This window comes from Cornus florida, unplaced genomic scaffold, assembly GCF_030987335.1.
Source record: "Cornus florida cultivar Cherokee Brave unplaced genomic scaffold, ASM3098733v1 CherokeeBrave_3.0.0_Hap2_Chr01, whole genome shotgun sequence".
NCBI classification, from domain to species: Eukaryota; Viridiplantae; Streptophyta; class Magnoliopsida; order Cornales; family Cornaceae; genus Cornus; species Cornus florida.
In genome coordinates, this window is record NW_026775571.1 from 83806676 (window position 1) to 83950854 (window position 144179).

General features: G+C 34.3%; 9 protein-coding genes across 11 annotated transcripts; 4 read left to right on the forward strand and 5 right to left on the reverse strand.

The window, feature by feature from the left end:
• Positions 1-10579: 10579 nt before the first annotated feature.
• LOC132303629 (transcription factor MYB114-like) lies at positions 10580-14573 on the forward strand. Its single transcript, XM_059800963.1, has 3 exons — positions 10580-10814; positions 11157-11286; positions 14066-14573. Exons 1-3 carry the CDS (start codon positions 10697-10699, stop codon positions 14433-14435), a joined length of 618 nt encoding a protein of 205 aa, XP_059656946.1. The 5' UTR covers positions 10580-10696; the 3' UTR covers positions 14436-14573.
• A 3715-nt stretch (positions 14574-18288) lies between these two features.
• Positions 18289-20134, forward strand: LOC132303620 (UDP-glycosyltransferase 43-like). The gene has a single exon (XM_059800960.1). It carries the CDS (start codon positions 18455-18457, stop codon positions 19883-19885), a length of 1431 nt encoding a protein of 476 aa, XP_059656943.1. The 5' UTR covers positions 18289-18454; the 3' UTR covers positions 19886-20134.
• Positions 20135-29781: 9647 nt separating this feature from the next.
• Positions 29782-31563, forward strand: LOC132303638 (UDP-glycosyltransferase 43-like). The gene has a single exon (XM_059800974.1). The coding sequence runs from the start codon at positions 29888-29890 to the stop codon at positions 31319-31321; it is 1434 nt and encodes a 477-aa protein (XP_059656957.1). The 5' UTR covers positions 29782-29887; the 3' UTR covers positions 31322-31563.
• Positions 31564-38948: 7385 nt separating this feature from the next.
• LOC132276453 (uncharacterized) lies at positions 38949-41201 on the reverse strand. The gene is made up of 2 exons (XM_059777884.1): positions 40322-41201; positions 38949-39628 (listed from the first exon to the last, which is right to left on the reverse strand). Exons 1-2 carry the CDS (start codon positions 41199-41201, stop codon positions 38949-38951), a joined length of 1560 nt encoding a protein of 519 aa, XP_059633867.1.
• Positions 41202-42350: 1149 nt separating this feature from the next.
• LOC132304370 (protein UNUSUAL FLORAL ORGANS) lies at positions 42351-43652 on the forward strand. The gene has a single exon (XM_059802059.1). The coding sequence runs from the start codon at positions 42351-42353 to the stop codon at positions 43650-43652; it is 1302 nt and encodes a 433-aa protein (XP_059658042.1).
• Positions 43653-44675: 1023 nt separating this feature from the next.
• On the reverse strand, positions 44676-84054 carry LOC132303644 (GTP-binding protein ERG). Its single transcript, XM_059800986.1, has 8 exons — positions 83267-84054; positions 75864-75953; positions 72158-72303; positions 64406-64564; positions 64262-64332; positions 62704-62807; positions 62454-62593; positions 44676-45218 (listed from the first exon to the last, which is right to left on the reverse strand). Exons 1-8 carry the CDS (start codon positions 83795-83797, stop codon positions 45131-45133), a joined length of 1329 nt encoding a protein of 442 aa, XP_059656969.1. The 5' UTR covers positions 83798-84054; the 3' UTR covers positions 44676-45130.
• An 8399-nt stretch (positions 84055-92453) lies between these two features.
• On the reverse strand, positions 92454-103606 carry LOC132303652 (protein SUPPRESSOR OF FRI 4-like). 2 transcript variants are annotated; one of them, XM_059801006.1, is made up of 7 exons: positions 103185-103606; positions 101798-101898; positions 98786-98903; positions 97696-98120; positions 93893-94047; positions 93741-93794; positions 92454-93029 (listed from the first exon to the last, which is right to left on the reverse strand). In XM_059801006.1, the coding sequence occupies exons 1-7, from the start codon at positions 103376-103378 to the stop codon at positions 92958-92960; spliced, it is 1119 nt and encodes a 372-aa protein (XP_059656989.1). In that variant the 5' UTR covers positions 103379-103606; the 3' UTR covers positions 92454-92957. The 2 variants fall into 2 exon arrangements, with proteins under 2 accessions (XP_059656989.1, XP_059656980.1); XM_059800997.1 differs by having other exon boundaries at positions 92454-93794.
• Positions 103607-105557: 1951 nt separating this feature from the next.
• LOC132303664 (uncharacterized) lies at positions 105558-113256 on the reverse strand. Of its 2 annotated transcripts, XM_059801027.1 has the most exons (4): positions 113093-113256; positions 110312-110547; positions 107612-107721; positions 105558-106160 (listed from the first exon to the last, which is right to left on the reverse strand). In XM_059801027.1, exons 3-4 carry the CDS (start codon positions 107706-107708, stop codon positions 105937-105939), a joined length of 321 nt encoding a protein of 106 aa, XP_059657010.1. In that variant the 5' UTR covers positions 107709-107721; positions 110312-110547; positions 113093-113256; the 3' UTR covers positions 105558-105936. The 2 variants fall into 2 exon arrangements, with proteins under 2 accessions (XP_059657010.1, XP_059657001.1); XM_059801018.1 differs by lacking the exon at positions 110312-110547 and having other exon boundaries at positions 113093-113255.
• A 2463-nt stretch (positions 113257-115719) lies between these two features.
• LOC132303676 (zinc transporter 8-like) lies at positions 115720-119090 on the reverse strand. The gene is made up of 3 exons (XM_059801039.1): positions 118388-119090; positions 117085-117234; positions 115720-116494 (listed from the first exon to the last, which is right to left on the reverse strand). The coding sequence occupies exons 1-3, from the start codon at positions 118976-118978 to the stop codon at positions 116189-116191; spliced, it is 1047 nt and encodes a 348-aa protein (XP_059657022.1). The 5' UTR covers positions 118979-119090; the 3' UTR covers positions 115720-116188.
• Positions 119091-144179: the final 25089 nt, after the last annotated feature.

The window sequence follows — 144179 nt, forward strand, 5'->3', positions numbered from 1 at the left end:
TTTCTTCCTCAGTCATGGGGAAGCTATCGAAAGATGGAAGTGAGAGGTCCATAAGATCTACAGCTATGGCTCTGGAAGCAACTGCTTTAAGGTTTGCAGAGGTAAGTAAGTCCTCAACAGAAAGAGGCTCTTTCCAAACCTGCTCTTCAAGGAAGGAAAGCCTCTTCTTGGCAGCAGAGGAAGGGAATGTCACTGAAAAAATACCAAGAAACTCATAAATATACCGAAAGAATAAGACTCGACATGGGAAACAGCCAAAACAATCTTCATGAAGAGAGGGGGGACGTTCTATACCTAACTTCCAGAACTTGTGTGGGATTGGGAGTTTGCTCGATTGAAGTTCGGCCCATCTCTCTTTAACAATTATCATCATCTCTTTCCACTTCTTTTCAGAAGTAGGGAGGTCTGTACATATCCTCTGGTGCAAAGGAGAAGTGAAATAGAAACGACCAGGTTCAATTCCATGCTTAGAAATAGTGTAAGTGATCAGCAAGTCAGTCAGAGTCAGGTTAAGACTCTCCAGCCATCGGCGAATGAGGAGTGCCGAGATTATTCGAAGGAAGTTAGGGTTTACTTGTAGGGGTGTAATCCCTAATTTGTTAAAGACTAAATGATAAAAAGGATGAAGGTGGAATCTAAGAGTGTTGAGATGCCCAACAGAAAGGAGCAACTCGTCTTCTCCGACGCCTTCGCCGGCACAAAAATCGATGCCCTTGGGGTATTCTACAATTTTTACCCCCTTGGGAATCTTGAAATCTTCCATTACGGATTCAATAGAAAACTTGATACGACGAACAGATAAAATTGCGTTTCTTTCTTCCTTAGTAAAAATACTGTCCGACCCAGAGGTAGATGTCTCAGCTTGGATTGGGGAAACATCTGGCTGATTAACCGAGTCATTTGCAGACTTAAGGAAGTTCGAAACCCTAAGAGGAGAAACCCTAATGAGATTAGGGGAAGACGAGGGTGTGGACTCAGAATTTGCGATTTCTATACGTTCAGGAGTAGTCGAAGTACTCATAATGCAAGATTGGAAGAAGGGAAAGAAGAACTAACCTGGAGATATGAGAATGTGAAGAACGCAATGAATGGAACGAGCACACTGAGAACAAAAGCAAGTCTTGAAGAAGTCCTTGAGTCAGAATAACAATTGACACAAATGGAAACGCCTCATGCGAAAGTGGCAACTGCACAACTTCAATTCCCCTTTAATTAGGAGCCGTAACCCAATTAAAGAGGAATTGGGGGCAAAGTGTGGAGGGAAAAATCTCCCTCCAATGAGAATAATTCACGTCATCATAAATATAAACTTATCCTTGATGAGTTTATAAAGCTTACCTCGCTCAAACCCAAATTGAGTTTGAGGCTAGTCCAAGATCACTGTTCACAAGCCCAATACTATTGTTATTTGACCTTTATCCCTGTTGAAGCCCGAATCAAGAGATTATCAGCCCAACATGGTAACATCAAACATCCGGCCCGTTATTCAAGCCCAATTGGTTCAAGGTATATTCAGCCCAGTTTTTCAAGATTGGACAAATCCTATCGGTAAAAGGATTTATCATAAAAGGAGAATTCTTTGATAGAAAGTTCTATACAAGGCAAGTTCTACGTAGGAAATATTATACAATAGAAAAAACTCTATTTGTAAAGAAATTCATGTATGGGAAGAATTGGAGGACAAGCAACGCGAGTCCAACCTTAATTCTACCAATTTTTGTGTATAAATAAAGGCCCAGACCTCCAATAAAGGGATCCAAGCAATTCCACGCTTTTATATACATTGTTCTTATTTATCTTTACTATTTTTGAGTGTGTTATATTATTTTTCTCAATCGTTATTGGTTGAGCGAAATTTTGCACCTACAAAGGTAATGGTGTTTGGTGGTTGGCCTAACGGTTTTGGTAGTGGTGGTGGTTGGTGGTTTGTTGTGGTGGTGGCGGTGAACGGACATTGTGGTGGTGTATGTGGTGTAAATAATGGTAAATGAGGTTACATAGATGGGAGGTGTAAAGAGGTATACTTAGGGCAAAAGTATCATTTAAAAGTTATGATATTTTATAATTTAAATGAATAAAAAATTGAAGGAAAATTTTGACATTTTACATTTTTTAAGGGTTGTTTGGATCGAATTTCTAACATGGGGGTGTCATTTTACATTTTTTAAGGGTTGTTTGGATCGAATTTTTAAGGACAGTTTTGACATTTGACATTTTTACTATTTTTGATCTGGGTAACCAACTTTTGAATCTAAAACGTTATGCTTTGCAAAACCCAGTGGCGGGAATTTACCTGAAATTCGAAGGTTGTGAGTAAATTGAAAGAGGGTCCGAACTTATTGGAGCTTTGGCGTGGTTGAATTCAGTTTGTGTCATTGACTCGCAGTAGAACAATAGTATAGAAATTTAAACACCCACTCCACGAGAAATTATCGGCTGTAACCGTAATACCATGTCACACACCATTTGATTAGACAAAACGTTGAATTTCTCCGCAATACTTTTTATTTCACTTAATAAAAAGTGTGACCTTTATTATCATACAAAGTAGTGCGGAGAAATCACTTTTTTTATTATTATTTTTTAAATAAGTGAAAAAAATTTCGTCATTAGGAAATTTTTTTTGATAATAAATATCAAAATAATTTTAGATCACAACAGTAGATTTGGTATCAATTGCACTTAAAAAAGTTAATTATTTTTCTTTTGATGGCTTTCCAAAGCCTTTTTTGGTTGAGGTATCTTGTTCGGTTTCTTAGCTCTTATTTCTTTTGTTTTTGATAAAATAAATAAATAAAAATAAAGAGTAGATTCCCTTCTTTTTTTTTTTATTTTATTTTAAATCCTAGGTAAATAAAGAGTAGATTCAACAAGTTCGGCAATGAAAAAAATAAAACAACACGGATATATGTATTTCCCTCTTTTGTTAGTTCTATACCTCTCATTTTATTATTATTATTTTTTATATATATTTTCTGAAATAGATATCACAAAAAAGAAAACCAATTGGTTAGGAGAGGAAATGTTGAACTAGGTATATATAATTTAAAGACTATAAGTAAACTCTGGTAGATGTTTCAAATAAGAATTTTAGAATTTGATTGAATCTAAGATAGGAATAGTTAGTTTATGTTATGGATTAAGGATATCCAAATATGATATTAGATGTTTCAAGAAGGATGTGTATTTGTGATAATTCACAAACTCTATGTACATCAGCATTTTAGTTTCTCTTTTTGTAGGGGTTCTATGTTCATCAGAGTTGGAGATTTGGCTGTTCGTCAAAGTCTTAGTCTTCTTCATCGTTGTGGTCTTCTGATTATTGTAATAGTCAACGTTCCATGCCAGGTGGATATCATTTGACATCATGTTGAGATTGCCTTCTTTGCGTATTGCAGAAGGCCTATGTAGCACGAACACGTACACAATAAAATACGCGAATAGATTAACACGTCAAATTTTTAAAAAGTAGGACACGCGTATTGCATGATTGTTAGGCGACTTAAGTGGTCACCTAAGGTCACAACCAATAGGAAGGCCTCAAATTTTTTTATTTTTTTATTATTATTATTTTTTAATATTATATCCTTTGTAAAAATTTTCATATTCTTCTTGCAACCTTCTTTTTTTTTTTTTTTTTTCCATTACGTTTAAGCTGTATAACTTTAAGATGAATTATATGAAAAGAAAGATTAATTGGATTGACTATATATTAGATATTAAAAAGCCACTTTTATATTTTTCGCCTAAATCCTTAAATTATATTGAGCCGCCCCTGCATATAAATATTAATTTTTTTTTTTAGACATTTATTGAGTTATAGTATTATAAAACTTTAATTCATTTATAATTTATATACTAAGAGTTACTATAAAATGAATTAAAAAATAAAATTATGTCATTATTGTAATAATTTTTATATTATATATATTATTATTTTGCTACTTTGTCATAATAATATTTATACTGAAATATTTAAAAAGTGTCAGACAAAGTATCCAGAAGTATCCGCCACTCATGTTGATTGAGAAAGAAGTGTCTTGAGACAAAGCATGCATCAAATGAAACAATTGAGAAAGAAGTGTCTTGAAACAGAGCATGCATCAAATCAAACAAATTTGGCTTGGCTTTGGGCGCACAAGACACAAGTTGAACCTGCAAAGCCACGGCCTTATGTGCCCTTGGGCCTCCTTTTAGGGCCACCAGTCAGAAGAAAAATATGTTACAATTTGCAAATCTTTTATTATTATTATTATTTAATTTTGTCCAGCAATAAGTGTGTTTCTTCTAAAAAGTCAAATATATAAGAATTAAGGGTTAAATGCAAAAAATTCCCCTAAATTATTGACCTTTTGCAAGAAACTCTCCTAAACTACAAAAAAAACCCCTGAACTATGATTTTGTTGCAATTTACTCCATGACGTCAGCTTCTGATATCGAAAAATTTGAAAGACCAATTTACCCTTATAATACACTACGTCACACTACGTCGTTTTATACATTTTTTTTTCCTACCAAAAGATGCTGTTCACCAAACACAGCATAGAGAGAGAAGAGACCAGAGACAAAACCAAAGAAATCATGCCTCGGATGATAATGGCTTGTGCCACGGAGGACTTGGCTGTGATGAGAATGTTGAGAGAGAGATTCGCAGCCACAACCACCATCCCTCTAATCTCCCTTCTTCCTCTCTCCGTTCTCTTTCCTCTCCACCCAACGTCGCTGCCACCCCCACTGTCGCAACCACCTCTACCATTTTATCTCCTCTTTCTCCTCTCCGCCTCATCTACTCTACCCACTGTAGCCATCGCCATCTGGCTCGTGTCGAGGAATTGTTCATCGCCGCTGCGGATGACGAAGGAGGCGGCAAGTTTCTGGTGCCGAGTTGGGGTAGAATTGGATAGGGAAAGTGATTCATGGTCAAGTGGGTTGGGGTAAAATTGGAGAAGAAGATGAGCGAGTTGAGTGAGTCAGAGCGATTGGGCCGGATTGGGTGGGAGCTAGTTAATTGAGTCGGGGAGGGCGAGTTGATTGAGTCAATTGGGCAGCCGTAGAGGGTGTCAAGTGGTGGTATAATTCTCAACTCCAATCACAAGCAAACCAAATCGCAAAATTTCGGAAATCAGTCGCCACTGTAGAGGGCGTCGAGTGGTGGCATAATGCTCAACCCCAATCACAAGTAAACCAAATCGCAAAATTCTCAACCCCTCACCAAACCCAATCACAAGAATTGATTTGCAAAATCCAATGAAAACGTACCTAATCGCAAAAACCCCATGAACATTTTTTCACAATCACCAAGCAAATCCATCACAAATATATGTAATTTTTTTTTAGGTGTGTTTGGTGGCCGGATTTAATGGCTGAATACTGGCGGAACAAGCACCGGTGGTGATTGGTGGCCGGAATTTTGGGTGGTGTTTTGTGTTCGTTCCTTTCCTCTTCGTAACGACGGCGAATTCGCCCAAATCAGTCTCCGCTCCTTCTCGGTGCTTGACAGCAGTAGAGAGTTGATGTTAAAGCAGAGGGCGTGAAGAAGGTCACGGTGCGGCTCGAAGTTCAGTCCGGCGGCGATGGTGGTTTGTGGTGTTTAGTCCGGCAGTGATGGTGGTTTATGGTGTATGTCGCAGCATAACGCAAATGGGTGCGACAAGTTGGAATTTTCTCACAGTTGGGAGCTAACTTGAATTCCATTCTAAGGTATGGATTCTTCTTCGAAAACGGATTCTTCTCAACCGTTCAGCTTCACCTCAGACTCGGATCAACACAGCGTTGGTGATGATGGTGGTTATACGACAATATAGTGAGAAAATGTTGAAAGGGCATTTTTGTCCAAAAAATTTATTTTGTCCATCGCGTGAGAATCACGCGCCCATGTTTGGACGGCCGGTGGCCGGATGGAGTGATCAGCAACAAATTTGTATAGTTCAGGGGTTTTTTTTGCAATTTTGATAGTTCAGGAGAATTAATTGCAAATTTGTCAACAGTTCAGGGGGGTTTTTTGCATTTAACCCAAGAATTAATAATAATTCCAGAGAGCAATTTCAGTATGTGTTCACATTATGGGCAAAAAAGGACTTGAATCTTTTGTTCAAAGAGAATTAAAAATGTTCCCCATTAAGAAATGAGCAAAAGAAGTGCCATGGACATGTGCACATGACAAAGGTTATTGTCTTGTTCCTCTTTTGGCCTTTTGATGGGCTTTTTCTATTTTTTTTTTACTTTTTTTTGTTTTATGAGAACACTTTGTTAATTTTACAGTGTCATTAATGATTGACTAACAAGTAAATGTTATTTATAAATATTGAATAGATCAAGAAATTTTTTTATAATATAGAAAATATTTTTGCAAAAGTGTAATACTTCAAGAAAGATTATTTCATTTCACCCATTTTTTAAAGAGCTTAGCACTAAACCAATCAATTCGATTTTAGTCATGCTTCGATTTGGCGTCGAGCATCCATTTGGGAGGGTTTGTGTTTTTTTTGGGTCATGCAATTTGGTCACGTCCACATCAATGTTGAGAATTTTGTGGAAATTCATTCATACACAATAAAATAAATATAGAATTTCTAATTCATAAATTGATATGTTAAAAAATACATAGTTTATAATATGAAAGCAAAGATAAGAATACAATCCTTTCAATATTTTCAATAATTCAACGGAAAGAAAGCATAAACATTGATAATGATACAGTTAATTTCAAATTGAACATAATAAACAATATGATAATACTAATATGTATAATAGTAAAACATATTTAATAAAAGTATAAAAAAAAAATACTAGCCTTTGAGAGGCGTGTTATGTATTGCCCTAAAGTCATTACTATTTTTTTTTTTATTTTTTATTTTATATATATATTTTTTTTGGCGTGTGGGTGTTAATAATAGTACCGACTCCAAATACAACCTAGGCTCTCGTGAGTAACATCACTTACAGGGAGACGGAATAACTATATTAACGTCTTCGCTCATAAGCTCATCAAATATAGTACTAAAAACAGATAGAGAAGAGAATAAAGGAACTCAATAATGGGCTACAATGCTGTACGAATTCATAATTAAAAAGGTCGAATGGTACATATAACTTTTTGACATTTCACAAATTGTACACTACTATTAGGTAATAGGCAATAGCCCATTTGTCATGAAACACTCTTATGCTATTTCTTCAACGTTAACATTTAGTGCACGTTTAAAGGAATCACACTTTTGTTATTTCTTCGTCGTTAACATTCCATCATGCAACATTTAGAACACTTGTCAACATTAGTGTACTTTTGTTAGTTCTTCTCATCATTAACTTTATCATTAACTTTCAGGTCACATTACCTTTCAAAAAACAAACAAAAAAAACTTTCAGGTCACATTTAAAGTACTTTTCAACGTTAGTGTTGCACCACTGACCACCATGATCAGATTGAAAATGGCTATTTTTCTATTTTCTCTTTTAGAGAGCTGTATTGTAATATTCGAATCTAAAAAAGTTTAAGTTGGTGGTGAAATAAAAATTGTGTCTGACTCTGATATCACTTATAACAGATTGAGTATTTGTTATCAAATTTTAACTTAAATTGTTGAATAGTACTATATACCTTCGCTCATATATATCTATGTCATTTTCCTTCTGAATCCAAGACATGACTGACCCGCTTTAACAAATTGGTTCCACTGAACGGACTATTTACTTGAGGGGTTTTAAACTCACTTGGAAGGCCAAAATCATCTTAAACACAATTGATGTGAAATATAAGACATATGCACTCAAAATGATTTTGGATCTCATGAAAAAATACTTGTAAGACAAATATACAGCATTATTTAATAACTTAATTATTGAATTAGATAACAAACATCTTATGTAATGAAATGTCGCATGTGAAATTACTAAAATATCCTCGATATAATACCCATCCATGAAAACTGACATTAATAGAAACATTAAATGACGGAACTACCCTAACCATTTTACCGACTTTCCGACCTAACGAGACACCCACTCGATTTCTCTCTTAATTGGTTCGCCACCAATCTTGACCCATCACCATTTATAGTCACATAACTTTTTAGTCCTTTTGTGGGTCCCTATCAAATCTAAAAACTTGAACGAGGGAAACCGAATCCCCAAATTTCCGATCACCAAATGTTACAAAATTTAGAAATATTACCATCTGAAATTCGACGGTGATAATGATTGTCAGGAAGCGAACAGATAAACGAGTCAATTTTGATTTGAACTCTTTTATATATCATGTCAAACGTATACTCAAAGGGTTTAGGAAACGGTGACAAAGATATAAGGAGATTTGCACGAATTTATCAAAATTACATGATAAAAAATTACCTAATAATATTTCACCCATCACAAGGGTTTAAATTGTGATCAATCAAGATCTTATTTTCTCTATTATACTGTGTTCAACAACTTCTTTAGAGTAGTAATCAAGTGATTTTGAATATTTAATTTGGAAAAAGGTATTATTATTCTAACCATATAGTCAGATCGAACTATTTGTAACTTTGATGTATTAAAATGGATCTTATTAGGAACTCACTGGAAATACATTTGAAGGTAGAAGATAGTTAGATTTTTTTTATTAATTTTAACTATTCACTTTGAAAATTATTTTTTTAGGCGTACGAATGATGGATGCGTATACCACATTAGTTGGAACTTTGCAAATTTGTTAGCTAAAAGTTATGGGTTCCCTTACTTTTGGCTTCCGAGATTGATGCTTCTGGTACAGAAGAGATATACTACTTTTTTATACTTCGGACTTGCACCGAAATGCATGCTCTCAACATATGGCACAGCACTGATATAAAAATTAAAAAAAAAAAGATGCTAATTTTTTTACAATAGAAAAAAGGGAAAAAATAAAAATAAAAATTCAACCCGACAAGAGTTTTCAAAGTGAGGTTTTGGATTCGAGTCTCAGTAGAGACAGGGTGTGTGAGTGTATTACTTTACCTTCACAAAAAAAAAAAAAAAAAAAAAAATGTACCAACAAGATTTTAACTGTGCATAAGTGGTGGTAATAATGTTTATAGTGCAATTCTTACCACACAAAAATTAAAATAAAAAATATATATATATATATTTGTACAATTTTGAGTAGTTGTGTTTGGGTTGATTTGGGTTATAGATGGGGGACGAATCGATTATGAGAGGTGAGGAAGATTACAAGTGCATGTTTTCAAAAGTACAGACACAGAAGTGATGGTGGTGTAGGGATATACCCAATGATTTTATGCCAAAATGTAAATGCACCTTTGGTCAGTACTTTTAAGGGCATTTTGTCATGCACCATAAGGTCAAAACCGTCATTTCAGATATAGAATTTCTATGGAATCCTTCTACCAAACACAAGGGACGGACTCCGAAAATTATGCCAGAAGAAGTAATAATAATTTTTTTTGTAATTTTAGTAGGAATAATAGTGAGAGATTTTATATATACAAGCATCAAAATGAACAAAACGGGTATAATACTAAATAAAAAATAAGTGGTGGCAATTGCCCCCAACTTGTTCGCCAGCCGTGGGATATATAAAAACGTGAAATATAAACTGGTATATTTTTAAGTGGGACCAAGACATTTGTTCTAGACTTGGGATATTTAAGGGTATCCATTATCCAACATGGTCTCACTTCATTTTATGATCACACAATTTATTAAGCACTGTTCGGCCAAAGATTTTGGTGAAAATCTCACTTCATTGTTGGGCTTGGCTGTGCTTCTGTTCATACTTCAATGGGTTATTGTAATCTTGACTAAATTTTAATTCTGCAACATGGAGATTAATGTTAATCTAACTCCACCGCCACCACAACATTATATATATATCATGATTCTCAATATCGATCATGATCATAGTATTGAACTCGAACAAAGTCAGTAAATTAATCGAGTATGTTTTATTAAAAAGTTATAAAATCAAATACAATTAAATAAGTGAGGAAGAGAATATATGTAAAGAAGTGAACAACTTATTTTTCTTTCACCTTCCTTAAATAAAAATAATAATAAAAAATAAATAAATAAATAAATAAAACTTATTTTTCTTTCATCCAAATAAAAAAGTGCGTCCCATAAATTGTGGTTGGCGACAAGGCTAGCTAATTGACCATACATCGCCCATTCAGTACCAGGCTTTAGCAGGTGTAGGTAACTTTATTCACGTGACGCCAGAAATATGTGTGTATCTGTGTGTGAGAGAGAGACAGAGAGTAATACTTGATTTTTTTTTTTTTTTTTAATGTGAGAGAGAGAGAGAGAGAGAGAGAGAGTAATACTTGATAGTTGCAATACGTTAGTATTATCAGTACACAATAATAGGGTTGATCATCCTGGTGTTGTGAAACATGTGGAGCAATATTATTATGACCCAACACGAGGGAAAAAACAGAGAGAGAGAGAGACTGACGGATAGAGAGTTGGAAAGTTCGTTCCCGCTAAATTTTTAATATTTCATTATGATAAATAAATGATGAATAAGTGTCACTGTTGTGCGGATAGTAATAGTTTGAGTTATTCAATTGGTGTTGGTGTTGAATATCAGATCTAGGCCAAAAGCAACTCCAACATTTTCCTATTATATATAACTCAAGCTTTAATATAAAACACATACACACACGCACACACAAACACACACAGAGTGTGTGTGAATTGTGTGTATCTATCGGATGCAATGAGTCGTCCCAATAGTATGAGAAAGGGGTCTTGGACTGAAGAAGAAAACCAGCTGCTCAGAAAATATGTTGAGACATATGGAGAAGGCAATTGGAAGCATATCCCCAAAAAAGCTGGCAAGTACTCATCATTTCTCTTTTGCATGCCTATCATAAATGTATATTTTCTTCTTATGGGCGCATATATATATATATATATATAGAAGATCGAAGGGTAGACGATACATGCCTATCATAAATGTATATTTTCTTCTTATGGGCGCATATATATATATATATATATATATATAGAAGATCGAAGGGTAGACGATAAGGTTAATTGCTTCAATGTAATCTAGAAGTTATCAGTTTAGAATCGAAAATAGTCTCCGTGTAGGTAAGATACATCTAATTCTATTCAGACTCTGTATTGACTAGAGTCTAGTGAATTAACTATTTCTTTGTTTTTGACTATGGCAGGGCTGAATCGTTGCCCTAAGAGCTGTAGACTAAGATGGTTAAACTATCTTCGTCCAAACATCAAGAGAGGTGACTTTGGAGTTGACGAGGATGACCTCATAATCAGGCTACATAAACTCTTGGGCAACAGGCAAGTACAATATAGCTTCCCTAACTTCTTCTCTTTTTTTTGGGTAATTAAAAAGGAAAAAGCTAGTTACATTTTATTATTTGGTTAAAAATGTGAAGTATTTTTCTTGCTTTTGGAAACAAATGAATATCTCTAGGAAACGAAAAGCAATTCTAAAATTTTACTACCACAATAATACTTTGTTTCACATCTTGATTTCATATGAAAAAGTAGTGTTTTTTTCTACCTTCTTTTGATATAGAAATATGTTTCAAATAATAATAATAAATTAATGTTTGGAAGATTGTTAAAAAAAAAAGAAGGTATTTACATTATATGTATATATATATATATAATAAAATCTCATGACAGTTGTTCATAGCAAAAACAACTAAAGCGACTTTTTACTTTTGGATCTGAGTTTTTATTTATTTTAAAAAATACAAAATAAAAATACTTGCCAAACAGAATATCGTTCAGAGAGTGATATTATTTTACACTCCAAAATAGTTGGAATTGCTCAGAGCAAAATTTTTAAGTATTGGCTGGTTTCATAAAGAGCACCACCTACGTTCCATTTTAAATGTTGCTTTCGAAAATTGTGACTAACAAATTCAAAAATGACATCTAAAATTGGACAGAGTGAGTATTTTTTATTAGATCAATTTTTTATTGGACACCATGACATGACATTATATATATATATATATATATATATATATATTGTATTGTATGTACCATTAAAACAATATTTTGTATATTTCAGTGCCAAAACGTGTTATATTGTATAGTGTTGCAATATTTTATAATCACAAGCAGTACTCTAGAATACATAAGTATCCGTATTTGTTAACCATTGAGTAGTGTACTTCATTTCATACTGATAACAATATTAAAATGATTTTATTTTTCTTGGAAGATCGAACAAATTATATATATGAAGTAGAAAAGTACATTGGGCTAATGTTTATGCCTCAAGCGATCTTCCGACACATATACATAAAGCTAAACAAGTACATAAATATATACAAAATACTAAAGTCTATAAGTTCAAAAATAATTTAAAATAAAATTGACACTTTTATTTGACTTGTACGTATAACAATTAATGCCAACTTGCTCTCCATTGTCCCACGTACCCTCTCTGCCTCGTGCCTTCACTTTTGGAACAAGCCCAAAACGTACACAATTTGTCCCCTTCATCTGCAACCCGTTAGTGGTTGAGCCTGTGGTCTTGAATGTCTATATATATATATATATGTTGAACCTGTGGTCTTGAATGTCTATATATATATATATATATATATATATTTATATATATTGAACAGCTTATCATCTTTGAAAACCACTATTTAGTAGTTGTGAAAACTTAAAATCGTTTGAACCAATAAATTGTAGACATAAAAATATATCAAGGTATATACTCTCTCTTACCATAGAATACTCAAAAGGAGAAGTCGGACAAGTTTCTCCCTTCTTGATGTAGAGATTTATTAATAGGTTAAGTATAAGAATAGTGATACTTATATCCAATTAATTAAATAATTTTTAATTAATTATTTATATCAAACACAATCTAGTGGAATATTTTATTTTTTTTATTTATTACATAATTGATCAATTAAAAAAGTAAATATAATAATTTATTGTAAATATTGGATGCAAGAATAATTTTTCTAAATATAAATAATATGTTTGTATTTTTAGAGACCAATAATTTGAAGACAGATATACCATGGTATTCATACAGTATTCGTACGAGATTTGTTTTTGAGGATAAAAAACTAGCCACGACAGGCATGGATCCTACATACCATCGTTGAATAAATACAAAAAAAAAGTATTCTTTAAATTTAAATTATTGTCAAGTTATGGTCACGTGACGAGAGATCGATAAATTCAAACCTAACATTTACTGGAATATTTAACCAAGTAATTTCTCTCATACCCTGACATAATGCAATAAAATTTTATGATAAGTTTGTGATTAATTTAAATAATATAATTCATAGTGTCACTACACATTAGCTAATTCATTGAACCTAGACCCAATCTATCATTCATTTGACATTATTATTGAAATATACTTGTAACAAAAAAAAAAAAAAAATGATATTCAAATATTGTACTGTATATCCTTAACATACATTTCAAATAAGTATTAGTATGATTTTTTTTTATTTTTTTAAGCTTCAAAGTCAAAGATGTAATTTTAGTGATATCTCATTGCTTTAGATTTAAAGTGTATGATGGAAGGTTCAAAATTTAATCGAAATGTAAATGGGTGTGAGTTATATTTGTCATGACAAAAAGAAAAGAAATAGTAATAATAATAATTAATTAATTAAACCCTTTGAAAAAATGAATTGGCATCTTATTCTTTCCCATTCTGGGAAAAAATGGTTCTATGAAACGGGAAAATTACTATAATGATTTCATGTAGAAATATGCTCTCTTTTTTTTACTATTTTTTATCAGTTTAATTGAAAAGCAATTTAACTTTTTTCACTCAATCAAGAAAACTTCAATTGATTTAAAAATTGATATTACAAACACAAATTAATATAAAGCAAAACATTTACTGTGTGTTTGACTGGAATTGGTGGACTTGAAAAAAAAATTTAGTTTAATTTTTTGAGTTATTTTATTTCAAATAAACGTATTAAAAACTTCAATTCTATATAACCAAATGAGTAATACATTATAAATATTTGATAAACACCCAAGTGAAATTTCTATATATATTATGATTCTAACAAATTATATATATATGATTATCTCACTGATTTTCTTTTTGCAGATGGTCTCTAATTGCAGGTAGAATTCCTGGTCGAACAGCCAATGACATTAAAAACTACTGGAACTCTTACTTGAGCAAGAAGATGGCATCAGAGAGCAATAACACAACAAGCTTGGTGAAACAATCCCCGGTGAATTCGGACCGGTCCGGGGCTGAGTTTGAGTCATCCTCAGAGAGAAAAATGGAAGAATGTGGGGAAGATGAAGAAGACATAACATCATTTTGGAGGAGTCTCTTGTTGGAGGGAGAATATATTGAAACAAAATTGGCAATTGAAAACAATGAGAGGAAGATTGAAGATGATCATGTCTTCTTTCAAGAATTGGGAGATTCATTTCAAAATATGGAGATTATGTTTGGGAGTGAGTGAAATATTAACTATGTTTTTTAATTCCTATTGTATCTATATTGTAGAATTGGATCGAGAAATAATTAGATGGTCGTAAAACATAGATCACTTTGTGCCTATGCAAACTATAAATAAAGATTTTAGTGAAGTTGAGTGATCTATACTTTTAAAATCCAAAATTTGACCGGATATGGAATCGAAATGGTCTTCTGCCCCCACTTGAATGCATCCAACAACATAAGACCACTAGGATCTCTGTTCAATTAACTTTTTGAGTTGTAAAAATATTTTTCAATGGAATTTCCTACGTAATTTCTCTTCGAAAATTTGAAATTTTAAGCAAAAATTTCCACATTTAGCAAAATATTATATGTTATGCGTTAATTAGGAATGCAGACGAACCGAGTCAAGCTGAGCTTTAGGTTGTTCGGGCTTGGACTCGTTTGTTTATAGCTCAGCTTAGGCTCAGTTTGGGCTTCGGCTCGGGCTCGTGACGAGTTCAAAGAACCCAACTTGGGCTCATCATGGTATTAAAGAGCTCGGGCTCGTTTAAGAAATTAAATTGAACTCGTGTTCAAATTCTGTTTAAGCTCGTTTAGTAAATCATTACATTTTGATTTTATATTTCTAAAAATTAAATAATTCCAACCAAAAAATATATATATGTAAACGAGCCATTAAGGAGCCTATTGTTTACGAAAATACATATACAAGTTTTATATAAGCATATGTTCACGAACATAAACGAGACTACACGAGTCGAGTCTAACACTGATTGGGCTCGGCTCATTTAGTAATTAATGAGTTTATAAATTAAGCTCGAGTTCGGCTTGTTTGTTTGACGAACAAGCCCGAACCCTCAGCGAGCTAAGTCCAAGCTGCTCATGAGTCGAGCTCATTTGCAGCCGTAGCGTTAATCTGCCTTTTGACTCAACAAATAATGGTAGATGATCTCCAAAACGCACACATACAGTGAGAGACAATGTAGTTTCTATTGAGGGACATTAATTTCCTTTGCTTTATTTTACAGTGGTAAGATCCTAAACTTCATTTATTCTATTAGGGCTCTTTGATAATTACAGTTAGCTTTGTGTTTTTGTTTTGATTCAAACTACAAGTAATGTTTTTGCATGTTTTGGAGTACGTTCAATACTATTCAAAAAACATGTTCGATAGTGTATGTTTGTTACAAGATATTTGGAAGCAAACCATTAAAACATGTTTGGTAAAAAAAGTGTTGCACGTTTGGAAATTAAAATAGCTAGTTATAAAAAGGGCATTTTAGAAATTTTATTGTATGGTTCATTGTTACAATGGAGAAGCAACCAAATGCACCAAATTAGTTTGAATTTCAGTATGATTCAAATCGCAGCAAATGTTATAAGAAAACATGTTTCATACTTTTGTCGATACGTTACTACTTGATTAAAGTGGTCGCTAAACAAATCCTTAATAATGGGTTTGGATGTATCAAATTTGCGTTTTGAATTTAAAATCTAACAAAATTTAGTTCAAAAGAAATATCAAATTAGTTAAATTTTCTCAATTTTAAATTTAAGATGCAGCATTTCTAGATTTATGCAACTGAATTATTTAATATGTACTATGATGACTTTTGCAAAAATTTCTATAGAGAAAAACAATATAAGACCTGCCTTAATTAATATGAAGGAGGTACGTAGGGTCACTTGAGACCATTAATCACATGCTCACTCAAAGTTGAAGTTCTCAATCAGTTGACTCGTTTAGTTATTGAGGGACCATAAAAACATGGTAAAAGATTAGCCATGGGGTATATAAAGTGGTCACCCAGGTCAAGATGAATATAATAAAGAAACAATTTAAATATATATTTATATTTCAACCTTTCGAAATCGTGGTGTAACATATTTAAATAAATATTGATGTAAATTGATCAAACTAATAAAGATATATAACGATATGAGATCAGAGATTATGAATCAATCAACAAATTATGTATCAGCTAACTAATTCATAAAAATATGTAATGATATGAGATCAAAAATTACTAATAAATATGTAATGATATGAGATCAAAAATTACTAATAAATATGTAATGATACGAACTTACTAATACTTTAGGTATTAACAGATACAACCAAACCATGCCCTCCAACACCAACATTTAGGTATTAACAGATACAACCAAACCATGCCCTCCAACACCAGCATTTATTGGTGATTCACGAGGTGAGACAAAGATTGAGGCTCGTATATAGCCAAAACTCCACCAAATTTTATTTCTTTCTTTTTCTTGATGGACAATATCACATGATTTAAACTAATGCACGTCACTCATAAAAAGCCCGAATTTATGGGGGGGACAAATCAAGATCTACTAGCTTCTTGTAGATGGGGTCATTCTAGCAATATCGTATTGGAATTTGGGCCACTTTTTTTTTATTTTTTTATCTAATGTTTATAAATTGTATATCTTATTAATTTATTTTAGAAATTTTAATTGTGCAAAAAATGAAATTATAAAATGTTACAAATTTTAACTATATCTATTATAAGATCATAATTAATAATTCTGATTAGCCTCTCTAGACATGACAACAAATATATGTAATATTACAACAATTATGCAAAATCTGAAATTATTTATATGAGAAATTTTGATCACAACTATGGGAAAATCATAAATAATTCTAATAACAAAATCATTAATTAAAAGTCAGCTAACATAAACCAAACCTTAATAAATTATATAAATTAATATTCGTCCTGAGACATAAAAAAATATATATATAAGCCACCAACATGTCAGGTCAAACAAGTAGGTTAAACTAGCCCAAACAACCATTATTCATACTTTTTAATTCACCAAAGATTATAATATTCCTATAAATATCTACAAGAAATTCATATAGTAATTATGAGTTACCTAACACCGATTAATTTCCACAATATGGTGAGATTGAGCCCTGAGGTATATATTGCAGTATATTCTAACAACTTTAATTTGCTTCAAGAAGAGAAATCCACTTGATCATAAAAAAAAATTGATAATAATTTTATTTTTCATTTTTTATGGTGATAATTTTTAATTTTCTTTATGAAGTTTAAACAAATTAACTGAATTAAATCTGACCATAATAATTTGAATATAATCCTGAGATTAATCGAGATTCCAACCCAATATTTCCAAATCAAACACAATCTGAGTTTAAATGAGTGTTTGGTTTAGTTTCCTTGAAACAGTTTTCGAAAACTCATAAGACACCAATGCAAGCATGGTTTGCCACTAAAAAAAAATAGTATTTAAAAACTCAAAAATACAAAATTATTCTCAAATAAATGTAAAAGACAGTTAACTGAAAACATATACGGAGTATCTTTTTTTTTAATTGAGTTTTCAGAAAATAGTTTCAACCTAAGTCATATAAAGCGGGAGCAAGAGCGAATTTGAGAGCGAGAGTGCAAAAGCGGTAAAATTAAGTCACAAATAATGAGAATTTAAGCAAAAGTGTGCGCCAAGCGTGAGAGCGACACCTGTTGAAAAAAATTGTGTGGCTTAACTTCCGACTATGCCTGTGGTGATCTAATGATTGGGCCAACTGGGCATGTGGTTTCCTGTTTTTGTAAATTGTGCAGAGTTCTTCTGGGCCTTATGGGTCTGTATTTTATTCAACCTAGGATGAAGCCCAATGTAACTGCAACTGCAACATAAAAAATTCGGAAGGTTTACAATTTTTTTATTTTTCGTTCTCTGCAACTGCAACATATGTCCAAAAAGACACACACACATACATATATATTATGCCATTTTTTACATTATCTTTTGAATATATAATGGAAGCCATGTCTTGGGTCAATTTATTGTCTATATTTTAAGTTAAAATTACAACATTAAAGTCAAGAAGAGCCACTCACACTATTCTATCACAAACACAACAAACATCCAAAAATTAACATATATTTATATATCCATAATACTGTAATATATACATACATATATACATATTTCTCAGATTAATTAGAGCACAAACACACCTAAGAACACCAAAATTATCCAATGAAGAAAGCTCAAATCATAATAATCCCAACACCTGGAATTGGAAACCTTGTCCCAGCAGTTGAGTTCGCTCAACACCTAACCAACACAGACCAACGATTCATAGCCACTATTTTCATTATCAGCTTTCCTCAAAGACCACTCGTCGGCGCGTATGTTGACTCACGCGCCACCACCGCCACCGGAAGCGTCCGTTTCGTCCACCTACCACCCCTGGACCCACCCTCACCCGATCAGTACAAAGCCCCCCTGGGCTTCATTTCACTCATGATAGAGAAACACAGACCACACGTAAAGCATGCGATCAACAACCTCGTATCAACCGAGTCCGAGTCTGACTCGGTCCCACTCGCCGGGTTATTCGTCGACATGTTCTGTACTTCGATGATTGATGTTGCCGGTGAATTGGGTGTCCCCTGCTATCTTTATTTCCCGTCTCCGGCAACTTTTCTCGGCTTCATGCTCCACCTACCAACTTTACAAACCCGAGTCACCACCGATTTTGATGACTCGGATACTGAGTTCACCATCCCGGGTTTTGCCAACTCAGTCCCCTCACGAGTCTTCCCTCCAGCAATGTTGAAGATAAAAGAGGATGGCTACTATTGGTTTTTACACCATGGAGGCAGATACAGGGAAACAAAGGGTATTATTGTAAATACGTTTCGAGAACTCGAACCGTACGCTCTTGACACGTTTTTGGATGGTGATGTACCACCCGTTTATCCAATCGGACCGGTTATCGACCACCATGGACCGGGAAGATGGCACTCGGACCTGGCCCACCACGACGACATCATGAAATGGCTTGATCCCCACCCTCCATCATCGGTTGTTTTCTTATGCTTTGGAAGCATGGGCAGTCTAAGTGGGGCCCAAGTGAGAGAAATCGCAACTGGTTTGGAGCGAACCGGGTACCGGTTCGTGTGGGCGATTCGCCAACTACCCAAAGGCACACTGGACCTCCCAACTGATTACATGGATCTCAAGGAAATAATGCCTGATGGGTTCTTGGAACGGACGGCTGGGATAGGATTGGTGTGTGGATGGGTTCCACAAGTGTCCATCCTGGCCCACAAAGCCATTGGTGGATTCGTGTCACACTGTGGTTGGAACTCGATTTTGGAGAGTTTGTGGTATGGTGTGCCGATTGCAACTTGGCCGGTGTACGCGGAGCAGCAGATGAATGCCTTTGAGATGATGAAGGAGTTGGGATTAGCGGTGGAGATCAGTTTGGATTACAGGGCGGGGAGTGATTTGGTGTTGGCGGAGGAGGTGGAGAGAGGTGTGAGGCGCTTGATGGACGGTGATGGTGAGGTCAGGATCAAGTGGAAAGAGATGAGTGAGAAGAGCAGAAAGGCTGTGATGGAAAATGGATCATCTTTTACAGCGCGGAGGAACTTGATTGGGGAATTAATGGCTGCGATTTGAGGAAGAGTCCAAATTGGGCCCACTTTGCCTTCATTTATTTATCTATTTTGGGATAAATAACACTGTCTTCCAAATTTGCAATGAAGTAGGAAGAGTACTACTTTTTCTTTTTCTTTTTATTTTTATTTTTTTCGTCTAGCTTACCATCTCTTAGGTCTATATTCTCAAGCTTGTGCGCGTCCCAATCCTTGTAAGAAAGTATTGATCAATATTATTACCAATTGTTTTTGGAAAATAACATATTATTAACATTTTTAGGAAAAAATTTTGGTGACAGAAAATTGAACCACTGACAATATTGTGTGGATCCCACTCTAAGTTACACAATTTTTTTTAACCGGTGTCGCTCTCACGTTTCGAACCCACTCCTGTTCTCACGTTCCACGCACACTCTTACTTAAATTCTCATTATATAGAAACTTAATTCTACCCTTTTCACAATCTCACTCTCTATTTCGCTTTCACTCTCACTTTTTATGACTTAAGACCTATCACTGTTTTACTTTTGGTGGTTCAACTTTCAACCCACAAAGTTACAAAAAATGCAGCATTGCAACTAAAATAGTTGGAGGAATAGTTGTGCATAAGTCTCTTAGGGATGGACCTATACAATGTATACATAGTTGAGTGGATTGCCGCACTTATTTATTTGTTATATACCTACCTCTATGGTCTATTTTAAAATTACCCCAATTAAAATTATAAAAAAAACTCCACCATTCTCCCGGTAACATTATTTTATCTTGATTTTGTTGAAGGCCAACTCACATGATTTTTTAGGTCTGTCTCCAACGAGTTCTTAGCTTAATTTGTTGTATTTGTAAATGTAAAGCAAGACACTTTGTTATTATTGGTCTTCAATTATTTAAACTTTAAAGTTAGTTTTAACAATTCTTAATACGGAAAATATTTTTTAAAGAAATTAAAGTTGTTATTTTTTTTTATACATAAATAGATATTTGGTTTGTAATTCTGAAAACAATTTTCAGAAATTCTAAAAATAGGGAACAATTTTCAAAGAACTATAAAAGATTATTCTCTAAAAATAAAAATTTTTATAACTAAGTTTTCAGAAAATAGTTCTCAGAAAACTAAACCAAACAGATTTTTTTTGTACAATTTTAAACTTTCAGTTTTGTTTCCATAATTATAAACTAAGTAAGCCGTAACATCTCTAAAAAATATGATTTGAGTTCTAAGGCCCAAAATTTGAAAGGATAGGGTCCGGATAAAGCCCCCAAATCCAATTTGATTTTTAGGCCCCATCAAAACTGGTTCAGCCTATAACTGAAACGTGTAAAATTATCTTAATAGTTTGACAATGAATGTATTTAAAATATTTGCTAATAGATCAAATTGTTTGTCCAAAGGAATGATACACTTAACGATAACTTTTACCCCACTATATAACCGACTTGACGTGTCAATTAAGTTAAGAAAATATTTTTATTCTTTTAAAAAGTTGACAAGAGTCTTTATTGGATTCTATCTATTTATTGAGATAATTATAAAAACTTATTTTTGTAACAGTACTCTTGACCGTGAGTGTTGGGTGCACAGTTTAGTGGCTTGGGACCTATCAATTTAGTGATAACAAATTAACTTGCTCCGTCTTATTAGTTGTTTAATCACTAACAGAGTGAGTTGATAAAAAGTCACACTGTGCACAACGGAACGATAATAGGTAATTTCACCCGTTCTATTTATATTTCAAGAATACTTATATACCCCCTTATAATACTAATATTGCTAAAATGTGGTTTCTTAAACCTAATCTATTGTTTCACGGATTTTGACCGTTATTTTTACAATTAAGACTAGACTTCTACTGAAAATTTCCAATTCCAACCTAATTAGAGTTGACCTTAAAATAATAACAATACTCGTCTCCTCCTGACATGCAATGATGAAATGTCCTCCTTACGAATGGAAATTGTGCAAAGATTATCATTTACAACAACCCTCTAAGAGTAAAACAATAGGATACTTCTCTCCACTTGTATCAGGAGATACCCTCTACTCACAGTTAGTTTGAAACTTTGGATTGCAAGACCATTGGAAGTATAAGTACGTCAAAAAAAAAAAAACAAAACAAAACAAAACAAAAAACAAAGGCCAAAAAAGAAAAAGAAAAAGAAAAAATCTTGGATGAACATTTAGCCGGAGGAAAATCAAAGCAGATACCAATCCAACTATATATATTTTTGATTTCGTAGTTTGTACACACTTCCAATGAATCTCGAATCCTAACCTCTCTTTAAAAAATAAAGATTTGGTACCGCTGGACTACTGACCCGTTAATTCAATCCAACTAGAATAATTCAACTAACATCTTAAAAAGTTTTGAATTCAATAAATTCGTGGTAAAATGATAAGAGTTGGACTAATTTGATTTCCTTTCTTTTTTCTTTTTTTTTTTCTTTATTATTATTATTATTATTATTTTATATATATGAATGGAGAATGATGTCATCATAAAAACGTGATTTTTCACTATATTACAAATTATCTCTATCTTATTACTTAACCACAACATCTAACAAACAGGTCATCCATCAAACTGGGCATATATACTAAGTAAACTGGATTCCCTCTTGGTGACAGGAAACCGTGTCCACCGGTGCATCGTAACGGCACCGCACCAGCATAGAGCCCAACACAGGGGCCACTTTTTTTTTTTTATCTAATGTTTCTAAATTGTACATCTTATTAATTTATTTTAGAAATTTTAATTGTGCAAAAAATGAAATTATAAAATGTTACAAATTGTAACCATAATATTATAAGATAACATAATTAATAATTCTCATTAGCCTCTGGACATTTTGTTACCGAGAGACATATTGGCAGCCGCGGATCATCAGTCGACAACAAATATACGTAATATTACACCAATTATGCAAAATAGGAAATTATTTATATGAGAAATTTTAATCACAACTATGGGAAAATCATAAATAATTCTAATAACAATAAATCTCAAATAACACCAATGGCGCAAATACTAAAATTATAAAATATTATAAATTTGAACCATAGCTTTAACAAAATCATTAATTAAAAGTGAGCTAACATAAAACAAACCTTAATAAATTATATAAATTAATATTCGTTCTGAGACATAAAAATTATATAAAAGCCACCAACATGTAAAATTAGCCCAAACAACCATTGTTCATACTTTTTAATTCACCAAAGATTATGTTATTCCTATAATCTACAAGAAATTCATATAGTAATTATGAACTACCAATTAATTACCAGAATATGGTGAGAATGAGCCATCAGGTATATATTGCTGTATATTCTAACAACTTTAATTTGCTTCAACAAGAGAAATCCACTTGATCCTAAAGAATTGATAATAATTTTATTTTTCATTTTTTATGGTGATAACTTTTAATTTTCTTTATGAAGTTTAAACAAATAAACTGAATTAAATCTGACCATAATAATCCGAATGTAATCTTGACATTAATCGAAATTCCAACCCAATATATTCAAATCGAACACAATTTGAGTTTAAATGAGTGTTTGGTTTAGTTTCCTTGAAACAGTTTTTCAAAACTCATAGGACGACAATTTGCATGGTTTGCCACTAAAAAAAATAAAAATTTAAAAACTCAAAAATAAAAAATTATTCTCAAATAAATGTAAAAGACAGTTAATTGAAAACATATATTTTTTTAATTGAGTTTTCCCGACTATGCCATGGTGATCTCTTGGGCCAACCGGGCCTGTGGTTTCCTATTTTTGTAAATTGTGCAGAGTTCTTCTGGGCCTTATGGGTCTGTATTTTATTCAGCTTATGATGAAGCCCAATATAACTGCAACTGCAACATAAAAAATTGGGAAGGTTACAATTTTTTATTTTTCGTTCTCTGCATGTGCAACGTTTGTCCAAAAGATATATATATATATACACACACACTAGGAAAAGGCACGTGGGTTGCACGAATCTTTTGTAACTTATAGAATTTCTGTTTTCATATATATTTTTTTAATTATTGATTTGAAGCTTGTAACAATAAACCTATTGTAACTCTTCTTATATTAATTAATAAATATATTTTTTTATTAATAAATAAATATTGAAATAATTTGAAATTGATAAAATAGAAAATTTGTGATAGAGTTTTACAAAAATAAATTTATTTTGTGTAAAAATATTCATAATAAATAGATAAATAGAGGTTATATTGATAGAGTTTTATAGAAAATAAAATAGCTAATTTGTGGTACAGTTTTCTATAAATTATTTTATTTTGTTTAAATATATTCTTGTCTAATTAGATTTTATTTTATTAAAAAACTCAAAATAAATAGATAATGTGATAGAGTTTTATAGAAAATAAAATAGCTAATTTGCCGTAGATTTTTTAGAAATTTTTTATTTTCTTTAAATATATTCTTGTCCAATTATATATTCATTTATTAAAAAAAAAAACTCATAATAAATAGATAAATAGGTGTTTGAGTTTTATAGAAAATCTTTTAAAACCTATTTTTATATGAATTAATAAATATTTTTATATATTAATAATTCTTGTCTAATTAGATTACCTTTTATTAAAAAAAAAAAAAAAAAAAAAAACTCATAATAAAAGGTAATTTGTGGTAGGGTTTTAGAAAAATTATTTTATTTTTTATATCAATTAAAAAAATATTTTTATATTAATGATCTTTCTCTAATTAGATTTCCTTTTATTAAAAAAACTCATAATAAATAAATAAATAGGTAATTTGTGTTAGAGTTTAATAGAAACTCTTTTAAAAACTCTTTTTCTATCAATTAATAAATATTTTTTATATTAATAATTCTTGTATAATTAAATTTTTTTTATTAAAAAAAACTCATAATAAATAGATAAATAGGTAATTTGTGTTAGAATTTTATAGAAACTCTTTAAATATATCTTTATCTAATGTGATTGAGTTTTATTGAAAATAAAATAAGTAATTTGTGATAGAGTTTTCTAGAAATTATTTTATTTTTTTTAAATATATCATTGTCTAATTAGATTTCATTTTATTAAGAAACTCATAATAAAAGCTAATTTGTGATAGAGTTTAAAAATTTTATTTTATATTATATATCAATTAGTAAATATTTTTAATATTAATAATTATTGGCTAATTAAATTATCTTTTATTAAAAATTCTTAATAATAAATAGATAAATAGGTTAATTTGAATTTTATTAGGTAGATTTTATAGTTGTTTTTTTTTTATTTTTTTTATTTAAAAAAAAACTCTTTTCATATGAATTAATAAATATTTTTTTATATAAATAAATAAATACTGGTATTTTATATAAAAACTCTTTTTGTATTAATTAATAAATAATTTCTTATCTTATATAAATAAATAAATACTGAAACTGAAACTCTTTGGGAGCTTCTATATTTTCTCTAGAAATTTGGATCTGTAGAATTCTCAATTTTTGTACCCTTTCCTCCATGCCTCTGTTTATGGGCTTATTTTATAGGATGACTACATGTGTCATCTCCTAATAATGACTGGGCCGGGCCGGTTATGTTGTGAGAATTATTCATAAAAAGTAACTATTCTTTTTATATCAATTAATAAATATTTTATTGTGATTGATTTTTTTAGGTAATTGTCAGAATTTTATAAAAACTATATTATTGTGATTGATTTTATTAGGTAATTTTTAGAGTTTTATAGAAACTAATTTTATATCAATCAATAAATATTTTTTATATAAATAAATAACTACTGAAATACTAAAACTCATAATAAAAGCTAATTTGTTATATGTGATAGAGTTTCAAAGAAAATAAAATAGTTAATTTGTGGTAGAATTTAGGTAATTTATGTTAGAGTTTTATAGAAACTCTTTAAATATATCCTTATCCAATGTAATAGAGTTTTATTGAAAATAAAATAGATAAGTTATGGTAGAATTTTATATCAATTATTTATTTTCTTTATATATATATATATATATATATATATATATATATATCCTTGTCTAATTAGGTTTTCTTTTATTAAAAAACTCATAATAAAAGGTAATTTGTGGTAGAGTTTTCGAAATTTTTTAAAATTTTTTATATCAATTATTAAATATATTTTTAATTAATAATTTTATTTGTGTTATATTTTTTTTACCAAAAAATTCATAATAAATAGATAAATATGTAATTTGTGTTATAATTTTATATAAACTCTTTTAAAAAATTATTTTGTTTTTTTTAAATATATCATTATCTAATTAGATTTTCTTTTAATAATAAATAGATAAATACAAGTTATATGTGATAATGTTTTAAAGAAAATAAAATAGATAATTTGTGTTAGAGTTTGATAGAAATTCTTTTATTTTTTGTAAAAATATTCATAATAAATACATAAATATAGGTTATATGTTATAATGTTTTATAGAAAATAAAATAACTAATTTGTGGTAGAGTTTTATAGAAATTATAATAAATAGATAATATGAAAGAATTTTATAGAAAATAAAACAGTTAATTTGTGGTAGAGTTTTAGAAAAATTATTTTATTTTATATATCAATTAATAAATATTTTATATATCAATAATTCTTATCTAATTAGATTTTCTTTTATTAAAAAATTCTTAATAATAAATAGATAAATGGGTTAATTTGAATTTTAATAGGTACATTTTAGAGTTTTATAGAGTTTTTTTTTTGTTTTTTTTTTTTTTTTTTTTTTTTTTTTATATAAACTATTTTCATATGAATTAATAAATATTTCTTTTATATAAATAAATAAATACTGAAACTCTTTCTACATTTAATAATAGTATAGATAAAAAATCTTTTTAGATCAATTAATAAATTTATATATATATAAATAAATAAATACTGAAACTCATTTGCTGAGCTTCTGTATTTTGTTCTGCAATTCTGGATTTCTAGAATTATCAATTTCTGTACCCATTTCTCTTTCCTCAATACCTCTATTTATAGGCTTATTGGATTAATAGGATGATGGCATGTGTCCTCTCCTAATAATGACTAGGTCAGGCCAGTTATATTGTAAGAATTATTCATAAAAAATAACTATTCTTTTTATATCAATTTTAAAAAAAATTATTGTGATTGCATGATTTTATTAGGTAATTTTTAGAGTTTTATAGAAATTATTTTTACAAAAATATTTTTATATCAATTAATAAATATTTTATTGTGATTAATTTTATTAGGTAATTTTGAAAGTTTTATAGAAACTATTTTTATATCAATTAATAAATATTTTTATATATAAATAAATAAATATTGAAACTTATAATAAAAGCTAATTTGTTATATGCGATAGAGTTTCAAAGAAAATAAAATAGTTAATTTGTAGTAGAGTTTAGGTAATTTATGTTACAGTTTTATAAAAACTCTTTAAATATATTATTGTCTAATATAATAGAGTTTTATTAAAAATGAAATATGTAATTTGTGCTAGAATTTTATATCAATTATTTTTATTTTCTCTATATATATATATATATATTTGCCCACACACACACACACACACATATATATATATTCTTGTCTAAGTAGATTTTTTTTAATTAAAAAACTCATAATTAAAGGTAATTTGTGGTAGAGTTTTAGAAAAAATATTTTATTTTTTTTATCAGTTATTAAATATTTTTTTAATTAATAATTCTGGTTTAATTATATTTTCTTTTATTAAAAAACTCATAATAAATAGATAAATAGGTAATTTGTGCTAGAGTTTTATATAAACTCTTTTAAAAAATTATTTTATTTTCTTTAAATATATATCATTGTCTAATTAGATTTTCTTATATTAAAAAACTCAAAATAAATAGATAAATACAGGTTTTATGTGATAGAGTTTTAAAGAAAATAAAATAGATAATTTGTGTTAGAGTTTAATAGAAATTCCGTTTTTTCTGTAAAAATATTAATAAAAATTTCATAAATATAGGTTATATGTGATAGAGTTATATATATATATATATATATATATATATATATATATATATATATATATATATAATTAGCTAATTTGTGGTAGAGTTTTATATAAATTATTTTATTTTGTTTAAATATATTCTTGTCTAGTTAGATTTTATTTTTAAAAAAAACTCATAATAAATATATAATATGAAAGAGTTTTATGGAAAATAAAACAGTTAATTTGTGGTTGCAAATTTGTTGTAAAGTTTTAGAAAATATATTTTATTTTATATATCAATTAATAAATTTTTTTTATATCAATAATTCTTGTTTAATTAGATTTTTTTTAATTAAAATATTCTTAATAATAAATAGATAAATAGGTTAATTTGAATTTTATTAAGTTAATTTTAGAGTTAGCTAATTTGTGATAGATTTTATAGAAGATTTTAAATTTCTTTAAATATTTTCTTGTTTATTTATATTTTCTTTTATTAGAAAAACTCAAAATAAATAAATAAATAGATAATACATGTTAGAGTTTTATAAAAAATATTTTAAAAACTCTTTTTATAAGAATTAATAAATATTTTTATATATTAATAATTCTTGTCTAATTAGATTACCCTTTACAAAAAACAAAAAAAAAAAAAAAACCTCATAATTAAAGGTAATTTGTGGTAGAGTATTAATTTTTTTAAAATTTTTTTATTTCAATTAAAAATATTTGTTATATTAATAATTCTTTGTCTAATTTGATTTTTTTATATAAAAAAAATTTATAATAATAAAAAAATAAATATGTAATTTGTGTTAGAATTTTATAGAAACACTTTAAAAATCACTTTTTATATCCATTAATAAATAATTTTTTATATTAATAATACTTGTTTAATTAGATTTTTTTTTATTAAATAACTCATAATAAATAAGTAATTTGTGTTAGAGTTTTATAAAAATTTTTTAAATATATCTTTATCTAGTGTGATAGAGTTTTATTGAAAATTAAATAGTTAATTTGTGATAGAGTTTTATAGAAATTATTTTATTTTCTTTAAATATATTCTTGTCTAATTATATTTAATTTTATTAAGAAACTCATTATAAAAGCTAATTTGTAGTAGAGTTTTAAAAAAATTATTTTATTTTATATATCAAATAATAAATATTTTTTATATTAAAATTTTTTGTCTAATTAGATTTTCTTTTATTTAAAAAATCATAATAATAAATAGATAAATAGGTTAATTTAAATTTTATTGGGCAGATTTTAGTGTTTTATTGGGTTATTTATTTATTTTATTTTTTATAAAAACTGTTTTCGTATCTGTTAATAAATATTTTTTTATATAAATACTTAAATACTGAAACTATTTGCATATTTAATAATAGTATAGATTTCTCTTTTTATATTAATTAATAAATATTTTTTAAATAAATAAATAAATACTAAAACTTTTTAACAGAATTTTTGTATTTTACTATGGAATTCTGTATTTCTAAAATTATCAATTTCTGTACCCTTTCCTCTTTTCTCCATACTTTTATTTATAGGCTTATTGGATTAATGAGATGATGACACATGTTCTCTCCAGATAATGACATAATCATAACGGGCCGGTTATATTGTGATAATTATTTATAAAAAATAACTATTCTTTTTATATCAATTAATAAATATTTTATTGTGATTGATTTTATTAGGTAATTTTTGGAGTTTTATAAAAATTATTTTTATATTAATTAATAAATATTTTTTTATATAAATAAATAAATATTAAAATATTTTATACATTTAATAATAGTATAAATATAAATATATATATCTAATAAATTATTATCTTTTAAACAGATAATGGACACCATGTTGTGGGTCAATTTATTGTATATATTTTAAAGTTGAAATTCTTCTGTCCCACTAACAATTAAAGTCAAAAAGAACAGCTCACGCTATTCTATGACAAACACAACAAGTCTACAAAAATCCAAAAATGAACATACTCATATATCTATAATACTGTAATATATACATACATATATACATATTTCTAGATTAATTAGAGCACAACACAAAGAAACCAAAATTATCCAATGAAGAAAGCTCAAATCATAATCATCCCAACACCAGGAATTGGAAACCTTGTCCCAGCAGTTGAGTTCGCTCAACACCTAACCAACACAGACCAACGATTCATAGCAACTATTTTCATTATCAGCTTTCCTCAAAGACCACTCGTCGGCGCGTATGTTGACTCACGCGCCACCACCGCCACCGGAAGCGTCCGTTTCGTCCACCTACCACCCCTGGACCCACCCTCACCCGATCAGTACAAAGCCCCCCTGGGCTTCATTTCACTCATGATAGAGAAACACAAACCACACGTAAAGCATGCGATCAACAACCTCGTATCAACCGAGTCCGAGTCTGACTCGGTCCCACTCGCCGGGTTATTCGTCGACATGTTCTGTACTTCGATGATTGATGTTGCCGGTGAATTGGGTGTCCCCTGCTATCTTTACTTCGCGTCTCCGGCGGCTTTTCTCGGCTTCATGCTCCACCTACCAACGTTACAAACCCGAGTCACCACCGATTTTGATGACTCGGATACTGAGTTCACCATCCCGGGTTTCGCCAACTCAGTCCCCTCACGAGTCTTCCCTCCAACAATGTTGAAGATAAAAGAGGATGGGAACTATTGGTTTTTACACCATGGAGGCAGGTACAAGGAAACAAAGGGTATTATTGTAAATACGTTTCGAGAACTCGAACCGTACGCTCTTAACTCGTTTTTGGATAGTGATGTACCATCGGTTTATCCAATCGGACCGGTTATCGACCACCATGGATCGGGAAGATGGCACTCGGACCGTGCCCACCACGACGACATCATGAAATGGCTTGATCCCCACCCTCCATCGTCGGTTGTTTTCTTATGCTTTGGAAGCATGGGCAGTCTAAGTGGGGCCCAAGTGAGAGAAATCGCAACCGGTTTGGAGCGAACCGGGTACCGGTTCGTGTTGGCGATTCGCCAACCACCCAAAGGCACACTGGACCTCCCAACTGATTACATGGATCTCAAGGAAATAATGCCTGATGGGTTCTTGGAACGGACGGCTGGGATAGGATTGGTGTGTGGATGGGTCCCACAAGTGTCCATCCTGGCCCACAAAGCCATTGGTGGATTCGTGTCACACTGTGGTTGGAACTCGATTTTGGAGAGCTTGTGGTATGGTGTGCCGATTGCAACTTGGCCGGTGTACGCGGAGCAGCAGATGAATGCCTTTGAGATGGTGAAGGAGTTGGGATTAGCGGTGGAGATCAGTTTGGATTACAGGGCAGGGAGTAGTGATTTGGTGTTGGCGGAGGAGGTGGAGAGAGGTGTAAGGCGCTTGATGGACGATGATGGTGAGGTCAGGATCAAGTGGACAGAGATGAGTGAGAACAGCAGAAAGGCTGTGATGGAAAATGGATCATCTTTTACAGCCCTGGCGAACTTGATTGGGGAATTAATGGCTGCGATTTGAGGAAGAGTCCAAGTTGGGCCCACTTTGCCTTCATTTATTTATCTATCTTGGGATAAATAGCTGTGTCTTCCAAATTTGCAATTAAGTGGAAGAGTACTACTATATATATATATATATATATATTTAGCTTACTAGCTCCTAGGTCTCTATTCTCAAGCTCGTGCGCGTGCCAGTGCCAATCCTAGTAAGAAAGTATTGATAAATATTATTATGAAGAGAAATGATAAGTTTTTCGATTTCAATTAACGATTCTTTCTATGAATATAACGTGGTTGGATCACGTTGGACTTATTTTATTTATTTATTTATTATATACTTACCTCTATAGTCTATTTTAAAATTACCCCAATTTAAATTATTAAAAACTCCACCATTATCCCGATAACATTATTTTATCTTGATTTTGTTGAAGGCTGATTTTTTAGGTTCGTCTCCAGCGAGTTCTTCGCTTAATTTGTTATATTTGTAAATGTAAAGCAAGATACATCGTTATTATTGATCTTCAATTATTTAAACTTTAAAGTTAGTTTTAACAATTCTTAATAATGAAAATATTTTTTAAAGAAATTAAAGTTGTTATTTTTTTATACATAAATAGATGTTTGGTTCGTAATTCTGAAAACACTTATCAGAAATTCTAAAAATAGAGAACAGTTTTCAGATAATTATAAAAGACTGTTCTCTAAAAATAGATATTTTTATAACTGAATTTTCAGAAAATAATTTTTAAAAAACTGAACCAAATAGAATTTTTTGTACAATTTTAAATTTTTAGTCTTGTTTCCATAATTACAAACTAAATAAGTCCTAACTTTTTAAAAAAATCTGACATTGTTGCCTTTTCCTTTCTGCAGGCCTCGCGTACCATAATCATTCCAGAATGATTTGAGTTCTAAGGCCCAATTTTTGAAAGGATAGGGTCCGGATAAAGCCCCCAAATCCAATTTGATTTTTAGGCGTCATCAAAACTGGCTCAGCCTATAACTGAAACGTGTATCTTAATAGTTTGACAATGAAAATATAATACCAAAAATCATGATATAAAACAAGTCCAAGTGTAGATGTATTTAAATAATTTGCTAATAGATCAAATTGGTTGACCAAAGGAAAATGATACACTTGACGATAATTTTTACCCGATTAAATAATTTGCCTTTTTTGTAGCAGTACTCTTGACCGAATAAGTGAATGTTGTGTGCAAAGTTTGGTGGCTTGGGACCTATCAATTTAGAGATAACAGATTATCTTGCTTTGTCTTATTAGTCGTTTAATCGCTAACGAAGTGAGTGGATAAAAACTTGCACAGTGCACAATGGGAACGAAAACGATAATAGATAATACTTATATACCCCCTTATAGTACTAAAATTGCTAAAATGTTGTTTCTTAAACCTGATCTATTCTTTCGGATTTGGACAGTTATTTTTATCATTAAGACTAAACTTGTGCCGAAAATTTTCAATTCCAGCCTAATTAGAGTTGACCTTAAAAATAATAACAATGCTCGTCTCCTCCTGACATGCAATGATGAAATGTGCTCCTTACGAATGGAGATTGTGCAAAGATTATCATTTACAACAGCCCTCTGACAGTAAAACAATTGGATACTTCTCTCCACTTGTATCAGGAGATACCCTACTCACAATTAGTTTGAAACTTTGGATTGCAAGATCATTGGACGAAAAAAAAAAAAAAATTTCTTGGATGAACATTTAGCCGGAGGAAAATCAAAGCAGATACCAATCCAACTGTATATTTTTTTGATTTCGTGGTTGGTACACACTTTCACTGAATCTCGAATCCTGATCTCTCTTTGAAAAATAAGAATTTAGTACTGCTGGATCATTGACCCGTTAATCCAATCCAACTAATATAATTCAACTAACATCTTAAAAAGTTTTGAATTCAACAAATCCGTGGTAAAATGATAAGAGTTGGACTAGTTCGATTTCCTTTCTTTTCATTTTTTTTTTTCTTATTATTATTTTTTATATAAAAATGGAGAATGATGTCATCATAAAAACGTCATTTTTCACTCAAAGGTGAATTTGACCATCGAACTCTATATTACAAACTATCTCTTTCTCATTAATTAACCACAACATCTAACAAACGAGTCTTCCATCAAACTGGACATATATACCAAGTAAACCAGATTCCTCTTGTTGACAAGGAATCCCATCTCCATCGGTGCATCGTAACGGCACCGCACCAGCATAGAGCCCAACACAGGGGCCATGTTGGGTTCCGTGCCGATGTAACAAAATTGCATCGTTTTGATGTATTGACGCGGTAGAAGGGATTTGGGCGGTGTTTTCAATTAGAGTAATGATATTTGGACATCTTTCTCAAGTCGAACTGTTTAACCTAACTAATTGCTGACATCAAAAATCCTAAATTGAGTCCAACTAGAAACTTACTTTAATGGCATTCAAATGTTACAAAAAAATATTTTTCTTTCAATTAATTCAGTAAAATATACTCCTTCCGTCCCAATATAAGTGTCGTCATTAAGAACTTTATGTGTCATAATTTCCAATGACGACACTTAAATTAACATGGAGTGAGTATATAGACAACTCTAAACAAATGAATGAATGGTGTAATTAACCAAAACTGAAAAAAAAAAAAAAAAAAAAAAAAAAAAAAAAAAAAAAAGAGAGACACAGTAACAAAATAAAAGCAGTAAAATGCAGAAAGAGTAAACAGTAATTACAAAGTACAACCCAGAATCTCATGAGTACTGACTCACTGTCATGAAACTTGGTGAGGTTAATTTCCTGAAGGAATAAAAAACTTCCAGATCCGAACATCATCACTTTTTCCTTTTATGGAGGTTTCTTGTAGAGAGAACACAATTTCCTGATCTGGTCACCACTTGTTTTTTTCCATTTTTGAAGGGTGAGATGATCATACTAAAAGATTGACAAAAACAAGACAAGGGTGGATCAGTACTGGTGCATGGGAAGAGCTGACTTATATTTGCTTCCCTTGTCAAAAGTATGACAAAAGGCCAAGTGGTTTACATAAAGAGAATATGATGACTTGGAGAAAAGAGAAAGTAGAGAGAGTCTTCTCTTCAGACAATTAAGATCTCTTCTTATCATTAAAGTTCTCTCCTCATCTAATAGTTTTATGTTTTATTTGACTCTAACTGTGCATAAATTCAATACTCGGATGGGATTGGACATATGATCTGAAACTGTGTCTCGTACACACCTTATCAGGATTTGATGCCTCAAAACGATGACAGAAAATATAAATCAAAATTAAATAAATAATTAAACAATAGTATTAGTTTTCATAAACAGCCGGGACAATGAAAAGGGTGCTCTATTGTGATATATATGTATGTTGCGTAGAGGTACTATTGCGTAAATCTAACTCTTTTCAAACTTCGCAGTAGCAGAAGCATTGTGGACACTGCTCTAGTTTCATTTAATTGTAAGGCGAGCATGCCTTAATCACGTTTCATCCAATTGATGAAGAATGTTTAATCACAAATTTTCACCGCATTAATCCTGGCCATCATGGTTAAGTACTTTACAAATAAAGGTGTTCATTTGATCCATGAATCCGATTCGATTCAATATCAATTTTTAGCTTGCGAGTTCAGTGGTGGATTCAAAAATTAGGAATCCGTAGGGATTGATTAGAATTAAATTTTCTAGCTTACGAATCGAATTGATTTAGGTTATCTAAACTGATCTGTGGTCACCCCTCTTTACAACAAACTTAACCAAAAATAAAAACATCTAACAAGACATAAGCATATCCAACCAGGCATTCATTGGAGAGGTGACTACAACATAAACTTTGAATATATGCAATTACTCACAAATATATGTAATTACTCGTTGTTTGGCCTAAAGCGTGCCTTGGTTAGGGGTGCGCATGAGTTTCCTCACCTACAAGCATGCCAAGACCGTGATCGGTTCGATTTGTGCACCGAGTTCTATGAAATTCGGGCCGTCACAATTTAAGCAATTATATTCTCCATTAACAACATGTAAATTAATTTAAATTTCATATTGTTCAAACCCTTAGCATATTAATAATAATAATACATTCCAAGCCTTAATGAAACCAAACTATGCAAAGTCAAGCTAATATTCCTGGTATTACTACCAATAGGGCTATAGCCTTAACCTTATCTGACTTGGACGACTGTGGATAACAGAAATGAGACTCTCATAGATCCTTCTGGACCTCCACCATTTTGGCCCTAATCAAAGGGCTCTACCAGCCAAGTAGGATTTTTTTTTAAAAAATTTAATTTATTTTATGTAGAAGGAGAGAGAGAGACCTCATAATAATTCAAAAGAGAAACTTGAAGGCTTAACACTACAACATAAATGAAGCAAAACAGTAAATGCATCAAAGTAAATGTTAACCAAAGATTAAATATAAATGCTGAAATTGAAAGCAAGAAACTTAAAGAAAGAAAAAATAGGAAACAAAGGTAAGGTAATCAACCTTGAGCTATTTTGCAGGAGGTAAGCTACAACTAAGACAAATGTGGAATATTGAAGACCACAAGAAAGACAATATGAACTTAGTTGTGTTGTTAGTGTTGGATCTTTATTCAGACATAAATGAGTTCTATTTATAGTCAAAGTCATGGATCGTGGATTGGATTTCTCATAAACAACTGGGATAGTCCTCTGGAATACAAGTTGTCATATGCACGTACTGTTGGGATTTATATGCCCTGGCATAGCATATTCCTGTTTGGATTAAAGTGACATATGTTCCCGATGTTTCTGAAATATTTATGTTTTATACAATTGGTGAATTCAATGTATTATATTTCGATTCATTATAGCATTGATAGTGTCCATTTGATTACAAGAAATATTTATATATATGTATGTGATGGCAATCAATGCATGATATATAAATAGTAATCATAAATGGTTCATAGTCGGTAATTATGGATGGACTCATAATTAATTAAGATTTGAACTGGATCCGCGTTAGGTTGAGATATATTGCAAGAACCGTCGTATGCAATTGCTCCGTATCACCGTCATGACATTTGACTCTTAAGCATGAGAAAATTATAGGCTCTTTTATTAATTAATAATTACTTTGATTTGTTAGACGGATTCTTCGGGATCCTTAGACCGACACTTTGGGTAGTTATGTAATTAATAGTTAGAGGGTTATATTTTCGATATTTGCATCATTGCTACTTGTATTTATTTTGTATTGATTATGGTTGGTCACAAAGTAAATTCGAAGGTCTTCGTGTGTTTTTAGACAAAATGATTTATTATATATTTATTTATTTAAATTATTATTTTTGTCAAACAAATTTTTTATTGTGATCGAGGCAGAAATAATCAAAGGTACCAAAATAAATATGTTAATTAAGTAGTCGGATTGATGGCTTTATTTATCCGATAACTAATTATGCATAGAAGGGTCAAAGTGCAATATTGATTTAGAGGTTATTTATTATTTAATTGGAGTTCAATTAATTTCTTTTAGTGGAGTAGAAATTAATTTATGAATTAATTGAATTGGGTCCATGGACTAGGCCAATTATTAATTCATTATAGCCAATAAAATAATAGGCCCAATGAATTCTCACTCATAGCCCAACTTGATATTGGAATCATATTAGATTTGAGACATGTGAATTAGAGATTGAAAAGGATTAGTTGTTTCCTTTTATTTACCTTTATGTTGCCTATAAATATACATGGTCTATGTATATTTTTAAGGGTGATTTTTGGGAAGAAGGAAAAAGGAATTTATTTTCTCTCTCTAGAAAATTAGGGTTTATGTTCTCATCTAATGGAGGCTCCCACAAGCCTAGTTTTCCAAGGTCATTCATGGAGGCTTATGAGTGATTCCTAAAGGCAAAACAATTACCAAGAAGATGGAGATCCAAGGAGAAGGCATTTTGGTAAGGGATCTACAATAAGTGAAAACATTCACTTTAGAGGAAAGATTTAAAGATTTACTCAAACCTTTGATGTAAGTATTCAATCTAGTTTTATTGAATGAGACATCATATTTTATTTTTGCATAAAACTTGTCTCTATGTGATGAATCAAGATTTATGAATCAAAATCCCTCAAAAAGTTTTTAAATATTGCACGTTTCCCAACACGTACATATAGTAAAGCCGGGATCGAATGGCACAGATGGACTATCGCATTTAATTCAAAGTATGGAGCATCCTTTTGACTTGACGACCTGCCACCGGGTCTGTCACCTACTCTATTGCCCCTTATTCTAGGCACTTGAGTACCTCGTTGATTGGATCTGTCACTTCCCTCACTTTGGGATGCTCAAGTGTTTGGAAGGACAACGTCCATGGTTCTAGTGGCCTGACCATTCTTTGGCCGATGAACTTTATTCTCGTATTTTTAACTCTAGGTGATGGGCCACTGAGATAGGCTCGCTTGGGAGATTTAAAAGACGAGACTTCGCCACACTCAAACTCGACACTCTCTTCCTCTGCACTTGCTTGTGAGTCCCAATGTGAGACCGCGCAATTTAAATGCCCATTTTGAGTGCATGCACTAGCAAATTATGAATATTGCTCAAAATAAAACTCAAATTTGAGATCTAGTAAGGTAGTAATCCAAAACCTTGAAACATACCTGCCGGATTATGAGCATGAGTTTGTTGTTATTTTTATGAATGGCAAAACCATGAATCTTTTTTTTTTTTCGTTAAAGGTAAGCTTGTATATAAGGTTGAAAAAATTTACAGTGAGTCCCCAGATGGGGAAGATATAATAAAGACCAACAACAAAGAAGAAACAACCAATACAAATTTTGATCTGCTACAAGCAAAATACTCAAAAGCTAACCATCCAATTAAACTACAACCTTTTCAGCAGAAACAACAGTAGCAAGTAATGAATACCAAAGCCTCACGACAGCATTCCATTAAAACCTTCTCAGCAACAAAGGTCAAGGTAGGAGTAAGGCTTATCTACATGCTGTGGAACATCCCTGCTGAAAGAGAGTTTGTAGCTGAGAGGGAGAGTTGATCATCATCATGTCAGAGCTGGATTTTAACTTGAGTGTTGTTAGTCTGGCTCTCACACAGCTTTTAACTTGTGCAATGATGTTGTGGTAGGGTGTTGCTTGGTTACTAAAGGCTCTAGCATTTCTTTCCATCCAAATAAATTACACTGCAGCTACCCACAATAGCTTATGTACTAAGTAATCTGTTGATAACCAGTGTGTGGAGCACCATTGGATCATGTCATTCCAGCTGTTAGGCCTGTTGTAGAACCCAGCCACTTCTTGAACAAACTTCCATATGTTAGAGGAGTAATCACACTTGAAGAAAATGTGGTCAATTGACTCCCAATCTGTCTCATAGAGGTAGCACCTGTTTGTGTAGTGTTTATATAAGACAGGTTTGGCATTAAGTGTGTAGAGCCTTCCTCTTACAGCCAGCCAAAGAATGAGACTATGCTTACGGATGTGATGCTTAAACCATACCACTTTGTGCCAAGTAAAGATTGGTGATGCAGGGTTGAAGTATTTTAATATGTGAGCTATAGAGAAATCTCTGTTTGGACAAGGTAACCTTTCGACTGAATCTGGATTGGAGGAGGGTGAGGGTAGTTCATGTAATTGGGATATGAAACTTCTAGATTAGAAGAATTGGTGAAGCTGAATAGTGGTTGGATTGGCCCATTGGTTGTTGGAAATTAGTTTATCAACTAAGATGTTGTTATCTAGTTGAAGAATTTCCAAACCAATGAGACCCAATTGTTGTACAATAGGACCATTTGGTAACCAGTAGTCTAACCATAAGCTAGTATCCTTCCCTGTCCCCACCCTATGCCTTAGTAGACCTCTTGCCATTGTCCTCAGTCCTAATAGTTTCCTCCAAAACCCTGAACTCAGACATGAAGTTTTAAGGGCCCAAAAGCTCTTTGATTTTACAAGGTATTCCAGTGTCCATCTAGCAACCCTATTAGACAGCTCCAAATCTGGAAAACCAAGCTCACCATTACACTTGGGTCTGCACACAGCTTGCCAAGCCACCTTTGTTCCCTTATGCTTTAAATCAACCCCAGACCAAAAGAAGCTTCTAAGCAGTTGGTTGATTTGCTCAAGAACCTTTTTGGGAAGAATGAAAGCCTGAAACCAAAATGATTGAATGGAACAAAGAACTGATTTAACCAAAACAACCCTTCCTGCATACGATAAAAAACTTGACGTCCAGCTTCCAATTCTTGTTGTGATCTTTTCAATGAGTGTTTGGCAGTCCCTTGCTTTAATTAAGGATGAAGAAAGTGGCAGCCCAAGATACATGACAGGAAGTGAACCTGCTTCAAACTAAAAAAGTGATAAAATTGCTGCTTTCAGACCATTGTCAACCCTTGAGAAGAAAACCTTGGATTTCTCCCTATTCAGCTGCATTCCAAAAATATTACAGAAAAAAGATAGAGCTTCCATTAACACCCGAACTGAGTCCAAGTTAGCATGTGAGAACATCAAAATGTCATCTGCAAAAGAGAGGTGAGTGATTGACAGCCTTTTGCACCTCCAGTGAAACCTGAATCTTGGATTGTTTGCAATGTGTTTGTTAATACATAGTGACAAGACTTCCATTGCAATAACAAACAACATGGGGGAAAGAGGATCTCTTTCTTTGGTACCTCTCTTTCCTTTGAAGTAACCAAACATCTCCCCATTCAGTGAGATTAAAAAAGTTGGTGTAATTATACATTGTTTAATCCAATTGATAAAAAGAGCTGGGAAACCAAATAATTGAAGAGTGTCCAGGATAAACTGCCAGTGAATGGAATCAAAAGCCTTCCTTAAATCAATTTTTAGGGCACAATTTGGGGAATGGTTTGCTCTATGATAGCCATTTAGAAGCTCATGTGCTAGTATAATGTTGTCAGATATGTGTCAACCCTTAATGAAGGCAGTTTGGGTAGAACTAATAAGCAAGGGAAGTATAGGAGCTAGCTTGATGGAGATGAGTTTGGATATGGCCTTCTAGATTATGTTACAACAGGAAATAGGTTTGAAATCATTGGCTGATGTAGGGTTTGGTTTCTTGGGCACTAGAGCAATATATGAACTATTGATTTCAGTCAATATTTTCCCTGAAATGAAGAAATCCCTGATAGTTGCAGTGACATCCTGCCCCACAATTGGCCAGGAGTGCTTAAAGAAACAAGAATTGTATCTATCAAGACTCGGGCTCTTGTAGGGGTGGAATGAGATAATACAATCCTGTATCTCTTGGTCTGTGGGGATTGCTGTTAAGGAAGGTAGCAGGTTTAATGGTACAGTCTTTGTGATAACTTCTGAGAATGAATCCATACCTGGATAGCTGAAGTTGCATTGGCCAAGGATGCTTTGAAAATGGTTGAGCAACTCATTCTTAAGGTCCTGACCTTGGATTTGATTCCCATTTAGATCAGTAATTGAACGAACTTTCCTCCTGTTGGCTTTGGAGTTGAAGTTTTTCATGAAAAATGTGGTATTCTGGTCTCTTTCCTTAAGCCAATGTACCTGAGATTTTTGCTTGAAGAACATCTCCTCAGCCAGTAAAAGCTCAGTGAATTTCTGTGATAGCTCCTTCTCCCTGAGTCTGAGTACATCATTTGATGGGTTAGAATCAAGGTTTCTCTGGCAAAGGGACAGGTCCTCTCTAGCAGCCGCTACCCTTCTTGAGATTGCACTGAACTCCTTCTTATTCATCTGCTTAAGTGGTTGTTTTAAAGCTCTCAACTTCTGAACCAACCTAAACATTCTTGAACCATGCACCTCCATTTGCCAAGCTTGTGAAACAATTGTTGAGAAGTTAGGATTTAATGCCCAGAAATTGAAAAACCTGAAGGGGAGGTTCTTTTTAGGGGCTAGTGAACCAAAATTAACCACCATAGGAGAGTGGTCTGAGATTCCCTGTGGTAGGAAATGGCATTCCGCTTGTGTAAATTTAGCCATCCAAGGCTGGTTGATTAGAACTCTGTCTAACTTCCTAGAGATATTTGCACACCCAAAACTTCCATTAGACCGAGTATGGAATATACCATTGTACCTTAGGTCCTCAATGACAAATGATCCACTTTAATTACTAACTACTTCTCTCTCTATATATATGCACAAATATACAATTGAATGTATACATTTTCCACCATTTCAAATTTTTGCAAATAGTTTTTGTTTTTAATTTTCTTCCTCTCTTAATTTCTTGGCTTTTCTCCTTTTTTTCTTTAGGTAACATTGGAGAACTTCCTCAAACTAACTGCCAAGTCTTAACACAAGCATTTCTTTCTAGTTTACCTATAAAAAGAAAAGAAAGAAAAAGAGAAAAAAGCTCAAACTACTCGTACCAAAATAGGAATAGCTTGTTGGTTATACAAACTGCATATGTTTTACCTCTCCCATTGAATGTTTGAAAGTTGGGTTAGTGGACATTTGTTTTGTATGTAGTGTCAATATTAATGCAAAGACACTTTTGGTACCCCTCTCTCTATCTCTCTCTCTCTCTCTCTCGCTAGCACTTGTCCTTCCTTGGCCTTGACATGAAAACACTGAAATGATAGATGGATCCGTCACCACCACTGTAAAATTTCACTGCAGTCTCTCGAAACAAACGAAAGAACAAAGAAACCATAAACAACATAGAAAAGAGAGACAGTCCCATCCTATATAAACACTTGTCCTACCAAAAAGAAATGAGCAATCCAAAACGACCCAACAAAGAAGACAGGTAAAAGGAGCAACCAACCACCCCTTTGTTCCTTATAGAAACATGTCTTTTCTCTTTTTACATGTCTTCTAGCACCTTCTCTCCTTCAACTCAACTCCCACTGAAATTGAGAAACCCCCACAATGCATTTACAGTTAAAAATATCCCAAAACTACCTTAATTTTCCCAATAGAAATGGCTTCCAAAAACTTTCACCAACCAAATACCCTTACACCCTTTTGTTCTGTTTGTGAAAAGGCCAACCCTAGAATGAGCTTTTACTATTGTCAATTAGCACTATAATAGCAAGCTTTTGGAAAACAAACCAACCATTTGATATGGAAGCTTTTATCCCCTCAATATTCAACACATCCAATTCCTACACCTTCACTACTACTACTAATGGTAGCAATATTGGTGGTACCATTGCAAGTCCTTGGATGGACAGTAGGTTATGGAGTAGGCTCCCACAGAGGCTGCTCGACCGGGTCATCGCCTTTCTACCACCACCGGCCTTTTTTCGAGCTCGAGCAGTCTGTAAAAGATGGTACGGACTCATATTCTCCAACAGCTTCCTTCAAATGTATCTCCAAGTATCGCCTCGTCGCCATTGGTTCCTTTTCTTCAAGCAAAAAGGCCTTAAGAGCCATATCTGTAGAAGCAACACTGACCCCCAAAGCAACATCAACAGAGCCAACTGTGAAGGATACCTCTTTGATCCATACGACGTGGCTTGGTACCGGCTTTCGTTTGCCCTAGTTCCACCCGGATTCTCTCCGGCCTCATCGTCCGGTGGACTTGTTTGTTGGGTGTCCGACGATGCCGGTTCCAAGAGCCTCCTTCTCTGCAACCCTCTTGTTGGGTCACTAGCTCCATTGCCTCCCACACTAAGGCCTAGACTCTTCCCTTCTATCGGCTTATCCGTCAGTTCTTCTTCGATAGACGTAACCCTAGCCGGAGATGACTTGGTTTCGCCATATGCAGTCAAGAATCTTACAACAGAAAGCTTTCACATTGATGCAGGAGGGTTCTACTCCATTTGGGGCACAACTTCTTCTCTCCCTAGACTTTGCAGCCTCGAATCGGGTAGAATGGTTTTCGTCCAAGGGAAATTCTACTGCATGAACTATAGCCCATTTAGTGTATTGTCTTATGATGTTGCATCAAACACTTGGTGCAAGTTACAAGCCCCAATGCGAAGGTTTCTACGTTGGCCGAGCTTGGTGGAGATCCAAGGGAAGTTGATTCTTGTTGCAGCAGTTGAGAAGAGCAAGCTCAATGTGCCTAGAAGCTTGAGGCTTTGGAGCTTGCAGAGTTGTGGGACATGGGTGGAGATAGAGAGGATGCCACAGCAACTGTATGTTCAGTTTGCGGAGGTGGACGGTGGTCGTGGGTTCGACTGCGTTGGCCACGGGGACTTCGTCGTTGTGATAGTTCGAGGATCGTCTGACAAGGCGTTGCTGTTCGATTTCTGTAGAAAGACGTGGGTGTGGATTCCTCCATGTCCTTATGTTCATGGTAACTGTGGCAGCAGTGGTGAAGGTGGTGAATTGCATGGTTTTGCTTATGAGCCAAGGCTCGCCACACCGGTCACAGGACTTCTGGATCAGTTGACGCTTCCCTTTCTTGGTAGTAGCTAGCTAGTGCCATGCAAAAGTTTTTATTTTGTTGCAGAAGCAAGAAGATAGTAGTTGTAGTAGCTGTTATGTTAGTAGCTAGTTATTAGAATGTTGTTTTGGCAGGCAAGAAGTTACTTCAACTGTCATCAGTTATGTGCTGTTTGTTTAATGTCTTAAGTAGTTCATTATGGTGTGACTAAAGACCGGCAAAATCTCTAATGTGCATCTCTATTACAATGTCTCACAATTTTTCTAAATGGTGCGGTTCTCATACTCTTACTTCAAACCTTGCTCCCGCTCTCATGCTCTACTTCAAACCTGTGGCTTAAATTTTGCCGCTTTCGTACTTCTGCTCTCATGCTCCTACTTCAAACCTGTGGGCTAAATTTTACTGCTTTTACACTCCCACTCTCATGCTTCTACTTCAAACCCGTGGCTTAGATTTTGCCACTTTCGCTTTCCCTTTATATAACTTAGCTTAGATTTTACCGCTTTCACGCTCCCGCTCTCATGCTTCTACTTCAAACCCGTGGCTTAAATTTTGCCGCTTCGCTCTCCCTTTATATAACTTAGCGACTGATAAGTCTAGATTAATCAAATTCTGTATGAGATGGGTCATATAAAGGAACACGTACTGTTAATTATCTTAATATCTTGTGTTAAACAAGGTGATATTTCTGCATAAGATTGCATGGAATACAATAATAAATGTACACGCTGTGAATTAGGAGTGGTGAAGGAAATACCATTTATGAGTTGAGATATAATTTCTTGTATTAGCTAATGTATAGAATTGTTGTACATCAACACAGAAATATTCACTCACCCGTAGGATTCAGAACACGTCTTATATGTGCAAAACACGCGCGCGCAGACACAATTCCGGACATATCTGAATGTGCCACATTTAACACCCCGCACACACAATGCTAGTTACAAGGACAAATTTTTTGTGAATCCAATTCTCATAAACAAAAGGCACATGAAGAAAATACATAGGAACTTTAAGAAGTACTTCGACAAGATCTCAAAGAAACAACCCCAGAAATAGAATAATAAATTTTATTCAAAAAAAAAAAAAAAAAGGAATCACAAATCTTACAAAGCTTTAAGAGTTCAATTCCTTAACCGTTGGTAAGGAAAGGGAAAAAAAAGTACATCAATTAAGTTTTTGAATATTTGGTATGTAAATACAACATTAGCCAAACAAAAATGACTCTATTGAGACCAAGATCGTAGCGACTCTCATCTTAAATTTCAAGAGATTAGTAGATGACAAAAGAGAAATTATGGGATTTCTTCCTTCATACGAGGTTATTATATCATATTGCTAATAAATCATTGCGAAATGGATCTTTGGGATCCATATGTCCAAAGAGACATTGAGCAATGATAGCAAAATACAGTACTACAACCGAGCGGCCTCTCTATATACACAAAGCAGGTGGCGTAGTAGGAAAAGGTAATATCCCAGATATGCTATTCATCGGCCGATTGTATTATTTCACCAGTCTAACCTGGAGGATGAGATGAACTGTCCTCTTGAATATAGACCTTAGCTCTTCATTAGCCTCAATACCTATTCTCCTGTAATAATAACAAGCATGCATTATTGTAAAAGATTGCATTCAGTAAATTAAGAATTAGCTGCAATATATTTGGTACCAAAAATGAAACTATAAGATGATTAGCCAATTGCATCGATACAAGGTCGCCAAATTATATTTAGAATTAACCTTCAAAGGGGATGCATGGGAAACTGAAAGCAAACCAGACAAGATGGATGAGGAATAAATATTTTTCCACTGCTCAGGACATCAGGAAGTCCCGATTCATTCATTTATTGAGACAAAAATTGAAAATCACGCAAGAATCTCGAGTTTTTGCGATTAAGTTTAAATTAAATATGGATTGTCCAAAAAAATATTAGAACGCAAAAAATCCCCATTGCCCTTGAATTTTTCAAGAAATCCCAGACATAACTATCCTCCCAGGTCCAAAATTTAAGTGCCATGTGGTAAATGTGAACATAAAATTTTGGTGTCACCAAGTAATAGGGCATCAAAGGGATGGACAAGGAGTGTTTTTAAAGATAAAAATACAATAAATCAATAATGGAATCAATAATCTCCACGTATAAATAATTATAAATAGCCATTATATTTTTCAAGTTTCCAAATCATGTAATTGAGGGTGCAAGTTGAGACAAATCAACCTGAGTACTGGAACAACTGCACCTTAATGGATATGCTTGTTTACCCGACTAATTCAGTCCAATAATGGAAAAATAAAAAATAAAAAACCTCACTGGATTCTGGATTGGGCAGATGATTACTCAAAAGTCAAAAGTCAAGAACCAACCCCCAGCAGGTATATAAGTATAGTTGTATGCTATCCGTACTACCATAGAAATAGAAGCAATCTTACGACTTTTGGAGGGTCAGCATGCTTGAAGAGCCAGAGATGCTACTTGATCAAGGCACATCAGTCGATATGAAAAAGATGCATTACATATAAGGCCTAAAAATCTTTAAAACACAAAGCCCAGTCCAACTACCGAACCCATTATCAATCATCAACAGGGTCGTCTTCATCACGCTCTCTCTGCAAATTTCTGGTACTCGCCGGAGGAGGAGATGAATGAAATTTAGTGACGAAGAGGCTGGAGTGGGATTAGACAAGAAGGTCTTTCGTCATCTACAGTGTTGCGCTGATGCTTCAAATAAGTCCCTACCAGCTACTACTCGGATAATGGGAAGCAACTCTAGACTTTCACCTCGGGATTCTCACAGAAACAGCCATGTTTATAGATGGTCAAGAAAAGATAAACAGTAATGGACCTCCACTGACCCAGGTATGTCCTCTGTTATTCATCCCCAGAGGTCCCTTACAGCACCTTCTTCTTCTTCCTCTCTCTCTTGTGGGGCGGTGAGGGGCAATGTTGAGATGTCAATGGAGAAGAGCAGTGTTTTGTCTGTTGTGCCTTCGGCACCTGCAGACAAGTATGGGCTGGTTACAGATAGGAAGAATGCCAGCGGATTTGTCAATTCAGGGCAATCTGATCCACTTAATTGTGCAGTTCAGGACTTATCAGATGGGGTTTTGGTCCATCTAGGGAGAGACCTTCACTTTCAGCTGTCTAATGAGTCAGCAATGGCTCTGCTCAAAGAACTCCGCCTTTATGTAGCCTTGAAAGGCCTTAATTGCATGCCGTCTGGAGGGGTTGAGGAGAATAAATTGGTCAGTTTCCTGAGTAGTGGAATGGGAGATTACAATACAGATTCAGACTCATTTATAGAGTCATTTGATTTTGAAAGGGATTGTGATGAGGAGGTGGCTACTGATCTGGTTTCCATCCAACAAGTCTGCTCCAACGAGTTTGTCCCTTGGCTGGAGAATGATTTTTCTGAAGTGATAGAGGAGGAACCATTGGCAATTGAGAGACCTGGTTGTTCAGAAACAGATGTTGACTTGGGTAAGGACTGGATGATTGAAAACATAGGAGCTGCTAGTGAGTTTTTGGGTGTTTCTTCAGAGGGGAACAATGATCAGACACTATCCATTCTACAAGCAATAGTGGATGGAAGAGAGGTAGCTGTGACTGAAGAGGTAGTGAACACAAGGCCTATATCGTCCTGCAAAGGGGCACAGGAGATCAAGAATCTTATCTCTGAAGTCAATTATGAAGGGAAGAAAGGGATGGTGAGGGAGAGGGGAAGGACTAGGAGTCGGAGTTCGACGAAGGGAGGAGGGGAGATCATCTTATCTGGTTTTTAATGAAGCTACGAATTATTACTTGGAATGTTTGTGGTCTCAATGACCCGAATATAAGGAGGGTAGTAAAGGTAGCTTTAAGGAAGTGGGGGGCCCAAGTTGTTTGTTTGCAAGAAACAAAGTTAACTTCTATTTCTGATGGAGTGGTTAGAAGTTTGTGGGGAGGAAGGTTTGTGGAATGGGAGGTCTTGAATGCTATAGGTACTTCGGGCGGTATCTTAGTTATGTGAGATTGTAGATGGTTGTCTTGGATGTGGGTGGGGAGATTCTCAGTGTCTTGCAAGTTCAAATTGGAAGAGGACAATTTTAGATGGGTTTTCACTGGGGTCTATGGACCAGTTGTTGATATTGATCGGCCTTTTTTTGGAGGCTCTTAGCAGATTGATTAAGAAGGTGGTCGAATTGGGCTTTTTGAGAGGCTTTCGGGTGGGTAGGGATGCTGCTAGTCAGTTGGAGATCTCCCACTTGATGTTCGCTGATGATACTTTAGTGCTTTGTGATGCGAATGCATCCCAGTTGAGATATCTGCAATGCGTTTTGATTTGGTTCCAAGTGGTTTCTGGGCTTAAGATTAATGTCGGAAAGAGCATTCTTGTGCCAGTTGGGGAGGTCCCTGATATCGAGACGTTTGCTCAGATTCTTGGATGTCGCACTGGCTCTTTTCCCATTTCTTACTTGGGGCTGCCTCTGGGTGTTCCTTCGAGGTGTTTGGGAAGTTGGGATCCGGTTGTGGATAGATTTGAGAAGAGATTGGCAGGTTGGAAGAAGCAGTACCTCTCTAAGGGGGGCAGGGTCACTCTGATTAAGAGTACTCTTTCTTGCCTCCCCACGTATTTCATATCTCTCTTTCAAATTCCTTCTTCTGTGGCTGAGAGAATTGAAAGATTGCAGCGCAATTTTCTTTGGGGGGGAAGAGGCGAAGAGTTCAAGTTTCATTTGGTTCGTTGGGATCAAGTTTGTTGCCCGATTCGGAGTGGAGGTTTGGGTATTAGGAGATTGCAGCCTTTCAACAAGGCTCTCCTTGGGAAATGGCTTTGGAGGTTTGGGGTTGAGAGGAGTTGGCTTTGGAGGAGGGTTATTGCGCTCAAATTTGGAGAGAGTTTGGGAGGATGGTGTTCTCTTGAGGTGCGTGGTCCTAGAGGGGTGGGGGTGTGGTCTTTCATCCGGAAGGGGTGGGATGAGTTCAGCAAACATGTTCGTTTTCGGATTCGAGATGGGAGGAGGATCATATTTTGGGAGGATCTTTGGTGTGGAAAGCGTCCTCTTGCTCTTGCTTTCCCTCGGCTCTTCAGGATTGCTTCTCATAGACAGGCCATGGTGGTTGACTGTTATCATCTTGATAACGGGAGACTGTCTTGGGATGTTCAGTTTAGGAGGCATTTTCAGGATTGGGAGATTGAGGAGGTCACTCGCTTTTTGGATTTGTTGTACCGCCAGGTGATTACAGTTGGGGATTCGGATTGTTGGCTTTGGGATCATAACTCTAAAGGCCGTTTTGAGGTTCGGTCCTTTTTCAGGTGTCTTTCGCTTGGCTTTGGAGGCCCTTTCCCTTGGAAGTCTATTTGGCGGTCTAAGGCTCCTCTCAAGGTGGCCTTCTTTGCTTGGACCTTTGTCTTGGGTAAGATTCTTTCTCAAGATAATTTGAGAAGAAGGAATCAGGTGGTGATTAATCGATGTTACTTATGTTGGAGCGATGAGGAGACTGTGGATCATCTTCTATTACATTACAGCTTAGCTAGGGAGTGTTGGGATTTATTGATTGGTTTGTTTGGGATCCCTTGGGTCATGCCTCGCTCCTCTAGGGGGTTGATTGAGGCTTGGAGAGGTTTCTCAGTGGGGGCTCTCATTCAGGATGCTTGGAGGGTTGCTCCTCTTTGTATTTGGTGGTGTATTTGGCTCCAGAGAAATCAGCGCTATTTCGATGGAAAGGAGAAGCCTTCCTCTATGCTCAAGTTTTCTATTATTTCCACCCTTTTTTGTTAGGTTTCTGGGAAAGATTATAGATCTATTGAGGAGATTGTTGTTTTTTTGGCCTCTTTGAAGGCTTGAGTCGCTTTTTGGCCTTTCGTTTGTATTTGGGTTTCGCTCCCCTTCTGAGCGCTTTCTTTATTAAATTTTTTACTTATCAAAAAAAAAAAACAGAAATGTGGTCTCTTCCTTGGTGTTTGGGTGGGGACTTCAATTCTATTAGATTCCCATTAGAGAGGTCCACAGGAGGAAGGAGGTCTTCTGAAATGGATCAGTTTTCTGATTCCATTGACGAACATCTTCTCATTGATCTACCAATGGAAGGCATAGCCTATACATGGTCAAATGGCAGGGACCCAGTCACTTTTTCAAGGCTGGATCGTTTCTTGATTTCTGGGGACTGGGAAGAGAAATTCCTGGATGTCGTTCAAGCAGTCTTAGCACGGGTCACATCTGATCATGTTCCTCTGGTTTTGGATTGTGGAGGTTTGTGTTCTCAAAGGTCTCCGTTTCGATTTGAGAATGTGTGGCTAAGAGCGGAGGACTTCCAAGGGAAAGTTCAGTCTTGGTGGGAAGGAGTAGTTGTTACAGGCTCGTCTAGCTTCATGTTAACTACAAAGTTGAAGGCTCTCAAATTCAATCTTAAGAAGTGGAATATAGATGTTTTGGGGAATCTTGAATGGAGGAAGCATAGAGTCCTTGCTGGTTTTTATGAGATTGATCGCCTAGAAGATGCGGGTGTGGATGTGGAGTTTTCGCGTTCTAGAAGAGCTTCTTGTTAGGCAGCTCTTGCTGAGATTGCTAGTATGGAGGAGATATTATGGCGACAAAAATCCCAGGCTCTTTGGCTAAAAGAGGGAGATCGTAATACAAATTTTTTTCACAAACTCGCTAATGCTCATAGAAGAAGTAATCATATAGGACGTATTCGGGTGGAAGGCGTAGAGATGTGGAGGGAGGAAGATGTGTGAAATGGGATTGCTTCTTTTTATCAAAAGCTTTATACCGAGCCGCTAGCTTGGAGACCTAAACTTGATGGTCTTCATTTTGAGGCTATTTCTGAGATCGATAGGGAGGGGCTTGAGATTCCCTTTATTGAAGAAGAAGTTCTAAAGGCTTTATCAAATTGTAACGGGGACAAAGCTCCAGGGCCAGATGGGTTCACTATGCGGTTTTTTTTGGAAAGTTGGGCGGTTGTGAAATACGATGTTATGGGCACTTTTCAGGAGTTTTATTCTATTGGTGCCTTTGAGAAGTCGCTAAATGAAACTTTCATTGCCCTTATCCCTAAGAAGGGAGGTGCTTCTGACATTAAAGACTTTCTTCCTATCAGCTTAGTGGGTATTATTTACAAGCTTATGTTTAAGGTCCTTGCTCTTAGGATGAAGGGAGTGATGGATGGGATTATTTCGGATTCCCAGAATGCTTTTGTTGGAGGACAAAAAATTCTTGATTCAGTTCTTATTGCAACCGAATGTGTGGACTCTAGATTAAGAAGTGGTGTTCCCGGAGTCTTGTGCAAACTTGACATTGAGAAAGCGTATGATCATGTGAATTGGAATTTCCTGCTTTATTTGCTTCAGAGAATGGGGTTTGGAAGTAAATGGAGGAAATGGATAGAAACATGCCTTTCGTCTATCAAGCTCTCTGTTTTTGTGAACGGGTCTCCTGCTGGTTTCTTTGGGTGTTCTTGGGGTTTAAGACAAGGAGATCCCCTGTCATCTTTCCTTTTTCTTATTGTTATGGAGGGATTAAGCAGACTTATGCGAAGGGCAGAGGATCTGGATCTTATTAAGGGCTTTATGGTAGGAAGAGATCCTTTCCATCAGATGAAAGTCTCTCATTTACTTTTTGCGGATGACACCCTGGTTTTCTGTGATGTTGATGTGTCTCAGCTTAGACATTTGAGGTGCATCTTGGCCTGTTTTCAGGATGTCTCTGGTCTGAAGGTTAATGTGACTAAAAGTGTGCTTGTTCTGGTTGGAGATGTTCAGGATATCTCATCTTTAGCGGCAGTCCTTGGGTGTAGGGTGAATTCTTTTCCAATTCCGTATTTGGGTTTGCCTTTAGGGGTTTCCTCTAGAACGGTGGGGAGTTGGGACCTTATGATTGATAGATATACGAAGAGATTGGCAAGATGGAAAAAGCAATACTTGTCTAAAGGGGGGAAAGTTACGCTTATAAAGAGCACTTTATCGAGCCTTCCCACATATTTTTTATCTATGTTCCAAATTCCATGTTCTGTTGCTGCTAGGATTGAAAAAATTCAAAGGGATTTCCTTTGGGGTGGAAGAGGAGAAGAATTTAAGTATCACTTTGTCAATTGGGAACAAGTCTGCAATCCAATGAAGTATGGTGGTCTTGGTATTAGAAGGCTGGTCCCCTTTAACCAAGCTCTTTTGGGAAAATGGCTATGGAGGTATGGGAGGGAAAGATATCGCCCTTGGCAAAGCTTGTTTCATGTCGATATGGGGAAGAGAGCGGTGGTTGGTCTACTCGTCCAGTATCTCTCGTAGGAGGAGTTGGGGCTTGGAAATTCATTTGGAAGGGATGGGATGATTTTTCTACTTATATCAGATTCAAAGTTCGTGATGCCAGATGTATACACTTTTAGGAGGATCTTTGGTGTGGTGATCGGCCTTTATCTTGTTTATTTCCCAGATTGTACAGTATTGCAGTTGATAGACATGCCTACGTAGCCAACTGCTATCGGCTTGATAGTAGTGGGATTACGTGGGACGCGCACTTTCGATGCTCTTTTCAGGATTAGGAGGTGGACGAGGTATATGTTTTTCTGGATTTGCTGTATCGACAGGAGGCAGTTTGCAGAGGTTGTGATGACATGACATGGATTCCCTCTTCACATGGTCACTTTGAAGTTCGATCCTTATTCTTATGTCTTTCTGATTTTGATATCGTTGATTTTCCTTGGAAGACTATCTAGCGTTCTATGGCTCCAACTAGGGTGGCATTCTTTGTTTGGACCGCTGTATGGGGTAAGATCCTGACGATTGATAATCTAAGGAAAAGGGGAAACTGTCTTGTTAATTGTTGTTGCTTTTGCAAACAAGATGGTTAGTCAATTGCTCATATTCTCATGCTTTGTCCTATAGCGAGGGATTGTTGGAATCTTATATTTTGTCTGTTTGGTATGCGTTGGGTTATGCCTCGTCACCCTAACGATTTGATTCGTATTTGGAGAGGATGACGTGTGAGGAGTGCTGTTCGCGATTATTGGAGAGTTGTACCATATTGTGTCTGGTGGTGCATTTGGAAGGAGAGGAATAGTAGAATGTTCGAAGGGAAAGAATCGTCCACAGCGATTCTGAAATCGTCCACGGCGATTCTAAAACTTCACATCATGCGCTCTCTTTTTAGTTATATGAAGAGGAAGTTCTGTTCCTCTCCCGAAGATTTAATTATTTTTTTGGCCTCTTTGGGGCCTTAAATCCCAGTTCCACTTCTGTATAAGGGATGCGTTCCCCTCTTGAACGTCTTTTTTATTTCAATTATTACTTATCAATATATATATATATATATATATATATATATATATATATATATTACACTTCAAGACCAAAGAGTTACTCAAAAGAACTATTTCTGTTATGACAAACGCAACGAACCCAAGTTGAATCAAGAATCATGACAGAAAAATAAACATACCACACAAAGAACACAAAGATTTGTACGTGGTTCGGCAACAGCCTACGTCCACCGTCGGAATCCAGCGAAAGTTTTCACTATGTGTAAAATCGGAGATTACAAGATTTCAGCCCCTCACTCTGTTTTTGTACGAACTCCAGAGTCTCTCTCCCTCAATCTCTTAAATCTCAACCCACAACATATGTACCTATTTATAGAGTTACAAATATAATTCCTTGTTGGACAAGGATTACAATTCCTTAGAGACCAAGGAATTTAGAGGCTAAGACTTGCCAAATAACTTAATAGAATACAACTTTAAAATAGAATCCTAATTAAAATAGGAATTTGAGACAAAATTTCCAAAAATCTCCACCTTGGCTCAAATTCCATCCAGCTATTCCTTTCGCCGCTTCCACATGCCCCTAAGGGCCTCAGCAACTGCATGTACCAATCAAGTCCAAACTTTGTCTTAACTTGGGTGTAGGAATGCCCTTAGTCATCATATCTGCCAGATTCTCTGCTATCCCAATCTTCCTCACTGCAATAGCACCATGTGCAACCACATCTCTGATGAAGTGAAACCTGACATCAATGTGCTTGGTCCTCTCATGGAACATCTGATTTTTAATCAAATGTATGGCACTCTGGCTGTCGCAAAACACGGTCAAATCATCTTGCTGCAAGCCCAAATCACCAACCAAGCCTCTCAACCATATAACTTCCTTCACTGCTTCTGTAGCTGCCATGTACTCAGCCTTAGTAGTAGATAATGCACCTACGGGCTGCAAAGTCGCCTTCTAACTGATCACACTCCCACAAAGAGTGAAGACATACCCTGTCAAGGACCTCCTCTTATCAAGATCTCCAGCATAATCCGAATTAACATATCCAGCAACACTCCCACACGTGTCGCTGCCTCTGTCATAGACTAACACAACCTCGCAAGTATCATAATATCCACTTCACAGCTTGCCAATGGACCTTTCCAGGTCTATCCATGTATTTGCTCACTACACTAACTACATGTGAAATGTCTGGCCTAATACACACCATCGCATGCATAAGGCTACCAACTGCACTAACATAAGGAACACAAGACATGTGCTCCACCTCCTCCTCGGTCTGTGGTGACAATCGTGCTGAAAGCCTAAAATGGGGCAGGCAATGGAGTATTCACAGGTTTTGATGCCTGCATACCAAAGCGTTCCAACACCTTCTTAATGTATTTTTTCTGTGACAAATACAAATTTTCCGCTCCTCTATCCCTGTGAATTTCCATTCCTAATATCCTCTTTGCAGCAACAAGATCCTTCATCTCAAATTCAACACTAAGCTGAGCCTTCAACATGTTGATTTTAGACATGTTCTTGCAAGCTATCAACATGTCATCAACATACAGAAACAAGTACAAATACGAACCATCTGAGAGCTTCCAGTGAGACACACAACTATCAAACTTACTCCTACAGTAGCCATTGCCAACCATAAAGGTGTCAAATTGCTTGTACCACTGTTTAGGAGACTGCTTCAACCCATACAAAGACTTCTTCAGTAGGCAAACATGATCTTCCTTTCCCAGAATCTCAAACCCCTCAGGCTGATGCATATAAATCTGCTTTTCTAACTCACCATGCAAGAAAGCAGTCTTGACATCAAGCTGCTCAAGCTTTAAGTCATACAGAGCAACCATAGCAAGTAACACACGGATTGAGCTATGTTTCACCACAGGAGAAAACACTTCATTGAAGTCCACCCCTTCGCTATGAGTGAAGAGACTCAATCTCCATACTCATGGCGACAGACCACTGTGTTGACTTTCCACCTATTATGGCCTTATGATAAGTACACGGTTTATCAATATCCTCTGCCACACTAAGTGCATAAGAAACCGAATCAGCATGTGAAAACCCATACTTCTCAGGTGGCCTAATATCCCTCCTAGGCTTGTCTCTAGCCACCACAATATACTACTACAACTGTGCATCTCCCTCTGCCCGAAATTGCACCTGCTTATGAGTCAACCGAACAGGACTATCCTCTAACTGAACCTCAACATGCTCCACCTACTCACTGACACCCTGACCTTTCCCTGAATCAACTACCTCCTTCTGCGGAGTAAGCATCGCAGACTCATGAAAGGTCACATCCCTACTAACAAGTATCTTCTTTCTCGAAGCCTCAGGGCACCATAATTTGTATCCCTTGACCCCAGGCTGGTAACCAAGAAATATGCATTTCTTAGCCCTCGGTTTAAGCTTCCCTTCATTCACATGAGCATACGCTGACACCCAAATATTCTCAAATAACTGTAACTAGCATGAGAACCAGACCATACCTCCTCTGGAGTCCTACAATTGATAGCAGTCGATAGAGACCGGTTCACCAAGTAACTAGCTGTAGAAATAGTTTCAGCCCAAAACGCTTTGTCTAACGTTGCATTGGACAACATACACCGTGCCCTCTCCAATAGCGTTCTATTCATCCGTTCTGCAACTCCAATCCGTTGCAGAGTCTTCATTACTGTGTGGTATCTCACAATCCCGTGAGTCTTGCAGAACTCATTAAATTCTCCATCACAAAATTCCAAGCCATTGTCTGTCCTCAAGTGCTTGACCTGTTTTCCTGTCTGCTTCTCAATCAAGGTCTTCCACTGCTTGAATGTAACAAAAGTCTCATTCTTGTGCTTCAGAATATAAACCCAAACTTTCCGAGAAAAGTCATCAATCAGCGTCATCATATATCTACCACCACCATGTGAAGTAACCTGAGAGGAAATCAAAGATCAGAATGAATATAATCCACCGTACCTTTGGTCCTGTGAATTCCTGTACTGAACTTCACTCTGCACTGTTTCCTAAAGACACAATGCTCACAGAAATCCAATTTCCCAATTTTCTGACCACCAAGCAAACCCTACTTACTCAGAACATCCATCCCCCTCTCACTCATATGCCCAAGCCGCATATGCCACAATCTAGTAGTATTTGAATCCGGATCCAACGACGATAAAGCAACTAAACCCGTGATTGTGCTACCCTACAGAGCATATAAACCATGCTTCTTCAATCCCTTCATCACCACAAGAGCACTCTTGGAAACCCGAATGACTCCATCTCCAGCCTTATAAGTGCACCCGATGGAATCCAACGTACCCAAGGAAATCAAATTCTTTATCTACTGAACTTCACTCTGCACTATTTCCCGAAGACACAATGCTCACAGAAATCCAATTTCCCAATTTTTTGACCACCAAGCAAACCCTACTTAGAACATCCATCCCCCTCTCACTCATATGCCCAAGCCATGCCACAATCTAGTAGTATTTGAATCCGGATCCAAGGACGATAGAGCAACTGAACCCGTGATTGTGCTACCCTGCAGAGCATATAAACCATGCTTCTTCAATCCCTTCATCACCACAAAAGCACTCTTGGAAACCCGAATGACTCCATCTCCAGCCTTATAAGTGCACCCGATGGAATCCAACGTACCCAAGGAAATCAAATTCTTTATCAGTTCTGGTACATGCCTGACATTAGTCAGTGTTCTCACTATGCCATCATACATCTTGATTCGAACTGTACCGATACCTACAACCTTGCACGTCGCATCATTCCCCATCAGAACTTCCCTTCCATCAATAGATCGATAAGAGGTAAACCAGTCCCTATTTGGACAAGCATGAAACAAGCAACCCGAATCAAGAATCCACTCATCGCAAGATCTGCTGACTGAAATAGTGAGAACATTACCACCATCTGAATCATTACCCTATGCAACAGCCACACTTTCAATTTCAGAGGATTTTACCTTTTTCCTTCTTACACTCTGGACAACCCACCCTTTTTGAAGTGCCCTTCCTTGTGACATATGAAACATCTCAACACCTTTGTTTTGTTCTTAGACTTAGAACAACCTTTGCTACCAGACCCTCCTTTCTGATTCGTTCTCCCTCTAACAAATAACCCCTCTGCCAAACTTTTTGTATTGCCCTCAAACACCCTTTTCTGCAACTCCTTAGAATTTAGAGCTACCTTCACGTCTTCCATGGACAAAGCAGTTCTGCCATACATCATTGTATCAACAAGGTTCTCATACGAGGGTGGTAGAGAACACGACAAAATAATAACCTGATCTTCATCCTCTATCTTGACATCAGTATTATTCAACTTCATAATGATACTATTTACCTCGTCAAGATGATCTTTCAGAGACGAACCTTCGTGCATCTAAAGAGTGACCAATCGTTTTTTTGGATACAAGCGATTCGCAAGAGATTTCGTCATATACCGGGACTCCAACTTCTGCCACAGCCCATCTGCCGTAGTCTTTCCAGTAACCTCTCGCAGAACCTTGTTACTCCAGCACAACAAAATCTTACTATGTGCTTTCTCCATAACCTCATCTTTGTCCTTGATCTTTTCTGGCAGTGCATCCTTCCCCTTTAACGCCTTGGATAACCCTCGTTGAACCAACAAAGCCTGCATCCTAACCCGCCACAGGTTGAAATTGTTTCTGCCATTAAACTTCTCGATTTCTAGTAACTTGGACGACATCCCTGCTTCGAACCGAAAGCTTTGATACCAGTTTGTTATGACAAACGCAACGAACCCCAAGTTGAATCAAGAATCACGATAGAAAAGTAAACATACCACACAAAGAACACAAAGATTTGTACGTGGTTCGACAACAACCTACGTCCACGGTCGGGATCAGGCGAAAGTTTTCACTATGTGTAAAATCGGAGATTACAAGATTTCAGCCCCTTACTTTGTTTCTGTACAAATTCCAGAGTCTCTCCCCCTCAATCTCTTAAATCTCAACCCACAACATATGTACCTATTTATAGAGTTACAAACATAATTCCTTGTTGGACAAGGATTACAATTCCTTAGGCCAAGACTTGCCAAATAAGAAATTACCTACTAGAATACAACTCTAAAATAGAATCTTAATTAGAATAGGAATTTGAGACACAATTTCCAACAATTTCCATCACCTAGTATCAATTCTACAAAAATTTGGGGAGATGGATAGATGATGATGTAGTAAGTAGGATTGGAGCCGGGTGACAAAATGGAGGTAAGTTAGTGGTATCCTTTGTGACAAATGAATTCCAAATAAATTAAAAGAAAATTTTAATAGAACAGTTATTAAGGCAGGCAATATTGTATGGAGAGAAGCGTTGGGCTTTTAAAAAGACACATATACAACACATTTATGTAGCAGAAATGAGGACGCCACGTTGGATGATAAGAATCACTAAAAGATATGAGATAAATAATGAATGTGTGAGGGGAACATTAGGTATAGCGCCTATAAATGAAAAAATTAGGGAAAGTAAACTTAAGTGGTATGGTCACATTCAACGTAGACCCGATGATGCAACAAGTAAAATAGGTAGAGTTGTTTGCTTATGAGGTAAGAGACAGAGAAGCCAACCAAAGCTCATGTGAGATGAAGTAATTAAAAACAACTTTAAAAACTTAAATTTAACAGAAGACAAGGTGTATAATAAGAAAGAATGGGAAAAAAGAATTCATGTGGCCAATCCCATCCATATCCTCATTTTTCCTCACCAGTTCAATTAATAAGCTATATTCATTGATTTCTTAATGATTGGGGCCTCTATTTCACATTAAACTTGAACAAACATGAATAAACAAGCTTGAAGGAAGAAGATAATGACTTATTCATACTGTGTTGAAAGTTGCAACTGGAATCTTGAAAGGCTTATTCATACTGTGTTGAAAGTTGCAACTGGAATCTTGAAAGGGTTTTTGTTGATTAGGGGTTGCGGCGGGTTGCCTGAAAATATAGTGGAGTTGGGACATTGGTAGCACCACCATTTTAAAGAGAATATTTGGTACTTCTCTATCTAACAACTCCAAACTGCTACACCATCTCAATCTCCACCGTCACCCTCCCACCATCACAATATATTATACACACACACACACACACACACACACACATATCTAAAGAAATTTTATAAACACTCAATTCCTTAAGGCACAACCCTTGCAAAGCATCACAGTTGTCTAGCTCCATAATGTACATATGCATATAAAAAAAACCATGTTCAGGGATTCATGCATATATATCATTATAATACACTCAATTCCTTATTAAACCATTATGTTCTAGGATTCATATACATATATATCATTATATACAGGATTCATATTAATTACTAATATAAATTAGGGTTTAGTTGCGGTGCGGGTCATTGGAGGTGGTGGTGATGGAAGAATGTGGTGGCAGGAGAGGAAAAGAGGAGTGGCAACCTATGAGGTGGTAGTGGTGGCACTTGAGGTCATATTTGGAAGAGAAAATTAGATGGGTTTTTCTTCATCCCCAATAATTTCTCTCTGATATATATATATATATATATATATATATATATATATATATATGGCTATGTAACTTATGGTTCGCAGTCGCGGTATCGGTCGCGGTGTAATGGACTCGGACAAAATCAGTATAAACTAGTCGATACGGGTCGCATATCGGACTTGAAAAAGGATTACGTATCGGACGATACGGCGAACCATGATGTAATTGTGTTGCAATATATGCTATGTATTAATACAAGAACTATAGAGTTATATATCATTCATTAAACAGGATATCGAGTTAAATTTGTCATTTTATTGCACCTAAGGGCATTATTGGCAATCAATTTAACTGTAATTTTGGTCAAACCTCAGGGGAGGTTGACCACAATTTTGACTAAAGTTTAATCTAGTGGTGAAAAGCCCAAACCTTAATGGTCCGTTTGGTAGGAAGAGGGGTGGAGGGAAGATAGGAAGGAAACAAACTTCCTTCGTTTGGTAAAGAGAAGACAAGGAGGGAAGAGAAAAAAGGATGGATGAGTAATCCCTCCTCTTTTACAAAATTTCATCCCTCCAAATACAGACGGAAGAGAGTAAGGAAGTAGGGGTGTTATAAAAAATTAAATGACAATATTACCCGTCATCATTATTAGATAAATTAAGATTTTACCCCTCATCATTATTAGATAACCAAATTAGTGAGCTTGATTTTTATTTTCCTAGCAATAACCTTCTTTTTCTTTTTTTTTTGTCATGACTTAATATGATTATATGCTTGTAAATACAAATATTTAAAAACAAAGACAATAGGCAATCAAAGTTAGCATGCATGAACCAATGAGAGAGAAGTGAACTGTACATATAACATAATAAAGATTCATAGGAGTATTATAGATAGTGATGGGTAAAATGGTAAAATCAAATTAAAACTCTTTCTTTCCTTCTCTCCGAACAAAGAAAGGTGTTATCTCATTCCCATCTTTTCCATCCAACAAAACAAAAATATGATTATACTTGTAAATATAAATAATAATAATATAAAAGACAACAGACAATCAAAGTTAGCATGCATGAACCAATTAGAGTGAAATGAACTGTACATATAACATTAAAAAGATTCAAAGGAGTACTATACATACTGATGGGTAAAAAGGTAAACACAAATTAAAACTCTTTCTTTCATTCTCTCCCAACAAAATAAGGTGTTATCTCATTCCCTTCTCTTCCATCCAACAAAACAGGACACTTTCCTTACCTAGGGATGTCTCATCCATCCCTTAAGGTGTTACTCATTCCCTTCTCTTCCATCCAACAAAACAAAAAGACGAAAGGACACTAATTTTCTCTTCCATCCAACAAGCTTGAAATTTTAGAAGAAGGTTTTCTTTGGTTGGCTGGTTGGTAGGTCTTCAAGAGACCCATTTGGGTTGCCACACAAGGTAAGTCTCGTGACATGTCTCGGCAAACCAACTCATACTGCTAGATGTCTCACAATCAAAACAAATAGTCGGATGGCGAAATTTCAAATATTGTGCGTCATTTACCCCCATCAAAGTTTTTGTCTTCTCCATGTGACCACATGATTGGTGGCACACTTATGGTTACTCATGTATCAATCTTCCTTCTCTTGACCATTGAGGATCTTGAAGTAGGAAGATCTCCTATCCTAGTTCAGGCCAGGACGAGGATATAGAAGTGGATGGAGGGATTGCCCTACTAATTAAGTCGGACTGAAAGGGAGATATGGGTTGGAATAGGTGTATGACTTGAATACAATGACGAGTTGTCAAATACTTTGCTTAGGTATTAGCTCAGGAAGGAAGGGAAAAGCAAAAAGCAGATAAGACAGAATATGGTTGTTCAGCTTTGCATGACAACAAATGTCGAGTGTCAACACGCATAGGGTGTCTGACACAATATGTCACATAAAATCAAGACAAGATGACAAAGCAAACTTTTAAAGGTTAATCCATGTCCCATTTTTGAGTCGTTCAAGTGACTTGTGCAAAATTAGGATTTGAAGCTACCACATAAACGCTGATCCATGGAGAAGCCTTAGGGCCCTGAGCCGTTCAATTAACATTAGCTCTAGGGTTAGCTATTGTTGAAAAAAAGCAGAAGCAAAGGAGAAATTATGGGTTGATGATATATACATTGGCAACATGTTTTAAGATTTTTTTTTTTTCTCAATTCTTGTAGGCAGACAAGTCAAAGGTCATGTTTGAGATATCGTAGAAATCGCTGCATGTTTTTCATCCTATAGAAAGTTCATGTTTGAGATATCCTAGAAATTACCCCCACTAACTCTATAAACATGAAAGATTCTTGCATAAAAATATCTCATGATCCCCGACTTTTTTACAGTTTCCATAAAACTAGCCAACTTCATGCATACTTGCAGGGCCGCATACCCTAATTTTTTAATAAATAGGTGCTGAAATATGTCGTATGCTTACTTGCCGGTATAGTCTAAAATCCATGCCTTGTACAATGGAATAATAGGTCAAGAAGCTTCTTTCCAAACCAGAGAATGCCTAATTCCCCACTTCACCGAACTTAAATTGTTAATCTGAAATTGGAGATTGAAAATTTTCTATTTTTGACTATAATGAGCGCTTTAATTCAATCATCCTCTTGCTTAGAAAGAGGGTCCGATTCCTTTCTTCACAAGAGACCCAGATTGATTAAAACCTACAAGATTGATTTTCACCGTGGCTACTCCAGCCTCCTACTCTAGTTCTTCTTTCCATCAGGTTTGCTACTTTTTCACCTCCATTAAACTAGGGCTTTGTGAGTTTATGCACTTTGAAATTTTGAAAATCAAATCCATTTGTATTGTTGTTACTGTTTCAAGCTGGATTTATGATTATTACATTGTGAAATTAACCCAAGAATCGAATCAAATAACCAAACCATTATATAGGTTGGGTTGTTTGGTTATCTTGATTTTCATAATATTAAGAACCAACCAGAGTAAGATTGATTCTAGGTTGTACATTGAACCCAACCAAATCAAATCGAATTGCAGTCATTAAGTAATAAAAATAAAGGGAACAACATAAAAGATTTAATTCTTAACCTAGAAAGAAATCATTACCCTATTTTAGATCCCTTTTTCCCCACAAGAATCTTGCGCTGGCTCAATTTGTTTGTGATGAAATGCTGCTCGATCCTAAGAGAGCCATCTCTTTGCTCTTTCCAATCAAACAAGCGATGTTCAATATCATATGGGATTTCCTGAAATAAGCAAAATTAACTGACCAATATAAATTCTTTGACAAATGGTATGGAACAACATAACAAATAATGGTAATGAATAATTATTTGGGCTAAATAACTCCATGTACCTGATGTATGTGGTCTAGCAATCTTTCGCGGACAACTTCTAATGAAATATTCTTCATAACTTCTTCACTCATAGAGAGTGGATCTTCATCCCAGGGTCGTTTAACTGCCTGAGCATAAAAATACCATTGAAGAAGCAGCGTTAGGCACATGACTTAGTACAGAGAATAGATGCAGGTTGGCAGAAACACAGCTTCCAAAAGTTCCATTGCTTCAAATTTAATATGAAAATGGCAAGGTGAGAGGAAAAAGGTTACTTATATTTAGAATCAACAATGGAGGTAAACATGCTTCTATTGTTCTTTGACAAAATTGTGGTAATTATCACATTAAGGACCTAACTTTTCACTCTTTCTTCTTTTGGTTCAAAGATCAATACATACATTGAGGCTGTTAAAGGAAGCAGCCCTTTCCATTCAAAAAGAATTTGTAGAGAAAAGATTTTTTAAGATAGTGTACAAAAGGACATTCTATGGAAGCTCAATACTTCAGAAACAGGTTTCCTCCAAAACAATAAAACACAATATATGGTCATATACTACTGATTTGTTTTTATTCATAGATGAAATCATTACTAGGTTGCAAGCTTGAACTCTATGAAGATATCTTCAGCCATGAAATAACGAATTTCATGGGAACAGGAGGTCCTTTTCATGCTAAAGTAGTTTAAACAATGAGAAATTCTACAAATAAGAGAGAATCAATCATGATATGAAAATACAATATCTAATGTCTGACACTCCTGGATGTCTCTTTTTATGCAGCACTTCTGATTCAGTATGAATAACAACCCAGATGCATATTAATTATGTGCAGATCATAAAAGGAGGTTAACAACTTAACAAGGTATCACAGTACGAAGTTTGAATCTCACCGCCTCCTAATAATTGTAATAAATGCACATTTTTCTCATCGTGGAGAGTCTGGATAAACGTTAAGGGATGTGTTGATGATGCTGATGACATTCACATTACCTCTTGGTTTCCTTTAAAAAAAGAAAACTTACATTACCAAATATATATTTTTTTTTTCTTATCTTTTTTAAGAAGAAAAAAAACATATAAATTTCAATTTTCATCTACATGTTCAGCACTCATTGCCAATTCAAAAAGAAGATGAGTCTCTTCATAGTGATGGTTGTTGTCGTCATCATCATCCTTACCTTTTTTCCAAATGAATGGGATTGGCAGCGAAAAAAAAAAAAAGGCTAGCCCAATACATGATACTTCCACCATTGCAAGATCTGGGAGGGTCAGATATACTCGGTCTTACCTCTGCATGCAGAAAGAGTGTTCCCGTTTCAACCCATGACCTCCGGATCATAATGGAGCAACCTTGCCGTGATGGTAGGTTTAGTAAAACACATATAGAAGTGCTATTTGTATTAAATGAGGAATCGAGAATTTTTCAGCATCCAAAAAGAAAATGCATCATGAAATAACATATTTAGCAAGACACACACACAAACATAAATATATATAGTTGATTTCCAAAGGCTACAAAAAATAAACTTGGATTTAAAAGGGAGAAAGTATGACAATGGCACCAGCAAAGAGGTACATGCCTGCTCCATCAAATATTGAGTAAGATCTTTTACTCCAGAGCCCTTTAGTCCTGAGATCATAAAATACCTAAAAAGGAGAAATCAAGGAATCAGATGCTATCTCAAGCATCCATATTCAGTCATCAAAAAGAAAAACCTACCTTTGATATCCTGGAAGATCTTTGAATTCCTCAGCAACCTTCAATAAATCTTTCTTTTTTTTAATCAAGTCAATCTTATTCATACATAACACGCGCTTCTGCTTTGGGTGCACTTGTGAACCCATTCGTTCTATTAATCTTACCACTCTTGAATCAGGCCTGTATCAATAAGAGAATTGCGAGAATCAATCCATCAGTAATCCACTTGGTTATTGTAGAGACAATTGTGTAAGAGGTGGACGAGTTGGTCAACGCGGATTTGTGCAGTTGCAATATGCTACCTGGCTGGCGAATCTCCAAATGTGTTATAGTATACATACAATAGTATATACACTAAGTATTATAAAGGCACAAGATTTCATTTAATAGCACCATCAAAGAGTTAATTTAATGAAAGCAGATTTCCATAGGTGGTCAGAAATAAAGAAAAGGTCCTCTTACGTAAATGCAATTTTCTTTAAATAGATGAAAGTGCAATCCATATGGAGACTATTTCATGAAAACGAGACAAGTTAGAGCTTATACCAAGGATCAATTACAACTCAAAACAAAAAAAGAATAGTGCATTAGGGGACAACACCCCTAACCTTTTCCTGAAAGAAATGGATCAACTTTAATACAGTAGGACAGTTAAACCATGTGATGATGTGGCTGGATAGGAGGAGGAAGCAGCCCTGGCTTAAGTTTCTAGGCTAGGAAATGAAATTGATAGTCATGGAGAAACAGCAAAGACTCAAGAAGGTAAATGATGCAAGAAAAGTAATTGTTGGAAAAATAGGCCCAAAAGCTCTGATACTGCTGTTGCTATGCAGAAGTCTAAATACAAATTTTGGGTTCATTCAGCAAGTGAAATATATAAGGAAAAATAAAGCAAGCCAAGAAAAACACAAAGACTAAGCATTGTTCACCCACCAATATGAATATGTCCAAGGATAAGGAAGATAGCGGAACTGCACTAGCGAACAGCACTAAAAAAAGGAGATTACCAAGGATATGAATGTAGTGTTTGGGGGAGCTTTCGAGGGGCTTTAGAAGAACTTTTATGCTTTAAAGACTTTATAAGAAAATATGGGTGCTTGGTGAAACAAGACAAACAGACTACTAAGAGCAGCCCAATCATCTGAAGTCCATTTAGCCGAAGCCAGTGAAAGTTACTTCTGAAAACTGACTTCTTGCAGAATCAGAACAGTACTTAAGTAATAAATTTCAAATGACAAATCTCTTCCTAATCTTTTAGGTTGCTATCTCTAAAGAAAACCAGAGCAGGCAAACTTCTCCAGCCATAACAAGTGGCAGGGAACAGTTTGAGGTCCATTCCGAAATAAACCTATCTCCTCTGTCTCTTCTGTATGCCTTCATAATTTTAAATATCGAATTTAAATTTATGAAGTTTTGATCAATATGTCTTCTACAAACAAATTCAATGCAATAATATATATATATATATATATATATATATATATATATATATATATATATATTGTTGGAATTTGATTATCTATGGTAATTTCTTGTTTGGAAAGTCTTGACCTCTAAGAAATTGTAATCCTTGTCTAACAAGGAATTGGGTTTGGAACTCTATAAATAGATACATAGGCTTTGGGTTGAGACTTATGAGATTGAGAGAGATGTAGTCTCATGAGGGAGATGATAAGTAGAGATAGTATGCGGATTGGTAGAATAGGAAAAACACCGATGACACTGGTAGGGAGGAAATAGACTCGTGGTGTGGTGGTGTTGGTACTCTATTGTTGTACTATCTTTACGAATCACACTGGAATCTCTTCACATCCATGGACATAGGCCGGTTTTGGCAGGCACTGACAGGCTACCACACTGGGTGAGCTACGGGTGCATAATCCTACATCACCTGAGTAAAGGAAAGGTGAAGTGTTTATATGTGGTGGTGTTATCTCCAATTGATATGAGGCCTTTTAGGGTAAAAATCAAGAGCAAAATCATGCGGGCTCGAGCCCAAAGCGGACAATATCATACCATGTGGTGGAGTGGGTCGTTACAAATGGTATCAGAGCTTTCGGTTCAAAGTAGGGATGTCGTCCAAGATTCCGGAAATCGAGAAGTTTAACGGCACAAACGATTTCAACCTGTGGCGGGTTAGGATGAAAGCTTTGTCGGTTCAACAAGGGTTATCCAAGGCGTTGAAGGACAAAGATGAGGTTATGGAGAAAAGATCAAGGACAAAGATGAGGTTATGGAGAAAACACACAGTATGATTTTGTTATGCTTGAGAAACGAGGTTCTGCAAGAAGTTGCAGGAGAGACCACGGTGGATGGGCTGTGGCAAAAGTTAGAGTCCCGGTATATGACGAAATCTCTTGTGAATCGCTTGTATCTAAAGAAGCGGTTGTTCACTCTTCAGATGCACGAAGGTTCGTCTCTAAAAGACCATCTTGACAAGTAAATAGTATCATCATGGACTTGAATAATATTGATGTCATGATAGAGGATGAAGATCAGGCATGAGAACTTTGTCGATACAATGATGTATGGCAGAACTGCTTTATCCATGGAAGACATGAAGGCAGCTCTGAATTCTAAGGAGTTTGAGGGCAATACAGAAAGTTCGGCAGAGGGGTTATTTGTTCGAGGGAGAACGAATCAGAAGGGAGGGTCTGGCAACAAAGGTCATTCCAAGTCTAAGAACAAAACGAAGGTGTTGAGATGATTTATCTGTCACAAGGAAGGGCACTTCAAAAAGGATTGTCCGAAGCGTAAGAAGGGAAAGGTAAAATCCTCTGAAGTTGAAAGTGTGCCGACAGGGATGTCGGGCCTCATAGCGGGGTGGATTGTGACGACCTTGTGTTGGCGGGTGTGCCGTGGGCGGGTGCATGAGGCACTGACAGGAAACCACACTGGGTGAGTTACAGGTGCACAATCCTACATCGCCTGGATAAAGGAAAGGTGAAGTGCTTATATGTGGTGGTGTTATCTCCAATTGGTACGAGGCCTTTTGGGGTAAAACTCAAGAGTAAAATCGTGCGGGCTCAGGTCCAAAGCGGACAATATTATACCATGTGGTGGAGTGGGTCGTTACAAATTGGTATCAGAGCCAAAAGTGAAGGAGATCCAAAAAACAGAAGAAGTCTCAACATGTGCTGCAACGGGCAAAGTCTCAACATGTGCTACAACAGGCTTCAGTTGTAGGTGGAGTCAGTCGGCTTGATTACATAGCATGGAGCTCAAGTAGTCAAGGTGGAGCCTTGAAGGTTTGACTGATCGAGCAACGTATAATGTGGACAATCGGAGTTTTGTAGGAGGATCGTCGAGATTAAAGCTGCAAAAGAATTGCCCTCATCAATGCCGTGGAAGCGATGATTGGCTAGATGGAATTTGAGTCAAGGTGGAGATTGTTGGAATTTGTGTCTATGTTTCAAATTCCTATTCTAATTATGTTTCTATTTTATAATTGTATTTTGTTTGGTAATTTCTTGTTTGGCAAGTCTTGAACTCTAAGAAATTGTAATCCTTGTCTAACAAGGAATTGGGTTTGGAACTCTATAAATAAATACATAGGCTTTGGATTGAGACTTATGAGATTGAGAGAGATGTAGTCTCATGAGGGAGATGATGAGTAAAGGTAGTATACAGATTGGTAGAGTAGGAAAAACACCGATGACACTGGTAGCGAGGAAATAGACTCGTGGAGTGGTGGTGTTGGTACTCTATTAATGTAATATCTCTACGAATCATAGTGAAATCTCTTCTCATCCATGGACGTAGGCTGGTTTTGGCTGAACCATGTATATCTTGTGTTTGTGTGTGATTGCTTTGTTGGCTTTCATTGGATCTTAGTTATTCGCGCGCTTCCGCTGCCCCAACATATATAGTTATATACACACATATATAGGGCGGAGGAGGATGAGCAGAATAAGATGAAGTTTGACAAGGGGGCAGAGAAGACAGTGAATGGAGAGAGGAGATATTTATCCGAGGATGAGGTGGTGGAAGCTTTCACAGTTAAATAATGCTACCGGTCCAAAAGGAATGTTGATGGCCTTCTTTCAGCAATGTTAGGATGTTGCAACATCAGATGTTTTGTCAACCATCAGTTACTTTCATGAGCATTGTGAATTTGTGAAGAGCTTAAATATTTCTTTTATTATGTTAGTTACTAAGAAAAGAAGAGCAGAGAAACTGAATAATTTTAAGGGTAAAATGCAAAAAACCCTCCTAAACTATTAGCCTTTTGCAACAAACCCCCTGAACTATGGATTTGTTGCAATCACATGCCAGTCAACTCCGACAACCGGAAATGCTAAAAGACACTTTTACCCCTAATCAAAACGACGCAGTTTCAACAATTATCCACTTAAATACATGATGTGGAGATAAGAAACCTCAACAACCAATTAGCATGCGACAACTCACCAAATTTTTTTTTTTTAATTTTATAGCACCAATCTTACACGCTCTATTTCTCTTTCGTCAGACCCATCACCAATTCACCATTGTCAATAGCCAACACCACCTTACCTTATGGTTCTCCACCAACACTTTTCTCTCTCTAGTAATCCACCATACTGGTCTCAATCATCTAGGAATTTTTTTTTTTTGGTATACGTATGTAATGATGCACTTCGGCATTTGCGCCGAGGTAACTATGTGAAACAAGGTTGGATGTAGTCATGTGCCTAGGGAGATTATTTGGGTGTCAGTTTCCTTGGTTGTGCCGTAGAGTAATAGAAACGTGAATGGACAAAATAAGGTACCAGAAGATAATATATATATATATATACACACACACGAATAACAATAGATATGTCAGAAAAAAATAAAAAATAAAAGTGAGAATAAATTGAGAAGTATAGAGAAGAGACAAACCCTAGCTTCTTCTTCTCTTTCAATCTTCTTTCTGATACCGAGGACCAAGACGTGGGATTTTTTAAGGGGTTCAAGAAAAAAATATTCTCCATTCATCATGCTCTACAGTTTGATACCATTGGAGTAGCGATTCGTGGTTATTGATCTTCTAAAGTTTTAATTCTCTTTGATTGAGGTAGGGGTATACTAACCTTAATAACCCTTAATTATGTGATTTGTTCTTCCTTGTTTTTTCAAGTATACTTTTTTTAATTATTGTTCAATTATACTAAAGTATAGTTATTTTGCAATTTAATTTGTGTATTAATCGGGAAAATATTATTGTTAATTGCGATGGATCATGGACAGAAATTGTTGCACAATTTGGAGTTTTAAATTCTGATTTATTTGAGAATTAATGCATTCAATGTGTTGATAAAAATATTTTATTGAGTGGTTATATTTTGGCACACTTGGTAAAGGTGTGGAATTTGATTCAAGTGTTGTTGATTGGTAAACGGGGTTGTACCGAAAAAGCAAGATAGGGCTCAGTGCCCTTAGGTGAAAAACCTTAGACTTGGCCAAACGGTGCGTGAACCGAGTAGGTGATTTGTGGCTTGTGATGTCAAGTGCACAGAATTACGGACAATGCCCGGAATTTATTTGATTGAGACGTGATAAAATTGGGATGAATTGATTAAAAAGTTATTATTATTATTTTTTTTCTTTTACGTTCATGCTTTCATCAAAGTTGCTTGGTTGTGGCATCTAATATATTATTGGTTATTTTTTGCTGCTTTCCACCCCAAAAAAAAAAAAAACATTTTGCAGATGAAAGAGATGGTACGGGAAACATTTAGCTTACTCGGAAAAGACTACTTCTATGTTGCTTGCTTTGGAGGAACTCTATTTAATTGACTATTATTTGATTTAATTTTTGTTAGACACATTTTTGGTGTCACAATTTAAATTGAGAGGATATGGTAGTTTGGTTTTCTATTTGGAATCGTAGTGGATTAAATTTTATTATTTTGATTAGTATTTGTTAGATCAATTAATTTGTCCAATATCAGATTAATTGATGAATTTGAGATTATTACTTTATTTAGTTGGGTTGATGTTAGACTAGTTGGTGGATTCAGAAATTTTAATTAGTTGATATTTTGTTGTGTGAATTAATCAAAGTAGTCTGAAGGGGGCATTATTTTAGTTGGATTAAGGAGTTGTCCCAGGTATTGTGATTTTTAATGGCTATTGTCATGCTAAAAGCATCTCGGAGCTGTGCAATAAATGCCTATATAAGTAGAGAATTTCTTTTAAAAGATTTTAAAGCCTTGACATTTGGTGCACAGGCAGGTTATTGGAGGAACATATATATATATATGCATTTGTTCATAGAAATTCATAAATGAGGGTATGGTGCTCGGTAGTTGTGCCAGATATACTCAAAGGAAAGCATTTTATACTTACTTGAATGATGACCCAATAAGTGTAATAAGTAATGGCACCAATATGTTAAGTTCACTGAGGTCATATATTATCTTGTCTCTCTCCGGGTCGTGGATGGATTGGTTGAGGTTGCGGTGACTGTGGGTTTGTGGGTTGTGTGGTTCGGTATTAATTATTTGAGTTTCCAAGTGGTTCACGTTGTTTGAGTTTCCAAGTGGTTGACATTGAGTGGTGCTGGTGGAAGTGGGGGAGGTGATCTGTGTCAGTGACGCCGGAAGATCTCAATTTGGGTGTCTCAAAAAGGGGCATTATTGTCCTTCCATATTTATAAGGGCATTATATTCCTTCAATTTTAAGTGGTATGGCACGTTCTGTTTTAAGGGTAAAATCCAACCGGAGCTTTGCCGGATAGGGTGATCTGCAACAAAAATAGATAGTTCAGGGAGTTTTTTGCAATTTTTGTAGTTCAGGGGGTTTATTGCTAATTAATCAATAGTTCAGGTTTTTTTTTGCATTTTACCCTAATTTTAAATCAAGTAATCTGATCCAGGCAGCGTATAAGCTCACTGCAACGGCAATGAGGATCAAGAAGGTTATGGATGAGAACATTTCGAAGTCTCAAAATGCATTTTTGGAGGGTTGCAAAATTTTGGATGCATTCTTGGTGACAGATGACTGCTTAGATTTGAGAAAAAAAGTGGGAAGCCGGGAGTAGATGCAAATTGGATAATGGATATTGAGAAGGTTTATGATCACATACAATAGGCTCTCTCTCATATATTACCAAAGAAGATGGGGGGTTTGGGAAGAAGTGAAAAGAGTTTTGCATACCACGATAAGATTTTGAGTTCTCATCAATTGCTTGCCGATGAGTTTCTTTAGTAGCTCAAGGCAGCTCTGAAAGGGGATCCGTAATCGCCAATCACTTGATCATGGTGATGGAAAATATGAGAATGACAGGAGGCCAGTGTAGGGTGGATTACCAAGGACTTTCAGAAGGGGTTGTTAGGAAAAATCCTTTGACAGTGCATAGTATTTTATGTATACATCCTTTACAGCACCCCACTTTGGTGCATAATATTATTAACATTACTTAACAAAAAATTATAAAGACAGGACCCTCTTGAAAAAGGACATTAGTAAGTGAAGTATGAAACCAAATGTCAGTAAGGTAAGGCTACAAACTATGGACGTTTTTGAAGAGAAGAAACAGAAATGTTAATGGAATTGAAGTAAAAATAACAACAACAATAATAATATAAAAATAATAATTGTCAGCCTGAACATTGGCATGTGGAGTCTCAGTAAACAAAATCTTTCATAAAACAATAACTGGGATCTGATTCAAAAGATGATCAAAACATTTAGGAAAAAAGAAAGTGATGATCATAACATTGATTGTTAAAATTGTTCTCCAGGAGGAATATATTAAGGGAAAATGAAGACAATAAAATTCAATACAGATATTGAGAGGTCACTGACTTGTTAAGATGTCTGTGAACATCAAATATAACTATGAGCACATCATAGAGACCAACTGAATTCCATGCACTTTCAATACGAGCTTTCATATCACTGTAAGGGAATCCACTTTTCCTTAACATAAGTCCTGGGGTGTCAAACAAACACTGAACAAGAAATAGGTTAGACGTCTTCCAGAAAAATGTTACAAGACTGCTTACAACTATACTGTTTAAAAGAACATGAAATCATAGTACAATACCATGCATATGGATGTTAAAAGAATTCAGGTTTGCTTTGCAAGTTGTAAACATTAAATAAGCATTTCAAGACACACATCTATAAACACACTCATCTATCAATATATATATAAAGCAACTTTAACAAGTGCAACTGCGTGTCAAATTATTAAAAATAAGAGACAGTATAATCACAAAAAATCAGTCAATTCTAAACTATGATATATTTCATTAATTGAAAACAATTATAATAAGAAATGACGATAGAATTATTTTTTATTTTTTTTATAATTTTGGATAAGTTATGATGATAGAAATTTAATAAATGAAAAAGAGTTTTTTTGTTTGAGGATATATACTGTTGGAAATTGTGTCTCAAATTCCTATTCTAATTAGGATTCTATTTTAGAGTTGTATTCTATTAGGTAATTTCTTGTTTGGCAAGTCTTGGCCTCTAAAGAATTGTAATCCTTGTCCAACAAGGCATTGGGTTTGGAACTCTATAAATAGATACATAGGCTTTGGGTTGGAACTTATGAGATTGAGAGAGATGTAGTCTCACGAGAGAGTTGATGGGTAGAGGTAGTATATGGGTTGGCCGTTGGTGGAGTAGGAAAAACACAAGTAACACTGGTAGCGAGAAAATAGGCTCGTGGAGTGGTGGTGTTGGTACTCTATTGTTGTAATATCTCTACGAATCATAATGGAATCTCTTCTCATCCATGGATATGCGATTGTGCTTGAGAGATCTTCAGCACGGTCTCCATTGATTTTCATCTCCTTGTGGTTATAGACCAATGAGACATAACTATGACACATATCACACCTAAAGTATTGGACACCTCGAGAATTGGATAGAAATTTGCCAACACATGACTCACTAACCTAACAATATTAAGTTGAAGAAGCTGGTGGTTCAGCAAAAAGAATAACTGCAATCTATATCCCTTAACTCACATTTTGGATTTTGTGTTATGGGCGTGCTTATGGATCAAATCATTTTGTATTTTCCTCTTATCACTTCACTTGTATTTTACTATTTTGTATTTTCCTCTTATCACTTCACTTGTCCAAATGGTATACAGCAAGGGAATACGTACATGATCCTGATCCAGAAATCGAAAGATTTCCTTTTGCTCAGTCCTTTACAGCTGAAGAAATTAAAGGCAACATGCTCTCAAATTGATCCTTGAGAAACCCGGGCCCAGACAACCTCCTAGGGTTTCAGGATTAACCAAAAATCTTCTATATTGTTTTTTTTTTTTTTTATAAGTAAAAAATCTTCTATATTGTGAAACAGCCAAATAATTTTTTTGCAAAAAGGTTGCCGAATCTCGTAACAAGGCTCTTGGAAGAAAGATGCAAAATGGTCAGCTATAGGGAATAGGGATTAGTGATTTTCAGGGGTGACAACCTCAAAATAGGAGCTAGGGCTGTCTTGTCATTAGAAAACTCCTTAACAAGCTGAGTCTAGAGCACCCTTCTAGCTTTAGATTGGTCCATCAGGTAAGATTAATGACCACTCGATATAGATAATACACAGAGGAAGATCCCTCTAACTGCTGGGAGCTCTCTATAGACTAGACTGCATAAACTGTTCCATGTGCACACTGTAGGCTTATTAAGAGGCCTTTAAATAGGCCCAAGGCCATGGTAATGCTTGAGAGCTGGTGATATTTTGTGAAGTGATACAAGACCATATTTACTTTCTTTTGGGGGGAGATGATTTGGACCTATGCTATTCTCCATTACCTAATGAAGTTTTCCATATATCTAAAAAAATTTGAGATATATTCGTAATCCAAAGTCATGATTTAAATTCATAATTGATAAGTGCCGAAAGATGCACATCTCGGCCCTTATTCTTGCATATGTTAGTACCTTAATCCTATCTTTGTTTACCTTTTTAGTTATAATTTATTTTATTTCTGATTTCAAGTGTTTAGGGCTAAATGGGGCTTCTATATGCCGAATTAAGTCTTGGCGAAGAGTCGCGAGCAAAAGTGGGCTGAAGTGCAGAATTTACTGTTCAACCCAATTGATCGAGTACTGTTCGAGACTCGATCAATCGAGTACTGTTAGGGATTGTTCGAGGCTCGATCAATCGAACGTGGGGCTAAGACTCTTCAAACTTCATATCTGGAGTCCTCTTGAATGCCAATCCGTGGTGCACCCAAATGATGAACCTTGTGTATGAATTCTGACCACTTTGCAGCCCAAAAGTGAAGTATAAATAGGAAATCAAGCCATTTTGCAAAGGGGCTTAGATTGGTTTTGATCAAGGCTTGGGTCTCTCTCTACTTCCTCTCTCTAGGGTTTGCTCTCAAGGATTGGAGAAGAAGCTTTGGCAGTGCTAGGGGATGGAGTTTGAAGCTTCAAGGATCATCTTAGACCTCTCCATGGCTAGCTAGCTTCCCTCTTAGGCCTTGGATGAAGCCCTAGCTCAAGTATTCATATTAATTGTATTCAAATTGGGGGAATTCTATGTGTATATGAATTGTGAAATCTTGTGTATTCAATTTGGTTGTACCAAACATGATGGTGCTTAAATTCTTCAATTAATCTTCATCTAATCTCTATGTTGTCTTATGTTTAGATTGTAGTATTATCTTCATTATATACACTTCTTTCTTCAAAATATGAATGCAATTGGTGTGATTACAAGATCTCAGAGGTGAATTCCACGCCCTAAGTCTCTCTCCCTCTTATCTTCCTTTAACTTGATCATTAATATCCTCTTTAGTTGCATTTTTAGATAGTTTAATTTTAGCATTAGTTATTAACAAACCAATCACTATCCTTTTGATCTCATTTTCATTAATGTTTGTTATGACAAACGCAACGAACCCAAGTTAAATCAAAAATCATGACAGAAAAATAAACACGCCACACAAAGAACACAAAGATTTATACGTGGTTCGGCAATAGCCTATGTCCACAGCTGAGATCCGGCGAAAGTTTTCACTATGTGTCAAATCAGAGATTACATGTTTTCAGCCCCTCGCTTTGTTTCTGTACGAATTTCAGAGTCTCTCTCTTACTACACTTCAAACCCTAAGCGCCCTTATATATAGGGCTACAAGAGACTAATTAGGCCCACGACCCATGGTGTGGGCCCACATAAAGCTCATCCAATGGGTCGTCGGGTTATAAGCGGGTCGCATAATTCGGCCCACAATATCACAATGTTAAATTTGATTCAAGCCTGTTGTCCTCGTGTTCAATCCCACTCACTTTGCTATACTTAGTAGTAGTGGTATATATAAATTTAAGATTGTTTGCTTCAACTCTATACCACATTGTTAATCAATCTAATTGAAGTGACGCATCAATAATCCATGCACAACGTTAATGAACATATAGGCATTTGGTGATGCCATTCTTTTTAAAGTTGCACTTTTGGGAACAAACGCACCTCATAAGATAAGACCGTGATCTGAAAGTAAAACAAGATATCAGTTGATTCATCAAACAGAAATGAGACGTACAATTTGGGTGTTTCCTTTGGTCATTACTCCCAATAGTTCTTGTGTAGTTGTATTTGTCTTCCGTGAAACAGCAGCTATCTTTGTCCCAACCTATCACAAACAACAAATGTATAAACTCAGAATATATCTCCACATGCGGTCATTAGAAAATTTCTGGTCACTGAACATTTAAGAACAAATAAAATTTAAATAATACTATAATTGGTACTGCAAAAACATACATGTACATGCATGGATAAAGAAATCATATATAAAAGTGCAATAGAACAAAATTCCAGAAAAGAGTATTTGAAAGAAACAAAAAAGATTCTTTAGGGGTGCTTGCGGGACTATAAATCTGAATGTGTTATCACTTTTGTTAACAACAAGTATTCAGGACTAACTATATTTTAGAATAGATAAGATTACGTTCATACGCACCATAGCATTCATTTTAATAGCTACACCATGCATGAACTCCCTATCAGTATCAAATTCAAGACTGAAATCTCAGACACAAGAACACCAAAACTGGAATTGAACATACCAACGAGCTGATGTTCCACAAGTGAAATTAAAATGTTAATTCCTTAATTTTTTCTAATTTCTCCTTTTCCAGATTTACCAAATAAAAGATAGAAGAAAACCTTTCCATGGAATTCAACCTTTGAGCTGCAAGCATTTAAACACCAACTCCCACAAAGAACAATTTATTTTCCTTTTATTTTTCCAATATGATACATTGAGTAGTAAAGGTATCTCATGATATATATAACAAATTTATAAAAAAGTATACTATGGGGAAGAAAGAAGAAGGAAGGAAAGAAACAGTAGCAATGGCATTGTCAGAGATTATAGGGGACTTGGATTGCATCTTTCCTGTTGGCCATGAAGAGAGAGAGAAGAAGAAGAAGCAGAAGAAGAACGGAAGTAACTAGCAGCCCTAAGGCATGTATTCGCTGAACAAATAGAGACAGTGCAATATTATCATTATACTTTTCTGCAAAAGACCTTCCTCGAAAACAATCAAGGATCCAATTTCCTTTCTTTTCCTCCTGAATCAACAGTAAGAATTGAACCTAGACCTCACTCTCTCTAAAAGATTGTTAGTCTATCATCGATATACTCTATTACCCATTGAGAAATGCAGGACTATATCCCAAGACTCTCATGTGAGAGTTAGCGCAAGGTCCGTGATCCAGTCATAGAGGGCGGTAAATAGATCTTGTCCAATATTAAGTATTAAATAACAATAACTGGTTTGTAAATTATTACAATTTATTTTAAAAGCAACAATATGAATCAATTAAGTATAGAAGAAATAAATAAACATGCAACCACACAAGAATACACAATTTGTACGTAAACCATGATACCTAGTCCAGGCAAATCAAATCCACTATGAGAGAGATTTTAAAACTAGGTTAACAGTTCCCAAACCCTAGAACCCTTAATTACCTCTTATACAGACTGAATGACCAAACTCCCACTTGAGTCTCCAGCCAAAATCTGCATCACCAACAGACTCAGACAAGTTGCATGTCTGTTGTATAGAGACACTTCGGTGTTGAATTCTCCGTGTAACACAAAGGTTATGATATTCACCACTTTGAGTAATAATTTGCCATCTAATGCAAGATGTAGACGATGAAAAATAAAAAATGCCTGTGCTCTCTCAATAATGTGTAAAGAGATCTCGATATCATCATCGTCATCATCATCCTTGCCTTATTCCCATACAATGGGGTTGGCAACTTGAATTCTCTTCACCTCTTACCTTCTATGGAAACTATCCAAGGTTAAATTGGTCAAGCACTTGATCAAGCTATTGTGGACTTCAATATGATTTTTGGGAAAACTTCCGATCAATCAACACACCAATTGAGCCATTATGTTTTTTTGTGAAAAATACTTGTTGAATTATATTTATTCCAAAAATAACTTCATGCATAAGAAACAACTATTACATGAATCAAACCATGCGTGCATTGTGCCCTAAAATGAGAATGCATTATTATGAACTTTAATGGTGAATTAGTTCTTCAAGTGGTGATTTTACCTTTTTGCATTTTGATGTATCTTCAAATTCTGATTTGGTCCATAGACATAGGCACTGCCACTAACTAACTAGCTAAGATAACTTTTGAAAATCTAATCAAAAGTTAAAAATAAAAATACAGACTCCGACTTTATGATATCATTATATAGCATCATTTTACACAATGCAAAATTGCAACAAAAGCTCGAAATTCTATTAAGTCAACAAAATAAACAAACTCACAACATGCAACACATCAATGCTAACATAAAGTTGCTCACATATGGATTCTCTCATAAAGATAATAATAAATAAATAAATAAAATAAAAAAAAAAAAAACAACAACCACCCCCCACTAAAATCTGAATGTTGTGTGTAACAGCAGCTCTTTACCCTCCTCCCAAAACCTCCATAATCTGCATCAATACTTGCCAACAATATTTTAAAATCCAGACAATTCACTGAACAATACAAGGAATTGGTGACGTAAACCAAAATGGAATGATGCTATATAATGACCTCATAAATGTAGTCATTAACAATAATTACTCATGGGACATACAAAGTTCTAAACTTCTGAAGTACTGACCCACACAGAAAGGAATAATAACGTTAACCATACTAATAGTAATAACTATCAGTGAGCGACAAAGGGGAATAGTTGCTTGCCTAGAAGGTAAGCAACAAAGAGGGCAGCCAAAACTTACATGGGATGAAGTAATTAGAAAGGAATTTTAAAAACTAAATATTGTAGGAGACATGGTTTATAATAGGAAAGAATGGAAAAAGAGAATACATGTGGCCAACTTCATTCATATAGGACAAAGGCAAAGATGATGATGATAGTAATAACTAAAAACAACACAAGTCAATTAGCAAAGGCAATGTCACTAACGTCACGCAGGTCATCAAACCTCGAGAGTTTACTCTCGAGTCCTAAGAAAACCCTGACATCATATCAAATCATCAAACCTCAAGAGCATGACTCTAGAGTCCAAAGAAAACCCTAACGTGATACCAGGTCATCAAACCTCGAGAACATAATTCCCGAGTCCAAAGAAAACCTTGAAGTCATAGAAGACCATCAAACCTCAAAAAGACCACCTGGTCTAAAAGTGGCATTTGCATCACGACAGGTTGACAAGTGGTGCCTTGCGACCTTGAGTCTGAGTTGCTATGTATAAAACAAGATAAAGGTAAGGCCTTCTCGAATCCTTACAACTACTAGATGGGACACTTCATAGGATTTTGGATTAGCGGATGAGAAGTCTGAAAATGTCTAACACAAGTAATGGGCCAAGCCAAAGGGATGGTGAACACGTGCTGCAACATACACCCTTACTGCTCTGCTTAGAACCATAAATATTTCAACCACCGCCGTTTGTTGTTCAGCTGAATGCATTTAATGCCTACATTAGAGACTTGACACTCCACGCCACACTAAGACATGGTGAAAGGAAAGAATTTTAGGTGCTTAGAGGGATCATGACCTACAACTTCAGGTACCAAGTAAAGACTGTTACGACAAACGCAACGAACCAAGAACAAAACAAGGATCACGACAAAAAAGTAAACATGTCACACAAAAAGAACACAAAGATTTGAGTGGTTCAACACAAGTTGTGCCTACGTCCAGGGTGAAGATCCCGCGAAAGATTTCGCTATGCGAAAAACAAGAGATTACAAGTTTCAGCCCCCAAACCCTTTCTCTCGCTCTCACTCTCTTTCCTGTGACTTTCCATGTTCTCTCATTCTCCACTCCAAACCCTAAATGCCCTTATATACTGGGCTACAAGGGAGTTCTAAATAAGGTCCAAGGCCTACAAGTGAAAAAAAAAAAAAGGTTTGTTCAAAACCGAGTTGGTTCACGACCTGGGTCAAAACAAAATTCTGACCACGACACCACAAAGACCAATCGGATAGAGGACAACTGGTATTACACAGAAAGCCTAAAACTATAAATACATGCACCATGGTAAGCGTTAAAGGCAGAGTAAATTCAGAGAATAACTCCCCTTGAGAGCAAAGGTTTGTGACGGAGCCAAACATCCCTACCTTCACTATACATCCCATTGGCTAGTCTACTTCTCCTGTTTCATCCAGATCATCTCTCTGGGTCCTTATATTTTGTGTTTGATATCTCTATTTATTAAAGTTCATTTAGTGCTCCAGAAAGGGGAAGAAAAAAAAAAAAAACAACAACAACAACAACAATTTCAAGTTCCACTTGGTGACTTGGGGGGAGGTTTCCACTCCTTTACAGCTAGGAAGGTTAAGAATCAGGAGATTAGGTTTGTTCAACAAGGCTTTGCTGGGAAAATGGTTTTCAAGGTTTGGGATAGAGAGATCTAAATTATGGAGGAGGGTTATTTTGTGTAAGGTGGGGGAGGAGAGAGATGGTTGGACCTCTAAGGAGGTGCAGGCTCCAATTGGGACGGGTTTGGAATCTCATCCAGAAGGGATTGAATAAGTCTTTCAAGCATATTCAATTCAAAGTAAAGAGTGGGGTTTTTGAAGATACTTGGTGTGGAGATAGCTCACGTGTATGCAAGTATCCACGGCTCTTCAATATTACCTTGAACATGCAAGCTCTAGTTGTTGACTACTATCGGCTCAATTCTCATTTTTCAATTATTCAACCATTTCATTTTCCCAAGTTCAATGTTAGCCGGTGGGAGGTGACTTGGGATGTGCAGTTCAAGAGGAATTTCCATGATTGGTATTTGGAGGAGGCCGCGGAGTTCTTGGCCTTGCTATAGAGTTAGGAGGTGGAGGGGATATTGACGAGCTGATTTGGTCAAGTTCTCGAAGTGAGGTATTCAAGGTGCGCTCATTATATCATAGTCTTTTGGATGGCCGGGGGTGTTCCTTTCCTTGGAAGGCCGGTTGGAGATGGAAGCCTCCTTGAAAGTGGCTTTTCTCGCGTGGTCAGCAGTCTTTGTGTAGCTAGCTTCTTCTGGTATATTTTTTTGCATACTTGGGTGCGCTTGCCTCTTGATCACTTTTTTTTGGATAATTAAGCAAATTCAATAAAAAGCGTTCAACAAGGGAACACGTCCCATGAGTAACAAAAGAATCCTATGGACCTCTTGATCACTTTTAATGATATTTTACGTGTGTGTGTATATATATATATGTGTGTATGTATGTATGTGTACATTGACACAGAGAGACATTGCAAAATACTAGGAGTGGCAAACAGGCGGATTGGGTCGGGTTTGGGCAGGGTCAAATATGGGGTGTGGCCCATATTCAACCCGCTTGTAACAGGTTAAATATTGGTTGGGTCAAATGGGTCGGGTCAACCCGCCAACCCATTTTAGGGGGAAAAAAAAAATTATTATTTTGGATAATCTCATTATTATAGTTTTTTTTTTTAGTTAAATAAAAGCTTGTGAAAATATGTATGTATAATTGCAAATCCTCCAATTTATTTTTAAAAATTTTTAAATTTATATTATTTTATTTTATGACTAGACATGCATGAAAGTAAGAGATATATATATATATATATATATATATATATATATATATATATATATATTATTATATGAAATCATCTGTCAAGCTTTTATAGAATAAATAATTAAATGAATAAATCAGGTCTTCCTACTTTGAAATACAAATGTAAACATAGGTTTGTTTCGAGCTGTATTATTACATCCACGAGGAGTCCATGACATGGGAGATGCTTCAGTAGATTAACACTATCCTCTATTAGAATTTGGATTGAACATTCCACTGCTTGAAGCTGCATAATAGACTTACAGTTCCCCTCTGTTGTTTTTACAGTAGATAAACCAAAAATAGAAGATTGATGCAACTCTAACATGCCTTCCTATAGAATCCCTTAGGATTATTACACCTCTCCCTCTCTAGACCATCGATGATAAGAAGCACCGATATTCAATTTCAACATCCTATATATGTTTGCATATGTATATGCACATATAGAGAGAGAGAAGGGGATGGACCATTAGATATTGTCGCAAGAATTACCAAAAGAAGTAAAGGATATTGTTGGTAGGAAAGTAGAGCAGATATAATACATACGAATACATTGTATATGTGTTGTGGATGTAGCAGATCGCAATACCATAGTACTACAAAAAATTTTAGAGAGAGAAAGAGGATGATGTAGAGATAATCTTAGAGAGAATTTTAGAGAGAGAGTGGGAAAGAGAGAAGATTTGGGATTGTATGAGAGAATTTTAGAGAAGAAGAAGAGGTGAATTTGAATCAAATAAAGGATGTGAAACTAGATCTCTTATATAATGGTTGAAACATGGGTCAAAAAGGGTGACCCATATTCAACCCATTTAACCCTCTATAAAAATGGATTGAATATGGGTTATCCATTTTGACCCCTATTTTAACATGGTTCACCCGTATCCATTTAAACGGTTCTAATATAAGGTTTGTCTAGGGCATCATGAGAATTATGATGGTATAGTTGCAATGCAGCATCAGGAATCAAACTTGTTGGTTCAATGAGAGAGGGGTTCGGTGAGTCTCAGCAACTATGAGAAAGCATAATTTCTCCCTTATGAAAGTAAATTAGCGCCTAAACAAGGTGTTGCAAGGGAAAGAATAGTGATGGAATCATTTTTAATATTTTGCACAAACCAGAGCTATTGTTCCAAGACTCAACCCATGTCCTCAAGATTGTTAATTCAAGTTTTTATCATTACACCAAGCCTTGATTCCCTAAATAAATGCACTACCTAGTATATATCCTGCCTATACGGAGTAGTCAGAGGGAAAGACTTGACATTTGACATTATTTTGCACAAGTGAATTTCTCATACTCGAACCCATGTTTTCACACTAGTCAGTCTCAACCTTTTCACTCCACAATGTATCGCTTATACATTGTAATAAACTCCCTAATGGTCTATCTTTTGTACGAATTGTCCATCCATCATATGTGAACCATATATTTATTTTCCTTCTCCGTGTGCGTGCGCAAAATGGGAAGAAATATATATATATATATATATCTTCCCATTTAGAGCCCAAGAAACTGGCAAGTTTGAGTACCCATTTCCTACAGCCAGACTTAAATGTCATGAGTTTCACTGCCCCACCACTTCAATGAAATAGGCTGGTTTTCCATCTCGTTGTTACAGTTATGCAGATTACTCCATTGCAAAGATTTCTAAACATCAGAGTCAAAATTGAAACATTCCACATGCAATAGAACTATCTCCTAACAAGCACAACGCGAAAATGGATAGTGAAAATTGAAAATTAAACTTGACCAAAAATCAATCACCAAAATGCCAAAAACAAAAACAAAAGTTTCACACTTTCACTACTCATCATATTAAAAAAAATAATAATAAATAAATAAATAAATAAATAAAAAGTGAATTGGAAACAAACCACGGTATTGGTCAGAGCGGACTTTCCAGCATTCGGAGCTCCAATAATCCCAACTGTCAACGATTTCTGGTCTTCATCCTTGACTACCAAATCCTCCTCCTCGCCATCCTCGTCCAGCCGCTCTAATGCTGCTGCAAGCAGAACCTTCGCTAACTCCCCAGCTCGGCGTTTCTTCTCTTCTTCCTTTTCCTTCTCTCGGTGTTTCTTCCTTTCTTCCTTCTCCACAATCCTTGATTTCTGGAACTGGGTTTCTTCCCCAAATATTGCCCGATTGGTTTTTGCCCGAATCTTCTCGTCCCAAGTTGGTTCTCGCGAGGTTTCGGCCTCAGAATCCAAACCCACGTTAGGTAATGCGTATTGGCTGCTATCGAAGACGGAGTCACTGTGCTCGTCTTCGGAATTGGTACTGTTGGGGTTGTCTTCTTGAGGTTGGGCCGCGTAGAATCGACAGAAAAGCGCCGAACGGAGATGAGTTTCTTGGGGTTTCAAATTAAGAGCTCTGAGGGTTCTAAGAGCTCTGAAAGCCTTCATTTCAAAGCTCTTGAACTTCCAATCAACGATGAACTAAAAAAACAAACATATATATAGATGAATATATATGTATACACACACAAACTTACTACGGATTAACAAAAGCAATACATGGATGGGTGATGGCTTATCGCATTGAGTCGCAGAGAGAGGGAGGGAGATTGGAGTGATGCAGGGTTTTAGCGAAATTGGTGAAAATGGGATATGGTTGTCATTTTCAAAATTATGGATTTTGAGGGTTTTAATGGATACAGGCCATTTGGCTAGGGATGGCAACAGGGCGGGTTTGGAGCGAGTTTCCTAAATCCCGCCCCGCCCCTTTTAATTTTTGTCAAGTTCATGCCCGCCCCGAGACCCGCGACGGGTTGAATTTTCATATCTAACCCCGCCCCGTTAGGAAATACTGTGCCCCCGTGCCCGCCCCACTAACAAATTTTTTTCTCTTACTTTTTGGAACTTAAACTCCTGCTATTTAAATGTGCAAAGCCTAGGAATGACACAACATAAATAAAATTATGTATTCTAACAAAAATAAAAAAAATAACATGCACATAACATAATTCAAAGAACATAATAAACAAAAATAAAAATTTAATACAACCAAATCACAAGAAGTTCTAAGCTCCAACTTCCACCATAACCAAAACAAAAGCAAATTTAATACCAAGTTTACATCCCAAATTAGGATTGTAAGAGATGGGTTGGGTAAGCCGCTAAAATAACTTTTATATATATATATATATATATATATATATATATATATATATTAAATATAGTTATATGCGGGGCGGGGCGGGGCGGGGCGGGGCGGGGCCCCTAGGATATGTATATTGAACCCTTACCCGCCCCGTGACCCTCGACGGGTACAAAATTTGTATCCATGTCCGCCCCAACGGTATAATAAGTGTTCCCATATCCGTTATTAACGGGGCGGAACGGGGCGGGGCCCCGACGGGGCGGTAAAAATTGACATCCCTACATTTGGCCCATATAGGGTTCAAACCCAGATCATATACTGGCCGTGAAACAACCCACCCCACATTTCAAACCATCTCGTGACAAGATGGAAATAATAAGACCTCGCTAAATAGGAGAAAAAAGAAAATAAATGGTAATATTAGTTTTTATGAAATGAAATGATAGTAATAATTTTTATTTATATTTAAATAAATTATGAAGAAAAAAAAAAAAATCAAAGGATAGTGTTTTTGTTTGGAAAAAAAATAAATGAGAGAAAAGAAAGGATAACAATTAAACTATTATTATACCCTTTTTTAATATAGGACTTAAGTGTCATAACATATTTATTCTTTTAATTGTTGAAGGTAGTTTTAAAATTAGGAAAGTATTATTTTTTCATTATTTTTTCTCTCCAAATCTTCTTATTTTTTTTGAAATAGTATATAAAAGATTTGAAAGGATAGCTATCCCTCCGAATCTCTCCCAATCTAATCTTTTCTCTTCACTTAAGACAACCCAAACACACTTCATACTATCATTTCTTTTCTTATCCCTCCAAATCTTTCAATCCAGATGGAGCATAATAGTTTGACTAAATTTCACTATTTACTAATAGCATCTCCAACAACATTGTCAAATTTTGGCAATCCAAAATATCCAAGTCATCATTTTCTAAAAGCCACATCAGTTTTTTCAAAAGTCAGAGTTTTACACTCTTCAAATTTTAGCTATCTATTGTGTGTTCCAATTGTACATTTTCGCTCTCCAAAAATATTAATATATATATATATATATATATATATATATATATATTTTAACTTTTTCCTAACAGCTTTCTAACGACTGTATCATAAAAAAAATTTAAACAATACAATATTTATTATGGATTAGAAAAATTAAAACAATACAATATTCATTATGGATTAGAAAAATTAAAACAATACAATACGATATGAATTAAAAAAATAAAAATTAAACAATACAATGTCATTATTAAAATCAACTAGGAAAAAAAGAAGGATAAATTACAATGGCTTCCCCTGAGGTTTGGTTTAATTGCAAATAAATATAAGGTTTGCATTTTTTTTGCAATGTGCCCCCTAAAGGTTTGCCACAATTTTTGCAAATACCTCCCCTCAGTACCAAAAGGCAATACTTTTTGTCAGAAAATTGATTTGAAATAACCAAAATGCCCTTTAACTAAATAGAAAAGACTTTATTACTCTTATAGTGCCACACTGCCATTAAATTACAAAGAAAATTGTATCAATGGACCAAGCAACCCCTTATATATAAATAAGATTACTAAATGTAAATGGAATTAAGTGAATTATATTTGAGTAATAAATGTAACTAAAATACATTTAATTAAGTAATTATGATAACTATAATGTAATTAAAATAAATTTAAAGGAATATTAATTATATTTAATTAAAATCATATTTATTTATATAAATTTAATTAATTATTATTTGTTAGAATAACTAAATTAAATAAATTACAATTTTAATTTTACAATTAGGGTTAGGGTCACCACTACCACCACCACCACTATGAATCACTACCACCACCGTGAATCACCTAACAGTTACATCTTTCGACAACACCGACGCAGCCACCTGCACCACAATCACAATAACTAGTAATCATGTGCGTATACATTATAATATATCATTTTGTTGTTCATTAAGCCATGATTTCTCGTCTTGTGTTAGCATCAATTCTGGAACTGTTTACATGATTGACATCTCTTCAGCTCTTTGTTTATTTTGAAGCACTCTTTCTTTGTTTTGAGATCTATTTGTCTGGTCTTTTCTTTATCTGCTTTATGTACCTTTCATGCTATTTAGGCGGCAACAAGACTTTGAGATTGAGATTGATAAAGGATTGTTGCATCACCGGTTTTGCTAATGAATTCATTCTATAATTTGGTATAATATTTTTCCTTATTTCACATATGCTTTACCACTTTTCGATCTTGTGGTTGCTGACATTCTTCAACATTGGGCAAATTATTTTTGCCTATGTGTGTTGATCCTTTAACTGAACTTATTGTCATTGCTGCATTAGTTGATGGAGTAGATGGATTTGAGTAACCAATAAGCTCACGTGGGATTCCACTCCTCTTCTTCAATTGTTTCTTTTTGTTTTTCCCTCACTGAGCGGCACAATGTAAATGTAATTTATTGTTGTGCTTCAAAATGTTCCAACATTTGTATAACTTAAATTTGGTATTAATTTGACTAGCGAACAATTTTTTTGCTGTTATCATCTAAGCAAAAAAAAATCAATAATTATTAGAAGGCAAATCTTTAAAATATGTACAAGTTAAATTTAATACAGTAAAGAGCTTACCTTGTACTCATTATCATTCCCATTGGTAGGATTTCTTTCGATTTGGGCCATACATCCAGAAAAATTGGTAATTTTTTTTTGCATGAAGAACCAACAATTCAAGTAGGTGTTACTATTTCTTTTAGGTGTACCAGCACCACTAATATGTTGCTTAAAACTTCCATGAATTCGGATCCATAACAAAGGACCAACACAGGATATTATTTTGGGGGGGGGGGGGGGGGGTGGGGTATTTTAATAATATTAGGGGGGCAATGGTAATATTTAAAGGGTATACAGTTGAAGAAAACAAATTAATAGGGTATATTACTTAAAAAAAATATCTGGGGGGCAATTGCCCCCTGAGTCCCTCTGTAGGTCCATGCTTGTCCATAACACTGCCTTCTAGTGGTCTGAACGGATTACTACATCAGAGCTAATAGCCAACCACGCATAACATAAAACCCTCATCTTCGACCGTTGACCAATTGGGAGGTTGGCTAACCCTTTGCTTTCTAAAAGGTTGGGAGTTACTAGATTGTGGCACTTAAGTAGGAATGTTGAAAATTTGGGATGGTTGATGAGATGGAAATTGATATTCTTCTCTAAAGAATTGTAAGAAGGGATCACAATTATCATTTGATTAGGTGAACTAAGAGTTGTATTTGTAATAAAAACATAACTAAAAGACTAAGAAAATTACTCGGAGGTTTTAGTTGTAGGTTGAAAGAGTAGAGAATACAGATAGATTGGATGTGAGATGAATGATGGTAGGGGTTGATGTATTTATAGAGGATAAATGAAAGGTATTTTAAAAAAATAAAAATTAACTTTTTATAATAAAAAATAAGACATATTTTTTTGGCCTTAATATAGCCGTTAAGACACTGTTTCTGTTAGCTAAATAGTGCCTAAAATGACTATAATGTCACTAGAAATCTTGAAAAAGTTTTAAAAACAACAAATTTCAATTATTTTTTTTATTTTTATTTACCATTTTTTGCCCAAAAAACCCTTGAAGGCACTGTTTTTGTCAGTCAAACAGTGCCTCAACGGTTCTTTGGTTCAGTTGTGTTTAGGGAAAAAAAGGGCCAAAAAAAACCCCAAAAATTGGTTTATGGAATTTTTTCTAGCCACACACACCTTTAACCCAATGATGGGCTAAGGGCTACGGTGATTTGGGCTAAAAAAAAAAGTAGGGGGGCGGCACATGGCAGGTCCATGATTGCCAACTGGATCACTGTTTTTGGCGACCGCTCCGAAATTTGGCGAGTCTACTAGAGCATTGGGCTCATCGAAATTGGCCCAAAATCACCAAAAAATTAGAATGTTGGAGCTGCTTTAAATAGTGACTAATTTGATAGTGTAGAGTTCTATTGAATTCAGGGCATTAACCAGCGGCCTAATTAGTAGAGTGCCCAGTTTTTTGAGTGGTGTACCCGTTTTCGAGTTCCCTCCCCTTAGTTTGATAGAATAAAATAAATAAATAAATAAATAAATAAAAATTTGACATACTATCCGAAGTTAATCATTAAATTTGTTCATGAATGGTTTTCTTTCGAAAAACTAAAAGATCACGAAGGAAGCAGATTGTTTGCGGAGTAGTCATGTTCTATATTAGCAATCCGTTTGCAAGATTATAACAGCGAGTCTTAGATCTACAATAGATTTGGCGTTCATCAATGGTTTTTTTTTTATAAAAAAAGTAAAAGATCACTGCATAGGGGAGAGGATTGTTCAGAGAGTAATCATATTCTTAGATCAGTAACTTTTGTAAGATATTAACAGCGAGTCTGAAATCTACAATAGATAGATTTGGTGTTCAATAATTTACAATAAATAAATGAGTAATGATACTTACACCGATGAGTTAGATAGAAGTGTTAAGCCTATTACATTTGATTCGTCAATACATATAAAATATAAAAAAGTGGGACCTCCACTTTCTTATTGAATGTATTAATGACCAATCAAATTTAATAGCCTTAACAATTTTGCCTAAGTCATCGGTATAAGTATTATTACTCTAAATAGATTTGGTATTCAAGTTGGTAATCAAGAGAAAGCCTGAGACTATAAGCGACAAAGCGATCTGAATCAAAGTCAATGTAACTCTGCTTTAATACAGGTTCCGTTTGTTTCATCGTAAAATATTTTTCGAAAATCATTTTTCTCATTTTTTGATGTTTGGAAGACTACAAGATTAAGAAATCATTTTACATGTAAATCATTTTACCCCAAATGACTTGAAAATAATTTACCAAAAAATTTTCGCAAGTCGCTGCCTTCGATCATCTAACCATCCGAATTTTTATTGAATTCCTATGTCACAACTAATCTTTTTCAGTCCTCCTAATCTTAAAATCTAATTTTTAATCTTCTCTCTGTATATATACATAGAGTGAGAGGAAATAGAAAGAGAGGAAAGAAAAAGAGGGACACAAATTTGGATTGGTCTAAGAACATATTTGGGTCAAAAGCATGTTCTAAATAATATTAATAATATTAGGGGGGCAATGGTAATATTTAAAGGGTATACAGTTGAAGAAAACAAATTAATAGGGTATATTACTTAAAAAAAATATCTGGGGGGCAATTGTCCCCTGAGTCCCTCTGTAGGTCCATGCTTGTCCATAACACTGCCTTCTAGTGGTCTGAACGGATTACTACATCAGAGCTAATAGCCAACCACGCATAACATAAAACCCTCATCTTCGACCGTTGACCAATTGGGAGGTTGGCTAACCCTTTGCTTTCTAAAAGGTTGGGAGTTACTAGATTGTGGCACTTAAGTAGGAATGTTGAAAATTTGGGATGGTTGATGAGATGGAAATTGATATTCTTCTCTAAAGAATTGTAAGAAGGGATCACAATTATCATTTGATTAGGTGAACTAAGAGTTGTATTTGTAATAAAAACATAACTAAAAGACTAAGAAAATTACTCGGAGGTTTTAGTTGTAGGTTGAAAGGGTAGAGAATACAGATAGATTGGATGTGAGATGAATGATGGTAGGGGTTGATGTATTTATAGAGGATAAATGAAAGGTATTTTAAAAAAATAAAAATTAACTTTTTATAATAAAAAATAAGACATATTTTTTTGGCCTTAATATAGCCGTTAAGACACTGTTTCTGTTAGCTAAATAGTGCCTAAAATGACTATAATGTCACTAGAAATCTTGAAAAAGTTTTAAAAACAACAAATTTCAATTATTTTTTTTATTTTTATTTACCATTTTTTGCCCAAAAAACCCTTGAAGGCACTGTTTTTGTCAGTCAAACAGTGCCTCAACGGTTCTTTGGTTCAGTTGTGTTTAGGGAAAAAAAGGGCCAAAAAAAACCCCAAAAATTGGTTTATGGAATTTTTTCTAGCCACACACACCTTTAACCCAATGATGGGCTAAGGGCTACGGTGATTTGGGCTAAAAAAAAAAGTAGGGGGGCGGCACATGGCAGGTCCATGATTGCCAACTGGATCACTGTTTTTGGCGACCGCTCCGAAATTTGGCGAGTCTACTAGAGCATTGGGCTCATCGAAATTGGCCCAAAATCACCAAAAAATTAGAATGTTGGAGCTGCTTTAAATAGTGACTAATTTGATAGTGTAGAGTTCTATTGAATTCAGGGCATTAACCAGCGGCCTAATTAGTAGAGTGCCCAGTTTTTTGAGTGGTGTACCCGTTTTCGAGTTCCCTCCCCTTAGTTTGATAGAATAAAATAAATAAATAAATAAATAAATAAAAATTTGACATACTATCCGAAGTTAATCATTAAATTTGTTCATGAATGGTTTTCTTTCGAAAAACTAAAAGATCACGAAGGAAGCAGATTGTTTGCGGAGTAGTCATGTTCTATATTAGCAATCCGTTTGCAAGATTATAACAGCGAGTCTTAGATCTACAATAGATTTGGCGTTCATCAATGGTTTTTTTTTTATAAAAAAAGTAAAAGATCACTGCATAGGGGAGAGGATTGTTCAGAGAGTAATCATATTCTTAGATCAGTAACTTTTGTAAGATATTAACAGCGAGTCTGAAATCTACAATAGATAGATTTGGTGTTCAATAATTTACAATAAATAAATGAGTAATGATACTTACACCGATGAGTTAGATAGAAGTGTTAAGCCTATTACATTTGATTCGTCAATACATATAAAATATAAAAAAGTGGGACCTCCACTTTCTTATTGAATGTATTAATGACCAATCAAATTTAATAGCCTTAACAATTTTGCCTAAGTCATCGGTATAAGTATTATTACTCTAAATAGATTTGGTATTCAAGTTGGTAATCAAGAGAAAGCCTGAGACTATAAGCGACAAAGCGATCTGAATCAAAGTCAATGTAACTCTGCTTTAATACAGGTTCCGTTTGTTTCATCGTAAAATATTTTTCGAAAATCATTTTTCTCATTTTTTGATGTTTGGAAGACTACAAGATTAAGAAATCATTTTACATGTAAATCATTTTACCCCAAATGACTTGAAAATAATTTACCAAAAAATTTTCGCAAGTCGCTGCCTTCGATCATCTAACCATCCGAATTTTTATTGAATTCCTATGTCACAACTAATCTTTTTCAGTCCTCCTAATCTTAAAATCTAATTTTTAATCTTCTCTCTGTATATATACATAGAGTGAGAGGAAATAGAAAGAGAGGAAAGAAAAAGAGGGACACAAATTTGGATTGGTCTAAGAACATATTTGGGTCAAAAGCATGTTCTAAAGAGAGAGAGAGAGTGCAGAGAGAAAATAACGAGGATAGCGAGGGATGGTTTAGCGAGAGAGAAGTAACAAAGAAAAAGGGAAATGGTTTAGGGAGGAAAAAAAGCACTAAAGTAATAGATAATTAACTGTGAACAAAAACTGATTTAAAAAATATTTTATAGAAAGTCGCCAAACACCGGAGAAATAAAAAATGAAAAATGTTTTGTTTAGAAAAGTCCAAACAAACAGAGAGCCATAGTGAAGTGTTTTTCACCTTGACCTATGGTTTTGTGGTTCAAAAAACATCATCAATTCTCTACTTTAGTTGCATACTGATGCCATCCACAGTAATTGATTATCATTCAAATGATTCTTCAAAAGTAAGTTTAAAGCATATATCAGCACAATGAGTAAAGTAATTTACAAGAATAACAGAACTCATTCATTTGACGAGTCATGAATTTTGCCTTCAATTTGAGTAATTTTGAATCCAATTCATCCGACTTTTCACAAATCTCAAAACTTGTCCCAATCCGATGATCCAATTATCTGACTTTTCACAAATCATAAAACTTGTCCCAATCCGATGAGTTCTTGTCATGATAAGATTATTCAAATAAAATCCTCATTAAGACCTCACATGATATCATCTCATATCTTTTTCTTCTTTTTTCTTCAAATAGCACTTTTAACAGTGCTGTCATTTTAGTTCACAAAGGCCTACCCACAAACTCATTAGACATGAACGATGAAATGCCCAAAAGGAAGAAAGAAAGAAATAAAGGAGGAGGTATTACAAGAATTAAAAAAAATAAAATAAATAAAAAAAAATCAAATCACATGAATGCCGAGTCTCTAAAATTTTGTTCCGACTTGTATCCCCCAACTGATTGTTGAAAAAATGGCTCTCCTATGGCCTCCTCGTCTAAAGGATACAACACAAATCTAAACAGCTGAGACTTAATCCAGTATTTAAAGGATTAAGAGCAGACTTGCCATTTAAGTTAAAATAAATTCCACAATATTTGACTTCGGATCCAAAGCGATATCCCTTTCATGTAGCCGACCCCAAGTAGTTGGGAAGAAGGCCTAGTTGTTGTTGTTGTTGAATCCAAAGCGACATCCCAGTCATGCAGACATAGTATCAGCTAATTTAAAAAGGCATTCGACCAGCAAGCCTGCTTTCTAATATCCTTCTGTCAATGGCTGCATCAATTGAGCTCATCTGAAACACGGAACCACGTATATGAAAAATTAGTACAGGACCATGTCAACCAATAACATAGCAGAACCTTTTAAATATTGCAGCTTGCTTCTATGCAAAAGATTCCAAAACTATGCAGAAGAAGCTGACCTGGGCCAAGTTCGTATTCACTGTTCGATCATAAAAACATAGTGCAATGATGATACGAATGGGCAAAAATCTGTTGGGTAAATTCTCATTCCACCCAAACCTCAACATCTCAGAATAAAGCATAGAAAGAATATACATGAATAAATAAATAACATTTCTCAAGAGCAAATACATACACTCTTGTCCTAATGGAGGATGATGCTAGTTTGGAGAATCCTTCAGTTGATCGCTGAGAGCTTGTCAGAAATGTAATAATTACTAACTACCAGTAAAGATAGTGTAGATACCTACTTGAATCTTTTGATGACCATGATTGGTGAATTGCTTGCCAACCAGAGAATGGCAAAAGAAGAATAAATAGCCCGTCGATTAAGTTGGATTAAAATCAAAGGCTCGTGTACTTTTTAGAATAAGCTTTTTTAAAAGGGAAGAAACAATGGAGATACATACAGAAATACCTCAATAAATGCAAAACAATGTATGACAACCGAAATCTGGAAAACAAGAAAGATAACACCTACCCATATGGTTAGATGTGCAAAGCAACTTCATATTATGTATTAAGAGGCAGTTAAAACTTACCTGGCTAGTTTCATCATGCACCTGATACTTCAGTAAGGACATTCTTCTTTCCTCCTGCAAATATTTTAGCATCATAACCAAGTGTCAAAGGTTCACAACAATATGAGGTACAAAAATGCATCCTGAATACAAATTTAGAAAGAACAACTAACCATGGACATAGCCTCATCATCCCAAACCAAATAAACCTCGTTTGTGGCTGGCTGTGTAGCAGGAACTTTGTTTGAAATTACAGGAGGCGGTCCAATTGAAGGGCCACCAGTATTTGGGCCAGAGGCATAAGAATGTGAATTCAATGGTGCCCCACCTGCAATAACCAAATGGCACATCATGCACTAATATTGCAATGACCAATCAATTTCGACTAAAGTTTAACCATGCCCAATTTGATATACTATAACACCATAACATACCTGTGAGCACTCAACATACGTGCCCATAACTGTAACTTACAATTCAGTGGCTTTAGGGTCATAGTGGGTTTGGAACAGCACTAACATATTTTGATTGCTAAAAAACAACTTGACCCATTCAAGGTAATTGTTGCTAATGCAGACCCTGTTAGCTGGCAACTTGGGGAGAGAGAGAGAGAGGACATTACTGAAGAAGAGCCATAAGAAGCCCCCGCACCCCGTGCGATCGCTTTTTAAGGAAGGTAAAAGGCATGCAGCAAGAACACTGGAAACATTTATTTTTATTTTGCGCAAAGTGTCCTGTTCTCAAGCTTGTCAAAGCATGTTTTTATCATCACACTAGCTCATACTAAAAGTGAGGGTAGGTAAATATAACTACTGGCACAAAAGCCCATGTATATGAGGTATACTCAAAAAGCTAAAAGCATATCTCGCAAGTGAAGGAATCCATGGACATGTCAGCCGCGAAAAACAAGGAATATGAAAAACAAAAATTAATCTCATGAATTCCATTCCCTCCAAATACCTAACATAAGACAAAATATAGCCAGCTCAGAAACCTTTTCCACACAGCGTCGGATAAAAGAATCTCATTCCAACTAGACAATATGTCCCTCACCGTCCCCATCATCGCCCAGGAAAGTGCGAACCAGAACAACAAGTGACACTATGCATCTCAAGCAGTGACTAATCCCTTTGCACATAAAGTAGCATCCATTGTGATCTGCTTCCCTTTGGTCCTACTATCAATGATAAGAATAGCTTTCTTAGAAACCTCTCACACAAATTAAGTTACCTTAAGATCTTTAGTGCATAGAAAGGCCATGTCATCACTTTCAAGTTCCAACCAAACCCCCGCCCCCCCCCCCCCCACACACACACACACACAAAAAAAAAAAAAAAAAAAAAAAACGAAAAGAATAACACCTCAAGAAGAGAATCACCATAACAGATGTTTTGAAGGAATGGAGGTGTCTACGGCAACTTTGAAACTTCATATCATTCACTCCATTTTCAGTTGGGCGAAGGGAAGACACTGTTCTTCTTCTGACAATGTTGTTGATCTCTTGGACTCATTGGGTCCATAGGCTCCTGTTTTGTTTTTGTACACGGGACATGTTTTGAACGCTTTTTATTGATTTTTTACTTTATCAAAAAAAAAAAAAGAGAAGAAAATCACCATATCCACTACTCAATCTTCAGAAGTGCAAAAAAAACCAAGATTCCACAATATCCCATTCTATAAAGCAGACACATTCCACAATTGAAGCCCTCTTAATCAAATGCCAAATTGAAAAGCTCAATAAATATTGCTTGAAGCACTTAATACCCTATCGATCTGTCATGCCAAATCTACTATGCCCCCGAATGAAAGTGCAAGAGCATATAACCTCTAAATACTCGTCCACATCCCTCGTCATGCCAAAGTTTAACCTCTGACCATTACCCCTTCAATGAATGTTAGTGCAAGAGCAGCATATAACCTCCAAAAACACATCCATGTTGCTATCTCATAGCAAAAATCACCGATCCCAAGTCTAATTCAAATTTAGATTCAATCACCTTCCATCAAGAGTCATGTCTACCCCCATTCCTCCATAACCGCTTTCCTAAAATGACTCAACTGAGGTATTCAATTTTTTAATCTCTAAGCCCTATCAGATACTTCATCCCATGCCACCTAATGATACTTGAACTCATCCCTGAAGCCAAAAATTCTCTGGGACATAGACAAAAATAAGTAAACGATCATGAAAGCAAACTCTTCAAGACATTTACCCTTGGCTAAATACTGTTTCTTCCACCTAGAGTTGCAACTTGGGTGCACCATCCAGATTTTCATGTGCCAAGGCAACATTTTTTCCCCAAAGTCGAGTTGTGTCTAGGTTGTAAAATCCCAGCAGATCATGAATATTCCAAGCACTTACCAACTTATATATGTTATCGATTCTTCTACAATAAACTGGAAAGGGATCTGAAAAGAAACTGTTTCAGCAAGTACTTTGATCTTCCGATATTGGCGTCATTTGAGAAATCAGATTGGTATGGGCTTATCCAGACAATCTACCAAGAAGAGAGAGCGAGGGGAGTGGGGAAAGAGTTTGCTTTTAGTTTTTAAAACTTTGCAAAGTGTCCATACCTAACTGAAAAGACAATTACCAAACAAAAAAAAAAAAAAAGCCTAAACCAAATCAAACTTCGGATAAGTTGGTATGGTTTTATCCAAATGGTCAATGGATTGGTTTTGAGTTGGACTAGGTTGTCATGATTGGGATTCTACATGGGATCGATGTAGGGTCCATATGATTGGGATCATAGGATTGTAAGATTCTATAAAACTAGTACAAAAATAACTTAAACTAACTTTCTATATAAAGTTATTTTGAAAACAAATAGAGGATAAGGCTAAACACGACATCTTCAACATTCTAGCAAAAAACAATTAACATTAAAAGATACCAAGAGAGTAAGACACGTGACAGTATAAAAGTCAAGCATAATTTCACTGAAGCAATTCAGGCAAAGCCTAAACAAAGGACAAAAAGAACAGAGAAATGAGAGAAAAGAACAATTTAGTTGCTTACTTATCGGAGCAATTTTTTTGGAAAAACTCTTTGTTGGTTAAGAAGAAGAAGAACAAAACAGAGAGATTGAGAAAGAACAGAGGGAAACATATGAAGTTCCTCTTTTTTTTTCAGAATGGGTAAATAATAGCGGGGAAACTGAGCTCTCTTTCTTTTTTGTTTTGAAAACTAGAGAGAAAAAAAAAAAAAAAAAGAGAGAGAGAGAGAGAGGAAAGTTTTAAAGTTTTGAGTCATATCTTTAAAATTCAGAACCAAGATCATGCCTACCTTTGAAGTTATTTCTCAGCTTTTTGTTCTTTTTTTGTTTTTTCAGATGCAATTAGGCTAAAGTGCTGGACTTTATACTTAAAACCTTTAAAATATTTGCCAAGAATGGGTTGTAGGCCCAAATAAAATCAGAAAAAGAACAAAACACCACAATTTAGTAGGATTGGTAGGATTGAGTGATCCCACACGATTTTACAATCCTAATACCCATCCTACCAAACATATTGTGATCCAGCTTCCAAGCGATTCTTCATGCGATCCAGGTCGATTTAGCAATTGGGGATCATAGGATTGTAAGATCCTAGTATCCGAATCGGGATTTTAACAACCATGAGTTACAGAAATAAATACTAAACTTACTTTGATTAGGTTTAAAGGTGAGGTAAGCTGAACAATAGGACCGAGTTGCAATCTCTCACTCACCCACCCAAATTATCAAAACAATGATCAATTGCATGCAAAGAAGCTACTTAATAAAAAGATTAGTGCAACCAAGAACACAAAAGTTCAAATTTTAATAAAATTTCATAAAACACAATTTCAACATAGTTCATTCAACAATCAAAAAAAAAAAACCATGTCCTAAAACATACCACACATTAGTTCAGTTCCAAACAAGACAAAAAATGATAGCAAACACAAACTTCAAAAACTTTTCAGAGCAAACAACAATGATAATGTAACTCATACCTTGAATGCTTGGGTTGTGGTAGCTACTTGTCACAGAAATGTTGTTGGTATGCAGGTCAATTGAGCTTTTGAGTTCCACCGGAGTGCTTATTGGGGTACTTGTGGGAAGCATAGGAGCTGAAAATGGTGAACTTCGACTAGGTATATTGTTATTAGCCACAACAGGGAACAGTGGTTGAGATGCAGGAATAGAAGGTGTAGATGAGGCCAATCCTGGAGGAGTGATGGGCAAGGAAGGTTGAAAGGTCGGTGATGCAGTGGATGGCAAAGGAGGTCTCACATTCTGTACTGGAAATAAAGGCTGTTGTGCCAATCCCAGTGGCATATGAGGAGGAAATGAGACAGCTGGTTGATGTGGGTACCAAGGTTGGGGACGAGGAGGAACTGGCCAACCAGCAGGAGGCATTGGTAATGCAGGATTATAACTGCAACCAAACAACCAAGAAAACTATTCCAGTAAGAACTAGATTAAGTGTTTTGTTTCAAAGGTGCAATAGATATATAAAATGACATTCGCATATAGATAAGCAGATGACATATTCAAAAGCAGCCACAAGAAGCTAGTCAATACAACAGTCAAATAAACAATAACCTAGAATTCTAGAAATCTTTGGCAACAGGTATCAACTATTCTGAAAGATAATGAGGTTATTTCGAATTAAAAGATTGACACAGATGCTCAAGTACGGCTAATAAATCTGGAAGTCGCTTTGTTAGGAGATCTAAGATAATTTTAAATAATAACATAAAATGCTCTCATTAGCATGTGAATTGTGAACATCCCAGCCAGTTGTGTAAAGAAAAAAATACTTATTTTCTGATGAAAAGCAAAACCAGGAAAGAAGCACATAAATACTATTCCATGAAATACAATTATAAAGTATTTGTATGCTGCCCATGCTTCTTTTAGAAGCATCCCAAAACATTAGTACAATAAAAAGAATGCATTTAACCTACTTTCAGAGTGTCAGAAAGTTTGATATATCATCAAACTTAATAGGCAGTAAAATATCTACTTTTCGGAAACACCAAACGCAGCATACATGCAGGCAGGAAGAACTAAAAACTAAAAATCTGACAGAAAACATACATTGGCCGCATAGTGCCTAAAGATTGAGGAGGAAACACGCCTAATGATCCTGGTACTACACCACCAAGTTGGGAGGAAGGTGTCTCCACTTTGGCCAACTTTGACGGGGCATCCTCATCTGCAAGAAGAATAATAGACATCACAAGATAAACCAAGTTCAGATAATTGGCATCATAAGATCCACAACAGGTGCAACATCTATAGAATTCCTCACCACTGCTCCTGTGGAAAAAACTAGCAAGTTGCATCAATTTCGAAATCAGTTAAAATTGGATCAAAAAGTACCAAACAAAGAGCCACAAGTACCATTCCATCACTGGTTTCTTGCTGCATTGTGACCTAATAAGAAGAAAAGACTACAAAAATATGGACTACGGGAATAGTGACCGGTGATCCTAGTTAACCACACAGTGAAAGCAAAATATAAAATAGTAAGATGTATCTTTCCACCAAAAGTTATACATTACACGCATAATGTGATGACGTGGCCGAATTTTGTTTCGGACCGGGTCGCACCCGAAAAGTGAGTTTTGTGTGGGCCTAAGCCCCTTTTTTGCTTGCAGGTTTGTCAGTCAACGTGTCTGTGATTGTGATGCCTCACTGTTTAGTACTCTCTTGTAACCCGATATATAAGGGCATTTAAGGTTTGGAGTGTGATGATGAGAAAAAACAGAAAATCACAAAGAAGGAAGTGAGAGAGAGAGCTAGGGTTTTGGGGGTGAAACTAATAATCTCATGTTTTTCGCATAGTGAAATCTTTCGCCAGATCTCCACTGTGGATGTAGGCACAACTTGTGTCGAACCACGTAAATATTAGTGTCCTGTGTGGTGCTTGTTTTTGCTGTGTTTCGTGATTGGTTCTTGGTTCATGGTTGTTTGTCGCAACACACAACCATTATCCCACCAAAGAGACATGTGCCATAAGACGGACACAGGTACAAGTCTCAGGTGCCTGGGCATGGCTAGGCCTAGGTGTCAAATTCGTCTAATCCCTACAACTTAGAACACAGGGACAAAACGCAATAACCACCATGCCAACCTTTCTTCATTAGACGAGGATATAAACAAGTTTGTGATTCTGATGCTTTTTTGACATGGGTAATTGCAATCAATGTTTAGTATCTATGCAGTACAATCTTGTAAACTTAGAGAATCAGGTATATGTTCCTTAACTCCTTTACTGAACATTCTTATCGAAGGAAGTGTCTCACAGCAGATGAGCTTGACACAACCATATCCATATTCCATACCCTTGCCATGTCATGTTCAACGGTCCCATTGCTAAAGATGAAAATCAAGTGCAAATGGAACTGCAAAGTTTCACTGTCCATTGGAAAAAAGTAATTATGGACATATCATGAAGGCCTATCAGGCTTTTAGTCAGAACTAAACACGACATTATAATTTCTTTTTCATCAACCAAATTTCAAATTTCCCAATGCAATTTTATTTGTATTCCTCATTCCTGCTAGGTCGATCACGGCATCACAATGCACAGAGACACACAATGGGCAGTAAACATTGTGGATATGACTTTCATTTGGTGAGACACAAAAAGTATCACAAACTACAAAAAGACAAAGAGCTCTCAAATTAAAGGCTTTCAAATCCATGAAAGTGGCTCTCCTAGGAAAACGGTTATGGAGGTCCTATGATGTAGCAGACGAGCTATGTAGTAGCTAAATATAGGGTTGATGATTTGAAAACTCCAATGTGGTCGCACACAATGGTTGTGGCTAATGAGAAGTTGAGAACCAGCTTGAAATCAAGAGTAATATATATGTAAATGGAATTCCTTTCATGCTGGAAATGTAGGCGGATATGACATTCTTGGATAATGTCTTAGTGCAATTCAACACCTCACCAAGAACTTACCCAGACTTCTATAATAAAAGTGTCCAGTAAGCTTAGGTAAGCACCAATCTCGGGAGATAAAAAAATTATTGGTGATGTGGTCTACCTTCTAAAGTAGAAGTCTACAATATATGGAAGGAACCTCTTTTTCTCAACTGCATGCTGGGGGGTCAAGCGGGTGTCAGTCATAGAAGAGTGTGGGATTAAGTATCAAAATTTGGCCCAAGGACTGCACCTGAAACTGGCTCAGCCAGTATATGTACCAAACGGGCTTGGGCCTTAGGTGATACACCACAAGGACCACCAGGTGGTGGCCGACAAGCCTGGTCTGACAGTCAAAAATTCATAAAAAGGGCAAAACACTATTACTTTTATATTATCACATAGGCCCTGACATATTTTTTACTATTTGGTAAAAACTTCAGACGGTCGTAACTTTGTGCTCATCTATTCGATTTCGATCAATTTATTTTTTGGGTAATTTTTCAAAAATTTGAATTCAAGGGGAGCAGAAGTTCAGCTCGGGTCAACCAACTAAGCTCTAAGATGATCAACCTATGATGGCCCACTCATTGAAGGAGATTGCATACCAAACCTTTCAACACCAAAAAAAGAGTTTACAAATTAATAGATTATTATTGAGTTACAGAAATATCCGCAGTTGTCGAATTACACCCTTCTTTGAAGATGCCAAATGTCAATAGATATTTCTAAAAAATTATCAACCTCATAATACTCATCAAATTTAGGTGATTAACCATCCTCAAGTTGATATAATTAAGCTAAAAAAAACCACTAAATTGGAGGGCTCACATGTTAGGTCAAACTTATTTAACTGCAACTCCAATTGATAATTTGGCAGTCCATCTCCCACAACACAGATGAACTTAACTTTGCAAACCCATGAATTCAAATTTAAGATCCAGATTTTGAAAGATCAAGAAGATTAGCAATTGAGAAAAGTCATGCGATTTCCAATCCCCTTTATCTGTCAAATCCACAACCTTTCATATTCCTACGGTTAACAAGCAACAGAAGGAAAACAGATTCAGAAAATTTAATTTGTTCAAAATAGGACAATGCATAACCAGACATAGAGATGCACAAACACAGTAAGGAATGCAAACTGATAGAATGACACATGTAGAAGGACCATACCTTCCTCTCCATAATGAGCTGCCAAGACATCTGCGGGTATTCCTTGCATTCCGTATATTTCAATTTCTGTTGATTCTCTATCAGGTTTTGCATTTGGCACCCTGTCGCAATCACCTTAAATCAGGACAACCACAAGACTGCCACTGAATAGTAAAATGATTTTGCAGAAGCTTTAAAACAGAAGTAATGTACTTCCTATCATAATATCACTTGTACTGACTACAAAAGAAAAGGATAAAAGAACAGCGTAATGATTTTATAATCAGTTTTTAAAGATTTAACAAGGAAAACGACAAAGGAAGAGCAGCAAGAAAAAACCACCTACATCCAGAACACTGGGATCTAAAGGTAAAGCAACCTATATTCAGACAATTGCAACCATAATTGGCAAAGCATGCAGCAAAGTAATTTCACATTAATCATGTTTCATTCCATAGTTCAGTAACATTATATTGATGCTTCTCATTTCTTAATTAGTAACAGTAAAAAATGTCATTGGTAAGGTGGCACTTAACTTTTCACCTTCCTAGATTAAAAGCATGTGTATATGGTTGGAAGAAAACCCATGGTTTTGCTTTTAACATTCTAAATCATTTTAGTATTTTCTCAATTTCAATGAAGATTCTCCAATTAGTCTATGCATGTAAAAGTAAAGACACATTTATCCAGTCACAATAATGATGAGCAATACATGTCAAACACCCAATATTTCCTCAAAAAATGCACTCATTTTAAAACACTCATCTAATGTCACCATTATATATATACACAAACTTGGCCACCTTAAATGTTGAAAAAAGGAATATCAAGTCAATTTTCACCACATCTTTCACATTACATCAACATCATATATGAGAATCCCTCCTTCAGAATACTAGCAGAACATTGCAAGTAGCATCTAGTCTTATAAAGTTCAGCAAAACAAACAACTTTGACACTATTGTTTTGAAAATTTCACAACAATAGGGAAAAAGATATAGTATCATCATCATCAACAACAACAACAATAACGAATTATACCATCAAACGCATCACTGTGTCTATAATCATTGTGTCTATAGTAACAGAACATACCATAAAAGGTTTCTTAACGCCATTAAATAATGAGAATATTTAGTAAAGAAATGTTTAGTAGGAAGACCTATTTCATAAATTTGCATATACAGAGAGACCCGTTTTACAAAATTACCTTAAATTACATGAAAATTTTCCAAATCTTCATTAGGACAAATTAATCCTCTTTGTTTCACGGAAGTTTTCCCATAGAAAAAACACATTTTGAGTCTAAAGAAACATTTTTCTACATAATTTTCAAATTATATACACAATATATAGTAACAGATAAATACAGATATTATATATGTATAGAGAGAGAAGAAGAGAATACTTGACGATTGATTCTTTGTGGACCTGGAGGACGTGAATAGACATGCCACCGGCGGTAGAGAGCTTCTTGTGACAGACATGGCACTTGAAGTGCTTGGCTTTCTGGTGCTGCACCAATATCTTCTCATCGTCGAATTCTCTGTCGCAGTAATAGCACCAAACCTTAGATGACGCTCTCTTCTTCTTCTTCCCCATCTCTGTCTGTCGAATCAAGAAAACTAGGGTTTCACTTCCGTTCCTCTGGTTCTGATTCTTCTGTCTGTCACCGAGGCAACAAGTTACTGGGTTTTTCTACAGAAGATTTGGGGTGGTTTAGGTTTTTCTAATAAAAGCCCATACCACCGTTTGTAGAAGACTTGTACGAAGCATTAGAAATTTATATCAGATCTACTTCTACTTTTGAGTATTGTTGTGTTAGACTTAGACACCTAACCGAAGTATATATACCATCTACCTGCTTTTTGACCCTGACCTAAATACCTAATCATGTATCATACACAATGTGACAATTTGTACTGTGACAATACAAGCGCTTTGTTTGGCATAACTTTTGTTTCTACTTTTAAGCAGAAAAAAAAAAAAAAAAAAAAAAAAAATTATCACTTTTGGAATTGGAACTATCTAAACATCCTTTGTAATAACTTTTAAGTCCAGAAAGTCAAAAACAGTGTTTGAAAAGCCAATCTAACATGGCCTAAGTTATACAGAGAAACCAACTCTATTAAAATAGTTTTTGGCTTGACTTGGTTAGATGGAAGTAAAAGAAAGTATATATTTCCTTTTTTAATTTCAGGAGTTTGGTTAATAAAAAAATAAAATTTTAAAGTAAAATTACTTTTCATAGTCACTTAAAATTATTTTATAAAAAATATAAGAAGATTTTGATTTCTTAAAAAACAATTTATAAACTTACACTAATACTCTTTATTTTATAGAAAGTTTCATGTTAGTAAAATCGGTAATTTCACTTGAAAAATTTTCTTGCTAAACAAATGCATGATAGAATTTTTTATTTATTTATTTATTTATTTTTATTTACTTCACTTCTATCATTATTTTCTTTCAAATTTACTTTTACTTTCACTATCAATTTCTATCTAACCAAACTAAGCCTATTTTTTTTAAAAAAACTAAATATAAGAATTTAAGATATTTATAAATTTTACAAAAGTTTATGATAGATAGGGTGTAATTTGATTTTTTAGATAAATGTAAAGTGCAAAATCACCTGTTATCTAATAACTCCCCATTCTCAAGACATTTTTGTCAATTGTCGAGGTGTTAGTAAAAAATATTTATGAATGGGTATGTGAATGTGCAAATGAGGACAATTTGTCAATTTTAAGATTGAAAGACCTAAAATGCTCTTTAGACAAAATTAAAAATAAAAACACTAATCTCATATTTTAAGGGTATATTATAATATTAAGGGTATTTTAGAATTTTCATTTAAAAAAAAAAAAGAAAAAATTGGTCAAAGTTAACTGTCATCAGATATTAGGGGCAATTTGTTGTGAATACAAAGGTTGGATTATACTAGGATACGGATGTGAACATTAATGCTGAAGATTTTTTTTATGATAAGATATTTTTTTTTTTTGTTTTTTTTGGAAGGTGATAAGATAGTTTGATATAGAGAAGAAATGATAGTATCTGGTTTAATTGAAATTATGAACTTTTAGCAAAGTTCAATAATAAAATAAAATAATAGTTGAAAAAAGATTCTATTGAGCATTGTAGAATTAAGGCTAAAAAAATTTCGGAAAATATTTTCTTTTTTCAGGTAAAATATATTTTTTATTTTTATTGTTTTGGTGTTTGATAAAAGTCTTGATCGAGGATAACTCTATCAGGCTGAAGATGTAAAATAAGTTGACGAAAATTAATAGGCAAGTTATTTTTGTTAAATTTTAATCTTTTTTTTTTCTTCCTAAATATTTTAACTTTTTAAATTTTATTCTTTTTTTTTCTTCCTAAATATTTTAGAACACCGAATCTTACGTATCATTTTAGTGACAAATAATTGATTGAATGGAACAAATTCTTGAATCGTATAGTAAGAAATATATAGCATACAATCAGAACATTGTTACTAGAGTAGATGTTCATTTGTGTTCAATAGTTTGCCTGTTATAGTCTGTTACAGGTTTTAGCACCATTTTCTCTGAAACAATATGCTTATTCAAGTTTAAGAGCAATAACAATGTGTTCATCTCCAGTAGATTATAGATTACAACATTTGGTACATAAAATAGACTGAAACTGCATGTTGTTGACTGTAAATACAAAATAGGCATGGAAGGAAAGGATAATTGTCAAGATTATAAAACCTGAGTTACTAGTAATTGATTTTTTACCCAAAAAACACAAAACATACAAAATTGAAACAAAATTTTAAGAAGCCAAAAAGGTTCGGATGCAATAATATTCATTCCAACAGCCAACAACCTTATCAATTGTAGAATGTGGTGAACCTAACACTGCATTTTACTTCTTAAGCTTTTGCACAAATCCAACAAAACTTGTAACAACATGAAAAACAGCAACGCGGGAATTTACCTTGCTAACGGTAAAATCATCTATTTCTTTAACCTCAAAAGGATTTACAGAAACAGGGGAAGCTTGCAACTCCAAGAATTCCAAGAAATGTGCAAATGACATCAATATATTGCAGTGCGCTTTGCCCGTATTTCAATTTGGTATTTTTTGTAGCATTAGCAAGGACGCGTAAGCTCAACTCACACCCTAATATCCTACTCCTCTTTCTCACGTCTCTCAGAAGGATCTTCAGCTTCATTTGGTAAAGGGTGTCTTATGCTAGCTTTGGCTTCAGCAAGAAATGACGGATCAGGTTCATGTTTATCTGTAGGTTCCTTCATTGCCATACATATGTAGAATGCAATAACTATGTTAACTGATATGACAGCAAGGAATCCACTCAGGAGTGTCGTTGAATAGGAGGACAAATCTGTCACACCTGTGCCAACGGAAAAAGAGAACAAATGGGTTAAACTTGTGCCAAACAAATGAGAACTTTACTAACGATTAACAGTAGTACAATAACAATTGCAAGTCAAATTAGAGTTCCGACACTGTAGGGTTTGGGAAAGGTCAGATGTAGTGATGTACGCAATTACATACCTCCGCATGTGGAGAGGATGTGCCCTGTTTCGAACCTGTGACCTCCAGGTCACAATGGAACAACTTTACTAGTACGCCAAGGCTTGCCCTCATTCAAGACATACGTCTCAGAACAATATTTTATAACACAATCACTTTCTAGACCAATAAACAGTGAAAGGAAAAGAGAATTAAAGGAAAACAGCTTTGAGGAGGTGTATTTGGTTGATGTATTGCAACAAGTATTACAATTCTGACAACACACTTGTGACCCTGACAGCAGAAATGCGGCTTGCATGGACACCATTATATAGAACTAAAAGAATAAAGAAATGGAAAAAGGAAAGAGAAAAACAAAGAATCACCAATTTGGACACACTCAAGGATCTATCAACTCATGTTTCCATGCCTTGGCCCCATTTCCCTGCTAACAGACCAGAAACTATGCTCTCCATCCCACCTACTTGTTTATAACATAGTCTGAATCTGTCCCAAGCAGACATTTACAGGTAACCTTAGTATTTCCCATGTGCTGCATCAGCAGTTGTATAATCCAGACAAAATCGATTTGACTACTGCATCACTCTAATATACATCAATCCCAGATCCAGACATCATACTTTGGACAACATTGCTACTCTAACACAAGAAGGAAAAACAATATAGGCCCCTGATTATGCAGTGTGCTGCACTGGAAGCTGCAACAGTCCTAGTTAACCACACTCCTAATCTATTGATTCCATGTTCTCAAATACAAAATTAAACTCCATATACCTTATCCCAACTTGTTAGAGTCAATAACATGGATTTTCACCATTTTGTTATACATAACTTCAATTATACCAATCATATCTTTCATTACTATCTCAAACTTATGTTAATTTAATTTTTCATTCCCCCAGCGTTACACTCAATTTAGACGATGTCACTCTTCCTCTGATGCAGTTATTTGTCCTCACTGCACATAATCGAACCATTTTAGTTGATTTTCTCAAATATATCAATAGGTGAAATGACGTGTTAACATATCAATAGGTGAAAAGTTAGCCACTCTATCAAAAAGGCTGGAATATAATAAGATTTACAGTGTCAGATGCAAATTAGTGGTTGAATTCAGAAAAGAGCCTCCAATGAAATCACACAACAATTGTTTAGGCATTCTATTTAAACATATAAAAAATAAATATTGAAAACTTTAGAAGAGTCTTTACATTATTAGCAACCATCTGAGACTAAATTGTTTTCATGGATACTTAAGTGGTCAATGTAAGCCTTTTCTTTTTCTGTAAGTAGTCAAAGCTAGCTTACCAGGGAACAAGTTGTGGTTAAAACCATATAAGATTGCAACTGGAACTATCCACATAAACATCGAAGCAATGAAGAACTTTTCTATCACCCCTGCCATTGTTACCTCAAATCTACAAAGGAAAAAGAAAAGGACATCAGCGTTGTGACGAAGAGGATTAAGGCATTAAACTAATAGCTCATTCAAGTCATACTTAATTAGCAATTGTCAAGCATAGATGAAGAAACAGTACAGGAGTTACATTACTTTGTAAAAAATTACATCAAGCTCATGCAAATTTGAGTTGTATAATTGTATGTTGATAGATTGACTGTAGGTATAGATGTATGTAGGTAGATTGACTGACCCGTAAAATAGTTACAGTATTTAGCTATTTGAGAGCTGTGTAACTTATAAGGACACACACAATGAATTTGAACTCAGATCTCAAGGATATCAAAACCAAGTTCCGATAATAATTTTACCATATCTTAATTAAGATTTGATTTATAACATTAGATCAACTAAATCAAATCACCCCACAAGTATTTTGACTTCAAGCTAAATAATTCTTTATGAAACCACTTCCCTAGAAAAAGAAAAAAATTCTTTATCAAACTTTGTTAGGTCATTAACTTGGTAATAAAGTGGATGAATATGTTTTCTTTTTACCCTTTCGGTATTGGGACCTTTAAGAACTGCAAATGTGTTGGTTCTTCCTTCAAGGGTAGATTTTTCAAATCTGAAATGGGTGATAAAATTTTGATAATTCACTCATTCCAATAGTTGAGAACATATTTATATAAATTCACTTGATTTGATCATATTGTCAGGACAAATTTCTTTAATACCAATAGATTAAGTTCATGATTAATTTCACTTAAAATTATCACTTTTTACAACCCAAGTTTAATGTGCTTCAGAATAAAATACGAGGGGAAAAATGGTTGATTTCTGTTATTTTAAAAAAAAAACGTAAAATGGCAACTGATTGAGTTATTTGACAATATAAATTTTAGTTAGATATGCTAATTTCTCCATGTAGTCATGTACAATAGAACTTTCAGCTCAAAACCTGATTGATCAACATGGCTCAGTATGTTATGGCACTACTTGTCCTTTTTTTCCTCTTTATATCCAACACTTACAAATGTAGAATGTGTAATTTTTCATATATAATTTTTATTTGTATCTTTTACTTTTATGCAAAGGATATGGCATAAGGTTACTCTTTTGTGCCCTTTTCTTTTATTTATCATTCTTATAATGTGAGTTTTTATTTCTTCCAAATTCTCATCAAATATACTATTTAGTTTGACTAATTAGACTAATTTCATTAAGAATCCCCAATTACATTTTCAACACAATTTGATCCATATAGACTAACAGTAACGTGGTAGGAATTTGTAACTCTGTGCACACTCCAAAGTAGTTTCTATCTTTAACAATGTTCAACTAGGTTCGTCCTCGGGTTTCTATCCACACTTATCTTAATTACTTATCTGAAATTATGGAAATGTCTCAATTGTCCGAAATTGCATATTTGTACCACAACACCAAGACATTTTAATATTATGACTCATAATCTCATCTTTCACTGTTAGCAACAATTCGTCTTAACAATTCATAACATTGTCCAAACAAAATGGATGTTATGCGTATGGTTCCTGCTTTGCTTTCATTTTGGTACATTAGTCACAATTTAATAGGGCTGTAAACAAACCGAACCAAACCGAGCTAGGGCATCGTTGAGCTTGGTTCGGTTGCGCAGCAAGAGCATTTGAGATTGCTTGAGCTCGAGTCAAGCTCGCTCATCAGTGTTCAAGCTCAGCTCGTCTAAAATTTAGGAAGCTTGAGCTCGAAAAAGTGAGCTCATTTGACATGGTCTTAATTAGGTATACTCTCAAACACCTTATAGACCAAATTGGCTCAAAAGTAACAAGCAACTCATCTGCTACTTCAAAATCTAAAATTTGAAAGTCATTCTACAAGAATCAATCAGACCTTCCAACACAAAATGTTTAGAAAGCATCAGAAAATATATAATTCCAGATGGATCCCGAAAATGGCACAAAGCAAGTCCCATCCCTCCCTAGCTCTGGGGCAACAACAGCCTGCTTACTCATATAACACCAATAATGGGAATGCGGTTCTCACACAGCTTCATTGGTCACAACACTCTTAACTTCTCGCATGGGTACATTTAGATAAATGAAGTAGAAGAGTTAAACTAAAACTTCAACAATTAATGTAAATGAAACAAAATTAAAAATTAAGCAAAACAATCCCCTACAAGATATATAATTATAATAATATTATGAGGGTTTTGCTGTTTAGTGAGCATAGGGGTTCTAAGTATTTCAAATACGTCATTGCTGGCAACCTTTCCATCCTAAGGAATCATATTAACAGTCTTGAATTAGATCTTTTAGTTCACAATTCTTACATTACAACACACAATACGAGTAATTAAGTAGAGATGGGGCATTGATCTACATGAATAATGTGATTTTAGGACAGGTCTGGTTATAGATTACAAGCCACTTCAGTTTATATATATGAAGTTCCATTGTATATATATAAATTTGGGCTCTTAGCTATTCATGTCTTGAATTCCTACTTCTATTACATTTTCTAGTTTCTATATATATATATATATATATATGAAGTTCCTTTGTAACTTGCACACACAGAATATTCATGGAAGTAATAATCACGCTAACCTGGTTTAGGCATTGATGGAATATTACTGATCTTCTTGTGGCCTGAAGAGTATTATCTATCATGCCGCCATGATCGCCGACGATTATTATCCGGCTTGCTGCCGAAGACACAGAGAAGTTGAGTGCTCTGGGTGCGGCTAGGGTTTGCTTTGGAGTGAATGATTGGTGGATCATGTTGAGATTAGGATCATATATTTATCATGGGCTTTGAGCTACTGGGGCTTGGCAATTTGGGCCTAAGAAAAGTTCATGATGATTAGATAATTAGTTGGGCTGAATATATAACATAAATCCAGTCTTTATATAATATATATTATATATTTATTACGTGGCTGAGCCCTTTGAGGTTGCTGTTGGAATAAAAAAAATGTTTTTATCAGTAAAAAAATATATATATTTTAGGTGTTTGGTGAGAACTTCACAATAAAATTATTTTAAAATGTTTTTGGTAATAATATTATTTTAAACACTTCTATTGTTAATTTTACAGTAATATCCTTTAATAGGATGTTACCATAGATGTTACCATATTTGATAATAACAACTTTATTAAGAAGAAATGTAATTGTCTTTATAAAAAATAAAAAAAGGATAAAATTGTCTAATAAAAAAAAATTACCTAAAATATTCAACCTCAAATTATAGGCTTCATTCAAAAGCTCTATTGAGCTATATTTGGTAACCATTAGAAGCGCTTTTAATGGTTACCAAACACATCTAAATACAATTTTTCAAAATAAAAGCACTTTTATGCAATAAAGAAGCAATCCCAAATGGGCTCAACAAGTTTAATATTTTCATTAAGCTCGTTTTGTTTAGTAAACAAATGAACACGAAGAAGCCTTTATCGAGTCGAGCTCGAGTAGTTCGCGGACGGCGGATCCAATAGTTCGCGAATGGCTCCGCTTGTTTGTAGCCCTACATTTATTCAATCAAATTCTAATCATTGCACTGTTACTATAGTTCGCAAGTGTTTCTTGAAGGTTTAATGGTGATTTTCAAAGATATTCTTTCTCACTTTAAAGATTGTGTGGGTTCTTTCCTTGTTTGGGTTCCTCGTGGAGGAAACGCCGTAGCTCATGTATTGAGCAAGAAGACTTTGGTAACCGAATGTGGTGATGTCGAGTGGAGCGTATGGCCCCAGTGATTGTTAAATGCTCTTCTCCCCAATTGAATATATATTTTTTTGTTTGTTGGAAAAAAAAAAAAAAAAATGCATTAGCACACTTGGATGTACATGTGTGTGTGTGTGTGTGTATATATATATATATATATATATTTAAAAGTTCAAGCAAATACACACATTCATTATATATTTTTATCCACCTAAACTCTCTGAAGGGGAAGAAAACTTATACCATCTAGGTCAGAGTCCATTGGTCACCCTCATTATTCTGCTACGTATTTTTCTTTTCTTATTTTTTCTAATTTATCTTCAAAAATATTATTTAGTCTGACCAATTTCATTAATAATTTACAATTACGTTTTGGATAAAGTGCAAAAAAAAAAAAAAAAATTCCAACTATATACACATTGTGCACAAAACACTCCTGCTATATAAAATAATTGCACTTTACCCTTACATTTTCAACACTATTTGATCTATATAGTCTATGATAACATGGTCGTCTACACCCTTTGGAGCAAGGGCGGAGCCAATGTGTGCCCGGGGCCAAGGCCGGAGCTGAGATTCCCAAAATTTTGAGAGGCCCTAGGCGAACATTCAAATGCAAGGCCCTTTAAGTTTCACACGCTCAAAAAAAATTATAAGAGTGCGGAATTTTCACACGATATTTTCAAATTCTACAACTAATATAATTATGTGTATGTGCCATGTGCATAAGACAACTAACTAATAACTTTAAATTTATCACCAACAAATAATTGTGCGTCTGTGTAGTGTGCATAAGACAACAAACTAATAACTATAAATCTATTATCACCAATAAATAATTGTACGCTTGTGCAGTGTGCATAAGATAACTAACTAATAACTATAAATTTATCACCACCAACAAATAATTGTGCGTCTGTGCAGTGTGCATAAGACAACTAACTAATAACTATAAATCGATCACCATCAATAAATAATTGTACTCCTGTGCAGTGTGCATAATCAGAAAAAGAATGGATGTTTTAGTTTGAACGGAAGATTGAATTCCACTTTGATTATCCATGCAAATATGACAATAGTAAACAATTGTTTTCAAGGCATCCAAATAAATAATGTACTGGTATATTTTTCTTCGAATTCATTATTCCTTTATGGAATTACAGAATACCCTAAACAGAGAAACCCACACTAGCTGAGAATAACTCCCCATTCCCTTATCAAATTCTATGTGTGTATATATATATATATATATATATATATATAAAGGTTATCTGATGCCCCATGTTCCATCTCTGTCACTAACTCCCTCTAAACTTCATCAACACCTCTCTGCAGCTCATCAGACCTCCATATATAGATGTTACTAGTTATCAATTAAATCCATAATTCCATACAACTCAACAGCTCTAAACCAGACAAACTCTAACCAATCAACTTCATGACCTCTTATACAGATGTAGAACTTTGTCAAAACCAAAGCAAACAATCTCACTATCAATAATCAACCAGAGCGATGAAATTAGATTCAAATTGATCAAAAAGGAGATAAAAGATGCCATCTTCCGAGAATCTAAAATAGCTTGGCAGACTCACCCGATCTGCCCTAATAAGAAGCCGAAAAAGGAACCCAGTACCATAAATTGGAATTATTGAATGAGTTACTTACTTGTAATCTTTTCGGCGCTGCTCCTGATGAAACTGAAGCTAATCTCCCAAACACAAACCCAAATCTTATCCTTCCACTTCGAGCCTTCGGGGAGGGACAGGAGCCCTAGAACACAATTCGTTTTTTCATTTATTTTTTTCTTGTTGATTCGAAAAACATAAAAATGGGTAAAGAAATTCAGTGGCTAAAAGACAGCCAAACTGAACCAAATTGGGCCCATAAACCCAAACGTTTTATTTCTATTATGGGCCCAATGTTTTTTTATTTATGTATCAGCATTTTTTTTTTTTTTGTAGGATCAACTTTTGTTTTGGACCAAATTTTGAGGCCTAGTATAACTATATAGATTGGGCCAAAATTTGAGGCCCCCCAAATTTGGAGGCCCTAGGCTACAGCCTGGGCCGGCCCTGCCCGGGGCACATGCTCCCCAGGCCTGGCCCCATCCACTGCTATATATTATTATTTTTCAATTTATTTTCATATGTATTTAAAAATTACTATATAATGTCTCCTAAAATTTTTACTTTCAAAATTTAAAAACCCCACAACTATATTAATTGAAAATTTTACCGAAAAATATTTTAATTCTTATATTGGTCAAAGTGTTTATATTTTTTGATGGTATTCATTGATTTAGCTTATTGTTTTACAATTAAAAATAATAATAATAATAATAAAAAATATCACTGCTTTGCTCCTTGATTTGAATAAATTATATTTGTGCGCGTGTGTGTTTTTTTTTTCACTGCACCCCTAAATTCAAATCCCGACTCAGCCCATGTTTTGGAATAATTTCTGTCTTCATATTGTTTAACTATATTTTTATCCCAATTGTCAAATTTTATCTAGCTAGTTCAAAGTATGGAAACATCTCAATCATCTTGAAAGGTTGATATCAAAATTCTAAAGCTTTGAAATAATTCATAAGGTTTATATAAAAAATAAAAAACATTGAAATAATTATTTCTTTATTATTATTATTATTTCTTTTGTAAGTAAATGGCATTAATTGTTCAAGTCGTCAACAAGTCTTACTGATAAGACTGTTTAGCTTGTTGGAACAGCATTATACTTTAAAAAGTTTATGAAAAACGAGTTAGTGCCCATTGCTTCATGATTGTTTATAAACATATGATCCACATGCATGCACTTTATTTTTCACTCTTAACAAACATCACTTTAATTTTTAATAAATAAAAGAAATGAAACATCATTCAGAGAGTCTCTAGTCAAACCATTAAACACAGTGTGAAAATTAAATTAGACACGAAGGACACATGCCTCATTTGTTCTTCAGTTGGGAAGTCAAAATAACCCTGTAATATATATTGCTTGCCTTGTCACTTTTCCAGTACAAATTTTTTGACTCATTTATGGCCTCTGGACCCAAGTCAATTTGTAAAAGGCTTCATTGACATGAAAGCACCAAACGGTCGTCAACTAGTATTGTACCAGTTGATAAGAAGACGGACTTTTATTTTCTCAAATATATGTAGTGTGTGTGTATATATATATAACAAGATAAGATATTATGTATCCTAAGATCTCACCGCTAGCAAATTTTTATTTATTTATTTTTAAAATTAAAGTAATTGATTAATGGAGTGAGAATTCGAATCTGAACCTTTAGTCACAGATAACACATGCCTTATTATTGGATTATCACATACGCCTTGAGCAACTTACCATTGCTTTATTATTATAAAATTTTGATTTATATTTTATGGACTCATATCATATCATAAAGTGTTAAAAATAGGTAAGATTTACTACTACTTTTCGAAATCCGACTAAATAGGGATATGGAGGTTCTATTATACTACTAGTTAAGAGTCTGTTTGATATGCGTTTTATTTTTGGAATTTTGGTTTTTGTTTGTACTGTAACGTGAACATTGAAAAGATACGTTTGATAAAAACTATTTTGGCATTTTTATATATTTTTTACACTATAACATTTGATACTGTAGTGATGAAATCTTCAATGATATTTTAAAAGTAACCATTATATTTTTCAAACTTACAACACTTTTTTACCAGCTATATTTTTTTATTTTTACTTCCAAAAATCTTACAACAAATGAACGTTACTAAACATACTTTCGATTATTATTCAAAATACTTATTTTATTAAAACAAAACGCGTACCAAACAAACCTTAAATCAGTATCATTTTTGCTAGTTATTATACTAGAACTATTGCTTTTATTACTATTTCTACCTCACCACTTATATATGTGGTGTTTAGAAGGGGAAAGGAAGTAAAAGTTAGGAAAGAAGGAAGGAGAAAAAAAATGGAAAGAGAAAGAATAAGAATAATAAATAAGAAATAGAGAGAAAATATTCCCCAAAAAAAAATTAGGAAAGGAAAGAGGGAGAACAAAAGAGAGTGGGAGAGATAAGGAAAAGAAAATAATGAAAGCTACAAAAGAGAGAGGGAGAGATAAGGAAAAGAAAAGAATGAAAGCTATAAAGTTACATGAGTGCACAACGTTATCCATCATGCTTGGCATGTAGTTCGAGCCCCCATTCAAAGACAAATTTTGTCAAATTTTTGTTTTTTTTTTTTTTTTTGCCCCACAACGACAATTCATATACTTCTTTTTTTTTTTTTTTTAAATTAAGTGTCGTTTTTGAAAACTGTGACTTACAAATTTAAAACGAAGGGAATATTTAAATAGGGGAGCAGACACCATCGTGATATCATTATTATTTTTTGTGTCAAAATTACACCAACCTTTTTTATTGTCAAATTTTCTACCATTACTTTTTTATTTTTTAGTTAATAATTTATCCATTGTATTTTTTCACATAAACAACCCTCCTTTATTTTTTAGTTAATAATTTATCCATTGTATTTTTTCACATAAACAACCCTCCTGATAATTTGTCGCCAGCGTCATATAATTTTGTCACATCAACATATACTTGTCAAAAAAAAAGAAATTCTAATTTTTGAAATTCTGATAACCTCCTTCATTTCAATGAAAAAGAAAAACATGGTAACATCAAAATTTACATATGCATCATAATTGGTACATGTTTTGCAAAGCAGAACAAAATAGTAAGGAGGCAATGCCAAAAATTTTGAGCTGTCTTAGGCCCACTTGGCCAAGAGGGACATGCAACCAGACCCTAGAAGAAGTGAAAGATGTGCCCATAGCTGCAGCTTTGGACTGCTTTGCATTCTAGGGTGCATGAAATCAGCAGCAAGGAGGTCCACCAGTGCCATATATATCAAAATTCCAGCTGAAGCAGAGTTGAATACACCTCCAACAATAAGAGCCGTTGGGCTACTCTCATTGTATATATTTGAAATCCCAAATCCAATTGCAATTCCAGTTGGAGTTGTGAGGGAGAAGAAAATTGACATTATTGTGATGGCTCGAGCTTTGAATTTGGCCTACAAAAAAGTTAAATACAGACAGTTAAAGATATGTCCGATAATACAGGATTGGAGTATTCGAATTAAAAGTGAAAAAAATATATATATAAAATAATTTATCAAAGATATTTATAACTATGGATTTCATTAAAGTGCTTGTTGTTGATGGTTGAAATCCATCCAATGTTAGTCACATTACAATATATAGTACCTTTATTTGAACTTTGATCAAATATATATATATATATATATATATAAACTCAATATGTATCTCCATTTGGAATTCTAAAAAGATTTTAAAAAACACTAATCATTTCAAAATAAAAGAGGTACAATTGAAAGAGTAATGGTATTTTTCTTAATTTGATCAAAAGGTGAAGCCGTTGATTTGATGGTGGAGTTCATAGGTACCACAAATCAATGTTAGAGTCTACTAATGTTCCAAATCTACAGTGGTGCCCATGTATGAAGTGGTGCATGCATTCAAACTGATGCCATCAAACTCACAAGCAATTGGGACCCACTAGTAATCCATAAAAGATTTATTGCTTTCTCATAGTGGGTCCCATTTTATCAATAAATCAGTAGTAAAAATTTCAAAGTTGTACCTGGGAAATGCAACCTCCAAGACCCATGCCCTCAAAGAACTGGTGGAAGGTCAATGCTGCTACAAGTGGTTTGATTGTTTTGGGACTCTCAGAAGCACCCAAAGATATGCCAATAATTATAGAATGAACCACAATGCCCAGCTCCAAAACCTGTATCCAAACAATGTTTATAAAGATGAGAATGTCAAAGTTACTTTGACAAATCTAATGATTAATTATTTATTCAAGAAAAAGACTAACGAATTCATTTGTGGCCTTGTGTTGCATTCATGTGGAATCAACATAGTTCACACATGAATGTATTAAATAATCATAAATGATTCAGTAAGAGTGTTCAACTTAAAATTTATTTTACTATTTCCAAAACCAATTTAGTGTGACAGTAAGAAAATTAAATATACAATTTACTTAAATAAATATATATAGATAGATGTTGTATATATATATATATATATATCATTCTTTCTAATCTAACAATAAATTATCCTCATTCATGAGCCCCATAAGGAGGAGGAGAAGTCAAAAGACATGAATGCTCTGCCATTGTCTGTACTCTGTTAATGAACACGAGTCAATGCACACTACTTTTACTAGTCCAATGCCACTGCTAGTGAAAAGGAAAGGGTAATATAGTAACTTCCAGTTCACTCATATTTAAGTACAGTAATTTGTTTGGTTAATACTAGTATATACTCCTAGTATTAACTTCATTTTAATAATTAACATTCCCTCTACACAAACTAAATATCCATATTTTTATGTGTTTGTGTGACTAATTTATCTACCAAACAAAAAAAAAAAAAAAAAAATTCTAAATTCAAGGCAATGAAGTTTCCACATGGGGCCTAAATGGCCTACAAATGCCAACCCTTGTTGGTAGCAATTTGTTTGCTACGTAGAAACTGAAAGCCCAGAAACATTATGTTTCTTCCGTGTTCCGAATCACAGATATTTAATTATTTATTTGCATCTCATGTTGAGATTGACCTACATTTACATGATTTTCCAATCACAACCCAAAAATATTTATAGGGGATTTTCAATTTTTTTTGTTTCCTTTTGATAAAGACTAAACATTTAAATTTAAGACTATATATAATTTTTTAAGCCTAATTGTACGCTAATAAATGAGGGAAACTTCAAGAACAAATTACTATCTCATGAAGAATTAAAAAATTAATAAAATATTAAATTTAGAATAAATTCCATTAATGCTAAATATGAATGGAAAGAGTGAAAGTATACACAACGAATTAAACCAATTCTAACACGTACTTTATTCGGATGAATCGACAAATGATACCTGTGACACAATCCGATGCCTAACAAGATCCGAACCCGAATCCGCCGACCCGTGTGCATGTCCATGAGTGGCGTGTGTGTGAACTTGAACATGCCCGTCATGCTCACCCTGTCTCTCTTCATCCGCATAATTCACAGGCCTTGCCTTACTATAATGCAGTCTCTTGTAATACCCATTAGCCACAGAGTCCACCATCAACGTCCCAATCGCCGAAACCATCGCCACGAATCCGGTGAACGGAAAATTGCCCCACGGGTTGTCCCCTAAACAGGGGTTGGTCAGGCTCTCGAACGCGTCAGGCAGCACGTGGACAAAGCCGGTGGCCAGAATGACACCAGCGGCGAAGGCTTTCACGGCGAAGAACACGTCGTTCTCGGGGCGAAAGGCGGGGACTATGTTGCCCAAGATTGGGAGAGACACCCCAATTGCGCCGGCAATGAGAATTGAAGCTATGGCAACTAATTTGAATTTGAGTGCCTCTGTTTTGTCATGATCCCCTGTTTCAGTCTCGCACGTGCACCCTGCATATGCTGATACAGGGAGAAGGATGAGGATGATGAGGAGGAGAGAGGAAGTAGTGAGGTTATTCATGACTGGTTTTAGAGAGAGAATGTGTGTGTGTGTGTGAGAGAGAGAGAGAGAGAGAGAGAGAGAGATTTGTTGAAGTGTTATGGTGGGTGCGAAAGGTATGCTCAGTAGATATAGTAGGAGAGGGATACAAGAGGGAGAGAATCTGTATAAAAAAAAAATGGAATGGTATGGCGACATGTAGAGTGATACTTTGTTGGTGAAATTGACGAGGGGATGACACGTGTGAGGTAGTTAAGGTAAATGACAACATTATGAGTTAATAATACAAAGTTAATAGGGAGACGAAAGCTTGAGCTAGGTTTGTTTAGTGGGAATTGTGTGTTGGGGAAAGCTAGGGTCATAGTGGGTATTTCACTTTATAGGGTCAAAGAGGAGTTGGGTTGTACACTTGTACATTATTAATTCATAATTAGCTTCCATTTGAAAAGTGGTTTTGAGGACAATGGTCTTATTTTCTTTGTTTTTGTTTTTCTTTTTTAAGAGTAAGCAATTAAAAATATAAGTGTTTTTAGAGCGTGTGAATATCACTTCACTAGAAAAAAGAAATTAGAAAATTCAATTGGAAAAAATATTAATTTATGGATTAATATTTCGAAATCGATTATACTTAAGCATAAACGACTTTATCAAGGTCATGTTTGTGTCAACATCCGCCAAGTTAATATCTTATATCTCCTAATCCTCAAGTCTATCTTACTAAACTCAATTTCATAAACAACAATGTTACATGTGCCGACATTCAATGTCAAGTGCCGGTCACTTTTATAATTTATATGATTAATAATACAAATTGTGTGTGAACTCCACAACTAAGTGAGATAGATGACGACCAAGTGTGGTCACTTTTATAATATTATAAGTAATAGTACAATTGTGTTTAGAGCTCACAGTTATGCGAGGCATTCAATCGCTAGGTTAGGTGTCGTCATTTTTATAATATTCCTTTTATAAAACATGAAACACTTTTCCTTTTTCAATTCTTGTTGCATACAGAACCAAAAAGTTACTTTTTTTTTTTTTTTTTGGAATTTTAAGTAGATTTATATATAAAATGGATAATTAAAAAGGTGGGTCATTTGGCCAAATATAACCCAAAATGGTAACAAAATTTGATTGTATTACTATCTTACTTTTGCAAATAAACTTTACAGAAAATATATATCATTCACGTAAAAAAAAAAAAATACAACCCAAAATGGTAACAAAATTTGATTGTATTACTATCTTACTTTTGCAAATAAACTTTACAGAAAATATATATCATTCACGAAAAAAAAAAAATCTATACACCTGAGTATGGTGATAAAGAATGTATTTCTCCGGTCCTTGCTGACCTTCAAAATAAGTACACCCCATATATTGAGTATGGTGATAAGGACTTAAATTGCGTGGTCCCTACTCATCTTCTAAATAAGTACACCCCTTATATTCAAATTTCTATAAATACACGTGAGTAACACACACAGACACACTTGGTTGTGGTGTCTTGGTGGAAGACCCTCTGGTTTCCAAAATGAAGAAAAGAAAACAGCTCGTGCTTTTATGGTTATATATATGAATAAATTTTTTAATAAGTTTATTTATGGGGGAAAAAAATTGTTTTGAAAATCTATGTAAGATCACCACTTGGTGTCCAACTTACATTTATTTAGCCAACAATTTTCAATTTAGGTTTAACTGCATTACTGATTTAATATTAAATAAATACATATACATAATATATACACATATTCACATAATGGTGTTAACACCTAAAATATAATCCGAAGTAATCATGCCAGGTGGTAAAAAATTTCGAGGTCTGAATTCTGGGTCAGCCCATGATCATCGGGGCGAAAGATTAATTTCTAATCAGGATGATCAGAATTAAGGTCAGGAGTTAAGAAGAATGGAACTCTTAGGCCGTTAGGACTGAGATAAGGTATTGAGCTTATAACCAACCAAGATCAGGAGTCTCCATCGCTATGGCCATGATTAGGACTGTCACAATGATCAGGAGTCTCGACCATTATATCTCTTAGTCACTGTGGCCATGATCATGACTCTCAGTCACTATAGCCATGATCAGGAGCCTTGACCATTATCTCTCAGTCACTAAGCCATGACCAAAGACTCTTAGTCACTATGATCATAATCAAGACTCATAGCCAACTATGGTCATGATCAGAAGTTTCGGGCATTTATCTCTCAATCATTTTGACCTAAGAAACTTTCTCGACCAACCAGGGTCAAGAGTCTTTACCAATGATCGAGAGTATGCATAATTGATGGATAAGCTCAGATTAAGATGGATCTAATATCTCTTTGGGTCATAGTCACTTAAAGAATATTTGGTGTAATTCAAATGAAGGACGGCTGTGAATCCCAATGTTTCAAGAACCCAACAAGTCAGGTCTGGAAACTTAAAAAAAGTTTGAAATAGAAAAGGACAACTTGACCATGTCAGAGGTCTGGAGATTCAGAACTACAGATGGAAGGTTCTCACCTACATCTGATGAAGAAAGTCAGAATTGTCAGTAATCAGATGATTCCAAGCCAATGCACAGATCAAGCTAGGCATGACAGGTTCAGAGAGTTGAAAATGGCCTAAAGACAAAAATCATCAAGCATGAAAGAAGATGTACCATTTAGTAAAAAAATACTATGCCAGACACATTTATATTTGCCTATGGAGAGATGTGCAAGTTAGTCAACCTGACCAACTCAGCAAGATGGTTAGGATAAGTCGTTTTCAACTTATAACTAATTAATTTCTAGAGAAATAGTTTGAAAGGGACAACATACCCACTCAAGTCTCACAAGGAAGGGGTCCAGCACCATTTCTAAAGTTCAAGCCTTTAGCATTCATATCACTTAGCACTTAGTTTTTATTTACTCAAGTTCAATTTATCACTATCAGTTTAGTGCTTAGTTCATCTTTCAGCATTCAATACTTTAGTTTCCATTTCAATTAAGAGTTTATAATTCATTCATCATTGTAATCAGTCAAGTTCAATGAAGAAAGGTTTGTAGATCATGTATATTTATTGCTCGATTAATTTGCTTCTAATTGATATCTATCTTGAATGTTTAAAGTTCTTTCTTAAAGGTAATAACAACCTTAAGGAGAGAGTTATTCCTACTCTCCAACTTTCACCTGAATCACATTAGGTCGATGACTCGACCCGATAGGAATAGTTTAGCAAGAAATCTTTGAGTCCATTAGGACTCTGGCAAGCCCGCGTTTCAGGTCAGCCGTTCGTTGGGCAGCGACCTCAGACTACTTTGTGAGCCAAACAAATTGTTAGCCTTTATATCTTTACATTTATTTAAACAGATAGAATGCGGGGATTTTACATATGTACTCTGTGAGTATATTATATACAAATTTATAATGAACAAATGCGCTGCACTATGTTAGATGACCACTTGCGTTCAGAATAAAATTATCTCTTGTTCCAACTCTATTAAATTAGTGATGCAACTTTAAAATAAATAAATAAATAAATAAATAAAAGGAGGTTAATTCCATCTACACCCCCTAATGTTTGTTTATTTTCCACTTACACCCCTTCTATGTTTCAATATTCCACTTACCTCCCTTGAGATTTTGATTTATGTAGCAAATTACCCCCTACCATTAACCAACTGACAATGCCAGCATGAACAAATCTGTACAAGGTCAAATTTGCCCTTCTATTACTTGAAATGACATTTTTAGCCTCATTGACCAATACAAATTTACAAAATTACCCTTAACTTATAAACTCAAAAAGTTTAACCGTGTCCTCATATCACCTAACCCAGAACACCCCATTCATCGATTGTTTCAACTTTGTAAGTCGTCAGAATTGAGCTCACAGTATTAATCCACGCACCAAAAGATGGTGGCCAAACAAGTCGTTGCTCGTCGGACTAAAAAAGGAGGAATCCTAAGTTCAGTCCAAATGTCGTTGAATCTACGGCTGTGTAGTCGCCGTTGAATCTACCGTCTGATCTGAAATCCCCCTCTCGTTGTAGAACCTTCCCTCTCTCAATTGGAAATCTCTTTAGTTGATTTTTTTTTTTTTTTGGAAATCTCTCTAGTTGGAATTTTGTTTTTGGAAATCTCTCTCTGTTTCTAATAATCTCGCCATTAACCCTCTCTTTCTTCGTCGCCGGTTCTAGATGGTAATAGATAAAACAAAAACAGAGACCAGCATGTCCATTCAATGTTAGGATGCGTTTTATCTCTACATTTTCATCCTAATTTTTTTCCCTGATTTGATTTGGAAAAAAAAAAAGAAAAAAAAACAATGAATGGAGTCGGGTTTTCGGCGAGTTATGGGGGAGGAATTGTCGGCGGTGAGCTGATCGTTTATGAACCTTGAGATCGACGGAGATGGAGTTTTCCGGCAAGGTTATGACTCAAATTGCTACCTCCTCACATGATTCAGATTTTGGGTTGAAGACTTAGATACCTCCTTCGACTTCATCAATCTTCATTCTGCTATCCCAAACAGACCCTGCAATTACACCATTTTATATATTTATTTATTTTTTTTGAATTGAATCTTGGGCTTGCTAGTGGTGTTGTTTGCAAAGGGTGATTGTGGATAGTGGTTGGTGGTCGGCCATGGTGGTGGTAGGTCGAGGTGGAGAAACGGCGAGATCGGTTTTGTAACTCGCCGGAGATCGCTTCACCCAGTTCAGTCTGGCAATCCCAACTCCGGTGAAGTTCAGTTCAGTCCGGCGAAGCTCGCAACTGAGTAAGGACTGAAGGTTGAATGGTAGTGTGTCCTTGCAATTGAACGGCGGGCAGTGAATTGTCCTTGCAATTGAACGGCGGGCAGTGAACTGTTCTTGCAATTGAACGGCGGGCAGTTAGGACAATGGCTCGGCTGTGATAAGAACCTTTCTGTGGTTGCTGTGTATTATATCGGTGGCATAGTTTCTTCGTCGCCGGCAATAATGAAGATTTCTTCGTCGCCGGCAATAATGAAGAAGAAAGGAAATATATATATATATATATATATATATATATATATATATATATATATAGTATGTGTGTGTGTATATATATATGTGTGTGTGTGTGTGAGTAGAGAGAGAAATTTAATAGTGGTAAGAGAGTGTTAAAGTCTTTTCTTTTAAGTTATAAAATTTAATATATAATTAAAGGGTAAAATAGTAAAATTACACATTTCTGTTGGTAAATTAGACGACAGTTACTGACAGGGGGTGTAGGTGGAATTATGAAACGTAGAGGAAGTGTGTGTGAAATATTAGCATAGTTCAGGGGTGTAGGTGGAATTAACCAAAAAAAATAAAAAAATTTGTGACATGGAGGTTTTGGTCCACTTATGTCTAACCAACTAAGCATTTATTGTGACCATTTTCAAATTAGGTTTAATGCATTAATTTAAAATTATATAAATACATATAGCTTATACGCGCGCCACGAGAGCCAAACGAAAATATGTAGGCACAAAGTGGGAGCTAGACACACACCTACGGCATGTGTTATATAATTATCAACTACTTTAGTTACCATTGAATTTACAATTTGCTAAGATAATTAATTGTTTATATATATATATATTAAAAAATTGATTATATATACTTGATGCCTGATTAGGGATGGCAATTGGGCAGTTTGGGAGGGATTTTCCATTCCCCATCCCTGCCCTCGTTTATTTTTGGTACCCCCATAACCGCCCCATAACCGTTTAAGTTTTTGCTTGTAATCCCCATAACCACCCCCACTTGCCCCGCCCCCGCCCCAGAACAGGTTAAATTTAAAAATTCCAAATTTTTTGATTCTACACAAGTTCTGTAGCTGTAGCAAAACCACATAAATCTTAAATTCTGTAACAGAACCTTATAAATCCAAATATTCATGCAACAACATCTAACATTAACCAAAAATAACATTATTGGCATGACCACATAAATCTGAAATCTGAACTTTTGTAACAAAACCTTATAAATTTGAACATTCATGCAAGATCATCCAATATTAACCAAAAATAACATTCTTCCAAGTTCCAAACATAAAGTAATCAAATTTAAGCAACATCCTTCCACCAAACAAAGAAAAAAAAAATCCAAAATTCCAACAGACAAACATAAGAGTTTCCAACAGCAGCCTTAATTAAAAGGAATAAAAGTATTCAAAACACTAGCCAGAATCTGAAACCATTCTTTGTAGTTTCTTCAAAACCACCAATTGTCACCAACCTAATCTGAAATAGAATAAAAACAATGAATTTTTTTAAAACAATGTTAAGTCAAAAAAAAAAAAAAAATGTATAATACTAAAAAAAATAATGCAATTACCAACAACTATATTGGGTGGGGACTAAGTAAAGTAATAATGTATAATTAGCCCATTTATTTCATTCACAACAACTAAGTAAAGTAATAATATTTATTTATTTTTTCTTCACTAGTAAGTAACGTAGTCACAATTTTTAAGGCAATTACCAGTTACTTATTCGGCAGTTTATATCTCCAAGCAAATAAAATTATATTAAAATAAAAATTAGCATATATATTTCTTTGGGGAGGAATAAATTACAAGATAGATAGATATGTGCCCTTTCAACGACGATGTGGGGTTGCGTGGTTTGTCCAAAAAAAAAAAAAAGCCCAAAGATTAAAAAGCCCATCAATAGTGAGTTCACATGAAGAAGAAGAAGATATTTAGTAATTGTCTTTTTCTTATTGGAAAGGAGTTGGTTAATTGCATGATGCTTTTTCTTCAATCCAAAGCCCAATCTATTAAAAAGTAGTCTATCGTCTCATCTAATCCACATTCATCAAGTGTCCGGCAAGATTGGGCTTTTGATAATTACTTTTTTCTTCTTCTTTCATATCAATCCACCATAATTTGTTCATTACTATTGGATCTTTGTGAATAGAGAGAGAAAGATATATTCTACAACTAAATGAAGATATATAGACCAAAAAAGGAGAGACACAGAAATTCTATGTATAAAAATTACCAATCCTTGAAGCCAAGATCTAAAAAGAGTACCAAATCTGAGGGAAATCTTAATGGAATACCTTTTGGGATAAGCTTCGACCACTAAGAAACCACAGATATTGGGATTTTGTGAAGAATCGATGGTTAGATGACTCAGATCTATCAGTGCCGAGTGCCGAATGCCGCCTCACTATTAGAGATTCAGAATATAACGTTTGAAAGTAAAGTCTGAAAGTGAAAGTGAATCTAGGGTTTCAATATATATATATATATATATAGTGAGGTTAATTTTGTAAATATATTAACATGGAAGGGTATATTAGTAAGTTAATATATTAATCGGGGCCGGTTTCGGGGGCCGATGTGGGGCGGGGATCTGAGTCACCTGCAACCGCCCCACAACCAGTCGGTTTTTTTTTTTTACCCCCCATCCCCACCCCATTTAAGTAAACGGTTCTTTAAACCCGTTTTAAACGGGGCGGGGGCGGGGGCGGGGGCGAGGCGGTTCCCCACCGGGTTAGAGATTTTTGCCACCCCTATGCCTGACGGAGCCTCTTTTGAGAAAAGAAGGGGTAAGGAAACTCAATTTCATGTCATCAAACCTCCACCGTTGAAATAATAATAAAATATATATGTATATGCGCGCGCGCGCGCACGACTCCTCAATTGGAAGGTACAGACTTCAGGTTCTGTTCTTTGTTCCATTTCTTTTGCCTTTCACTGCAATACAATAGTCTTCCATTATTTCCCTAATTTCCTACATGATCAAGTAGATGAGTTTATGAATCTTTGACTTTTTAGATTAATTATATCATTATATGAGACTGTCAACAATTATATTAAAAATAAAAAATATTTATATGGTGAGTTTCTGCATGAATAGATTATTATTATTTTTTTTGGAGTCCACATATTCCATATACTTTTATGCTTTTACATTGGTATTAGGCAGCCTTAGCCCCAGTAAGACATGGCAAAGCTTTTTTAAGCCAATAATCTGTTTTTATTTCTTGTTATAGGGCATATATATGCAATCATGACGCACCTTTGAGGTTCACTAGTTTGAGAAATGTATTCATTTTAAAAGATTTTCTTTTTCCCCTTAGAGAGTCTTGATTAAACGATTTGTACTCGCTAGTGTTCGTAGGGTTGTATGAGTATGATCAGGGACGGAGCCAATGAAGGTCTAGGGGGGGCACGTGCCCCCTGAGTTGGTCAGCAACCTATAATATATGTCGTAATTTTTTTAAAAAATTTCATATATATAAAAAAATTTATATAGTGCCCTCCTCAAATTTCTAGTTCCTAAAATTATATTTTTATTTTTTCTTTTATTCTTCACATTCCTTAAATTTCCTTAGTAGAAAAAGTCAAAATTTTCTTTCTCAATTGAAACTTTTCAACTATTTTCTTTTAAAGTTCTCTCATTTTTCTTTTCTTTTATATTTTAATAATATTTTTTTCCTTTGTCTTTTGAATTTTATAGTTGTTATATATATATATATATATATATATACTCCGTATTGTTTTTTTTTGGCAGAGTGCCCCCCTCACTTGAAATCCTAACTCCGTCACTGTGTATGACTATGAGATGTGTAGTATGGGTAATGTTTGTCGGGGATGATTTCATGTGTATCCTTGTGATTTCGAGTTGAGCTCGTGCATTAGAGTGTGGAACAGTTTCGCAACCGTTATCTTTGTGAGCACTTAGGGTACTTGACGTTGATTGTGTGAAGTGTTGAGGGTTGGATCTACCTGGTAGGGAATCCAATGGTTTAACGGCGAAAGGTCTTATGAGATTTGCGTTGACGTGGCCTCATAGCACACATATCATTTTAGTCAAGACTAGGATTAAAAAATAAGAGGTCAAAAGACTTACTTTCGAAATTCCTACCAACACGAGCTCAAAGACTTACTTTCAGAATCCCTACCAACATTGCTATATTTCTGAAACTTCATTTTAAAAGAATTTGGACACGATTTAAATGTAAGAAGTCAGATTGCTTATTGAACAATTCAGTACAAAAAATGATAAAAATTACTTCATAAATAGTGATCTCCACGCTTTCGTACCGTGTTGTGTTTTCAACATTTATATGGGTTAAGTGTATTCTATTATATATGAATAAACATATAAAAATTACATAACACGCTGTGGAGAATTCTATAAAAATTACATAACAAGATGGGGAGAATTCTAAAATACAGGTGAGTTTTATAGAGAGTTATAAATTTCTTCTTATGTATTGGTGGAGGATATTCTAGAATTAATCTTGACGGTCCAGTATGGTGCATCTTAACCGTCCACTTAGGAGGTGGATGCCCATAAATACAGTGGTTCATTTGTTCAGCCAAGCACAAAGTTACTGAGAAAAACTCTAATGAATCTAAATGAATCAGAAACCAAAGAAAGAATACAACCCACATGAGAAGTCTGAATTTCATCTAACTGAAAATTTAATATTAACTACGAAAAAAATAAATATCAGAAATACTCTTGTTTCTTGTTGAGAATTCGTATTCAAGACTCTCGGTATAAAATTGGGTAAATATATTTTTTTACCAATCTTTTTTTAAGTCTCAGCACAAATAATAATCCATTCTTTTTTTAAAAAGTTTTTAGCGAGTGATATATTTTAAAAATTTTTACTCGATTTATTCAATTTTGAATGTGCATGAATAGTTTGATATGTTTTATTTATTTATTTTTTTCATTGCAAGATATATATACACACTTTTTTTGCACTCACCTAAGCTCGATCCCCTTATTGAAATGAAAAAGTTATAATATCATTAGACTAGATGCTCGTTGGTGATACCATTGTTCTATGTCATGTTGAACTAATTCATATTGTATCTGGATTTCATTTTATTTGACTAATTCTTGTTTGTTACACACAAATAACCAAAATGCTGTTGCATTTTACTGATTTCATTCAAATTTAACTTAGATACATTTCAAAATGCCATATTATCTATCTTTCTGAGACCATTTTTTTTTTCCCTTAAAAAAAAAAAAAAAAAATTATCCACATAAAAGATTAATTATTCTTAAGGTCTTGTGTCTTAAAACATTTCGATCTTTTCAATTTTTGTTTTTTACATTTCAAATGGGATTTTTTTTTTTTTTTTTTTTAAATTCTACATTAAAATAATAAAATTGATTAAATAATGTTTACCTATAGAGGGGTGCAACTTGGGCTGGCCCAACTCGGTCCAGTCCCAACCCAACCTCAACCCGAATTCGAGTTGGGGGCTAACCCGAATTTTACCCAAAATGGGTTATGTCCATAACCTAGCATGAATATTTTGGACTGGTCGGGCTGGTTTCATGGGTCAATTTTTTTATTTTTTTGTAAATATGGAAATTACATTTTTCGTTTCCATATTTGTAAACATCAAAATTTTTATGAATTTTTTTTTTTTTTATTTTTAAATATCAATATTTTGGGCAGGTGGATGGGTTACATGGATCAATTTTAATTTTAATTTATTAATTTATTATTATTATGATTTACAAATATGCAACTTACATTTTCTCTTTCCATGTTTGTAAACATCAAAATTTTTAAGAAAATTTTATTTTTAAAATATCAATATTTTCGGTAGGTCGGTCGGGTTTAGTGGTTTTTTTTTTTTTTTTTTTTTTTTTTCAAATATGCAAATTAAATTTTCCTTTTCCCATGTTTGTAAACATCAAAAATTTTAAGAAAACTTTATTTTTTAAACATCAATATTTTGGGTGGGTTGGTCGGGTTTCACGGGTCAAATTTTTTATTTTTATTTTTATTATTATTTTTTTTTCCAAATATGCAAATTAAAATTTCCTTTTCCATGTTTGTAAACATCAAAATTTTTATTTTTTAAACATCAATATTTTGGACGAGTTTCACCGCTCATTTTTTTATTTTTTATTTTTTATTACAAATATGCAAATTACATTTTCATTTTCCATATTTGTAAACATTAAAATTTTAAAGAAAATTTAACTTTTTAAACATCAATATTTTGGGCGGGTCGGTTGGGTTTCACGAGTCAATTTTTTAATATTTTTTTTTACAAATATGCAAATTACATTTTCCTTTTCCGTGTTTGTAAATGTTAAAAATTTTAAGAAAATTTTATTTTTTAACTATCAATATTTTGGGCGTGTCGGGCAGGTTTCACGAGTCTTTTTTTTTTTTTAACAAATATGCAAATTACATTTGCCTTTTTCATGTTTCTAAATATCAAAATTTTTAAGAAAAATTTATTTTTTAAACATCAATATTTTAGGCGGGTCGGTCGATTTCACAGGCATTTATTATTAATTTAAAACTCAACCCAATTTGAGCCCAATTTGTGAATTTAAAAGCCAAAATTTTGGGTTGGGTTGGGTTGGGTTAGCCCGCCCAGGTTGAACCCTAAGGTAAAAGTATAATTACTCAAAATTTTATAAGTAAAAGTAAAATTATTCAAAATTTTTTGGGTAAAAGTATAATTATTCAAAATGTTGTAGGTAAAAGTATAATTACTCACAATTTTATAAGTAAAAAGTATAATTACTACTAATAATTTTTAGTAATTATGATAAAATTAATAATTTTAATACTTTAGTTTTTTTGGTTTAGGGATTTAGGGTTTAGGATTTTAGAATTAACGTTTAGGATTTAGGGTTTTAGAGTTTAGGGTTTAAAGTTTAGGGTTTTAAGGTTAGGATTTAGGATTTTTACTTCAAATAATTATACTTTAAACCCTAAGCCCTATAAATTTTAAGGTTTAGGGTTTTACCTATATATATTTATTCTACTTTTATCTACGAATTTTTTTATAATTCTACTTTTACCTCTCATTTTTTTTATAATTATACTTTTACCGATAATTTTTTTTGTAATTATACTTTTATGTATAATTTTTTTTTAGAATTATCCTTTTACCTATAAAATTTAGAATAATTATATTGCTACATAAAAAATAATTTATAATTATACTTTTACCGATAATTTCTTTTTATAATTCTTACTTTTTCCTATACAATTTTGAATAATAATACTTTTACATATAAATTTTTTAATAATTATAAATTTACCTATAAAATTTTGAGTAAATATACTTTTACCAATAAAATAATGAATAATTCTACTTTTACCTACAAAATTTTGAGTAATTATACTTTTACCTATAAAATTTTGAACAATTATACTTTTACCTATTTCATTTTGAATAATTATACTTTTACTTATAAAAATTTGAATAATTCAAGTTTTACCTATAAATTTTTTTGCAATTATATTTTTACCTATAAAATTTTGTGTAATTATACTTTTACCTATAAAATTTTGAGTAATTGTACTTTTGACCTATAAAATTTTGAGTAATTATATTTTTACCTAATTTTTGAATAATTATACTTTTACCTATAAAATTTTTATAATTATACTTTTACCTATAAAATTTTGAATAAATATACTTTTACCAATAAAATTTTGAATAATTCTACTTTTACCTATAATATTTTCAATAATTATACTTTTGCCTATAATTTTTTTATTTTTTATAATTCTACCTCTACCTATAAGATTTTGAGTAATTATACTTTTAGCTATAAAATTTTGAGTAATTATACTTTTACCTATATGTTTTTTTATAATTCTTCTTTTACCTATAAAATTTTGAGTAATTATACTTTTACCTAAAAAATTTTGAATAATTATTTTTTTACCTATAAAATTTAGAGTAACTATACTTTTACAAATATAATTTTGAGTAATTATACTTTTACCTATAAAATTTTGAGTAATTATACTTTTACCTAAAATTTTTTGAATAATTCTACTTTTACCCATAAACTCCACTTTATTCCATTTTAAGTTGGATCTCACGCATAAAATTGAATGTGCAAATTACATTTTCCATTTCCATATTTGTAAACATAAAAATTTTTAAGAAAAAATTATTTCTTAAACATCAATATTTTGGGCGGGTGCAAGGGTTTCAAGGATCTTTTTTTATTTTTATTTTTTTTACAAATATGCAAACTACATTTTCTTTTTCGATGTTTGTAAACATCAAAATTTTTAAGAAAATTTTATTTTAAAAACATCAATATTTTGGGCGGGTTGGTCGGGTTTCACAGGTCTTTTATTTTGTTTAATTTTTTTTTTAATTTTCAAATATGCAAATTACATTTTCCTTTTCCGTGTTTGTAAACATAAAAAATTTTAAGTTAATTTTATTTTTTAAACATCAATATTTTGGATCAAGGGTTATTATTATTATTTTTTTTACAAATATGCAAATTATATTTTCCTTTTCCATGTTTGTAAACATAAAAAATTTTAATTTTTAAAGATCAATATTTTGGGCAGGTTTCACGGGTCAGTTTTTATTTATTTATTTTTACAAATATGTAAATTACATTTTCCTTTTCCATGTTTGTAAACGTCAAAATTTTTAAGAAAATTTTATTTTAAAAATATCAATATTTTGGGCTGGTTGGGCGAGTTTCATAAGTCAAATTTATTGATTAATATGCAAATTACATTTTCCTTTTCCTTGTTTGTAAACATCAAAATTTATATGAAAATTTTATTTTTTAAATATCAATATTTTGGGCGGGTTAGTATGGTTTAATGGGTCAATTTTTATTTATTTATTTTTTACAAATTTGCAAATTACATTTTCCTTTTCCATGTTTGTAAATATAAAAAATTTTAAGAAATTTTTTTTTTTAAACATCAATATTACATTTTTCTTTTCTGTGTTTGTAAAAAATCAAAATTTGTAAGAAAATTTTATTTTAAAAAAAAAATTATTTTTTTTTTTTGTGTTGGGTTTGGGTTGAGCCTGAGCCCAACCTAAACATGCTTGGGTTTTGAGAAAATCCATCCCAATTTGAGCCCAATTTGCGAATTTAAAATCCCAAATTTTAAAATTTTTGAGTTAGGATTGGGTTGGGTTGGGTTAGCCCACCCAAGTTACACCCCTACCTATACTAACAATCAAAAAAGTTTCTTCAAAGTTTTTGTCTTTAGGCCTCAACTTATATTGGGTCGGTCTATTATTTTCTAACTTGAATTTTATTTGTTTAAAGAAAAGTTAAACCAATTTTGATTCTCAGTCTTATCTATGTCTGGACTATTTTAACTTCGACCGTTTCAACCCAAAACATCAGTTCGAGTGCTTTTTTTTTTTCGTGAACGAAAAATATATGTATATATCAAAAAGAAGGTTATAAAGACTTTAACGTCGGCCTAAAAGGAGGGACCCAAGCAAACGTCAGAGAAAAGGAAAATATACCTATAGCAATTGTAATGGCCCAAGCCCAACAAGACAAACAAGTTGGTTCGAATCAGGAATTAGAGAAGAATAATATGGTTGAGGTGTTGTGAAGTATGACATGTGTTGAGTATTTATTCGCCATTCCCTAGTATTGTCATTGGTTGAGATTTTCCCCTCCACAATTATCTGTTCTCCCCTCCACCGGTGCCTCGTGCCCCTGTTCCTTCTCGGTGGTTTCCTCCTGCTGCGGGGCGTTTAAAGCTTAATTGTGATGCTTCTTTCTCGACGGGTTTAAGGGAGTGCGGTGGGGGCCTCATCCTTCAGGATTCTTCCGAAACATTTTAAAAAAGAAAAGCAAAACAGAAAGCACCAAATTATTAATGCTTAGTTTATAACTCTAGAAACAGTTCTTAATAATTCAGAAAACTATTTTTAGAGTACTATAAAAGACACTTATCTGAAAATAAGCCTTTTTACAATCAAGTTTTTAGAAAATTGCACCAAACATATTTTATTTTATTTTTATTTATAGTTTTTAATTTTCTAAAAATAAAAAACTTTTATCAGATTACGGACTAGGATCATCTGCTGTAAACGGGTCATGCTGTAGTACAAATAATTTCATTTAAGGTATGTTTATTAAAAAGGTAATTTAACAACCAATGACGTTAATGGTAAATTATTGAAAAATTAAAAATCAAATTATAGTGTTTGCTATCTCTGGTCTCCTTCCAATCTTCCTCGCCAATTACTGTCTTCCTCCTTCGATTATTTCGCTCCCAACCCTTTTAAATCAAAATATACAACGCTTATTTTTGAGTTCCTAAAATTAAATTGAACAAAACACGGGATAATATGGTTCGTTGTTGTTTAGCCGGTCTCCTTCCAATCTTCCTCGCCTATCAATGTCTTCCTTGGATTCTTTCCCTCTCAGCCCTTTTAAATCAAAATATACAACGCTTATTTTTGATCTCCTAAAATTAAATTAAACAAAACACTGGATAATAGGTTCGTTGTTGTTTAGCCGGTCTCCTTCCAATCTTCCTCGCCGATCACTGTCTTCCTAGAAATCTTTCGCTCTCAGCTTTTTAAAATCAAAATATACAACGCTTATTTTTGAGCTCCTAAAATTAAATTGAACAAAACACTGGATAATATGGTTAGTTGTTGTTTAGCTGGTCTCCTTCCAGTCTTTCTCGCCGATCATTGTTTTTCTCCTTGGATTCTTTTTAATCTTGTTCTTGTTGGGAAACGTGCTAGTTTTAAAAACTTTTAAAGGGATTTTCATTCACAGATTTTGATTCATCACATAGAGACAAGTTTTATGCAAAAATAAAATATAATGTATCATTTAATTAACAGATTGAATATTTACATCAAAGGTCTGAGTAAACCTTTAAATCTTTCCTCTAAAGTGAATGTTCTCACTTATTGTAAATCCCTTACCAAGATGCCATCTCTATAGATCTCCATCTTTTTGGTAAGAATTTCGCCTTTAGAAATCACCCATAAGCCTCTATGAATGACCTTGAAAAATTAGGCTTGTGGGAGCCTCCATTAGATGAAAACATTAACCTTAATTTTCTAGAGAGCGAAAATATATTCCTCTTTCCTTCTACTAAAAATCACCCCTAAAATATACATAGACCATGTATATATATAGGCAACATAAAGATAAGAAAAAAGAAACAATAATTCTTCTCAATCTCTAATTCACATGTCTCAAATCTAATAGGATCCAATATCAAGTTGGGTTATAAGTGAGAATTCTTTGAGCTTATTATTTTATTGGTTACAATGAATTAATAATTAACCCGGTCCATGGACCCAATTCAATTAATTTATAAATTAATTTCTACTCCACTAAAAGAAATTAATTGAACTCCAATTAAATAATAAATAACCTCTAAATCAATGTTGCACTTTGATCCCTCTATGCATAATTAGTTATCGGATAAATAAAGCTATCAATCCGACTACTTAATTAATATATTTATTTTGGTACCTTTGATTATTTCCGGCTCGATCATAATAAAACATTTGTTTGACAAAAATAATAATTTAAATAAATAAATATATAATAAATCATTTTGTCTAAAAATACACGAAGGCCTTCGAATTTACTTTGTGATCAACCATAATCAATACAAAATAAATACAAGTAGCAATGATGCAAATATTGAAAATATAACCCTCTAACTATTAATTACATAACTACTCAAAGTGTCGATCTAAGGATCCCGAAGTAACCGCCGAACAAATCAAAGTAATTATTAATTAATAAAAGAGTTTATACTTTTCTCATACTTAAGAGTCAAATGCCATGACAGTGATATGGAGCAATTGCATACGACGGTTCTCGCAATATCTCTCAACATAACGCGGATCCAGTTCAAGTCTTAATTAATTATGAGTTCATCCATAATTACCGACTATGAACAATTTATGATTATTATTTATATTCATGTATTGATCGCCATCACATACATATATAAATATCTCTTGTAATCAAGTGGACACTATCAAGTCTATAATGAATCGAAACATAATACATTGAATTCACCAATTGTATCAAGTATAAATGTTTCAGAAACGTCAGGAACATATGTCACTATAATTCAAATAGGAATTTGCTATGCCACGGCATATAAATCCCAACAGTTCTCAACTCTTTTAATCTTATTATCAACACTTTTTAAACCTTATTCTAAACACTTTTTAATCTTGTTCTCAAAAACTTTAATATTTATATTAAATGTCATTGAGTGCGTTGAGGTAAAGAACTTTAATATTTACCTTTAATTTTTAATCTTATTTTCAACACTTTTTAATCTTGTTCTTAACAACTTTAATATTTATCTCAACTTCATTTAATCTTACTCTCAACATATTTTAATCTTGTTATCGACACTTTTTAATCTCGTTCTTAACACTTTTTAATCTTGTTATCAACAACTTTAATATTTACCTCAACCTCATTTAATCTTACTCTCAACATATTTTAATATTTATCTCAACACTTTTTAATCTTGTTCTTAACACCTTTAATCTTTACCTCAACGTTATTTAATCTTGCTATCAACACATTTTAATCTTGTTCTTAACACCTTTAATCTTTACCTTATTGCCTTTTAATTTATTTAATCTTATTCTCAACACCTTAATTTAATTTGGTTATCAATAACTTTAATATTTACCTCAACCACATTTAATCTTGCTCTCAACATATTTTAATCTTTATCTCAACACTTTTTAATCTTGTTTTCAACACCTTTAATCTTTACCTCAACGCCATTTAATCTTGCTCTCAACACATTTTAATATTGTTCTTAATATCTTTAATCTTTACTTCAATGCCCTTCAATCTTTACCTCAACATCATTTAATCTTCTCAACACCTTAATTTAATCTTGTTATCAACCTCATTTAATCTTGCTCTCAATATATTTTAATCTTTATTTCAATACTTTTTAATTTTGTTCTCAACACCTTTAATCTTGCTATCAACAATTTTAATATTTACCTCAACCTTATTTAATCTTGCTCTCAACATATTTTAATCTTTATCTCAACACTTTTTAATCTTATTCTCAACACCTTTAATCTTTATCTCAACGCTATTTAATCTTGCTCTCAATACATTTTAATCTTGTACTCAATACCTTTAATCTTTACCTCAATGTCCTTTAATCTTTACCTCAACGCCATTTAATCTTATTCTCAAACATTGCTATCAACAATTTTAATATTTACCTCAACCTTATTTAATCTTGCTCTCAACATATTTTAATCTTTATCTTAACATTTTTTAATCTTATTCTCAGTACATTTAATCTTGTTATCAACAAATTTAATATTTAACTCAACTCATTTAATTTTGCTCTCAACATATTTTAATCTTTATCTCCAACACATTTTAACAAGATTATATTAAAGTGTTGAGAATAAGATTAAATGGCGTTGAGGTTAATATTAAAGTTGTTGAGAACAAAATTAAAAAGTATTGAGAATAAGATTAAAGGTGTTGAGAACGAGATTAAAAAGTGTAGAAATAAAGATTAAAATATGTTTAGAGTAAGATTAAATAAGGTTGAGGTAAATATTAAAATTGTTGATAACAAGATTAAAGGTGTTGAGAATAAGATTAAAAAGTATTGATAACAAGATTAAAATATGTTAAAAATAAGATTAAATGAGGTTGAGTTATATATTAAAGTTGTTGAGAACAAGATTAAAAAGTATTGAGAACAAGATTAAAGATTAAAGGTAAATATTAAAGTTCTTTACCTCAATGCTCTCAATGACATTTAATGTAAATATTAAAGTTGTTGAGAACAAGATTAAAAAGTGTTGAAAACAAAATTAAAAAGTGTTGATAACAAGATTAAAGGTATTGATAATAAGATTAAAAAATGTTGAGATAAAGATTAAAATATATTGAGAGCAAGATTAAATGAGGTTGAGGTAAATATTAAAGTTGTTGATAACAAGATTAAAGGTGTTGAGAACAAGATTAAAAAGTGTTGAGAAAAAGATTAAAATATGTTGAGAGCAAGATTAAATGAGGTTGAGGTAAATATTAAAGTTGTTGATAACAATATTAAATTAATGTGTTGAAAATAAGATTAAATGGCGTTGAGGTAAAGATTAAATGGCGTTGAGGTAAAGATTAAAGGTGTTAAGAATAAGATTAAAATGCGTTGGGATTAAGATTAAATGGAGTTGAGGTAAAAACTAAAGGTGTTGAGAACGGATTATAAAATGTTGAGATAAAGATTAAAATATGTTGCGAGCAAGATTAAATGAGGTTGAAGTAAATATTAAAGTTGTTGATAACAAGATTAAATTAAGGTTAAGAATAAAATTAAATGGCGTTGAGGTAAATATTAAAATTGTTGAAAATAAGATTAAATTAAGGTGTTGAGAAAGATTAAATGGCGTTGAGGTAAAGATTAAAAGGCGTTGAGGTAAAGATTAAAGGTGTTAAGAATAAGATTAAAATGTGTTGAAAGCAAGATTAAATAGCGTTGAGGTAAAGATTAAAGGTGTTAAGAACAAGATTAAAAAGTGTTGAGATAAATATTAAAATATGTTGAGAGTAAGATTAAATGAGGTTGAGGTAAATATTAAAGTTGTTGATAACAAGATTAAAAAGTGTTGAGAATAAGATTAAAAAGTGTTGATAACAAGATTAAAATATGTTGAGAGTAAGATTAAATGAGGTTGACGGAAATATTAAAATTGTTGAGAACAAGATTAAAGATAAATATTAAAATTCTTTACCTCAACGCACTCAATGACATTTAATGTAAATATTAAAGTTGTTGAGAATAAGATTAAAAAGTGTTGAGAATAAGATTAAAAAGTGTTGATAAAAAGATTAAAGGAGTTGAGAACAAGACTAAAAAGAATCCAAGTAAGAAGACAATGATTGGCTAGGAAGATTAGAAGGAGACTGGCTAAACAACATCGAACCATATTATCCAGTATTTTGTTCATTTTAATTTTAGGAGCTAAAAAATAAGCCTTGTATATTTTGATTTAAAAGGGTTGAGAGCGAAATAATCGAAGGAGGAAGACAGTGATCGGCAAGGAAGATTGTAAGGAGACCGGAGATAACAAACAATATATGTTGATTTTTAATTTTTTAATAATTTAACATTAACGTTGTTGGTTGTTCCGTTTCACTATTAAATTACCTTTTTAATAAACATACCTTAAATGAAGTTATTTATAGTACAACATGGGTATAGCATGACCCGTTTACAGCAGAGGATCCTAGTCATAAGACAGTGATCAGCGAGGAAGATTGGAAGGAGACCAGAGATAACAAACAATATATTTTGATTTTTAATTTTTTAATAATTTACCATTAACGTTGTTGGTTGTTCCATTTCATTCTTAAATTACTTTTTTAATAAATATACCTTAAATAAAGTTATTTATACTACAGCATGGGTACATCATAACCCGTTTACAGCAGATGATTATAGTCCCAGATTTACAAACCAAGCAATCTCGTTTTGAATTGGTTTCGTACAATAGCTATGAACAATATTCCCTAAAAAATAAAAAATAAAAACTCTTAAATTACCTTAATTTTGGAATTGCTTTTGCCATAGAAATTTTAGTTGCTTCCAAAGTTAAATATTAATCCAGGCACCAATTCCATCAAATTATTGGTGTTTTTATAATTTGAACTCATAATATATATATATATATATATATATATATATATATTTACCCTGGCAAAAGAACTGTCAAACGGCACTTACAAAAAACACCATAGCACATCCAAACCACAAAGAACCACAAGAAATGAACAAAACAAACAGCCCCGGACAATCTAACACTAAGCTAGGTCACGACAACAGTTATGATAATATCCAAAAGCTTAAAAGGTGTCCGAAGCACTGGACTGACCCATCCCCACTAACAGCGCAAACTGAGTTGCAAAAGATTAAGATTGAGAGGAATCCGAAGTAAATGACTTCCCAACTTGCGCCCCGGACCTACCAGAAGAAGCCGAATGATTACACACTGGAACACTTGAAGGGCACACATCGACAATATCGGATACTGCACCACCCCCCACCAATTTAAGCTTCTTGTCACCCTCAACTCCATCCCCTTGAGACGCACTCGAATTGGACAGTCCTCGCTTACGCCCTCTCTTAAATGGAGAAGAGCTTTGGCTCTGAGTGGTCGTAGAAGAGTCAAAACGGGGCTTCTTTAGTGGTTTTGCTCTCGCTTTACCTGTGACGACCCAGGATTTTTCAACCCAGTGTGTCTTGTGATGACCTGAAACGGATCAAAAATGTGGAAGCAAAAGAATGGTGACCTCTAGAGATGTACGTCATCCCTAAGGCACCAAAATGACTCCACATGAAGCCATGGAACTCAAATGAGCCAAGCAATGAAGCAAGAATGCCAAACCCGTAAAGAAATGAACCAAGGGCAAAATGGCCATTTCATACTGAAATGGATGCCACCATGCACACCATTGGAAAGACAATGAAAAATCAACAAGGATAGACTCAAGAATTACTTGATTCAGAGTCTGGATGACAAAGATACGAAGATAGAACAAAGCGGCGTCCAGCGACTAAGCGACACCGGGAACCTATCTCATTAAAACCATCATAACTCTCACTACGGTTGGAGTTTCAGGGTGTGGTTGGTACCATTGGAAATCTGACTTCAAGCTCTTGAGTTTAGACTAAAAAATGACCTAATTTGGACCTCGGATGAGCAACTTATGACCATTTGAAAATAGGTCATCGCTGCAGCCAAACTTAGTCGGCTGAGTTGGCAACTTAGTCAGCTGAGTTAGGCCGAGAGCAACTTAGTCGGCTGGATTGAGAACTTAGTCGGCTGAGTTAGGCTGAGAGCACCAAAAATGACCAAAATGAGGTGTGAATCAATTTAGTCGGCTCTTTTAAGAACTAAGCCGGCGGAGTTGATTAAAGAGTCGGCTCTTTTGGAACTTAGCCAGCTCTTTTGGACTGAGGCATACTGTAATTTGCTACTTCGGGAAAAAAATACCAGAAATGGAAAACTGAAATGGACTTGGGATTTTCAAGGCCAAGACGACATTTTTCGGAAAAATGCCGTGAAGAAACTAGCCCTAAAATTACATTTTCTATGTGACGGAGTCAAGACCGGAATTTATTTCCTAAAGGAAAACCCAAAATGCCCTTAAACCGTAATATGCAAAAAAAATGTGAAATGAATCCAAAGAAGGATCATTTCACCAAGGAAGGGGCTTTTCTCGAAAACGATCATGCACGCAGACGTAACTTACTTATTAGGACGCGCTGCAATGATCCACGGTTTAAAAATACCGCCGATGCGAAAAATGACCTATCAAACCTCAAATGCTCCAAAAATGTCCTTTAAAGGTAAATGATGCGAGAATTAAACCTAAATGCAATCAAAAGGCCATTTGGCCTTTGGCCACACTTCATGCATAGCAAATAGGTCCTAGTGGATATGCCGGAACACATTTTGCACCACCCGATTTGAAAATGAACCCTTAAAGGCTTAGATTGCACTATTTTAGCCCAAAACGCAAAATATGAAACTAAAATGTGAAAATGTAAACTAAATGGTGTTTGGCCCTTGGCCACACCTCATACAAGGTAAATGAGTTGTAAATAATGAATTTCATACACAATGCACACTCCGGTGCAAAAAATGACATATTAAACGCATGGTTTTCATAATATTCTCATTAAAGGCAATAATCCACATTTGTGAATATACATGAATTTCAAATAAAGTTTGGCCCTTGGCCTCATATCATATACACGAAATAAGCGTCAAAAAGTGTGCTTAGGCACACATTACAAGTTTGGAATCAAATATACACATTTGATAAATAAGGTTATAAGTGACATTTCGAGCCAACCTTTTATAAGAAATGAGAACTTCAAGTCTACAAATCATCTATGGCATAATGTGCATCCCAAATCAAAGTCCCTGTACCTGAAAAATGTCCCCACTACGTGGATGAGTAACATAAAGCTACTCGTAGGAGATGAGCATGCATCGACCTAGCATTTTACAATTTTATCACCTTAAGGTGAAACATGTTAAAGGGCTCATGCCACCTAACGTCTATGTCAAAGTGAGACTCATGCAATTGAAATGAACAACGACATACAAGTATACATGCTCACAAGTACACTAAACTGTATTAAAACATGATACACGACATACAAACATATATATTCAAGTACTCTAAATCATGTTAAATAAGAAAAACAATAAATAACATACATACACAAGTATTTGATATACATATAGAGTACTCATAAATCAAGTATACAAACAAGAGTATACTAAGCTAAACAAATGCGCACAAGACAAGTATACATGGTACAAGTATACTAAGATAATCAAATACGCACAAAACAAGTATACATGGCACAAGTATACTAAAATGAAACATGGAGCAAGTATACAGGTTCAAGTATACTAAATAAGTCAAATACCCAAAGTAAGCATCAATTCTCAAGCTACAAGTAATCCATGAATAACAACTTGCAATTAAATGCGAAATCAAATAGTGGAAAGACTAGGATCCTTGGCTGCAGACCAATCGAGTTATTCCAGGTTATTAGCCCACAAGGTATTACCTAGTGCGCACGTGTATAAGTTATTCAAGGGTAATTACGACCTACAAGGTACTACCTATTGCGCACTTCTTATGACTTTGGAAACTCATGAATTCGTACTAGGGCCAAACTCTAGCCATCACATGAACATGATCCTTACAAGCCTCCAAAAACAATAAGTTTAAAACTTATGCAAAACCAATAAGTTAAACCAAACTTATATATCTCAAATAACGTCTAGGAATGAATTTACATGCACATGCAAGGTTGAATCCAAACAAACCATGTCCTAGAGTTCAAGTCTACAATGACATTCACAATGTCGAATCTTCAGTGTGTGATTCGTTACACGCTATGACAATTTCATTTCAAAATTAAAATGGAATCTCATCCAAACGATCCCTAATTCAAATATGTTAAACAACATGGTATGGTCACTACACAAACCAATTTAAAAGCTAGATTGGATCATTGAGACAACAAAATAGAGTTTAATTGAAACATTTTAATTAAATCTCTAGATTTTCTAAAACAACCCTAAATGGCCCCAAATGGATATATACAAGTGAACAAGTCCAAGTCACTACCGTTATCAAGTTAAAACTCAATCAAACTAGTGGAACCATTAATTTGATTTTTAATTAATTCATTTAATTTAAAATCTCTAGATTTCTAAACTTATCCAAATGCTCTCAATTTAACATATGTTAGAGAACATGCCAAGGCCTATTTTAATCTCTCTTTACAAGTTAATTTCATGCTTTTTTCAACTATGTGAATTAAACTTTCATAAAAGATAAATATTAAATAAGTTTTGCAATTCTTATTCAAATACTCCAAATTTAATATATGTTACTCAATATAACAAGGCTTAATTTCCTAGCATGTCACAATTCAATTCTAAGCCACATACATTCATTAGAATTAAATCATATACAAGAAAATAATTAAATTAAATTCTAGGATTTATACAAAGCATGCATACAAGTTGTATAAGTTCATAAAACAATCAATACAACACATATATAACCCTAATACATCCCCTACCTCAATTTGAGATGAAAATTTTAAAGGCTACCAAAATGGAACCGCTTCGAATCCGACGAAACTCTTAGGTTTTGTCGGGGACAACACGATCTACATGAACCCCCAATAAGCCCCATAAAAATCACAACTTGACTTCAAACCCGAACTCATGAAACGGTCAGAAATGAATTCTAATAAGGGGGACAGGTAGAGCACGTCAAGGGGAACGATAAACGTTTAGGCCGAAGAGTTTTCACTAAGGAAATCAAGTGGAGGAGGAGAAAGAATGAATGCAGCCCCTTGGGCTCCCATGGCTACCGGCCAAGAGGGTGAAGAAGATGATGGAAATCTGACTTTTTGACTTGAGACCCCTTTGTATAGAAAATCTCAAAAAGTGCCCTGAACGGGGCCCGCTGGGTCCGAAAAAGTGAAATTTGAGCAGACGTGCTCAAATAGCAAAACTCTGTGAACAAAAAAGAACCAAAATGAAAAAAATGAACAACGGAACAAACAGCGTTAAAAACCGAGTTCCGTGCAGAGAGATATGCCCTAAATAAGTTTGGCGCTAACAGGGGCCGAAAACCCGAAAATTGCAGGGTTTGACCGCAAGACAATTCTAAGAGTACACAACTCGACGAAATGTGAAAATGAATCCCGTACGAGGATTCAAGCCCCAAGGAGACACTTAACAACTAACTTTCATTAATTGCATAAAGGCCCATACACAAATAGATAACTGCACAAGTGACCCCAAATGAAAATATCTTCCAAAAGATATTTTCTAAGAAACCCTTGAAATAAAATATTTTCAAAAGATATTTACGAAAAATACCCCAAGAAACAAAAATAT

Excerpts from the sequence above, each read along its gene's own strand:
- LOC132303638 (XM_059800974.1), top strand. The coding sequence starts at position 29,888 with ATGAAGAAAGCTCAAATCATAATCATCCCAACACCAGGAATTGGAAAC.
- LOC132303620 (XM_059800960.1), top strand. The coding sequence starts at position 18,455 with ATGAAGAAAGCTCAAATCATAATAATCCCAACACCTGGAATTGGAAAC.
- LOC132304370 (XM_059802059.1), top strand. The coding sequence starts at position 42,351 with ATGGAAGCTTTTATCCCCTCAATATTCAACACATCCAATTCCTACACC.
- LOC132303676 (XM_059801039.1), bottom strand. The coding sequence starts at position 118,978 with ATGAATAACCTCACTACTTCCTCTCTCCTCCTCATCATCCTCATCCTT. Across the intron at positions 117,235-118,387 it reads GGCATCGGATTGTGTCACAG|GTTTTGGAGCTGGGCATTGT; the intron begins GTATCATTTGTC and ends GTTTGGATACAG. Across the intron at positions 116,495-117,084 it reads TTGGAGGTTGCATTTCCCAG|GCCAAATTCAAAGCTCGAGC; the intron begins GTACAACTTTGA and ends ACTTTTTTGTAG.
- LOC132303644 (XM_059800986.1), bottom strand. The coding sequence starts at position 83,797 with ATGAAGGCTTTCAGAGCTCTTAGAACCCTCAGAGCTCTTAATTTGAAA. Across the intron at positions 75,954-83,266 it reads CCGCTCTGACCAATACCGTG|GTTGGGACAAAGATAGCTGC; the intron begins GTTTGTTTCCAA and ends TGTTTGTGATAG. Across the intron at positions 64,565-72,157 it reads GTTCACAGACATCTTAACAA|GCCTGATTCAAGAGTGGTAA; the intron begins GTCAGTGACCTC and ends TTATTGATACAG.
- LOC132303664 (XM_059801027.1), bottom strand. The coding sequence starts at position 107,708 with ATGGCAGGGGTGATAGAAAAGTTCTTCATTGCTTCGATGTTTATGTGG. Across the intron at positions 106,161-107,611 it reads TAACCACAACTTGTTCCCTG|GTGTGACAGATTTGTCCTCC; the intron begins GTAAGCTAGCTT and ends CCGTTGGCACAG.
- LOC132276453 (XM_059777884.1), bottom strand. The coding sequence starts at position 41,201 with ATGGTGGTTAATTTTGGTTCACTAGCCCCTAAAAAGAACCTCCCCTTC. Across the intron at positions 39,629-40,321 it reads TTTCAAACCTATTTCCTGTT|GTTCACTTCCTGTCATGTAT; the intron begins GTAACATAATCT and ends AGTTTGAAGCAG.
- LOC132303652 (XM_059800997.1), bottom strand. The coding sequence starts at position 103,378 with ATGGGGAAGAAGAAGAAGAGAGCGTCATCTAAGGTTTGGTGCTATTAC. Across the intron at positions 101,899-103,184 it reads CACAAAGAATCAATCGTCAA|GGTGCCAAATGCAAAACCTG; the intron begins GTATTCTCTTCT and ends TGATTGCGACAG. Across the intron at positions 98,904-101,797 it reads AGCTCATTATGGAGAGGAAG|ATGAGGATGCCCCGTCAAAG; the intron begins GTATGGTCCTTC and ends TTCTTCTTGCAG.
- LOC132303629 (XM_059800963.1), top strand. The coding sequence starts at position 10,697 with ATGAGTCGTCCCAATAGTATGAGAAAGGGGTCTTGGACTGAAGAAGAA. Across the intron at positions 10,815-11,156 it reads GCATATCCCCAAAAAAGCTG|GGCTGAATCGTTGCCCTAAG; the intron begins GCAAGTACTCAT and ends TGACTATGGCAG. Across the intron at positions 11,287-14,065 it reads CATAAACTCTTGGGCAACAG|ATGGTCTCTAATTGCAGGTA; the intron begins GCAAGTACAATA and ends TTCTTTTTGCAG.